We start from the raw sequence: 125,906 nt of genomic DNA on the forward strand, positions 1-125,906 counted from the left end.
CCAATAAAGAATTATATTCTATTCTTTTGTGTACACTGAAAGCATATGCAGCAAAGACAAATATTCCTTGTGTGTCCAATCACACTCGGCCAATAAAGAATTCAATTCAATTCTAAAGTATACCTCCCCAAGGTGGGTGCATCAATCCTGATGCATTGGACTTTAAGAACTCCCCCACTTCCCGCAGCCTGCCCAAAAGTATTCTGGGAGTCGAAGGGATGGCAAAATGTTTATTATGAAGCCGATCGATTCATCGAGGTGGAGATGACGATGATGATAATGATGATGAAGACGCCGCCGTACGATTTGCTACGCTTCAGCCGCTAATTAGGGAGGAACAAACCTCTAGAAATCCCCCAAATTCCACCTCTCGTTGACCACGCTGGTTGTGGGCTGCTGGGAGTTGGAGTTCGGGAACATCTGGACCCCACCCCACCCCCGTCCCGGGGACCTAAGCGGCTCCTCCCGAGGACAAAAGGTCCCTTCCTTTCCTTCGACCTCCCACTCTCGTTTACTCCCGCCTCCCGCCGTCTTGGTTCCACCTCGTGAGTCAAAGCTGAGGGCAAGAAGCTAGGAACCAGCCTCGTCTCCCCCCCCCCCCCCACGCCCCATCGCCCCGCGCTCCTGCTCTCAGCCAATGAACCACCACCCAAGGGGGGTTGGCCCAAGACGCGTTATAAAGAGGCAGGCGGAGGAGAAAAAGGGGTGACAGGGAAGCGCGGGGTTCCAGGCTTGCCTAGCCAAACGCAGAAGAAGGGGGCTGCGTGCGCGGTCGGGGACTGACTAACCATGTGCGGTGAGTGAGGGGAGGGAGCTCAGGGAGGGAGGGAGCGGAGTTGGCTGGTTGCCAGCTTCTCCGCGCAGTTCGAGCGGCGGCGACGGGGAGGGGGGTGGTTGTACGCGCGGGCCCGAAGCAGGGGTGCGGTTGCTTGGATTTTTGGGGGGGGGAGGGGGGAGAGAGAAGGAGAGGAAGAAGGTCTTCCATGTAAAAGCTCCGCAGTTCCAAACGATAAAATACTGTACAGGAAATAGTACAAGGGCAGTCTAGATGGACTAGATGAAGTCTTTTTCTGCCGCCAATCTTCTATGTTTCTATGTAAGAGCTTCCTTAGGGAAAAACGCTGCTATCTTTTGCCCGGTGGTCGGAAAGGAAATGGAAGCCCCCCTCTTACACTCTCCCCCACTCCACCGCCCGCCCATTGAAAGCACAGGAGGAGACGTGCTCCTAAGCCATGCTCTCTTCCTTTCCCCATTCCTTTTCTCTTTCTTTCTTTCTTTCTTTCTTTCTTTCTTTCTTTCTTTCTCCATCCCTCCCTCCCTCCCTCCTTCCACTGCCCCTCCTTCCAACTGGTGTCCATTGGAATGGCAGGGCTTAACCATGTGCTTGCTTAGCTTTGCTCCTCCAGCATCCACCTCCTCCTTTTTTTTAGTTTTGGATGGAGCACAGTACAGTAGTTTGTAAGTCCAGCTGAAGTTTTGCCCCATTGCAAGGGGGGAGAGAGAGATACAGTGAAAAGTCGGGGCAAGAAGGAGCTGCTTTCTTTCTAGCCTTTGGCCTGAAATGTGACTGATGCAATGGATGCGGTAGAAAAGCTAACCTCTGGTTATTAGCAGGATAAATCTTTTAATCAAAGCAAAAGGGCTCTTTGGGGATTATTTATTTACTTATTTGCTAGCTGCTAAATGTTCATTCACAGTTCTTTTTTAAATGTTCCTTGTTCAAGTTTCCATACTTGGGGACAGGGGTGGGCTACTGCCCACTGTGCCCAGATGAGGGTGAGGGGACAAACGCAGAGGGTTAGCAAAAAGGGACCTCCACCCCAGAGCACCCAATTTGCACTGGAAGATGTTGAAAGAAAATGCGTAAGCCACGCCCACAGTGTGATAGTAAAAAAATGGGTAGCCCTTCACTGCTTGGGCAGTACTACTTAGGGAATGAATTATTTACTTAGTGTATAGCATACTTGGAATATTTCTACCTTTTAAAAATGCTTCGAGTACTGAATCATCAGCAAAGTGCACATTTTAAAATTATTCCTGCCTACAACAAGGAAGTAAAACTACTACAGGGAGAGTTGAGTTTTCAGGAATTATTAGGACAGTATTGCTTGTTGGAACAGTTCAAGTATGTGGTTCCCTTCCCATCAATTGGATCCCCAGGCTGAGATAAGTGAACTTTTGCACTTTATTGCTCAAACTGCATTTCATCAGAAACAACGGTATAAGCCCCTTTCAAATTTGAAAAAGATGTTTGAAGTACACATGCACAGGGCAGAGGTTTTGGTAAGTCCGGATAAAGTCTTCCCCATATTTATTTATTTATTGGATTTGTATGCCGCCCCTCTCCAGAGACTCGGGGCGGCTAACAGCGACAATAAAACAGTGTACAATAGTAATTTGGTTCCTCTGAATTTATTAAGCTGGGATGGGGAGGGAGGGTAAGATTTATGTCCCAATTCCTTGTAATGCCGCTCTTTTCATGCCCTTTTACGCATCTGAAAAAGGCAAAGCTATGACAATGGCATATTACTGAGAAAAATAGGACCAGTGTAATATAACGTTACAATATAATAAACTGGATTGTTTGACAATGAGTAGGTATGGATTATACCAGTGTTTCCCAACCTTGGCAACTTGGTGATATCTGGACTTCAACTCCCAGAATTCCCCAGCCAGCATTCGCTGGCTGGGGAATTCTGGGAGTTGAAGTCCAAATATCTTCAAGTTGCCAAGGTTGGGAAACACTGGATTACAACTGAACGAGAAATAAGGTTTTGGATTGAGAAAAATCAAATGAAACTTGTTTGCGTAATTTGTATATTAGAACAGGAAATCGGCTTTCTTCCAGAGAATTAAGCCATGTATTTTCTTTGCAAGATGAGGAACGCCTTACTTTGAGTTCTAAAAGATTATTTTGTTCCAGAAAACTGGTAAATTGTTCAGAATTAGTTTGTTGTGCTCAAGCTGATAAGGTATATCTTGTGTTACTCTTGGTTACTCATTTATGACCTATCAACAAACATACTGAAATCACTGTCTAAGCGTCTGTGCTTTAACTCGGAATAGGGATGTTCCACTGCTCAACCAAATGTTAATCAAGAGATTGAATGGCTGAGTCAGAATACTAGGTCAAGGGTTTGGTGTAATTTCAAAGCACTTTCCATTATTGTTGTTGTATAAAAGTTTGGTGAGGTAAAATAAGATATAAATCAGAACTCTGTTCCAAAAATATTGCTAGAAGTGATGAAGGGAAGCTTCCTGTTTCGGGATGAAAGTCTCTTAAGAGACAAATTCCTTGTGTGTTCAATCACACTTGGCCAATAAAGAATTCTATCTCCACTCAAACAAAAGCTACGTAAAAATATAAAATACATCTGATGCTTCACCTTTTCTTATGTTGTTATACATAGTAATCTAGTTATGTATAAATTGCATCATAAATAATAAGCCAGGCTGACCTTTTTTGTGCTAATCTTTTACTCCAAATGTAGAAATATCAATGAGTTTAATAAACTTACCTGTGAGGTCATTGAGAAAAAAGCTTAGGTTTCTAAGTCAGTACATTATTTTAAATGGAGGGATTTCTAGCACATTAGAACTGCAGTGCTCAGTTAAGTAAAAGAACCTTAAAATCTAATTTTGTTACGATCTTCTTTGATCAAAGGATCCCTAGATGTTTTGGAGCTACCATTTATATACTTCCACATTCAACAGGATCCCTAGATGTGGTTGCCTTATATTGTAATTCTATTGTCATTCTTCTATTGTAATTCTATTCTAGTTATTATCTACCATAACTAATGGACATAGCTCAAGGGTCTCCAACCTTGGCAACATTAAGACTTGTGGACTTTGCTGGCTGAAGAATTCTGGGAATTGAAGTCCACAAGACTTAAAGTTGCCAAGGTTGGAGACCCCTGGCATAGCTGATAGAAATACAACACTACCTAGGGTTACAAACATGGCCACTATTGCATTATTTATTAGGTTTATGTCCTGAACTTCCTCCAAAAGTTCAAGGTGCTGAGCATGGCCCTCCATTTCCAACTGGTGCCTTCTTGACCAATTAATAGTTAAGACCGATTCTTTTTACTATGTCTTAACAACTGTTTTAAAGGATAATTTTTCTGTCAAGTGCATAAAGATGATCAATAGTTACATTTCACATTTGGGAGTTCAGGAATTTGACTAATTTATTTATTTATTTTATTTATTTATTTTGTCCAATACACAATTAACTGCATGAGAATATAGGATCACTGTTTGTAGAATAGAGAAGGGAATTCAGTACGTTTAAAAAATGGAATATTTTGTAAGAGGAAAGAGGAAGCAAAATAGTTACAAGGAAACTTAATTATAGCCAGATATTAACCCAATCAGCATATTGCCTTCATCATGGAAAATGGAGTTCTTGGTAAGGAGGTAAACTTTAATATAGTGAGCAATGCATAATTTCCCCCTAACATGGCATCTCCTAGATTAGCTTGGATTAAGACACCTAAGATTTCTAATCAATATAAACAATACCTGAGAATTTCCGAGAATTTCAGTCCATATACTGTATATCTGAAAGGCAACTTGTTTGAAGAAACTTCAGTACATATCCAAGCAGCAAAGATGAAGGAAGGGGTGCTGAGCTTACTTGTTAGGAATAAAATATAAAAGGGATCCTAGCTTGATTCTGGTTAAATAAACATTGACATTCCTGTGGAATTTTCCCACTCAGGTCTTTTCTTTACCAACCAGTTGCATTCCTGAAAAGGGAATCAAGAGCTTCAAAGTCTTTTTGGGATGTTAAAGAGGGAATTTCAAAACAAAGGTTAGCTTGTATAACTTCTAGCTAAACTCCCTGCTTGAACTATTTTTTTTTTAAAAAAGTGTCACAGTAGAAGTACTTCATTCATTTATGGAGACTAAGACTTTTTCCTGTAACATTATTTCTGTGCAGTCATTTTGAAACAACTCTATCCATTTTGGTTTCTGTCAAGCTTAATGATTAGGTCTTCTGTAAGTAGAAGTACTTAAAGCCTTTTCTTATCTCTTGAATAATGAAAATAACATCCTGAAGAGAAAAGATTATGAGGTCAAAGGGGAAGTGGTCTAGTTAACAATAGAAGTTTATTGACTGGATAATGTTTGTACTACTTGTTATTCAGGTTTGTGTATTTGACATAATTAATTTGTGCCACAGTAAAATGATGCCTATTTACACTGCCACAAAGATTTTAAAAATGTTTTCTAGTCTGAACATTTATCAAAACACTATATATTTTAAAAGTGTCTGATTTTAAGTGTTTTAAATGGTAATATTACTGCTTATAAAAATAATAGCATTTAAAAGGTGCTTAAAACTAGACAAAAATTGACACAGTATATCAATTTCCACATAAAATTGCAAGAATATAAAAAAGGATCCTTTGTGTTAGGGAAAACATAGGTATTTTCAACTATGATTAACATTTTGACTTTCATTCCAAAAAGGGGAAATGCAAAATACAATACAAAAGTTTATTCCTTGTGAATTTAGAATTTGGGCTGTTCATGTTTGATTTTTTTTTAGCCTGAGCAGCACTAAAACAAGAGAGGCCCATGTGTTTATAGAAGGAGGAAAATGAGAAGGGGGATGCTATTGGTCACACCTACTATTGAATCATGGACTTAAGAACCTAAAAGTCCTGTGGTCTGAACTGTAGCGTTGTGTTGGATTGTGGCCTTTATATTTTGAAAGTGAACAGTCAATGCGGTTAATAGGAGGTATGATGGGATGTATATGTTGAAACTAAATTTTCTTTCCTCAAGCCTACATAACTAATATATTCCTTGGCAGTCTAGACTGCTGCTATCATTTTCAGTGAAAAGTCTCTAGTGGCCTCTGAGTCTCTTTATATGCTTAAATAGGAGCTTTGCTAGAATTCAGTATAAACAAGGAAGCTTTACCAAGATCAGCACACTGCCTCCATTGTGGATAAATCTCTCAAAAAGGCTTTTCCTGGAGTGACCAAAGCATAAAAATATTGCCTCAAACGAGGACTGTGTTAGATCTTTTATATGTGTATGTATGCATGTATGTATATATGTACATGTCTGTTTGTTGAGGGTATAAACTTTTGATTTATAAATATTGGGACTGTACAAAATTTTTAGTATTTTAAATATTGCTCAAGAAAAATAGAAAAGAATTTGAGCTGAGTCCATGAGAAAATTGTTAACAGCCCTAACCTCAGAAGATTTTTGTATGGACTGGGGCAGCTTTTCTGTTGTAATTCATGCCAGCAAACAGGATTTAATAGTTTTTACTAGAAGTTTCCCTAATAGATTTGTGAAATACTAGCTATAATGTAGAGTTGTCCACATCAGTTCTTGGCTAAATTCTGATTTACGTAGGTTTGTAAACATATTTTTGAGAAGGCAGACAATAATAGCTGTTTAATTGTGGTTCCAAAAGTACAACTCTATGATACTAGATAATATACACTGCTCAAAAAAATAAAGGGGACACTTAAACAACACAATATAACTCCAACTAAATCAAACTTCTATAAAATCAAACTCCACTTAGGAAGTAACACTGATTGACAATCAATTTCACATGCTGTTGTGCACATTCTACTTTGTACACAACAAAGTATTCAATGAGAATATTTCATTCATTCAGATCTAGGATGTGTTATTTGAATGTTCCCTTTATTTTTGAGCAGTATACTGTATATTACCATCTGTAGATCAAAACCTGATTAGTAAAAGATTCATGTTATTTTATTTTAAATGAACGAAATCAGAAATAAGCAGTCAACCAAAATAAATTGGTCAACTATAATCAAATAATTGTCAACCTTTAAATAGCCAAGATTATCAGGCAATAGTGTTTTAATTATCTTTTTTATTAGTGAAACTATGTATAGCAAGTAAGTCATAAAGCTATCTTCCCAAGAAATACCATCATGACAACTGATAAGATTTTATCTCAATTGCTAAATTTGTTTGCATTACAGACTTGGTCATTCATTCATTCATTCATTCATTCATTCATTCATTCATTCATTCATTCATTCATTCATTGGATTTATATGCCTCTCCGGGGACTCGGGACAGTGTACAACATATAGCACTTTATTTATGACAGCTGCGGTGCCCCAAGGTCATGTGATCACCTTTTGTGGCCTTCTGAAAAGCAAAGTCAAAGGAAGGGGATTAGCCAGATTCATTTAACAACTAACTAACTTAACAACTGCTATTTACTTAACAAGTGCATCAAGAAATATAAAATGGGTCAAAACTCACTTAACTGTCTTGTTTTGCTATGGAAATTTGGGAATCAAATGGGGTCATAAGTCAATGACTACTTGTACTATAAAATGGGATAATGGAGATGCAAATCATATTAACTTATGAATGGCAAAATATTCTTTTTTCACCGTCCTCTCTTCAACAGGTATCTTTGCTTATTTGAACTACAAAGTACCTCGAACAAGGAAAGAGATATTTGAAACACTGATAAAAGGACTGCAAAGACTAGAATATAGAGGGTATGATTCTGCAGGTATGTAAAATGTGTTGCCTGGACACTGACAATTGTTGTCTTATATTGCTTCTATTGCTTTTCGAAAAGCATGTTAGAAGTAACCTCTGAATAGATTAGATATTGACAGGGCTCCCATATTGTAATTAACCCAGCCACAATGACTTAGATACTGTAGCTTGTGGTTTCATGTAATGTGTAAACATATTGTGACTTATTTAACAGTGTTAAGAACAAGCCATGTGTTATTTCAATGCATGAAGGCCACTGTAAGGAAGATGAGTCAGTTCTGTCTTTTCCATAGGAAGTATTCTATCCTCATTTAATATTATTTTAATAATTGAGGAAGTGAAAGTTTACATGAGCTGGATATGTGTCACACTGAGTCAGATTTCTGAAGAACGTGTACAGTGAATTGCATACACTTTCACTTTTCTCTTCCTGCAGGAATTTATAATTAAAGCAATCAGAGACTTTTAATAGACAAATCATTGTTAGTTTTATTTTGTGAGATATATTTGGTTCTTGGACAATGTTTAAAAATATACTATTGAAACATTAACGTGAGTTACAAACAAACTTACACAACAATCTTAAATAGAGTTTTATTTATTTATTTCGTAATTACTAACCTGTAAGTTTACTTAAATCAGGTAGGTCAACTTCTATACAAGTTAAGGAAACCATAGTAAGGAGAGAACATAATGAAATAAACTTTGGCAAAGGAATGTGTGACAGGCCTGCACTCTCCCTTATTTATTCAATCTATATATGGAATACATATGAATACACAACCCTGAAGCCAACCTAGCTGCCATTTTTGAGGCTTCATGGTTGCCACAAAGCAGAGTGAGAGAAAAGGAGGAGAAAAATTAGATAGCTCAGCTTTGCCATCAAAATAAAATTTTTCTTATGGGAACTACGGCCGTGCCAACAGGCTCATATTTCTGTGAGCAAATATGTACAGTAATTTAAATAATCAGGAACATTACAAAAAGATAGCCTGTGAGCCGCCCCGAGTCTTCGGAGAAGGAGCGGCATACAAATCTAATAAGTAAGTAAGTAAGTAAGTAAGTAAGTAAGTAAGTAAGTAAGTAAGTAAGTAAGTAAGTAAGGTGTGCAATAGGGTTGATATTCCTGGAGGGGTCTGTAATATGGTAAATGATTTAGCTTTACTAGATAAATGGTCAAAGCAATGGAAACTGCAGTTTAATGTTTCCAAATGTAAAATAATGCACTTGGGGAAAAGGAATCCTCAATCTAAGTATTGCATTGGCAGTTCTGTGTTGGCAAAAACTTCAGAAGAGAAGGATTTGGGGGTAGCGATTTCTGACAGCCTCAAAATGGGTGAGCAGTGTGGTCGGGCAGTAGGAAAAGCAAGTAGGATGCTTGGCTGCATAGCTAGAGGTATAACAAGCAGGAAGAGGGAGATTGTGATCCCCTTATATAGAGCGCTGGTGAGACCACATTTGGAATACTGTGTTCAGTTCTGGAGACCTCACTTACAAAAAGATATTGACAAAATTGAACGGGTCCAAAGACGGGCTACAAGAATGGTGGAAGGTCTTAAGCATAAAACGTATCAGGAAAGACTTAATGAACTCAATCTGTATAGTTTGGAGGACAGAAGGAAAAGGGGGGGGACATGATCGAAACATTTAAATATGTTAAAGGATTAAATAAGGTTCAGGAGGGAAGTGTTTTTAATAGGAAAGTGAACACAAGAACAAGGGGACACAATCTGAAGTTAGTTGGGGGAAAGATCAAAAGCAACGTGAGAAAATATTATTTCACTGAAAGAGTAGTAGATCCTTGGAACAAACTTCCAGCAGACGTGGTTGGTAAATCCACAGTAACTGAATTTAAACATGCCTGGGATAAACATATATCCATCCTAAGGTAAAACACAGGAAATAGTATAAGGGCAGACTAGATGGACCATGAGGTCTTTTTCTACAGTCAGTCTTCTATGTTTCTATGTTTCTATAAATAAATAAATAAACAAACTCTATATTACAGGTGTTGCAATTGATGGGAATAATAATAAAGATAAAGAACGGTACATCAAATTGGTGAAAAAAAAAGGAAAAGTAAAGGCTCTCGATGAGGAATTGCAAAGTAAGTATAGCAGAATTACATTTTGGTATATTTATGGCCAATCTTTAATATAGCATGTTTATTTACAAGTACTACTAATCGTACTAAGAAGTACTATTAATCAATCACCAATTGATGGGATTACAATTACACTTTCTTAAACAAAAATTTGATCTGTCTTAATTCTACATTTTACTTAAACGATTTCTGAACATTTTAGCACTTTTCCTCTATAAGTTTTATTCTTGTGTATATAATGGCAGTTATGATACAATATGGGATTGTGGAGTAATATTCAATATACATTGTCCGTGCATGCAATAGTACATCTTACTATTCCCCGGCTGTCCCGCGTTATGTATGGTTTGTTGAATTGTGTGATTGTTTTTAATAAGGGTTTCTTAATGTGCTCTGCTTTTTAATATTGGGTTTGTAGATTGTACTGTTCGTTGGAAGCCGCTCCGAGTCCTTGGAGAGGGGCGGCATACAAATCTAATGAATGAATGAATGAATGAATGAATGAATGAATGAAAGGCAATCCTTTCATTAATATTCAATGTTATGTTGTGTCTAAACCTCTGATAGGAGTAAGAATATCTTAGGAAAGACTGATTGAAATATATTTTCTACTTTGTGAAGTTAAATCTACCAGTTATTACACAAGGATGATGTAAATCCTAATTTCATTTGAAATCTAATTAACTGTAACAGACGTCACATTTAAATCATAAGAAAAAACAAGCAATGAAAGTTCTGTGTGTCATTAACAAAACATGAAATCATTTTTGGCTATAATTCAATAAAAAGTCTTTAAAGCAAATTCTTTCATTAAAATGTAAACAAATAAAATAGTAATAATAATAATTTATTAGATTTGTATGCCGCCCCTCTCCATAGATTCGAGGCGGCTCACAACTAATGATTGCTGACTCCCATGCAGTGTTAGACATTTTCATGTGGATTTTGAATTTGCTCAGTGTTGGAAATGATGTATTTTGTACTGAGAAATTAACCGTATGTGTATGCTTGTGTATGATGATTTCTGCATGGAATGTGTTTAGTATTTGTGATATTATTAGAATATACTTTTGTGCATGTAGTCCTCACGTAATAACCAGTCGCTTAGTGACCGTTCAAAGTAATAATGGATTATCTCCCAAAATATACTTATGGCCTAATTTTAAAGTTCTAAGAACTGCACACATTCACAGACCACAGTCACATGATTTCATTTTGGATGCTTGGCAGCCAGTTCAAGACCCATTTGTAATACCTTGTAGTCACATGACAACAATTCAAAGTGTTGGTTATGACCTATAAAGCGCTTCATGGCATCGGACCAGAATATCTCCGAAACCGCCTTCTGCTGCACGAATCCCAGCGACCAATTAGGTCCCACAGAGTGGGCCTTCTCCGGGTCCCGTCAACTAAACAATGCCGGTTGGCGGGCCCCAGGGGAAGAGCTTTCTCTGTGGCGGCCCCGACTCTCTGGAACCAGCTCCCCCCAGAGATTAGAACTGCCTCTACCCTCCTTGCCTTTCGTAAACTCCTCAAACCCCACCTTTGTCGTCAGGCATGGGGGAATTGAGACATCTCCCCCGGGCCTATACAATTTATGTATGGTATGTCTACTTAATAATGGGGTTTTCTAAATATTTTAAATTGTAAATTATTAGATTTGTTATGAATTGTTTTATTGTGTTGTGAGCCACCCCGAGTCTACGGAGAGGGGCGGCATACAAATCTAATAAATAATAATAATAATAATAATAATAATAATAATAATAATAATAATAATAATTCTTATCCTTTTTGCCAGTTTCTGGCATTTACTTATGATGTCTGGCAAAACCCTCCCATTGGATAAAATGGATTTGCTTAATAATAAGCAAATGAATTTGCTTAGCAACTGAATAGAATAGAATAGAATAGAATAGAATAGAATTTTTATTGGCCAAGTGTTAATTTGCTTAACAAAAACAAACAACTGTTTTTGCTTAATGGCTGCTGGGTTTAATGACCATCACAAAAAAGGTCAGAAAATTGGGTGTGATTGCATAGTACCTACTTAACTACCACAATGACTTACAACTGTAATTCTGGGCTCAATTATGATTGTAATGCAGAAACCCCCCCCCCTTTATAGCCACTAACTAGTATTGAAAAACTGGAAATTTAGAATTGCCTATCATTCTGAATATAAATTATTATACATTTGTCCTGTACAGAGCAAGAAGGCTTGGATTTAAAGGCAGATTTTGAGACACATTTTGGCATCGCTCACACTCGGTGGGCTACTCATGGAGTACCAAATGCTACCAACAGTCATCCCCAACGATCAGATAAAAGTAATGGTAGGTAATTTCTGGGAGGAAAAATTAAACCGAAATCTTTAGATGTAGTTATTGAAACCAATGAACCACCATCTCGTATTAGTGTATGTTAAATAAGATAGGTGATTCAGAAAGCAATTTTGCACATGTAATATTGACATAATGTATGAAAGACAAGGACCCAAATTTGCTGGCATTAATATCCCATATTCTCCAAACAATATTCTCCAAACAACCAGTATCTAAACCAAAACTTAACTGATTTAGTTATGCTACTTGACAACCATTGGTCTCTATCTCAAAGCTATGCACTTACAAACACATAAAAGTGGTTGCAAACTTTATGCAGAAGTTTCTGAAGCAAATGAGCAGCAAAGGAAATGTGAGTAGAAATGCACATATATAGTGTTCCCTCGATTTTCGCGGGGGATGCGTTTTGAGACCGCTCGCGAAAGTCGAATTTCCACGAAGTAGAGATGCGGAAGTAAATACACCATTTTTGGCAATGGACAGTAACACAAGTCATCCCTTAACACTTTAAACCCCTAAATTACCATTTCCCATTCCTTTAACAACAATTTACTCACCATTATTACTGGTACTCACCATTGAATAAGACACTTAGTGATCCTGATATTTATAAACATCATTATTTATTAACAATAATTATTTTTTTTGTTATTTATTTGCAAAAATTATTAGTTTGCCGATGATGTATGACATCATCGGGCGGGAAAAACCGTGGTATAGAAAAAAAACGCAAGTATTTTTTTGAAAAACTGTGGTATAGGCTATTCGCAAAGTTCAAACCCGCGAAAATCGAGGGAACACTGTACATACAAAGACATATACACTGAAAAAATGAAATCACCAAAGTCAAGACAAATCCAAAGCAGCCCAATGTTTCTCATTTGGAAGATCAAGGAGCCTTGTAGAATGCCTTTGCTTTGCTCATTGCATAACAAGTCCTTGGACTGGTTAGAAGCTCAGACTCCTCATTCTATGATGTTTCCTGGTTACTGGGTGGTACAGCTGCCTCTCCCTACAGCTGCTCAGCGGTTCATCTGGCAACTCTGGAACTGTCTGTTCATCGTCAGTCTCTTTGAAAGAGACTAAGCTGGCCACAACTCATTGCTTGAAGGAACAGAAAACTAGAATTCTGCAAAACACTTTACTAGTGCCAATTTAATAAATAGAATAGAATATAAAATAGAATATTAGGTCCCACAGAGTTAGCCTTCTCCGGTCTCATTGACCAAACAATGCCGTCTGGCGGGACCCAGAGGAAGAGCCTTCTCTGTGGCGGCCCCGACCCTTTGGAACCAACTCCCCCCAGAGATTCGGACTGCCCCCACCCTCCTTGCCTTTTGTAAACTTTTGAAAACCCACCTATGTCGCCATGCATGGGGAAATTAATATACCCCTTAGCTATTATGATTTATGTATGGTTTGTTTGGGCTGTATGATTACTTTTTGTAAGGGTTTTAAACTGTTTTTTTTAATCATTGGATTGTATACTATGTATTGTTTTTGTTTTGAGCCGCTCCGAGTCTTCGGAGAGGGGCAGCATACAGATTTAATAAATTATTATTGTTATTATTATATAATTCTTTATTGACAAAGTGCGATTGAACACACAAGGAATTTGTCTTTGGTGCATATGCTTTCAGTGTGGATAAAAGAAAAGATACATTTGTAAATAATCATGAGGCACAACACTTAATGATTGTCATAGGGTACAAATAAGCAGTCAGGAAACAATATAAATCGTAAGGATACAAGCAACAAGTTACAGTGATAAGTGGGAGGAGATGGGTGATAGGAACATAGAAATACATAGCTTCAACACACTATTTGAATTAAGGTCTCATTGTTTGCTCTTTGCTGCTTATTTATTTCCATATTTATTTATATTCCTTTCAGAATTTGTGGTTATCCATAACGGAATCATTACAAATTACAAAGACCTACGGAAGTTTTTGGTAAGCTGGCAGTAATCTGATACATACCATAAAACTCTGTCACTCCAAACTGTGTGACAGGAGTTATTTTTATAAGTAGGAGTAAAGCTTTAGTTCTTTAGAGCAGTGTTTCCCAACCTTGGCAACTTGAAGATATCTGGACTTCAACTCCCAGAATTCCCCAGTCAGCATTTGCTGGCTGGGGAATTCTAGGAGTTGAAGTCCAAATATCTTTAAGTTGCCAAGGTTGGGAAATACTGCTTTAGAGAGCTGGCCTTGCTTGCCATTAGATTTAATGCCAGATGACAAGTTCCAGATTCAGTGCGCACTTATAAAAGAGTGGTTTGTCTATAGCAGTGATGGTGAACCTATGGCACTGGTGCCAGAGGTGGCACGCAGAGCCATATCTGCTGGCACACAAGCCATTATCCTAGCTCAGCTCCAATGAACATATATGTCCCGGCCAGCTGATTTTTGGCTCACCCAGAGGCTCGCCCAGGTGGGCATTTTCGGCTTCCAGGGTGATGGGAGAGGGCATTTTTGGCCTCCCAGGCTCCATAGAAACCTCTGGAGGCTGGGGAGGGCAAAAAATAGGTCAGCTGGGCCCACCAGAGGTTGGGAAATGGGCTGTTTCAGGCCTCCAGAGGGCCTCTGGCAGGGGAGGCCATTTGCACTGTCCCCAGGCATTGAATTATGGGTGTGGGCACTTGCAAATGCACAATAGCACATGCACACGCGCTTTCGGCACCTGAGGAAAAAATGGTTTGCCATCACTGGTCTATAGCATTGATGGCTAATCTTTTTGCCATTGCATGCCAAAAGTGGGGGGAGTGGGGGGGCATGTACATGTATGCCCACACCCATAATGCAATGCCCACCCTCTCCCATGCATGTGCGCACAACCACACCTCCCTGCGCTGTTCCTCCACTCCAATGCATGGATGCAGGCAGGCCTGACTCATGTTGGTCTATTGGGCCATTTTTTGCCTTCCCCAGGCTTTAGGAGACTTTTATGAAGTCTGGGGAGGGCACAAAATGGCCCAATGGGCCAACCGGAGGTTCACTTCCCAATTTCCAGTTGGCCTGTTGGATCCATTTTTCACCAACCACACGTTCTGGAGGCTTTCCTGAAGCCTAGGGAGGGCGAAAACAGCCTTACCCGCTGTCTGGAAGGGCAAAAATGAGCTTTCCAGTGTGTGCATATGTGCTGGAGCTGACGTAAGGCAATGCTTCACGTGCCCTCGGATATGGCTCCATGTGGCACACATACCATAGGTTTGCCATCACTGGTTTACAGCTTTTCCCTCTCCCTTCCTATGTGATCCCAGTGTTGACACGGGGCAGCTGGAGCTACATTTCTTAACCTTGACAACTTGTAAGATGTGTGGAGTTGAGATCCCAGAATCCCCAATCCAGATGTTAAGATGGCTAAGTGTGAGATTTTAACAGGGGTGGGCTACTGCCCAGACCGGGGGGGGGGGAGGGGAAACGCCGTGGGGTAGCGAAAATGGACCTCCACCCCAGAGCACCCAATTTGCACTGAAAGATGTTGAAAGAAAATGCAGGGCGTCCTGCATAAGCCCACAGTGTGGTAGTAAAAAAATTGGTAGCCCTTCACTGGATGTTAAGATGTTGAAATGGTTAACACTGAGCTAGAGACTAATGCAGTGTTGCTTCTGGCAGGAATTAACCTTATGATTCTATATTGTTATGAGGCAACATCAATCCCATGACATGTTTAATAAAGTCCTAATAAATTAAATCTACATAAATAAAATCTAGCTTGGGAATGTGATCGTCCTGGGTAGCAGGAACTAGAGCAGTAGTGATCAAGGTGTTAGATATCCCTTGATGCTATTGCGTATGAACGAAAACAGCCCGAGGTAAGAAACTCGAACCTAACGTTTTGTTTAAAACATTCTAGGAGACCAAAGGTTATGAATTTGAATCTGAAACAGATACTGAAACAATTCCAAAACTAATCAAATATGTATATGATAATAAAGAAACTGACGACGTGAGTTTTTCTGTCTTGGTGCAAAGAGTCATTCAGCAGCTGGTGAGTAGGAGATCCTCTTATTTCCTAGCATCGGTGATGTTTACATAATATTGAATGATCCTTCACCTACCGAGTTTCACCAAATGAGATTGTTGGGTATGTTTAAAAAAGAGGTGATTCTTTTTCAAAGTGCCTTGCTATATTTTCTCTTTTACAAAAGCATCTACCCTGTTTCCCTGAAAATAAGACGTACCCCAAAAGTAAAACATGTCAGAGGTTTTGCAGAATTTGCTAATATAAGGCAGCTCCCGAAAATAAGGCGTAGTCAAGTTTACATACAGTATGGTGGAAAAACATACGGTACCATTCATAGCGGTACCGTAATAATGTGGCGTCCCCTGCTGGCCCCTTCCATTGCTTTGTACCGTCCAGTACAGCAGACACAATCTGCTGCTGTCTCACCGCCATTACAGTCTCCACTACAGTGCGTAGACTGTAGTTCCTCCGGTGGCCGGAAGCTGCAATAGCGGGAGTATACTATTGTACCATATAAGTGCTGTCATTTGTGTGTGTGGGTGCCATACTGACAGGTACCGTACCGTAATCAGTGTACCGTACGGTACACTTTCTTTGGGGGTGTCAGCCTGTGAATTTGTCTTATTTGAGAAATATAAGGCACCCCCCCGAAAATAAGACATAGCACAACTTTTGGAGCAAAAATTAATATAAGACAGTGACTTATTTTCAGGGAAACATGGTAGTTGTCCAGAGCATAGACAAAAAAGGAGACGCAAACCCAAATGAAATTTGGTTGCATTCCTAGAATCTATCATTGTTTTCCTTTAGAATTATCAATCTGATATCGAGGCTCAGGCCACAGCCTGAAAAATAATCACCTGATAAAGCTCAGTATATGGATTCTACAGCTGGGCATGGATTAAAAATACAAATCTTCCCACTGATAATCAGGAAGCTAATTTGTTCATCATTAGAAATATTTATTTATTTATTTATTACATTTCTATGCCGCCCTTCTCGAGGGGACTCAGAAATATATCCCGATGGAGTTAATTGGGGATGGTCCCCCTATGTAGGTGCCAACATTGTTGGCAGTGAATGAAGTTCTCGGAGAGGGACGGCATACAAATCCAATTAAATATCTCAGGGATTACCTCAGGGACCGCCTTCTGCTGCATGAATCCCAGAGACCAGTTAGGTCCCACAGAGTGGGCCTTCTCCGGGTCCCGTCAACTAAACAATGTCGTTTGGCGGGACCCAGGGGAAGAGCCGTCTCTGTGGCAGCCCCGGCCCTCTGGAACCAACTCCCCCCAGAGATTAGAATTGCCCCCACCCTCCTTGCCTTTCGTAAGCTTCTTAAAACCCACCTCTGCCACCAGGCATGGGGGAACTGAGATATTCTTTCCCCCTAGGCCTTTAAAATTTTATGCATGGCATGTTTGTATGTATGTTTGGTTTTATAATAAGGGTTTTTTAGTTTTTTTAGTGTTGGATTGTTACATGCTGTTTTTATTATTGTTGTTAGCCGCCCCGAGTCTGCGGAGAGGGGCAGCATACAAATCCAATAAATAAATACATACATACATACATACATACATACATACATACATACATACATACATAAATAAGTGTATTTGCGACTTTTAAAAAAATTACTCCTTTATTAAGGATCACGAAAGATACGAAAAAGGAATTTTGACTATTATCTTACTCATTCCTTAGATAATTTTAATGTGCATCCCATTCATTCCTTTTTTTAATATTAATGTTCCTTTCACATAGGAAGGTGCATTTGCGCTGGTATTCAAAAGTATCCATTATCCAGGAGAAGCTGTTGCTACCAGGTAAATAAATAAAATGATAAATTGGGCTATGATGCTTGATAAATAAATATCAGCACCCAAGATTTATTTAAGCAAAGATAATACCTGAACGTATTTCTTAAAATGAACATAACCACTTTCATTGTTGTTTTATCACTTGTCAGGAGGGGGAGTCCTCTACTTATTGGAGTTCGTAGTGAATCTAAGCTCTCCACAGAACAAATTCCTATTTTATATCGAACATGTAAGTTATCATAATACTATCACCATTCCTGTATTTTGGGTGGGTTAGGGAGAGAGGGAACTGATTATATTGACCAGAAATCTTTCATATCAGTCCATCAACTATAAATCCATAGTAATAAAAATATTAACTATATTAAATAAACCCTTACTTCAAAATTTTGCCAAGTTTTATATTTATGTATTGAAATTAAAACAATAACATTCTTGCTTCATTTTCTTAGTAATATTTAATGAGGTAGTAATGATTTTGATATAATTCATGAAGTTTAATCATTTGATTTCAGCTCTGATGAATTTGGGTACTTACTGCTGATTTAAAGAATGCATGCTTTTTCATTGATAGGTAACATAGAAAATGTAAAGAACATATGCAAAACTCAAATGAAAAGACTGGACAGTTCAACCTGTCTTCATGCTGTGGGTGATAAAGCGGTTGAATTTTTCTTTGCTTCGGATGCAAGGTAACAGACATAATGATGTGTAGCTTTAGCAGGATTGTGCAAGTGAAACAAATTCTGTTTGCCACAAATAGCCAAAAATTCTGGGGGGCTGAACTCAGCTGCTTCAGCAATCCTCCCCAGCCGCCCATCCATTTCCAAAGGATGTCCTACCCATGGCTGAAAATGCAGAGAACTAGAGAAAACCTACAGAGCAGCTGTTCTCACTCTTCTGGGTAATGAGGGTAGTTCATTGTTTAAGGAGGGGTCCTTAACTCAAACCAATTGAGTTTGGTAAAGCATCTTTTACAGATGCTTTGAATAGCCCTAGATCCTGATTCTTAGTTTGCCAGTGGTGGCAAAATAATTCTGGGAAAACTGGTGAACTACTGGCTCATATCCAAGGAGAAATAGCCTTTGGTTTTAAATCTAAATGGTAATTCATAAAAGTGTGTTCAGCATGATCATTCAGTGAAGCAGTGGAGGTGATGTGCCATTGTCTGGAGGCTGTTAGAGTCTGAATGGAATCAACAGGCTCAAGCTCAACTCCGACAAGACGGAGTGGCTGTGGGTTTTGATTCCCAGGGACAATTCCATCTGTCCTTCCAATATTGGGGGGGGGAACGACTTTTTACCCCCTCAGAGAAGGTCTGCAACTTGGGAGTTCTCCTCGATCCACAGCTGATTTTAGAATAACATCTCTCAGCTGTGGTGAGGGAGAAGTTTGCGCAGGTCTGCCTGGTGCACCTATCTGGACAGGGAGTCTCTTCTCACAGTCACTCATGCCCTAATCACCTCGCGGCTCGATTACTGTAATGCTCTCTACATGGGGCTACATTTAAAGAATTTTCGGACACTGTAGCTAGTCCAAAACGCAGCTGCATGAGCAGTCATGGGCCTACTGAGGTATACCTATGTATTATCATCACTATGTGAACTGAATTGCTGCCGATTGGTCTCCAAACACAATTTAATGCATTGGTGATTACCTATAGAGTCCTACATGGCTTAGGACCAGACTTCTTACGGGACCGTCTTCTGCCTCATGTATTCCAGCGGCTGGTCAGATCCCACAGAGTCGGCCTTCTCCAAGTCCCGTCAGCTAAGCAATGTTGCCTGGCGGGGCCTAAGGGAAGGGCCTTCTCTGTGATGGCTCTGGTCCTTTGGAACCAACTCGCACTGCCCCCACCTTCCCGGCCTTCTGAAAGATTTTAAAAACACACCTTTGCGGGCAGGCCTGGGGCCATTGAGCGCTGATACTTTGCTCTGGCTGAACACTGTGACTTTGATGAAATAAATGTTGGTTGAATCGTTTTAAATGTTTTGGGGTTTTAAGAGTTAATTATTTGGATTTTCAAATGTAGCTTTTAGGGTAGGATTTAATATTGTCAATTTTATATTCTTTTTTATGCTGTAAGCCACCCTGAGTCCCCTGGAGAAGGGCAGCCTAGAAATGCAGTCAAACAATCAATCAATCAAATCAACCAACCAATCAATAAAATATATAGTAAAGTTTGGGATGCAGGAAGTGTCAATAATATAATAATAATATCAAAGAATAAAAAATGTTCCTAGTAGCTGTGTGCAAATTCCAGATTCTTTAGATTGTGTGGATAATCTATGACTTGACATGCATGTGATCAGTCAAGAACTGGATGGTGCATAATGATTCTGGTTAGTTATAGCTCTTATGTGTACCTTTAGAACAAAGCTTTGTTGCACTTGAAAGGTCACACCTTACCTGGATTTTATTTTTTATTTTTACAGTGCCATAATTGAGCACACCAACAGAGTTATTTTTTTGGAAGATGATGACATTGCAGCAGTGGCTGATGGAAAGCTTTCCATTCATCGGCTAAAACGTGCTGCTACTGATGACCCATCTCGAGCCATTCAGACTCTGCAAATGGAGCTGCAGCAGATCATGAAGGGTAAGCCCAGAAGAACAGCCTTGCTAGTATCAACTTCATCTTTTTCTGTGTGAGTTCAGATGCAGACTTAGCTACAAATAAAGAAGGTACTGATTGGGGAAAAGTATTGAAAGTGCTACTTATAAATTATAAACTTATAAAGTATCAAATCCGATAGCAGAGAGGGGCGGCATACAAATCTAATAGATAGATAGATAGATAGATAGATAGATAGATAGATAGATAGATAGATAGATAGATAGATAGATAGATAGATAGACTGACTGACTCATGGCAAGATAGATGGCAAATAAATTTAACAAATAAATAATAATAAGTTAACATCTTGTATATACAACATAATTCTGTCCAGCCTGTTTAGAGCAAGCTAGAATGGTCTGTTAAGGATTTCATCTACATGAGGGTGTGAGAAGTTAGAAGGGTGGACATTTTGGAAATAACCCCAACTATAAAATTCACTCCTTCTGGAAATACACTTTGCCCCTACCCTTCCCATTTTTGGAAGGGCTTGAAATAATTTTTTTTCTTGGATGTTCTTCCATATTGAATTTCATGGACATTCTTCCGTAGGGAGTTGTTCTGGAAGACCATCTAGTGTCAAGGCACTGTCACCTGATGTATTGCAACTTTCCCCCCCTTCGCTAAATTGGGCGTGGGCATGGCCAGCATGTGACACATCTGGCCTGTGGACTGGGAATTTTGACTCCCCTGATCTATGTACTGTTTCATGTTAATATCAGTTGTAAAGTTATTAAGGCTTCTGTTCTGACCCAGCTCCCAAACATGACAAAACCTCTATAGTTAACTAAATGTTTCCTTTATTAGGAGCCCCAGCAGCCCCAGCAAAAAGTCTCTCTTTCTCACAGCAGGCTAAGAAATCTGTCTGGCAGGGAGAGGAATAGTTGTCTGCCACACCTATTCATCTCCGTCTCCTCCCTTTTATCCCCATGGGGGGGGGGGGGTGTTTGCTAGCAGTAGTGGTTCTTCTGTCTCACGGACCAGCCCATATTTTTTCACTGGTCCCTTCTCTGCCTATTGTGCATCTATGTGTCAGGCATTGGATCCAGCTGTTCCTCCTTTTCGGCCATCTTCAGATCTGGGGACTGTTGACTTTCCATCAGGACTGATAGACAGCCCAGGCTCTGCTTCTCTCTCTCTCTTCCCGCTCCATTCCCTCTTCGGAGCTCTCAGATTGCCTTGATGCTGGCCCTGACTCCCAGGCTGCCTCCTCATCTGATTCGGCTGCCAGACTGGCTGTGGCTGAAGGCCACAATAGCTTCTGTGTATCATCTGGAATTGGTTGGGGTTGAATAGTATCTAAATATAAACAGATAAACATCGAAACCATTTATATTCTACCTATCTGGCACTGGAGATTTATAGGAACAGCAATATAGTCTGTATTGCTATTATAAAACATAAAAATCGAATAAATAAATAAATAAAACTTTAAAAATGCTGTACCGTGTTTTATCAGACCTTTCTTTATACATACAAGCTCACATCTAAGTATAATCAATATCATTTTGAAATGCCATAAAATGAGGTAAACCATGGTAATGGTATAGCTAGTCCTTGAATTATATCAGTCACTTAGTGAGACTGCAGTGAAATTACAGCAAATCCTCCTTAAGGTACTTACGATCTGAATTTGAAGTTCCAACAGGCCCATCTCTGTGGCAGAATGATTGCATTTTAGGTGTTCAGCAACTTGCCCGTATTTAGGACTATTTGCAGTGTCACACAGTCATATGGCCATTATTTGTGTCTCCTTCTTCTTCTCCTCCTTCAACTGGATTTAGGACTGCCACAAAATATATGTAATAAAATGGGATAGGTCATATGGGTATTTTGACTTACAACTGTCATGATACATAATGGAAATTCCAGGCTCTATTAAGGTGGAAAGTTGAGTATGCTTTTAAAAAGATTTTCAGTCTTCCTAATCTGATCTACAGATCCCATTTAACCCTCTTTAACTAGTCCTGAAAATTAAATGTTAGTAAAAATCTAATCCTTAGACTACGTACTTCGGTAATGCAATAGCCAAAAAGAGCCCAAGGAAGACACTCATCATAATCATATCATATGGGAATAGGCATTTCTTTAACCAAGTGTAAGCAATTTGGCTTGTGACTGAAATTGCCATTCCGTCCCAAGTTGTTTTGCTGTAAATACCATCCTTGATTAAATAGTAACATTAACAGACCGTTTTTATTCAAATGACAACAGGGAATTTCAGTGCTTTCATGCAGAAGGAAATATTTGAACAACCAGAATCTGTTTTCAATACTATGAGAGGACGAGTGAACTTTGAAACCAACAAAGGTAAATGCGAGGAAAATTCTAATCTCCTTTAATGTTACCATTAATGTCTGATAGGAACTTGTCCGGAACTAATGTCTTCATATCATTTCTGTTTTGTGGAAATTATAGTTCTATTAGGTGGCTTGAAAGATCACTTGAAAGAAATCAGAAGATGCCGTCGATTAATAATTATTGGATGTGGGACCAGCTATCATGCTGCTGTGGCTGTAAGTTTAAAATATTTCAACATATGTAAACGTGTGTAAGAGAATTTAATCATAGTATGTTTATAGAAGTTTTCTATATTTTAAAGAGCAAGCTTATGAGTGGCATTAATCATAGAACTATGAATCTCTTTGATGGGTTAATGTTGATTCTAGTTTGGTCCTTCAGATTTTTGAAGAATACATAATTATATCACCATATATGCAATTGAATCCATCCACCTGTTATTCGTTATCCTTTTTCTTTTTCTCTTCCATATTTTCCAGCATTGAAAACTTCATAAAGGATAATATTGGTAGATAAGGGTTGAATTCAGGGGTCCTTGGTATTTTTTGAGCTTGGTTGTTTTCTTGTAGATATAGTTCATTACATAAACTAGATAACATCTAAACTAGTCTGGCATGGATGTTTGGGTAATGAAACATCTGCAAGAAAACAACCAAACTCATAAAGAACCAAGGAACCCTCATTGTAAACTTCTCCAGAGAATGATGCCTTTACATAATGTATCACAAGTAATTCAAACCTGGCCTTGAGTGAAGACTCTGGCTTGATTTGATTATCCTTTTGTTTGTTTTCTTGGCTACCTGTGGTATTCTTATGAGTTATATCCGCCATTAGAGTTCAAAAGTGTTGAAACTCTTACCATTCTGCTTCTTCAAAGTGCAAATACTGTCTCCACAAACTGTTACAAACCTTCATGATTCTGAACTTTGTAGGTTCAGCCACATCCTGGATATGTAATGCCTTCAAGGCTGTTCTATCAAATTTTGGTTTGTGCTGCATTTTTTGACTAATAATCCCAATTGCTATCATAACCCGAGGAATATATTAATCATATTGGTTGAATAAATAAGCTGAGTGGAACACAGGCTTATCTCATTCCTTTGCCAACCTGGACTCAGTCTGTTTCACACTGAAGCTTTTAGTGTGAATTAAAACAATAATTTCCATTATTCCTATAACACGGATTAATTTTGCTTCACTCAGCTAATATACCCTCATGCCCTCATCACCTCGAGGCTCGACTACTGTAACACTCTCTACATGGGGCTACGTCTGAAAAGTGTTTGGAAACTTCAGATCGTGCAGAATGCAGCTGCGAGAGCTATCATGGGCTTTCCTAAATATGCCCATGTTTCACCAACACTCTGCAGTCTGCATTGGTTGCCGATCAGTTTCTGGTTGCAATTCAAAGTGTTGGTTATGACCTATAAAGCCCTTCATGGCATCGGACCAGAATATCTCCGGGACCACCTTCTGCCGCACGAATCCCAGTGACCGGTTAGGTCCCACAGAGTTGGCCTTCTCCGGGTCCCATCGACTAAACAATGTCATGGACCCAGGGGAAGAGCCTTCTCTGTGGCGGCCCCGGCCCTCTGGAACCAACTCCCCCCCAGAGATCAGAATTGCCCCCACCCTCCTTGCCTTTCGTAAACTTCTCAAAACCCACCTCTGCCGTCAGGCATGGGGGAATTGAAATATCTTCCCCAGGCCTATATAGTTTATGTATGGTGTGTTGTGTGCATATTTTTTAAATTATGGGTTTTTAACTTTGTATTATTAGATTTGTATTGTACATTGTTTCTATCACTGCTGTGAGCCGCCCCAAGTCTATGGAGAGGGGTGGCATAGAAATTTAATAAATAATAAATAAATAAATAAATACTAATCTCACTTGTCAAAAAAGAATTAAAGCCAGATGTATTGTTTTTTATGTTTATTCAGACAAGACAAGTATTAGAAGAACTGACTGAACTACCCGTCATGGTGGAACTGGCTAGTGATTTTCTGGATCGGAATACCCCTGTATTTCGAGATGATGTATGCTTTTTTATCAGCCAGTCAGGTAAATTGCCTTGCATTTTAATTTGGGAAATATTAGAAATTTAACAAATGTGCTTTTTGGTAGATTAAGGTATTGTCTTAATTTATACTAAGATTCCTGATTGCAATCTTTTTATTGTATTTACATTACGAGAGGAAGATCTTGTTAGTATAATTCATGTTGATTTTTGTTATTGGTTTAATGGGCTTTTCATTGAGTGTCTCAATGGAAACTGCATCTGGTAGTTTTGAACTGTAACCTTTTCAAAATTGAGGTTCCCCATGCGCATATTTTAAAGAAAACATTACTCCTATTTCTGGGGCCAATTTAAGATTTGATTTTGCACTCTAAAACATCTGACCTTCTCCTGATGCTTTATCTCTAAAGCTAAATGGATGGAGGCAGTCATTTTTAAAGATTTTGCAGATACTTCCTATTTAAAACAGCCAAAACCAGAAACAAAAACTTTGGTAAGTTCACAAAACAGGAAAGCTGATGTATAGAGCAAATCAGACCATTTAAATTGGACTGCCATTCTAATCTAAATAATAATTTTCGTAATGTGTTAAAGGAGAAACTGCTGATACCTTGATGGCTTTACGGTATTGTAAGAATCGTCGAGCTTTGACTGTTGGCATTACAAACACAGTGGGGAGTTCAATATCCAGGGATACAGATTGTGGTGTACATATCAATGCAGGACCTGAAATTGGCGTTGCAAGTACAAAGGTAAGTTTCTTTTTTTGTAATTGACTTCCTCTTTTGGACCAGATCATAGTCTTGGTATTGCCTGGAGAAGTAGTAAAGTATCTTCCTTGTTAAGAAAGCACTGTATTGCAGGAAACGGTCAGTGCTATCTATATCAGTGATTCCCAATGTGGGGCTTACGTCTCACGGGGGCAATTTGATTTTTAATGGGGGGAATTGGAACCTTGTTTAAACCAAGTTAGTGGCCATTCAGGCTTCCTTTGTGTGAGTAGGAGTTCACTTTTTGAATAGTAAAAATTATATGTCATGGGGGGGGGGATCAGGATTTTAGAGATGCTTAGGAAGGGCATGGTCCAAAAAAGGTTAATCTATACCAATACTATGTATACTACAGAGCAGCATTGGCAAACCTTTTCAGTTCCCAGTGCCAAAACTCTTGTGCGCATGCGCAGGGGAGCACCAGAAACCAGAAGAGCAGTTCCCTGGCACACATGTGCATGCTGGGAAGCTGAGCTTCCACTTTCTAGGGCGCACATGTGTGCTATCGCCTGGTTTTCCAGTTTCTGGGGGTCTCACGTGCAAAAGACCAGCTGGCTGGTTAATATGTATGTTTGTGCCAGAAACCAGAAAAGCAATGGGCAATGGCTGGCGTGCCTGGAGAGATGGATCTACATGCCACTTCTGGCACGCATGCCATAGGTTCGCCATCACGGCTATAGGGGACTATCCAGGATTTCAACGCATCCTTTCTGCAGCTTTATCTATGGGTACGAGTGGCTGAACTATAGACACATGTTGTACTGTGGTCCTTCTTGTTTCACCAAAGCAGATGCTAATAGATAGTCTTAATATATAAAGTACACAACCAAATAAAGGATTTTTTTTTTCAATCTTCAGGCTTATACCAGCCAGTTCATTTCTCTTGTGATGTTTGGTCTGATGATGTCGGAAGACAGGATATCCTTGCAACAAAGAAGACAGGAGATCATAAGTAGTTTAAAGTCATTACCTGGTATGTTCATAAGGGGAATTAAATTTTGTTGTGAAAAGGAAAAAAAAATATTATTGTGGACTTGTAAATCAATTTTCAGTTTTGTAATTTTTAAAGGTATTTCAAAAGTTATTTGAAAGGTATAGGATTCTTATTATTTACTTGGACTTTAATTTCTCTATTGAGAAAAAGATAAAAAAGCAAAATTGGACTTTAGTCTTATAAAATAAAACCGTACTTTGAAGGTAAATATGTGACATACTGTTTATAGATGGGCAAATTTATACTTATGTACATTAAGCTAAGAGTTCAGCATTTTAAATTAATCTCTCTCTCTCTCTCTCTGTCTCTCAAATGTGAGTCTTTAGTGAAGATTAAAAAACTATTCAGCGGTTCAGGATAAAGAACTGTTGAAACTAGCATCCCTGTAAAATCTTCATGAAAAAAATTAGGTGCTATCAAAGGGTAAAATAGTATGTTTTATACTGTAAAGCAGAGGAATTAATTGATGTAGTCTGTCTAAATCTGCAATATTAATATTTTGAAATTTGATAGTATTGCAAAAATGAAATTAATTCTGTTTTAATTTGTTGGCAGAGATGATTAAAGAAGTACTATCTTTGGATGAGAAAATACATGATCTGGCGGCTGAACTATATAAACAACGATCACTTTTGGTTATGGGTCGTGGATATAATTATGCCACTTGTTTGGAAGGGGCACTGGTATGAATACTTAAGTTTTCAAAAGTACAACTAACTTATAGCTTATATGTAAAACATATTTTAAATAATGCTTTGGAGAAAGTAAAAAGAGTGTTATGTCTTTCAGATCAGGAATCTGAAAGTTCACTTACACCTCCAAATTATATAAACTATTGATGCTTTGCTATGCCTATTCTTTAAACTGAAATATACAGAGAGAAATCCATAGAATAAAATTTAAAGTGTACTTGAAATGATACATGATTAATGTTTAATGGTTATTACTTGGGACTCAGAACATATTTGATGTTAGTTTGCATTTAAGAATTAGAATGTACTGTACCTAGGCAATTAAAAAAAATACATATCACAGCTATGATCACTAATTAAAATTTGGGCATGGAAAAAGCAGCTTTGGGGTTCTGACTTTGGTGTAATTTATCTGTGTTTCAGTTATCAGCAATATAATATGTTTTTATTTTGTCCTTCATGATTTTCTTTCATTTGCTTTTCAGAAAATCAAAGAGATTACATATATGCATTCTGAAGGCATCCTGGCTGGAGAACTGAAACATGGACCATTGGCTCTTATAGATAAACAAATGCCTGTTATTATGATAATTATGAAGGATCCCTGCTTTACCAAGTGCCAGAATGCTTTACAGCAAGTCACTGCCCGACAGGTAAACACTGTAATTTGCTGAAATATAATGATATATAAATAATTTATTTCATTAATATATAATTCTTAATTGTATTTTATTCTTGGAAGAAATGTACAGATTAATCATAAAGATGGGCCATCTTTATGATTAATCTGTACATTTCTTCCAAGAATAAAATGCAATTAAGAATTATATATTAATGAAATAAATTATTTATATATCATTATATCTCAGCAGGAATAACATGCAGGATCAAAAGCTTGCCCATCACAGATGACAAACGAATAACTCTAGAATGACTAGGACATTATATTATTAATGATTAAGAAGGAATTCTAGAATTATTAAGAAGTTTACTGAGACTTGCAAAGCTTGCTAGATGAGAAATTGCACTAAGCAAAGACCAAAATAATGTTAAACTAACTGAACATATATGAACAAGATCTTCGAGGAATATCTATAGACTGAAACAAAGCTCATCATTTGAAATTTGAAAGATTATTTGAAGAATGAAATGTTACTGGCCTTCCTTGATTTGTATGAGGCATCCCAAGTCTTCACCGTCCTTCCTCATCCCAATGGGGCACCACAAGCGCCTTACCTGAGGATCTCGCCACTTCTGATTAATGGCCCACACATCTCGAAATTATGATGGCAATTGGGGCTGTCAGGATTGCTATCACTATTTAACATTGCACCCTGCAATTGCCTCACCTAGTGATGGCAATCCGGGTCCCGATTCCTGTCATAGCATGTGGACTACATGCAATATTATATCAGGTTACTGCAGCTGTAACATTTACTAGTAATGATATTAAAGTATTTAGACTGTTGCATTTTAGATTGAAGACAAAATGATCAGTACATATACACATTCTTTTAATTTAAATACAATGGTATTTTTCAGTGGTGTTATATTAATATTCTTGCTACATTTATTTATGTATGAAGATTTACATGGCCACCCAACTCACTCTCAGTGACTCTGGGTGATTTATAAAGATAAAAACCTAATTTAAACCTTATAGTGGAAGTGGGCAGCATAAAAATGTAATAAATTAAAACTAAAAATAAATAACCTGCTACATATTGGAAAAGTGTTTGCAAAATACAACAAATCTATGTATAATCAATGATTAATGATTAATATTAACTCATACTGCTTGGCTTGTTTCTTAGGGCCGCCCTATTATTTTATGTTCTAGAGAAGATACGGAGAGCTCCAAATTTGCTTACAAAACAATTGAGTTGCCACAGACAGTTGATTGTCTACAGGGAGTCTTGAGTGTGATCCCTCTTCAGCTGCTTTCATTCCACCTGGCTGTTCTCAGAGGATATGATGTAAGTTACTTCCATATTTAGTCATTCCAATTAAAGCAAGCACAGTTGGATACTTCCTGGTTTCTTCAAATTGGTAACAAGAATGAGCGATAGGATTTAAACAAATACAGTAGTACCTCGTGATACGAACCCCTCGTCTTACGAACTTTTCGAGATACGAACACGGGGTTCAGGATTTTTCTGCCTCTTCTTACGAACTTTTTTCGCCTTATGAACTCGCTGCCGCGAACACCGAACCGGGAAGTTTGGCAAAAATTCGGGTTCGGCGTACGGGTTCAGCTGATAAGCGCTGCCGCCCGGCTGTCACCTTTTGAAACAGCCGTGGGGCTTCTTGGCGTTCTCCCGAACGCCAAACCCAGGAGTTCAGCAAAAGTTTGGGTTCGGGAGGCCGCCGAGAAGCGCTGCCACCCAGCTGTCACCTTTGACATCACGGAGACGTCCAAAACGTGGATTCCAGGAAGGACGTCTTCGTGACATCAAAGCTCCATTCATGGAATTCCCTATTGGGATCCCCCACCTCCGTTTGAGCTTCCCGACTGGCCGACAGCTCCGCGGCTCTTCTGCAAAGGTGACAGCTGGGCGGCAGCGCTTCTTGGCATTCACCCGAACTTTTGCCGAACCTGAACTTTTGCCGAACTTCTGGGTTCGGCGTTCGGGAGAATGCTGAGAAGCCCCTGGGCTGTTTCAAAAGGGGACAGCCGGGCGGCAGCGCTTCTCAGTGACAACCCAAACTTTTCAGGTTCGGCGTTCAGGAGGACACCAAGAAGAGCCCGGCTGTTTTAAAAGGTGACAGCCAGGCAGCGGCGCCCGGCGGAGCGCTGGTTTTGCGATTTTTTCCCCCTTGCACGCATTAATCCATTTTACATTGTTTCCTGTGGGAAACATTGTTTCGTCTTACAAACTTTTTGCCTTACGAACCTCCTCCTGGAATCAATTAAGTTCATAAGACGAGGTATCACTGTAGCTATAAATAATTGTGGTCTCTATAAAGATTAAGAAATAATTAGCATTTAGGCATCTTTTAATTTGTACCACAAACTTCACTAAAGATAGAACTAACTAACTATCTTGCTTGGTATGTGATCACTTTATATATTATACAAAATATAGGAATAAGAGACAAGCAGTGAGTCTGGTGAGAGTATTTGCAGAATCACCACTGTTGAATACTGTAGACTTTGTCAGTTTCTTAGCATGTAAAAAAATCACAAACAGATGAAAAGATGACAAAGAATGTAGAGTCCAGGATAATGGTACAAATGAAATGAAACAAAAGTTAGAATCAAGCAGAAGTCAAACTAAGCCAGCTACCTAAGGATGTTAGTGATTTTTGGCAAATATTTACATACTGTAGTTTGGGAAGACATACTGCCATTAAGAAATTATATTTTCCTTTATGTTCCTTTTAAATGGGATAATTTCTATTGTGGTATGATTAAAATCTTTTTTTTTTCCTTTTCCAGGTGGATTGCCCAAGAAATTTGGCTAAATCTGTGACTGTAGAATAAGTATTGTGCTATAAAATATAGCCTGATAATTTCATGATGCTAAGTTGGGCTTCAGTGAATAAACTCCCCACAATCATGGCTATTTCTTGGCAGTTTGAAGCCATGATCCGAAAGTGATTTTCAAATCCTGATTTATTTTAACCATCTTGATCTGTCTAAACTTGGATTCCTGATTTGTTTTTGAATTTTGTCAGTGCAATTTAAGAGTAGTTTTAAAAGATACCATTCACCAGGATAAATACTCTTCGCTTCTTTCCCAAATGCTTAATTTTCTTGTTTCCAAGGTGAGGTCTCTATGTGTAAGGCAGGGACCAACCATCTCATTTTCCTAAAGGCTCAATATCCATTTTTCTGAAGGGAAACTCAGTAAAATACCATTAGGGAAAGCATACCGTAATAAAAATCCCAAAACCTTATGTACAATTTTTTTTAAAAAATGGAGCAATTCAGAAGCAAAGCATATTCAACGCTTTCCAGAAAGTTTGTTCGCAAGAACATGGACAAAATGCACATATTAAAGAGACCAATAAACATGCAAAGAACTTTAGAAATAAAGGCAGGACCATCCATATAAAATATATGTGCACACCTACCATTGTTACCAGCAGCCTAAATATCCTTTATGTGATAGGATACTTAGGAAATGGTGGAGAAAGAAAAAAAATCACAGGACAACCCATGGTGATTTTTTTTCTATGAGAGATTGACTCTGGTTTGTTAAAATGCCCATTTTGGGTTTCAAGCAAGTATTCTAATTATTCTGACCCTTCACTTCAAACCATAACTTCTTTTACTGTGAGTTTTTTTAACATGAGAGTAATGAACCAATTACCAGCATATTGTTAACTAGAAAATATTTGGAAAGATGTCTTTACTTTTTGGGGTGGGGAGAACTGCTAAATGTGCCTTTAAATATTTTTTACATACCTTACTAAGTGCTCTTGCTTGTAGCATTACTGAAATAATCAAATTGCCAAAGAAAGGAAAAAAAATCTGTTGTTTACATATGTTTAATGAATAGTGGTTTTTTTACAACTGTGCAATATATGTATATAGCTTTTTTTCTGAGTTACTGTGAATAAATCAACACTACGACAGCCTGATGCTATACATGTTTACTCAAAATAAGTCCTTAGGAAATTGGTAAGATTTGCTTTTTGGGTACATGTACATACAATGGTTGTCTTACTTTTAAATACAAAGTATTTATATATACACATGTATAGCATTTAAGTTATTTAGTATATTGATTACCTCTACTAGTAGATAATGCCTAGGAATTAATCCTTGTTAATTAAGTTAGTATTAATTTGTTATATTTACACATCTCATTAAGGCACCTCCTACCAGAACAGCTCAAACCATTATAGAATTCCATTCTGTGGTTTGGTTAACATAGCTAAATCAGGATCTCTGTTGTTTTGCTTGCTTACAAACCAGAGTTGGAAGCTATAGGACAGTCAAGCAGAAATGTTCAAACACCATGAGTGAATCTGGTTTAAACATAATATGTGAATGCAGTCACTTGTATATTGACTCTTTTACTTGGGGCAGTTGTACTTTTAACTGAATTTCTATTGCATTTACCTGACTTTTTATATATCTGTACTATTAATGAAAATTTCTCAAACATCATTTAAAGTTGATTGTTTTTGTTAAACTGTTGTGTTTAGATAAAGTACATTATACATGCCTCAGACTATATTTTCTTGAATAGTTGTATTTAACCCTATAAATTTACTGCATATTTTGTGAGTATGTTTCTACTTAACCATCATACAACCTAAACGCTATGCAAATTAAAGAAATAATTGATTACAAAATTGTGCTGCATCTGATTTTTTTTTTTAACTTCAACTGTTATCTATAAAAGCGGTTCACAATATTCTGTAACTAAGGAGGATGGGTAAATTTGATTTTTACAATCTGCCACTAGAGTCAGTGGTGGATTGTAAACAAACATTTGGGGAAAGTGTTGGAAGGACATATGTATTAGATATCTATAGAATAGAGCAGTGTTTTCCAACCTTGGCAACTTGAAGATATCTGGGCTTCAACTCCCAGAATCCCCCAGCCAGCATTTGCTGGCTGAGGAATTCTGGGAGTTGAAGTCCAAATATTTTCAAGTTGCCAAGGTTGAGAAATAACTGGAATAGAGAATTAGAATATTCTCATAGTATAGATACATGTGATGATGAGAACCATAGTTTTAATCTGGTAAAATGGAAAAATCCCATTTATTAGAGGTTGAATTGATTGTTTTGTTCCCTTCTGTTGCCCGGCATTCCAGGATGCTTTATTGCCCTACCTTCTGTTCTATCTAGGCATGTAAACATAATTTTAAACTGTACCTTATAAAAATGTACCTTATAAACTGTACCTTATGAAAATGTACCTTATAAAAATGTACCTTATAAACTGTACCTTATAAAAATGCATAGGTATATATTTGAGGCTGAAATACTTTATAAATTAGAAACTGACATTTTTGTTTGTTTCATTTTAGCCTCCCACTTTATAGGGAGTCTTTATAGGGATTTAATAGGGATTTAAAATGAGTCTGGTATGCATACTTTTTCTTAATCAATATTACGCTTTAGTGAGTTGCAACTGACAATCAAATGTATAGTGGTTGAACTGATGTAACTTTATTGCTAATTAGATTTATATCCCATCTTTATTTTGTGTAGTTCAAAGCAACATACAAAACTCCTTGAGATAGGCTGGACTAAGATAGAATGACTGGGCCAGAGTCACCTGACTTCCTTTGGTGCATAGGGGAGGACTAGAACTCCCAGTCTCCCTGTTTCTAGTTTAGTATCTTAATGACTACACCTAACTGGTTCTTGTTTGAAAAAAGGTATGACCTAGAAGCATATAGGTAGAGAAATGGTGATGATACAGGTGCAGGTTGCACACTAGAGGCATTGCAAATAGTCATCAATTAGCATGTGTAATCTGTTAAAAACCCATTGTATTAAGATCTGAGATAGCAGAATAACACAGTTGGAAGGGACTTTGGAGGTCTTCTAGTCCTAATTCCTGTTCAAGGAACCTGTATGCCATTTCAGACAAATAGTGGTCCAATCTCTAATTAAAAATCTCCACTGATGGAGAACTCCCAACTTCTGGAGGCAATAGTTCCATGATTGTTCTGTCAGGAAATTTCTCCTTAGTTCTAGGCTGGATTCTTGATTAGTTTCCATCCATTGCTTCTTGTCCTGCCTTCAGGTGCTTTAGATAGGTTGACCCCATCTTCTTTGTGGCAGCACCTTAGATATTGGAAAACTGCTATCGTGTCACCCCTAATCCTTCTTTTCATTAAACTAGCCTGCAACTGTTCTTCATATGTTTTAACCTCCAGTCCAGGGGTGGGTTCCAATTTACTTTGCTTCCAGTTTGCTCCTTCCTGCGCCTCATGGGTGCGCCTTGAGGGTGTGCACATGCGCAGTAATGAATTTTTTTAAAAAAATTAAAACAAAAAAAAAAGATGGTGATTGTATGCCCAGTACACATGCTCAGAAGGAAAAAAAATGAAAAATTCAAATAAAAGAAATTCAACTGGCACCAACTGATTTGGTTCAATGATGTCATCATGATGTCACCAGTGGGTCGCTACCCGTTTGGGCGAACCGGTCTGCCCGAACCGGAAGGTACCCGCCCCAGCTCCAGTCCTTTAATCAACATTGTTGCTCTTCTCTGCACTCTTAGTCTAAACATCTTTTTTAATAGTGTGATGACAGAACTGGATGCAGTATTCCAAGTGTGGCATTATAAAGTGATATTAACACTTCACATGATCTTGATTCTATGCCTCTGTTAATGCAGCCTAGAACTGCATTGGCTTTTTTGGCAGCTGCAGCACATTGCTGACTCATATTTAAGTGACTCATTTAGAATCCACTAGAATTCCCAAGATCCCTCTCTGTTATGACAATTGGGCCAGGTGCCACCTGCTTTATACCCATGCATTTGATTTTTCTTGCCTAAATGCAACTACTTTCCTCACCACTGAATTTCATTTTGTTAGATAGGACTCAGTGTTTGAGTATTCAAGATTCTTCTGTATGTTCAACCTATCTTCTGGAGTATTGACTATTCCTGCCAGCTTGGCGTGTGGGTGTGCGCACGGGCACATTGTTATATTGCTGATTAATTTTTAAAATCCTACACCAACTAACCGCTGCATAAATCTAATGAAGTGAACTAAAACTTATGGAAACTTAATGACTTTTAACAAAAAGTGTTTATCAGAAAGGATGCTATCAGCCATCTCCTAATTTTGGGCTATTGTAGACTAACAGTTCTCTGAAACGTGGGAACTACTGTATTCCTGAATATGTTGGTGCCCATGACATTAGGTTGCAAACCCCTACTATTTTCATCATTCCAAATAGAAAAGCAGAAAGGTTTGATAGATTTTCATATTTGGGTTTGAGTCAAGGATGGGGCACATACTTCCTTTGAAAAGATGACCCTCTATGGAATGGGTCCTCAAACTACAGCCCGCGGGCCGAATGTGGCCCACCTTATAGCCATTAATCTGGCCCATGCAGAATGAGGCTGCTCTGCCCACATTGCCCTGAGTCCTCGGAGAGGGGTGGCATATAAATCAAATAAATAAATAAATAATAAATTGCCCCAACCACCCTTTGGCTGAGCGCAGAACTTACCGTTTTGAACCCCACAGACTGGAACTGAAAGATAAGTCAAACAATTTTGGCCTGAAAAGATGTTCTGGAGGTGGGTGGAGGGGAAAAACAGGGTGCACAGAAGGCCCAAAGAAGGGCTGTTTTTGCCTGTTTTTGGCCTGCAGAATGCTGCTGGAGAATGGGAGGTGATAAATGGGGTGCACAGACGTCCCAGGAGGCCAGAAAATGGGGAAAATGGCCCATTTGTGGCCACAAAATGGGCAATTATTTATTTATTTATTTATTTATTCATTCATTCATTCATTCATTCATTCATTCATTCATTCATTCATTTATTGGATTTGTATGCCGCCCCTCTCCGTAGACTCGGGGCGGCTAACAACAGTGGTAAAAACAACATGCGACAATCCAATACTAAAACAGCTAAAACCCCTTATTTTAAAACCAATCATACATACAAACATACCATACATAAATTGTAGAAGCCTAGGGGGAAAGAATATCTCAGTTCCCCCATGCCTGACGACAGAGGTGGGTTTTAAGAAGCTTACGAAAGGCAAGAAGGGTGGGGGCTATTCTAATCTCTAGATGGAGTTTGTTCCAGAGGGCCGGGGCTGCCACAGAGAAGGCTCTTCCCCTGGGTCCCGCCAAACGACATTGTTTAGTTGCCGGGACCCGGAGAAGGCCCACTCTGGGACCTAATTGGTCGCTGGGATTCGTGCAGCAGAAGGCAGTCCCAGAGATAACCTGGCCCGGTGCCATGAAGGGCTTTATAGGTCATAACCAACACTTTGAATTGTGACTGAAAACTGATCAGCAACCAATGCAGACTGTGGAGTGTTGGTGTTACATGGGCATATTTAGGGAAGCCCATGATTGCTCTCGCAGCTGCATTCTGCATGATCTGAAGTTTCCGAACACTCTTCAAAGGTAGCCCCATGTAGAGAGCGTTACAGTAGTCGAGCCTCGAGGTGATGAGGGCATGAGTGACTGTGAGCAGTGACTCCCGGTCCAAATAGGGCCACAACTGGTGCACCAGGTGAACCTGGGCAAACGCCCCCCATTTTAGGCCTGTAGAATGTTCTTGGAGATGGGGGAGGTGAAAAACGGGGTGCACAGATGCCCCAGGAGCAATGATGGCCAGTGAACAATAAGGTGCCACGTTCCGTTAGTGATTTTTGGGATGCACCCACAGCTGTGCATCCTGACGCATTCTTATGCAAGATTTGGCTTCTGCACATGTTTAGCAAGTGAAATCTTGTGTGAAAATGCTTGCTCGAGTGAAATTTTGGCGATGTACACCAATTTATTTTGCTTCCGCGCCTGCGCGGAAACAAAAATATAGGCAAAGATCGACAGCATCTTGCTTGCGCGTGCATCTTCCCACAAGATTTTGCTTTCTGTGGATGTGCAGAAGCCAAATCTTATGCCGATGATGCTCATGCGTATACAGAACGGCCTCGGAGGGCGCACTGGTAGTGCCAAACTCCTTCACTGCCCAGGAGGCCAAAAAATGGACAATAACTCTGTGTTTTTTACCTCCCCCGCCTCCAAAAGATAGAGAGAGATAGAAAGAAAGGAAGAGAGAGGAAAAGACAGAGAGAAAAAAGACAGAGTCACAGAAGTTTCTCAAGCTCCTAGGGCTGAGAAGAATTGCTGTAAAACAATTTCCTGAAGTGGACCACTAGACTCCTAAGTCAGTGTTTCCCAACCATGGCAACTTGAATATATTTGGACTTCAACTCCCAGAATTCCCCAGCCAGCAAATGCTGGCTGGGGAATTCTGGGAGTTGAAGTCCAGATCTATTCAAGTTGCCAAGGTTGGGAAACACTGCCCTAAACAACTGAAAAAATTATCTAGTAAAAAGAAAAGTCCACCAAAAGAGCAACAGGCAAACAAAAGCAAATAAAATATCCCCAGGAGAAAAATTAAAGTTTAATTTGTGTGCATTATTTAATGGACTGTTAAATTGGCCATGCTCACCTAGTCACATCCAGCTAGCTGGTCTGGGCCCCCAACAGTCTGAGGGACCATGAGTTGGCCCCATTTAAAAAGTTTGAGGGCCCCTGCTCTATAGCCAGTAGAAATGTATCAAGAATAAAACAATTTTAAAAAAACACCTTGGCAGGCACCAACAATCAATACCAAGAACTTAACGTAACAATCAGGACGTAAGTTGCTTTTAAAAAAAATAACTTATATATGTGGAAGTAAAGCAACTTAGGGCTAAGACCCTAAAAGTTCAGCTGTTAAAAAAAATACATTTGTAAGTGGGAGATTAAGAATTTTCCTAACAGGCAACTTTTACTGTTTAGGAATATCTCAGATACTGTATTTCCTTCCATTCTCTCCTCGTTAATAAAAATGATGCCACCTGCCTAAAGAGCAGTCTAGTTTCAAATATTCAGACAACCAATCATTTTTTGAAAAAGCATTAAAACATAACTGATGAAGACCTTTCTGACCAAATGCTATCTGAATCAGCCACTTCCTGGGGGTGGGGGGTGGGGAAGGAAAATGTTTTAAATATATAGTACAATAGAGCAGTGTAACAGATTTGTATCTATATGATCCATACCATTTTCCCCTCAGAATCTCTGCTTGTTTTCCTTACCACCAATTTATATTTCTAAAGGTGGGGTGGCACAGTGGTTAGAGTACAGCACTGCAGGCTACTTCAGCTAACTATATTCAGCAGTTCCAGTCTCAGTATCAGCTCAAGGTTGACTCAGCCTTCCATCCTTCCAAGGTGGGTAAAATGAGGACCCAGATTGTTGGGGGCAATATGCTGGTTCTGTAAACAGCTTAGAGAGGGCTGTAAAAGCATTTTGAAGCGGTATATAAGTCTAAATGCTATTACTATCATTTCAATAGATCCTCCCAAAGACATTCTTGGATCTCAATATTCCTTTCATAAAAATGAAAGCATCTATAATTTTCTATGAAGAGTATAAACTTCAATTTATATTTCAAACACCATCCACATCAGTGCCACTTTGATACTGGGCAATTATTAAAACAAATCAATTCAACTTCCTTTACCAACCCTGAAACTTAATTTGGGGGGGGGAAAGACACAGAGGCTTCTGATGCAAAAATCTTCTGTAATCTTACTACTTCTCATCTATTAAATCCTGCAACTTTTTATTTATTTTATTTACTTATTTATTTATTGGATTTGTATGCCGCCCCTCTACGGGGGCATATGTTTAGCACAACTGGAGAAAGTGGTTATTCCTATCTTTCTTAAGTAACTTTCTTAAGTTTCAGGATCATGCAATAGCTAGCCTAATTCTTCTTACCAACTAACAAGAGGGTATGGGAGCAGAAGAGATGATGGCTGCTGTTAAAGTGAGCAACCATATTATGCTTGCTCCTTTTCACTTGTTACTTCCCTTTCTACCTCATATCAGGGAGGACCACTTTTAGTCCCCACATCAAGCATGTTCTGGTAGGCACAATAGTTTCCACTGCCTTGTCTGTAGAGAAGGAGAGGTTCTGATTAGCAAAAGAAGACAAATGAGCATTTCAAGGGAGAAGTAACCATTACCTAATGCTTATTCTTTGGGGAGTGAGAACACTGATGAACAACAGGATGAGATAGCTGTTCTTTCTAAGATCAATCATTTACACTGCATAGAAAGGGCAAGGTGGTACAAACAGCAGGTCCTTCCTATGGTGGTAAGATAAAAAAATAACCATTGCCCTACTTGCCAAAAATATATTGTGCCTACTGCCAGGTAGCCAAACGTAGATGTGGCACTGTCAGAGGGAAACTAGGGGTTTTGAGTACTGGCAAAAAGCATTTTCTACTGTCCATAAATCAGATGCTTTTATTATTACCGGTATTTTCTTTTAAAGGTAGCATTAAGCATATTTTTCCGCCAAAGGGATACATTTCTCATGGAGTTACATTCTTAGTTTCTGTTTTGTTGTACAAAAATGGTCAGTAAGGAGGTAAATTCTGGCTGCAACAGATACGTTTTGTGTTCTTCTGAGAAAGGCAGCCTTGATTTTGTATTCATGGGTTTGGAGATGTGGGTTTGGCACAATAGATTGTTGCCAAAGGTTAAAGCAAAAACATGACAGTTCAATTGAAGGCAGCTGTACAGTTGCATGGGCTAAATCCTCCCTCGCTTTGTCTGAACTCATGTTTCTTTTAAAGTTTTTGCTGTAAACCACCCAGGATTACAATATTGTATGTAAGATAAGTGGGAAAATAAGTAAACAAAAATAATGTATTAGTCTAGTGATCAAAATATTCAATTGACAACACCTCAGGGACATTTGGGTAGCCAAACCTTTTCTTTTCTTTTCTATATTTTTATTATTTTTTTCTCCAACATAAAAAGCATACATACTGTACATGAAAACACATATATCATCAGTGCCTAACAATATGCTTGTATAACCTTCTTATATATAAGATTAATAAAAAACAACCTAAATCCTATTTAGCCAACCTTTTTCGATGACACTAGATAGCACACTGTATCATAATATATCCAATCACATGTTAATCTAGACCAGGGGTAGGCAAAATTGGCTCTTCTATGGCTTGTGGACTTCAACTCCCAGAATTCCTGAGCCAATCATGCCAGCTGGGAATTGAAGTCCACATGTCATAGAATAGCCAATTTTGCCTTCCCCTGAATTCTAGACTATTATGTGAACCTGGCCAGGGTGTATCAATTTATAAGTGCTATCTCTTACAGAAAAGGCGGTTGAAAAAACTACTGCTAAATACAGTAGTTTACAATGGCTAATTCTGCCCATCCTACTTGCATTTACCCTACCTCCAAGGCCTAATTAAACTAAATTAGTGCATTACAAACAGAGCAATCTTTCTTGTACTCTTATGTTAATATTTATGTTGTGAAAAGTGGACGATTATCGGGGAGCAGACATTAGTCACGATATACTTTGAAAACTGAGCAACCGAATCGGAAAACTCTCCTTAGGCAAAGTCACGCACAAATCGTGTGTCATTTCAGCCTCCCAGACGTAGATAACTTCGGCTCCGAAGAGCACCCCCCCCCCTCCACTTCCACCGCCGCCCCCCACACCCTCTTAATAGGAAGGCGCCCGTCGCGCCTACTTTATATAGTGGCCTTCGGACTCGCCTCCGAAAGCTGGTTGGTAGACACCTGCCGAACGTCCGCGGCGATTGGGTGGCGCGGGTGCTCATCAACATGCCTGGTTCTGGTGCGGCCTGTGAGGCGCTGAGGGAGGCCATTGCGGCTCGAGAGTGTACGAGAGCTTGATAAAGACGCGGAACGGCTCGCCCGGGGGCACCAAAGGAGGTGAGGCGGGAGCGGAGGGGGGTGAGGCTCTCTGCGGGGCGGGCAGGCGGGGGGGGGGGCCGAGGGGACTTGACGATGACGGCGGCAGGAGCAGCGCCCCTCCAGGGCTTGAGTCCTCCCCCTTCCCCTCCCCCACCCGGCGGTTTGCCTGGAAAGTTTCCCCGGCACCGCGTCGCCTCTTCGGCCTCCTGGCTGGGCGCGGGTACCGCAGAGGCTCCGCTTGGGGCCCCAAGGCGGCTTCCTGTCCTTGCGCTTTGCCCCCGCCCTGTTGCCGCGGTGCGCCTCTTCTGCGCTCGGGTGCCTTGCGCAGAGCCCGTCGCGGTCCGTGGAGTCCTTGGGGACAGAGCCCAGTCCTGGCCGTCTTGAAGGACCCCCGGTCGGGTGTCGTCCGGCAGCGTCGGGCCGCCTGGACCCCGAGCTCTTGTCTGGCTACGGACGAGCATATGTTAACGCCCGGTTCGCTCTACATCCCTGCCTCTCCCTTGGCGCGTATGTCCTTTCCTTTTACTATTGGCAGCCAGCTCGTCCGAGGTGTCGGCGGCTGCTGGTGCTCTGTCTGTCAACTGGCGTGATCGATGGGAGGGTAGATCACCCCGATCTGCCCTCCGGAGGCATGGCCAGGGGGTTGGGCAACTTTTGGTGGCAAATGGTTTTGAAACCGTCAGCGCAAAGCAGGGAAAGGCGTTCCTTTGAAACCCATGATGTTTTAAAAAACCCTTTCCAGCCACACAGAGCAGGAAAAGGCATAGCGAAGCAAACCAATTCTAAGCCTTGAGTTGGGGATAGTTTTATCTCAAGAAACCATGCTTCTGAATTAACATGTTTGTATTCTTCCAACAGTTACCCCAGATAATGTATGTATGTATGTATTCATGCATGCATGCATGCATGCATGCATGCCTATGGCTAGCTGATGAGAGCAAAGTAGCTTGAAATAGATCTATACTAGTCTCCCTCCCTTTTCATTATCAGCAAAAATATGTTACACACACTTACACATACAAACACACACACACACACACACGTGTGTGTGTGTGTGTGTGTGTGTGTGTGTGTGTGTGTATGCATATTTGGGTCTTTTCCTGAACATACATGGCGAAAAGACCCAAATATGCCTAGACTTACATACCTATACCAGTGAAAATCTACAAAAACACACACAGAGATAGATAGATAGATAGATAGATAGAGAGAGAGAGAGAGAGAGAGAGAGAGAGAGAACTGAACTACAGGAGAGGTCAAGTATATTTCAGTCATCTCTTCTACTCTGAACCAATCATAGATGAGAGAGTTGTACACAGTAAATAAAATCTCAGTTCCTTTTTAAATTTTTGATAGTAGAAACTAACAGAAGGGTGTGGGACCTCTTGACAGGAAACCCTCCCCATAGTCTCCTCTCCAAGGTGAGGGGGTTTTGGGTTTTTTTGAGTTTTTCCAAATATTTTATTACTTCTGAGAGTTAAGGAATAGGAAAGTAAAAGCAGCAGTAGCTCCTGTTCCTGTCTTTTAAGGCCGCAGCTTTGGTTGCAACAGGAAAAGAAGGGCTGGCCTCAGTGCTGCCCATTGAGAAAGCAAGAGCAGTTGTCGTTTCTCTCTTTACCTAGACAGCATACAGGGAAATCTCAGAAGGATGGTGTCACTTGCTATCTATATATTCAGATGTACTATCATTTTGAATGGTGTTGGGAGGATTACACTTAATTGTTCCAGGGGTCCATTATCACCAAATGGAAAGAAGGTTAAAGAGCAAGTTAGGTTGACAGTTCCTCCTCCAAGTAAAGTCTTTTCTTGATAACTCCTCTCTTAATTGTTTGGTCTTTCTTCTTTGTTCTGCATAGTAAGATAAGGCAACTGGACAGTTACCTTATTTTTTGGTTGACTCACTCTCAGTGTCCCTTTTAAACATCTGCATATATTGCCCAAAATGGGCAAGCGAAAAATTACACAGCAGCAGCCATGATTACACAGCTTTTCCTGTCCAGAAAATCTCAGGAAATTGATAGATTACAGGTCTCTGACAAGTATCTACAGAGGCCAAAGAAGAAAGAATAAATAAAAAGCTGATGCTGCCCTCTCTTGTTTCCACACTTCTTTTTCATTTTTATTAACGAAGTATTATGGTGAAGGAATGAGCTGAAGACTTCCTGCTTTCTTGTTCTCCATAGTGGGTGTTGCTAACCTCCAAGAATGGGATGACATGATCGAAACATTTAAATATATTAAAGAGTTAAATAAGGTCCAGGAGGAAAGTGAACACAAGAACAAGGGGACACAATCTGAAGTTAGTTGGGGGAAAGATCAAAAGCAACATGAGAAAATATTATTTTACTGAAAGAGTAGTAGATCCTTGGAACAAACTTCCAGCAGACGTGGTAGATAAATCCACAGTAACTGAATTTAAACATGCCTGGGATAAACATATATCCATCCTAAGATAAAATACAGAAAATAGTATAAGGGCAGACTAGATGGACCATGAGGTCTTTTTCTGCCGTCAGACTTCTATGTTTCTATGACACCATCCCTTCAGCCAATGAGGACTGAGTGTCAAATTATATATTTTTGTCCTCCTGCCTTAATTCCCTCTCTTTGACTCAGGCCATGGCCTGAATTGGATGTGTGTTTTACCGCTCCCATTCTTTGGAGGTTTTTTCCATCATGTAGGTCATCAAATTCTGCAGAGTGAGTTCTCCCTGGCTGACTTGACTTCATCAAAGTCACTGGGTTGAGCGTGGTGAGGGCTTTAGCTGTTCCCACTAGCCGAGTGAAGGGCCATTGCTCAATGGGGGGAGGGGTGTTCCTTCTAATTTCGGCCTTAGGAGCTTGCTGCTCTCTTCCTTTGGCCAGTGGCCTGGCCAAACAGCATTTCTAATGCCTGCTGTCTCTGATTGGGATAGACTGTCACTGGAGCGGTCGCACTCATGGGACTAATGGCTAGGGGAAGCTTGCGCTCCATTATCACTCGGCTTGGGAGTGACAGCAAGTACTTGAGCTTTGGCTGCAGAAGCTATCATGCTTGAGTGGCTCACTGTCACCTAACCTCCAGTATAAGGACTTTGCCCCCCTCAGGCCCGTGCACGCTGCTGTATTTTGGTGGTCTGTTTTGCTGCCAGGCTCCACTAATTGTTGGCTTTGCAAGAGCAGGAAGCTCATAGATTAAGCCGGCCTGCCTCGCGTCCGTCCAGCAACTGGCGTGATTGAAGAAAAAACGACCGTAATTTTCAGTTCATCACCTTTTGAGGCGAGGTCATTCTGTGGGCAGCGGCCATCTTGACTACATCAGTGGCCATCTTGACTACACCAGCGGCCTGGTCAGTGTGCTCATTCCAATGGCCTTTTTGAGCAGGGTGGTGGCTCGTTGTGGGCCCATTCAGACCCATTGAGTATAGTGGTGGCCATTTCGTAACAAGATTGCACCCATTTCTACCAGCCCAAGCAGCTTTTGACTTATCGCTCTGCCGTGTTTCCCTGAGGGTCATTCACCCTTATCACACCATTAACCCTTATCACACAATTCATTGATTTTGACAGGCTTAACTTTCAAGAAAACTTCTGCCTAACCTTTCTTTTGTGTAGCCACTATCCCATCTCTTTTGTGTCCATGAAATGTTATTTAAAATACTTGAAGTTGTATTATTTGTTTAATGCAATAGGTTCTGCCTGGCAATATTTGAAGTCACTCTTGTGTGAGAATTATAACTACCTTTTAAATTAGTATGGAATAGTGATATGTTAAATAGTTCAGTGGGAAGAAGGATTAATTATGTAGATTTTTATCTTCTGTTTTTTATTTGTTGGAGTCATTTAAGCTGTCATGGTTGGTGACTCTGATATTCTAAATATCAGAAAAAGAACAATAAAATGAAAAAAAACCCCATAGATTCATGTCACAGTACAAATTCATTGGAGGGGAAAAGCCAGATCTTTAAAGCTCTACAGAAAGCTACCGTAAGAGGATCATCCTTATTTCAAAGGTCAGGCATAGCAACAGATAAGGTCTAATTAGGTATTGTTGCATCAGAGACCTGAAGCATCCTTATCTTCTATGATCTTATATAAAATGGGCCATTACTGTATTACTTGCTATTTATAAAGTTTATTATAGTTTTTTCTTCTGTTCTTAGTCACAGAAATCTGCAAAAAAACCCTAAATTGAAGTTTTACATGACCATGGGACATTGCAACCAATTGTAAATGTGAAAAGTTGTATAGTGCCTGAAATGTGACAACGTGATTCTGTGGCAACGTAACTTCAAGGATATGTCATAAGTAGATTTTAAAATTCTCATAGCTTTGAAGTCATCAAATGACACGTAAGTTGAGAACTGTTTGTTATATCAACATTTAAAAATTAAGCGTAGATCTTTAACTTACGTTAAGCATCTAGTAATGTTAACAGCTTTCTTTCTAATTTTATTAGAAAGTAAGATTAAAATACTGATTTAATTACTAATATAAGAATATAGACTGCTAATACCAAGGTTAATATTCTCTGCATTAGAGGCAGACAATTGCTAATAATGTGGCTTTGCATTTTTGTTATTGTTCCTAAAAGGGATAATACATAACATTATATTCACTGACTAATGTATAGTTATTAAAAGGTTGGTTGTATGTTTGGTGATATAGGAAAAGTGCATGATAATTGGCTTCAGCTACGTAATGTGAATGCAATTTGAAAATTGGTTGTTGAATGCAATAAGACAGATGAATGATGGAAGTAAAGTATGTGATAAAATGGAATAAAATGCATAATACATGGTTCAACATTGAGTAAAAATATATGTTTGCTGGAGATATGACTGTGTGTACACTTTTATATGTGAATAATTTGCAGTATATTCACTCCTCGTTTAGTGACCGCCTTGGTTAGAGACCATTCAAAAATATGGTGGTAATAAATGATGGTAAAAAATAAATAATTTTCCAACTAATGCAGATTATGAGCAAATTTTATGCACCTTACAACAAAAGCCTTCAGTGTGAAGTTGATTAAGGTTTGGTCAGTTTCTGGCAGCAGCATCAGAAAACTAAGGTGTCTAATCAAGTAATTAAGGCACAGAGCTGAACTTCTTAAGTGATGGCACTTTTTAAGGAAGTGCTATACTCCCTATGTGAGGGAGAACAATGGCTCAGGAAAAGATAGCTTGTTTAAGCAATTGTGTCTATTCCATGGGAAAACAAGGCTTCAGGAACAGGATAAGAAGAGCCATGCTGAATCAGGCCAAAGCCCATCGAGTCCAGCATTCTGTGTCACACAGTGGCCCACCAATTGTCCATGGGGATCTTGAGCAGAAAGAGAAGGCAAAACCCTCCCTTTCCCCTGATCCCCAACAAATGGTACTCAAGGGAATCCTGCCTGCCTCAACCAACATAGAGGCGGCACATGGACAAATGTATCTTTATCTGAGTGAGATGGCAGCAACCCAGAGGTGGGTTCCTCCTGGTTTGGACCGGTTTACTCAAACTGGTAGCAACCTGCTGCTGATGTCACAAAGATGGTGGACACCGCCATCTCTTTTTTTAAATTGTTTTGGATTTTTGTTTTTTAGCTTTAAAAAAATCCTGTTTTTTTCTTCTGCACATGTGTAGAAGCCATGTTTCTGGCACTACACATGTGTTGCCATTTTGTTTTTGTTTTTTGGGGGGGCTTTTTTGTTGGGGAGAAATTTTTTTGGCACTATGCATGGGTGCCAAACTGGCAGTGAGGTAAGTTAGAACCCACCCCTGCAGTGTTCTTCACACCATCTCTCTTTTTCTCTCACTTAGTGATCAGTAATATGGATTTCAGGCTGGACTTAATAGGTTGCTCCAACATGGCAGAAATTAGATTAATGAGGGCATTTTGGAATCAGCAAATCTAACTTCCCCCAAGCTGAGGATAGCATTTTTCAATGCCAGAATAACATTTTACCGTCTATACTGCAGTGAGGCAGATATTCCAAAATCCCATTAACTGAGCAGTGCTGCCCCTGTGGTGACAAGGAGATGAAAACCATTTTGATGACCTGTATTATTACATTGTAAATTCCAAAGGAGTATCAGGTTTGCTTATATTCTGCCTTTAATATCTTCCATGTGAAGACATCTTCTATGTGAACTATCTTCAGAACACATTTAGAACACTTTCTCATGTGCAGCAGCCAAATTCTGTATTGCCACAATTAATAATAATAATAATAATAATAATAATAATAATAAATTCGATTTGTATGCTGCCCCTCTTTCATTTTATTTGTCACTATTTTGGTTTCCATTTCATAGGTTCCATGGTAATATTTTAGATTTACACTTGCGCAGGAATTAATACATCTTTTTAGTAGTGTATGCTACTCTTTTTATTTTATATTTTATATAATATTTTATCTCCTCTGTTTTATTTGACTTTTGTGTATTTTTTAATCAAACATTACTGATCATTGAATAAACAATATTTTGATTGACCCAGTAGCCATTTCACTCAACATTCATTGGGACGGAATGCAGTTTCTAAAAGAGGTTATATACGTTAGGCAGAGGGCAGAGTAATATGAAGAATTTGGATCTGAAATTTACATACTATAAGGACCATAATAGATATGGTTGACAATTAAAGAGGAGTGAATACTTTTAATATACATATATATACAGTGGTACCTCTACTTAAGAATTTAATTTGTTCCACGACCAGGTTCTTAAGTAGAGGTTTGTAAGTAGAAGCAATTTTTCCCATAGGAATTGATGTAAAAGCAAATGATGCGCGCAAACCCATTAGGAAAGAAATAAAAGCTCAGAATTTGGATGGGAGGAGGAGGAGGAAGAAGACAAGGTGGACAGTTGCTGCTGAAGGAAGAAGATGATGTAAGGGGAATAAAAAAAATCCAAAACTTTAAGGCTTAAAAAAAAAAAGAGGGACTCTGAGGCGGCAAGGAGAAGCATGCGCCTTCCATACACCCAACGCGAGGCTGCCTCCCATACACTGCGCCAGAGAGAGAAGGTGGGCGAGAGGGGGGAACCTCCCACTTCTTTGACCGAAAGGCAGCTGTTATTGCTGCTGCTACCTGCTTTATCTTCCCATGCTGAGGGGCTCCCCTTTCCTCTCGCTCTCTTTCACTTTGTAGCTTGCGCCTTTCCTTTACTATGGTGACTCCTCGGTTTGGCTGAAGCCGAGGTGATCCAGTCGAGGCGAAGCGCCCCCTTTTGCCTTTTCACGCCCAGACGCTCCAGGAGGCAACCTCACGCCAGGTGTATGGGAGGCAGCATGAGGGACTCACTACAACAAAATGGTTTATTCCCTCTCCAAGTGCCCAGAGATAGAAAATGCTCTGTTGGCATTGGGCTGCCCATAGCAAAGGGAGCATTTCTTTTCTCTGGGCACTGGCAGAGGTTTATTCCCTACCCAAGCACCCAGAGAAAGGAAAACACTTTGTTTGTTCTGGACTGCCAAAGCCTCCTTAAGCGCCACTGAAAAGCTCCTCTGGCAGCCCAGAAAAGTCCGGGATTAAAGGGGGAATGGCAGGAAACTGGCCAGGCCTTTGTGCTGCTCTCAAATTCCTGGAATTTTTTTCCAGACTCGGGTTGTTAAGTAGAAAATAGTTCTTAAGAAGAGGCAAAAAAATCTTGAACACCCAGTTCTTATCTACTAATGTTCTTAAGTAGAGGCGTTCGTAGGTAGAGGTACCACTGTATATAAAAGTAGAGCAAGTAAATGAATTTGTGTGCCTTCATAGAAAATGGAAATTAGAGATGGGGATAGGGCTGCCAATATAATTTATGTATACAAGTGCTGATATTTATAAATAGACTGTATAATTTGTTGTGAGGATTATTTATCAAAAGTAGCAAAAGTGTCTGTGTAAAAAAAAGAATTTGTTTTTCTCCATTTTGTGTTGAATGTGTCAGCGTAATAGAGTATGTCAGGAGAAATATAAAGCTGAGTTGAATGTACTAGAATAGAGTGCTTTAAATTACCACACAAATTTTAAGTACTTTTGTAAATCAAGTACAAAACTGTATCATGTATAGAAGTAAATTGAGATAGGTTAATCAGTGAGAATCACATTGTAAAACAAATATATGAAGGGAAAGTGAATGTCTTACAAAGAAGAAAAAAATTAAGAAAATTGATTGTATGGAGTTGATGACGAGAAGCTTAAAAATAGTAACGTATGAACTTGTGTATGAACATTGTGGAAGCAAGGATGATTTGTAAGATTGGACAAATTTGGAGAAATATTATAAATAGTGTTGGTATAAACTTTGGATTATTTTTTTCTCTTCCTTATTAATTTTTGCATTTAATATCTTTTACTGATTATTTCTTTTTCTATTCTTTTGTTTCTCATATTCCCAAAAAGGAATACAGCAATCTCTATGCATGTGTTCACCATTCTCACATTCTTTTACTTCTTATATATTATAAATTGTAAGATTTCAATTTATAGGCTTTAATATGTTTTGCTATTTGGGAAAGGTTTCCCCACAAAATAGATATATTTATTATATTTCATAACATACTCAGTAAAGTAAACTTCTAACAGTTTTCACAATAGATTTGTGACAGTAGCTATTTGATGCATTTGCAGTGGAACTGTCCTTTACTTTTGATTTAGTCATTATTTGATTAACACATGACCAGCTGTAGTTTGGTGTTAGTTATTATTAGAAGATTTTGCTTTGATGTTTCCTAGACTATTTAACAAAAATAGTATGAATTGCTTGCTATTATTATGTCCCGTAATACAAGACATGGTTCTTGATTTAATTTCTTTGCATACTTTACTGTTGAATTGCCAAAAATATTAAAATGTATCATTTCATATAATTTTTAGTGTGAGAACTTGAATCACAAACTTTCTGACATTGATAAAATTGTAGTTATGCATAAAATTGAAATTCATATCAGTGATAATAAAAAACCAGTTGTCCATATTCATTTGTACTAGAAAAGTCTGCAGCTTATACAGGAAGCTGGTTGATGGAAAACAGGAAGGAATAGGGAAGGAATACAAACAATATCTTGGCATCTGTTCTTTGCTTAGAAAACAGTACACATGATATGTTCTTGATATTGACAGATGGAGCATGTTGGGGGTTGGGAGAAAATCACATTTAAAAATAGCTGTTTGTTCGCACATTTATTCCCTTGTTTTCAATTTTCTTCTTGGTTCTTTCAGAGCTGCCTGTTTTAACTTTGGATGCTTGGAAATTACAGTCCTGAATTCTTGAAGTTTGGTCATCACAATTCCAGGCCTAATATTCAAAATAGCCCTAAAAGTGGTAAGAATATCCTGTATTAATACACATTTTCAAAGAGCAGACAGAATTCACATAATTAATTACTTTTAGATTTTAAAACATCTTTTTTACACCCCCACCCCCAAATAGCGCTGGTTCTTACATTCTGAACTATATACATGGATATATACATAATGAGTGTCAGTGGTGGGATTTAGCCGGATTGGGCTGGTTTGAGGCAGTCGGTAGTTAAATTGCTGAATGGGCCTGCCCCTTCTAAGAGTCTCCACGTGCTCCATTTTGGCTCACAGGTAAGTTCAGGGAGGCCTACTAGGCCCAAAATGGGGCCCAAGTATGTTCCCCCCATGGCCCATTTTCGCTCCAAGGAGGCGTCAGGGAGACCTACTAGGCCCAAAATGGGAGCAGGGGAAGGTGCAGCTTCTCACCTGCAACCCATTTTGCTCCCAGGAGGCTGCAGAAAGGCATACTAGGCCCAAAACAGAGCGTGGGGGAGTATCATGTCTCCCAGCAGCCCATTTTTGCTCCCAGAGGGGGCAGGAGGACGAGTGCTGCCTATCACATACCCTGACCACGCCCACCATGGCCACACCCACCCAGCCAGTCATTAGGGCAGAGAACTGGTTGTTAAATTATTTGAATCTCACCACTGGATGAATTACATATTCATGTCAATAAACTGTTTCATGCTGCAAAGGAAAGATGTGATTCTATCAATATAAGAAAAGTAATTTTTACCTTGAAGGAATAGCATCTTAAAAAAAAATATTCTGTCACCTGAATAGCTATAAGAAATAAAACATAGAAACCTTTTCATCTAGCACTGGGAACTGCTAAAAGGAAAGTATTTCTTTGCAGCTTATCTACTCTTAGCATTCCCCAGTACAGTAATACCTCATGATACAAACTTAATTGGTGCAAGGAGGAGATGAAACATTGTTTCCCATAGGAAACAATGTAAAGTCAATTAATCCGTGCAACCAAAAAACCCCCCGCAAAAAAACGGCTTTCGGCGACTGCTGGGAAGCCGCGCGGCTGTTTTAAAAGGTGACAGCCGGCCTGGGGGGCTTCGCAGCACCCCCCCGAACCCTGAACCCGGGTTCGGGGGGGTGCTGGGAAGCCCCCCAGGCCGGCTGCGACCTTTTAAAACAGCCGCGCCGCTTCCCAGCTGTCTCCTGAAGCCGAACGCCAAAGCCGAGGAAGAGATGCTAGGTGAGCTGGGCCAGATAATTCCCAGGTTCCCTCGTCCCAGAAAGAACAACCTGGCACTCTCCCCTCTCTGCTAGCCCCCTTCTTCGCACACGCTCACCTAGGAGTGGCGATAGAGAGGGAGAAGGTGGCGTTCCAGTGTGCTCCCATTTCTGTGTGGCACTCTCCCCTCAATGCTAGCGACACTATAACACTGCCATTATTTTGCCAGTGCCAAAAAAGTCTACAATTATGGGTCTTGAATGTCCGTTTGTACTTACATCCCTCATTATGAAATATTTTGAGAGGCTGATAAGGGACATTATTGTATTGACCCTCCCTATAGCATTTGACTTGCTTTAGCCTCTCAACCTTAAACGTAGGAAAAAAATTAATTGTTGATTTCAGAAAAGGCAAGCAAAGTCACACACTTGTGTATTAATGATTCACCTGTTGAGATGGTTAACAGCATCAAGTTTCTAGGTATGCAGCCAATGAGTAGGCTAGTTTGGTCGTTCTGCCACATGGGAAAAGTACATCTTCCTTCCTCTGTCCTTACTACTTTCTATAGAGGGACAATTGAGAGCATCCTGTCATATAGCATTACTGTCTGTTTTGGAAGCATTACTGCTTCGGACAGGAAAGCAGTGCAGAAAATAGTGAGGATGGCAGAAAAGATAATTGGGAATTCACTCCCTTCTATCCAGGACATAGCATATAAGCTATGCTTAAGCAGGGTTCCCAGGATTGTCTGGCACATTACACATCTTCATGACCTGTTTTCCTTGTTACCTTCCGGGAGGAGGCTTTGCAGTATTTGAAGCAGAACATCTTTAGTTAACAATTTTATTCCATATAGTATCAATCTTCTGAGTTCTCAAGTTTCCTGTCTCTGGAGATTTTCAATCTTCCAGGTCATGGTTGTCCCAAAGATGCTTTTTCAAGAGACAACTGGACTTTCTGGTTTTTCTTTGAAGATGTTTTGCTTCCCATCCAAGAAGCTTCTTCAGCTCTTAGCTGGAGTACAACCAGAGTTCAGTTGCTTCTTGCAAAAGTACCTTTGGAATCTCAATTTTCCTCCTGCTATGTATTCAAAATGGACAGTGTGTGTGTGTGTGTGTGTGTATAGCATGTGTATATCTATTATGTATTGGTATGGATAGATGTATACTTTCTTTTGAGAGCAGACAGGTGCATTTTTGATGTATGCCACAGTAAAAAAGGGACAATAAAGGTTATCTATCTTAAAAGACATTTCACATTTCAAAAATTCTTTTCACACAGATCCTGAAAACTGCTAAATTCTGAGACAAAAACTACATGACACTACAACATGACCGAGAATAAATGTGACACACAGTTTTATAGTGTTCAAGTTGCAGATTCAACATTCACTGTACTAAAACGCTACCAGCAATTGAAACCTATTGGCTCTGGGGCTCAAGGTATTGTTTGGTGAGTAGGCATGCAAATGGCAGCACCTATCTTTTCTTGGTTAATCCCAAAGAAATTTAGTAGGATTATTTGTATGGGGAGCCCCCAAGGAATCCTAGGACAGTAAGCTAAATTATTCAAAAAATAACCTAGCAGTTGACAATGGCAAAACAATTAGATATTGCTAACAAGCAAGCTGCTACAGTGTGTACATTAAGTCTCAGGAAAAAAGCTTCATTTGATAGTCTTCATCTTTTATTTGCAAATACTAATATAAACAACTACTAAAGTAAACTCCACCTCTAGGCACAGTAAAATATATTCTCAAAATTTTAAATACTTCATATACTGTATAAGAGAGAATTGTTAGATGGTTTGTGACTGGGTCTTCCCAGTACTAACATTACCATTTGTGGAAGTCATGAAGTGAATGCTATGTTAATTAAACAATCAATTTTTCCCAGTGGATATAATTTGTTGGAAACTGGGAGCAAACATCAGCAACCAGCAAAAATCTCTGAAAATCAACCATGCGTTGATAGACCCCGCAAATGGTTGTAAATATGAGCTGGTTGCCAAGCACCAAAAATGATCGTGGGATTGTGAACTGGTACTTCAAAAACAGCCTGTAATAGCTCTGGAGAGATCAGTTGTAACTTTGAGCGATTGCTAAGCAACTGGTCATTAAGCAACGACTACATTTTAATGACTCAGCTAAAAAGCATCATCTAACTCATGGCATTCACTTTAGGAACAGCCAGATTACTTATATATTAGGAACAAGTGTTTCAGCAAATTAAAGATGGGAACAAACAAAGTATGAATTTAGATGAGAGAACAGATGAGGGAAGGTAGCTAGCATTCGGGCAGTGTAACATCCTTGGAAATTGCACAATTTGTAACTTATAATTCTATGTTTATGCCAGTGCTGTTATCCATGGGTGCAGAAATTCATGGACCAGTGAATAGCTCTTCAAAATCTGACATATATTACCCCTGTTTTAATGTTGCTGTTGAAAAGTTACTCTAGGTACATGGTTTTTCTGGGGCTGGATGTCCAGGTTTCCCATCTCATCTGGGACTGTTTAACCATTTACCAGAGAATTCTTGGTGTACAGTACTTCTAAAATTCATTGGAGGGTATCCTTGCTTCATTCTGAAGCTCCAGACAATCATTGTACAGTAACTGCACTGATGCTTGTTTGTCTCACTACCCCTGTAGAGTTTTCTTCGCATGCATGGTGGATGCTAATCTTAACTTTCCTCAGTTACAGTATGTTTGGTCGTGATCCTGGTTGTTAGGAAAGCAGTAGTTTCACATGCACTGCTCAGAACAGGTTGCTGGCTGGCAAATCTTAGTTGACACAAATTGTTATCGCTTTCAGGTAGTTTTGTTCAAAGAACTTGAGCCTGAGTGTTTCTGCTTCAATGTTTCAGTGCTGCATTTGATACTGTTCTTGGAATAAATGTTGCTGTAAAGAAGCTGAGTCGCCCTTTCCAGAATCAAACCCATGCAAAGCGAGCTTACAGAGAACTAGTGCTGCTAAAGTGTGTAAATCACAAAAATGTGAGTAAATTGAAAATATGTATTTTATATTGAAATCAAATGACTATCAAATAATGGTATGTATGTATATATGTGAAGGGAGAGAGGGGAGGGAATCCGGAAATGTAACAATAGTATCAATAAAAAAATATTTGCATGTTTTTATTGAGGAATTTACAACCATTTCTTGCATTATCCTTATTTAGTATAATTACTGATATGACATATTAGCACAGCAGCTTGAATTACTTTGTTGCTAATTTCATTTATTTTAATATTTTTAATAGCATATTGTACCTTTGTAAAGATTGCTTATACTGAGGTGTGAAATTAGAAAAATAAGCTTTCATAGGTGGCTAATAAAATAAAACACTTGAGCCAGTTAGTCTCTCTCAACTCTAGAAAACAAATAATGGCAAACCACTTCTGAAATCTTGCCTGAAAAACTGCAGAGATTGTCTATGCAGCTGCTAGGAGTTAATTTTGACATGAAAGCACAACCACTACTACCCTCGAAAAGTTTAATGATTACAAATATAAGTAGATTTGAGTGTTAATAGTATATTTGAAAACATTTACATTGCAGTTTTGGAGTAAATGTATCTGTCAGTTCTCATTACCGTCCCTAAGATATTGTCATGTAATAAATCTTAATAATTTGCATTTCACCGGTGTTAATGAGTTATGATAATTATAGGAACTGCTTTCTATAAGGTGAGAAGTACGTAGAATGTATTGTTCTGAAAATAATTTTATCTACATTAGCTTTTGTTTCATTTGTAATAAATCTATTCTGAAAGCTATTTGAAAGGTTTTTTTCTTTAACATATTTCAACTGTAAAATTTCAGATATAATTATGTGCTCAGTGCAGCCATGCAGGAATATATATAAGAAATTGAGATAATATTGTTGAAACACAGAAGATCTATTATTATATTAGAAGAAACTAAAGAAGTTCAGATTTTTCATAAAAATCTATTTACCATATATATTAATTTTGCCAAACACTGCTGTAAGTGGAATGATGGTTCATTGGCTTGCATCATAAATTTGCAACCAATATTTCTACAAATTTATTTAAATGATTTAGACAATAACATCTTGACTGCTCTTTATGATTTTGTGACTCTTCCTCTAAACTAATATAGACTTGATTATACTGCATTAATGCATTTTTATTACAATATTTTAGAATCTTTGTACTGTACTGTATATTCTTTGATCTTAGCACTCTCGGAATGCTTCATATTAACAGTTAGAGAATGGTCTGATTCACCATTGCGCAAATTTGTGGTTGTGCTAATTGTGTTCATTTCTATTTGACTTCTGGTTTTACAGATAATTAGTCTATTAAATGTATTTACACCACAGAAGTCATTAGAAGAATTTCAAGATGTGTAAGTTTATTTTTTTTAATTACTAAGTTTTTTCCATAAATATGCATTTTGACCAACAGTAAGCTGAACGTATACTTTGTAATGTATCCTTAATGATCTTTCAGTAAATAGAAGAAATGTATGTACAGTATATATCTCTTGTCTGTCTGTCTGTCTGTCTGTCTGTCTGTCTGTCTGTCTGTCTGTCTGTCTGTCTGTCTCTCTCTGTCTTCCTAATTTGTTCATTTTTAATATTTACTAAATAAACAATTGTTAAAGATACAAGTAGTTTTTGACTTAGAACCATTCATTTAGTGACCATTTGAAGCTGAAAAAATTTCCTTTAACAAACTGGGCAAATGAAATATTTTAGGCGTTTCATATAAACCAGATTTCTTCACTGTCTAAATTTCATTTAAGAATAGTAGTAAGATAAGTTATTTTGCCATTAAAATGTATATTGGAAATGATTTTTGGAGTACTGTATAACCTGTTTGGTATGTAGTTCACATTCTTGTTTTAACTACATTCTACTTTGTTGTGGACAACATGCTGTTTTTAAAATATTCTATCATTCATTCTCTCCTCTCTCTCTCCATTCATCCATCTATCCATCATTGTCTGTCTGTCTGTCTGTCTGTCTGTCTGTCTGTCTGTCTGTCTGTCTGTCTGTCTGTCTGTCTACCTATCTATCTATCTATCTATCTATCTATCTATCTATCTATCTATCTATCTATCTATCATCCAATCTTCTGTAGTTGTAATAGAAAGGATTCTCCATTATTAATAAATAAAAATCCACAAGAAAAATACAAAGTATAACAGAAACTAGCGATAGGATCGTTCCATGTGAAGTGGACCAGTGGTCCCCACCTTACCACCTCTGATTTTGATGAAATTTGGCACATAGTTTCTTTATGATATAAAACTATGCTGTGCAAAATTTTAGTTCAAAAGACTAAAAATTGGGAGTTCTAGGAGACCTGAAATAAAGTTTGCAAAAATGACATTTTGGGCCAACTTCTAGAAGCTGTAAACGCGGCAGATTCAGTAGTATGTTGGTGATATTTGGAGAACCTGCACACCTGGCAAAACCCCATGTACCTAGTCCTCTTACTTTTTCCAGGGTTCAGGCTCAAACTTTGCAAAAAAAATCCTAAAAAATGAATTGACAGCAATCTTCAGGCTGCTGTAGTTTCAAAACTACTTTCCCTTTCAGGTTGATTTTTGGCAGGTGTACTAAGTACACAGCTGCAATGAGGATTTCCAATTTGCAGCACTTTCCTTCAAGTTGTTGAAAAAATATAAGAGTTCAAAGTTGTTATTTAATGGGTTTTTGCCATATTTTGGCTCTCTATGATGCCCTGTTTCATCCTGTGGGACAGCTTCAATCCTTTTCAATTTAGCACCACTAGAAAGAGCAGATTCTCTTCTTTAAGGACATATTGTTTTCATTTTGGTGTCTCTTCATATAAGGATTGAAAAAAATATCATCAACTGTTTGCGGGTAGCCTGGGATTTCTGCACTGCACCCTTGATACAAGTGCAGTAAAAGTGATTTTTTTTCAATAAGTAGCATTTTTTAAAAATGAAGGATACAAGATATTATAAGACTGTGCTCAAAAATATTAAAAAACAGGAATGTTTGTTAGGAAATGGAAGGGTGAAGCCAGGTTTCAAATAAGGGTCTGAAAAAGTGGGATTTTTGTCATTATTGTTGCATAATAGTGGAAACAGGTCCATTGATGTTTCTAATGGCTGTATAAGTCAATTAGTGCTTTAAAAATGCGTTGGTCCATGGTGGCTCATCGCAAGGAGGTCATGCCCGATAGCCAGGCATGTCCAGCCACGGTGGGGCACTTGGCACAGGTTCCCAAGTCTGAAGGTGGTGGGCATCTTACACAAAGTTCCCAAGCCTCTTTTGGGTGTCTTTGTCTAGGTTCCCAAGCCTAAAGGAGGTGTCTTAATGGTTCCCAAGCCATAGTAAAACATCAGTGCTGCAGAGACAAGAATTTGTCACTGATAATTTTAGCTCCTTTAGGCTTGGGAACCTAGGCAACAGTACTGACAATCACATAATTTAGTGATTGAGTTGCTAATCCCAAGTGTTAATTAAGCAAGGACTACCTGTACTATAGTTTTAAGCCTGTGTTATCTCACGTATTGTATTGAAATTATTTTATATTGAAGAAAATACGCTGATGGCTTGAACTGTGCATGCATGAAATAGAATAGATGTTAATTACTTTTTAAAAATATTTCAGGTATTTGGTTATGGAATTGATGGATGCTAATTTATGCCAAGTTATTCATATGGAGCTGGATCATGAAAGAATGTCCTATCTTTTATACCAGATGTTGTGTGGGATCAAACATCTTCATTCAGCTGGTATCATCCACAGAGTAGGTAGTGCTGTTATAATCACACTATTAATTGACTTTTATTTTACATTATTGTGTCTATATCTTCTTTATATTTATCTAGTTCATTTATCTACCTGTGCAAAAAATAAAAATGTATATAATGACATTAATTTTTATGGATTACTTAGATGCACTGTTACTAAGAATCTTACCTGTAACGGTTTTATCAAAATACATAATTGGGTAAGATTTTATTTTGAGCTATATTGCTGCTTTGATACTTGCTCTGGATTTTGACATCAGGGTGAACAATGCCTGGGTATTTTGCACAATTTATTTTGTTCCAATGCCAACAAAAGTGACTCTCAACAGTTTATAGGAATAATATTAAAATATATAATGAGAATCAAGTTATTTGCTTCTTGAGGAGAGTCTGTACTGTTTCCTCCTCTTTCATGGCAAGCAGCACCACCTTGTGTCCTAAGGATCCATTAATTGTCACATATAATACAGCCTTCTATTATGTTCCAGGAGTGAAAATATTTGAAATGTAAATGTGACATTGTTAGATACCTGCATTTAAATTCAAAATGTTTGTATACTTTTAATGGTAATATTATGGGATCACCAAGCCCTACAGAAACATACAGATGGCTAGATGTTGTTGTCTTTGATTTGCTATAATCCCTTTCTATATTTTCTCACCTTAAGTTATTATTTTTTTCTTTTCCAGAATAGGGGATCCACTAAGTAGAAAAAGATGGCATTGCCTTTTGATTGTAGTGGTGCAGGAGCCATCTCTCTGAAGGCTTCCAAGTCTTAAGATGAAATTTAGGAAAGTGTCTTCTCTCCCTACCACCACCACCACCACCAAAAAAAAAAAAAAATTAGCCTCTAGCCAATACTGCACATTCTTAACTATTACCTGTTATTTTATTCAGAATTAGGGTTAATAATTTAAGACTGTATATCCCGTATTAATGTTCCACTTTTTCTACATTCATTTTTAAAATAATATGTTTACTTGGGAGTTCCTCGATATGGGCTATGCTGTCAGTGTTATTAGTAAACAATAACACAGGATAAAATTACAAGAAGGGGTAAGCTCTTTTCCTGCTGTCAAAAATATACCACTGCTAAGGCAAAATGGGATTAAAGTTTCAGTTACAAATAACTTTTTAAATCGAGGTAGCTTCATTGGAATTCTCAATCAGCTGGAAAGCATCTATGACACCTGTCAGCATCTGTTCAATGTAATTAATCAATGTAATTTGATCAATAGGTTTTGCTTGTCATGTATGGCAGCCTAATAATGTGCTGACTTTATTAAAGGATTGTACTATTTTAGCATTTAACTGGATGCATTTTTTGTCCTTAGGATTTAAAACCCAGCAATATCGTAGTAAAATCAGATTGTACACTCAAAATTCTTGACTTTGGACTTGCAAGAACAGCATGTACCAATTTCATGATGACCCCATATGTAGTAACACGATATTATAGAGCACCAGAAGTTATTCTTGGCATGGGATACAAAGAGAATGGTAAGTTGCAGAATAGAAGTAACATGTTTGGAATACTTGATCAATGGTTAGATTTTTCTATTTTTTCAAGGTCTTACCACAAGCTTATTGGTTTCAAGCTGTAACTTAGTTTTCTTGCCCTGTGAGGTAAATTAATTGAGTGAGTTTGGCTAGACTTGTTCAGAGAAGGAGTTTTTCTTTTGAAGATGGAGATGGCATACTATAATATCAAGTGATATAGCTTACTCAGTCTTTGATACTAAATAGCCCCTTGGAATGAAGAGGATCTCATGCTTTGGAAGTAGCTCTAGTAATAGATTAAACATTTAAATATGTTAAAGGGTTAAATAAGGTTCAGGAGGGAAGTGGTTTTTATAGGAAAGTAAACACAAGAACAAGGCACAATCTGAGGTTAGTTGGGGGAAAGATCAGAAGCAATGTGGTAGAACATATTATTTTATTGAAAGAGTAGTAGATGCTTGGAACAAACTTCCAGCAGATGTGGTTGGTTAAATCCACAGTAACTGAATTTAAGCATGCCTAGGATAAACATATATCCATCCTAAGATAAAATACAGGAAATAGTATAAGGGCAGACTAGATGGACCATGAGGTCTTTTTCTGCCGTCAATCTTCTATGTTTCTAAGGTAATGTTTTCATGAGTGGCAGTTCCACACTTGACCCAGCTGCTCACTTATGCAACTTTAGTTCTAAACACTATCTGGGAAATATCTGCTGATTGCTTACAGTAAAAGTGGGACTTCTGCCCTCAATTACTCTATACATGATACTTGACAGAAACTTTCTGCAATATCTCCATGAATACAGAATGAAAGCTAATGATAAAATTGATTTCTTGAATTGCTACATGACAATTGGAATTTTAATGATAAAATGTGCCACCTGAGAATAAGCCAAATGTTTTTTAATTTTCAAAATTGACTTATCCACATGTGGTGCATCTTTCACATTATTTGTTTGGAAATACAGCTACTCAGTGGTTGGTTGGCTTTATCATAAGATTTATATGGGCTATATGGGCACTTAAAAAAAAGTATTACCATGTATATTTGCAGAAAACCCAAACTCAATTCTTGAGTGTATTTTGGCATTTAAAATTCTTGACTGATTTCTGAATACATGCAGTACATTTGTCAATGACTCCTTGACAGTGCAGTTATTTAATGAAAATATATGTATAGGTTTTTTAAAAATGTTTAATTTCTATCCCCATTACACTTAACATTTAATAGTGGATATCTGGTCTGTTGGGTGCATAATGGCTGAAATGGTCCTCCATAAGGTCCTGTTTGCTGGAAGAGATTGTATCCTTTGCAGCTCTTTCAGGGAGTTCAGATTATTCAAAATAAACCTGACGTGTGTGTGCATATGTGTGTGTGTAGGCATGCATAAAATTTACTTTTAATGGTGTTCTGCTATTTTAAATATGTAATTAGATCATTATACCTGTCCATATTGTTCCAAAACATGTTAGCTGTTTTACTTTATGCATTGTTATGTTTTAAATGTAAAAATGTTTTTTGTTTTGTTTTCTGCTTTAGTTCATAACACTTCATAATTTTATCATTTCACTTTTACTTTCAGTTGATATCTGGTCAGTTGGTTGCATCATGGGAGAATTGGTGAAAGGTTGTGTGATATTCCAAGGCACTGATCGTATCCTTCCCTAATAATCTTTGAATCCTAATTCATATTTAGCAACAAGTTATTTGATTTATGGGTGTAAAAAATGCTAATCCCATATACTCAGTAGAACAGTTCTTTCTTGTATGAACCAAATTTGTGATTTTTGTTGTTTTAACAAAACAGCTAAACTTTTATTCTTATATTAATTGCATTAATTATAGTTTTTGAACATTAATTGTCTGCTACAGGAATTTAAATTTTTGCAGTTTTAATAATGGAACACATTTAAACTGAAGATTCTGCAAACTATTGCTCAAAATTTAAACGGATTGCTTTTTTTATTTTTCTGCATGATGGAAATGGACTCAACTATGGTTTTGTCTTGTCAATTATCTTGCTACATACCTAAAGAAGGCATGAAGGTTAGAAAAGTATAATTACAAATGCTTAATTTTAGGTATTTTAATGGTTGATTATGTATTAACCTATTAACACAATAAAAGAGAGAAAGCTTGATTTTCATTTTTTTTTTAAATTCTACCCTGTGTAATCTTTTATTCTCTAAAGCCTTATGACCAACCTAACACAATTCTTCATGAATGCTGTGTCTCCTGTGGATTTCATGTTAATGCTAATTTTCATATTTGCTGTCTTCATATATGTGTCTTTCATGCTTAGTAAATGTTTTGCAATAAATATATCTTGGTTATGAGAATCTTGCCAACCTATTGCCCATGTTACTTTTTATTTCTGAAATTGCAGTTTCTTCAGAAGTAGTATTTCTGTTTATGATTGAACAGGAACATATAAAAAAGCAGTGGTCTTCACCTGTTAGTGTTTTAGGTCAAGAATGGATAACATTTTAGGGTGGCGGCTGTAACTTAAATATCTTGAACTAGAACAGGCCTGTCAGAATGGTGGCCTGCAAGCCAGATGCGTCACTCACTGGCCACACATACCCCAACTCCGCAAAGACAAAAAACGTCACAATATGTCCTGATACATCATGTAACACAATACGGTTTGACACCTGTGATCTAGAGGATCATATATAAAGGATGCATTGATGTCATTAAAAGAGGTGTGATATCTATCTATCTATCTATCTATCTATCTATCTATCTATCTATCTATCTATCTATCTACTTTGTTATAATTGGTAGCATGTAAGGGGAAAAGCATATTGCTACAATTCTTACTTTCTGAATTCAGAAGAGTGGCCCGAAATTTGTGCCCTTCCTGTCATTTAGCAGAATCTGCAATTTAACTTTGTGTTATTAATTCTTTAATCTGATGTTCTTCAGAGGTATAAAAACTAGAGAGCAAGCCATGAGATTAAATCGCATCAGTGGTTGGAATGAAAAAGCTCAGAGATTATTTTGATAACTTCACATTCCAGCATGAAAGGCACAGATTTTTAAAAATTAACATTATTTTGAAATATGCAACAATTTTTTCCCCATATTTATGTTGAAAATTCTTATCTTTATAATGTGAGCCTGCTATATTGTGGTCCCCCCCCTTCTCCCTCCTTTATATGTAGTGGTCTGCAGTCATGCTTCTTCAATATACTTTCTAAGTACTTTTTCCCTGTTGGGTTCTCTGGTTGATGTAATGATTTCCCTACCTATCTTATTGATTCCTTGCAGTATTGGATATAATTATGTTAGTGGTGAGTATCTGTGTTCATACTGAACATTGTACAGTGTTTGTTTTATGCTCTTTGGTAGAGTAAGAAGAAAAGCAAGCCAAAAAAAAGAAGAATTATTGTATTAATATTTTAAATAAGTTTATACACACATATACACATTTTTGCTCCAGACTGATTGAATCCTTTAATAAAAAATACTTACCAATACAGAGGAAAACCAGTATTTATTTGCATAATTTAGCATCTGATTGTTTTGATATTTTATAGTACTAAGTTTTGTTTATACAATGTATATAGCCCCCTATCTCCTACAACAGGGACTCTTTGACCATATGTCAAAGAAGGAACTTTGGTTTTGAGTCTTCTATGTAATATTGTAAGAGGCTTAGAAGCGTTGCCTTTGTCATGGTCAGACCATTTTCTGCTACGGCTTGACTTCCTGGCTCCAATCCTTCCCCGCAGGGAGGCGGAACCAATGAAGATGTTCCGCCCCAGACGCCTGATGGACCCAGAGGGCTTTCAGACGGCGCTTGGGGTTATTCCAGAGGCACTCGTCCACAGTTCGGCGGAGTCCCTCGCTGAGGCCTGGAACAGGGCTGCGGCAGGGGCTCTTGACCGGATTGTGCCTTTGCGACCTCTCCGCGGCGCTAGACCCCGTAGAGCCCCATGGTTCAACGAGGAGCTCCGGGTGTTGAAACGCCAAAAGAGACGTCTAGAGAAGCGATGGAGGAAGAGTAGGTCCGAATCTGATCGAACACTTGTAAGAGCTTTTATTAAGACTTACAAAGTGGCGCTCAAGGCGGCAAGATGCGCGTACCATGCCGCCTTGATTGCATCAGCGGAATCCCGCCCGGCTGCTCTGTTTAGGGTGACCCGCTCCCTTCTTAATCGGGGGGAGTTGGGGAGCCCTTGCAGAGTAGTGCCGAGGAGTTTAACACGTTTTTCGCTGATAAAGTCGCTCAGATCCGGGCCGACCTCGACTCCAATTGTAAAACAGAGTCGACTGACAACGAGTCAGTCGAGGTGACTGGGGCACGTACTTGTCCACCTGTCTGGGAAGAGTTTGATCTGGTGACACCTGATGAAGTGGACAAGGCCATCGGAGCTGTGAGTTCTGCCACCTGCTTACTGGATCCGTGTCCCTCCTGGTTGGTCTCGGCCAGCAGGGAGGTGACACGGAGCTGGGCCCAGGAGATTACCAATGCTTCCTTGGGGAGGGGAGTTTTTCCATCACTCTATAAAGAAGCGCTTGTGCGCCCCCTCCTCAAGAAGCCCTCCCTGGACCCAGCCGTACTTAACAACTATCGTCCAGTCTCCAACCTTCCCTTTATGGGGAAGGTTGTCGAGAAGGTGGTGGCACTCCAGCTCCAGCGGTCCTTGGAAGAAGCTGATTATCTAGGTCCCCAGCAGTCGGGTTTCAGGCCCGGTTACAGCACGGAAACCGCTTTGGTCGCGTTGATGGATGATCTCTGGCGGGCCCGGGACAGGGGTTTATCCTCTGTCCTGGTGCTCCTCGATCTCTCAGCGGCTTTCGATACCATCGACCATGGTATCCTTCTGCGCCGGTTGGAGGGGCTGGGGGTGGGAGGCACTGTTCTTCAGTGGTTCTCCTCCTACCTCTCTGGCCGGTCGCAGTCGGTGTTAGTGGGGGGTCAGAGGTCGGCTCCGAGGTCTCTCCCTTGTGGGGTGCCTCGGGTCGGTCCTCTCCCCCTTGCTATTTAACATCTACATGAAACCGCTGGGTGAGATCATCCAAGGACATGGGGTGAGGTATCATCAATATGCCGATGATACCCAGCTTTACATCTCCACCCCATGCCCAGTCAACGAAGCGGTGGAAGTGATGTGCCGGTGCCTGGAGGCTGTTGGGGCCTGAATGGGTGTCAACAGACTCAAACTCAACCCGGATAAGACGGAGTGGCTGTGGGTTTTGCCTCCCAAGGACAATTCCATCTGTCCGTCCATTACCCTGGGGGGGGGAAATTATTGACCCCCTCAGAGAGGGTCCGCAACTTGGGCGTCCTCCTGGATCCACAGCTCACATTAGAAAACCATCTCTCAGCTGTGGCGAGGGGGGTGTTTGCCCAGGTTCGCCTGGTGCACCAGTTGCGGCCCTATCTGGACCGGGACTCATTGCTCACAGTCACTCATGCCCTCATCACCTCGAGGTTCGACTACTGTAATGCTCTCTACATGGGGCTACCTTTGAAAAGTGTTCGGAAACCAGATCGTGCAGAATGCAGCTGCGAGAGCAGTCATGGGCTTACCTAGGTACGCCCATGTTTCACCATCACTCCGCACTCTGCATTGGCTGCCGATCAATTTCCAGTCACAATTCAAAGTGTTGGTTATGACTTTTAAAGCCCTTCATGGCATTGGACCAGAATATCTCCGAGACCGCCTCCTGCCGCACGAATCCCAGCGACCGATTAGGTCCCACAGAGTGGGCCTTCTCCGGGTCCCGTCAACTAAACAATGCCGGTTGGCGGGTCCCAGGGGAAGAGCCTTCTCTGTGGCGGCGCCGGCTCTCTGGAACCAACTCCCCCCGGAGATTAGAACTGCCCCTACTCTTCCTGCCTTCCGAAAACTCCTTAAGACTCACCTTTGCCGTCAGGCATGGGGAAACTAAACATCTCCCCTGGGCATGTTAATTTATACATGGTATGCTTGTGTGTGTGTTTGCTACTACATGGGGTTTTTCTTAAATCGTTAAATATTTTAATTAATTGGATTGTTGTGACTGTTTTTACTTGTTGTGAGCCGCCCCGAGTCTTCGGAGAGGGGCGGCATACAAGTCCAACTAATAAATAAATAAATAAATAAAATGTAGCCAAATCTTACTCTATAGATCAGGGTCCTCCCACCTTTAAGCCTTATGAACTTCAACTCCCAGAATTCAATTCAATTCTGGGAATTGAAGTCCACAAGCCTTAAAGTTACCAAGGTTGGAGACCCCTGCTATAGATAGTATATTAAGAGCTTCAGAGAAGGTGGATTATATATGCCATTCTGAGAGAATCTATATTTTTGTCTGTTTGTCTAGCTCTCTAGCTTTCTAACTAATTTAAATAACTACCCATCTCTTTCTGAAACACTGCTGATCAACAGGAGCTGGATAGTTTTTGCAAGTGCCAGCTGGTTGCCAAGTTAACCAATTGTTAACTTTTTTCAGTGCTCTCATAACTGAACAGTCGTTAAATAAATGATTGTTAAGTGAGTACTATCTGTATGTTTCTCTTTCTTCTGGAAAATACATATCTCAATATGTTTTCTTCAAAATAGTGACATTAAACTGCGGATGAAAGCCATTGTGCTCTTCTTGTCAGTTGGGCTATGCTGTTCAATGAAGAGCCTCTATAAATGGAGATGGGGAAGTTTTAGGGTAGAGGGGTAGATTTGGAATTTGGAAAAGAATGGATATTCACAGAAAATGACTTTCATGGTAGGCAAGGGCAGCAATAGCAATAGCATTTAGACTTATATACCATTTTACAGTGTGTTACAGCCCTCTCTGAGCAGTTTACAGAGTCAGCATAATATCCCCAACAATCTGGATCCCTCATTTTATCCACCTTGGAAGGATGGAAGGCTGAGTCAACCTTGACCCTGGTGAGATTTGAACTGCCAAATTGCAATCAGCCAGCAGTCAGCAGAGATAGCCTGCGGTTCTGAAATATACAGTACATCCCTTTACTTCTAGAAAGTATAAAAAAGTATTGGGAAGTTTAAAAAAGCAACATAGAAACAATCATGTATCTCCTGTAATTCTGTAATATAATTTTGTATGTAATTTTGTTTGTTAAATGTAACAAAATTCTGTAATTTTGTTTCTATTAAAATCACTTTAAGAGTAGAACAGTAAGCATTGATAGCCAAGGGAAGTTTGTTAAATGTAACAAAATTCTGTAATTTTGTTTCTATTAAAATCACTTTAAGAGTAGAACAGTAAGCGTTGATAGCCAAGGGAAGTGTCTGCAAATGTATAAGAAAACATGGTTAGAACAAGCTTTTTGCAACAACTGTTTCACAGCATTCCTGAAAGATTTTGTTTTTGTGAATTAGAGACTATTCACATAAGTATTTAACATAAAACCAATTTCAGGACACTCATTATAAATACTTAACCAACTTATTCAGTCATCCAAAGCACTAGGCTGTATTCTGTGAATAAATGCAGTTAGGCGAGAAAATTTTGTAAATATATTTCAATGTTGACAGTGTAAATAATCTGATTTGTTTTAACTATTTGATTTTCAGGTGTTTTAAAAAATATTCAAGGTATCATGAAATACTATTGAAGAGCATGAGTTCAGATTGAAACAGAAACAAAATGAATTCATATACCCTATGAATTTTGGCAGTATTATTCAGAGTCAGTCTTGTGAACTTTGTTCATACAAATTAATGGTTCTTGAGATTTTGTTTTGTTGTTACAATTCCGGTAAGAAACTGTTTTGTGAAATAAAGATACTGTTTAAAATAGCACCTAATTTTTCCAAAGTTCCACATATTTATAATATAAAGTTGGAGGAAAAAATATATTATTTTCCTAAATGAAATTTTTTCAGATATTGATCAATGGAATAAAGTTATTGAACAATTAGGTACACCATCAGCAGATTTCATGAAAAAACTACAGCCCACTGTACGGAATTATGTAGAAAACAGGCCAAAATATCCAGGTATCAAATTTGAAGAACTTTTCCCAGACTGGATATTTCCGTCAGAATCCGATCGTGACAAACTAAAAAGTAAGTTTATACTGTAAAGTTCTATGATTTTTGTTCTATTTTGCTATATTTTTGTAGAAATGTGTGTTTGTCAGGTTACAAGGTTACATGCTAATCAACAATGGAAATTGTTGATTTGTAATTTTTTTAACTGAATCAGCTTGAAGTTCCAATGAAGTAATTTAATTTATGAAAATTCAGGTATCCAGATCTGAATTCAAACTTTGAATGATAGTTTAACTGTTGAACACTACTTATTCTAATTGATACATATACCTAATAATTTGAGAAATTGAGGGTATCTGTTTTTAATTGTCTGATTATATTTACAAGTAGTGCTCATTATCTGATGTTGTGAATATCCCAAGTTCTGATATTTCTTATTACCTATATTAATAAGCAAAGTGTAAATGAACTTTAACAATGAAATGCTTTTAACATGATAGATGGATGGATGGATGGATGGATGGATGGATGGATGGATGGATGGATAGATAGATAGATAGAATTTTATCTTTATGTATCAAAATTTTAATTGTAAGACATTTTTTCTATTCCTGTTTTCTAGCAAGTCAAGCTAGAGATTTACTATCAAAAATGCTAGTAGTAGATCCAGACAAACGGATTTCAGTAGATGAAGCTTTGCGACATCCATATATCACAGTTTGGTATGACCCAGCTGAAGCGGAAGCAGTAAGTGTACTTTAAGGTCTATTTATTTTTATGTATTTAACACTCAGTAACAAATATTTCCCTTTTCTTCATAAATTTAACATGTTACTACAATTTATATAACATATAAGGAAGAGATAAATCATCTGAAGATAGCATGAATGCTAAGAATTTAAAATTCATTAAAATATTTTAATATTGGAAAGACCAATAAGAATAGATGACTCTTGCAGTTCACCTTCATAAGTCATAGATAAGTTATTTGGTAAGGGTTGTGCAGGGCTGTGTTGGTGAACTATGGCACGCAAGGCCTTGCCCTATGTCATTTCTGAGGGCACGTATGTCAGCTCTAGTCTGTATGTGCACACTGGCCAGCTGATTTTTGGTCTTTCGTACAGTGGGGGAATGTCGTTTTTGCCTTCCCCAGGCTTCAGGGGAGGGCATTGCATTATGGATGTGGGTGTGCAAGCATGTGATTTCATGCACACACACTTTTGGAACCCAAGCAAAAAAAGATTTGCCATTCCTGATATAAGGCATTTATAGATAACCTTCAATTCTCTGTAAAACAAATATTAATTCTGACACTTGAATTAGACCTGAAAACTTAATAGATTCCAATTCAGTTACAATATATAGGCATACCATCATAATCACTACCATCCCCTCAGGAGTGCTCCAAAATACTGTTCCCAGCTCCACAAGCAATTTTAACTCTAAGATTTGCAGTTGTATTTATCAAAAGATAAAATAGCATTCTTTCTTTGTCTATAGCCACCACCCCAAATCTATGATGCACAATTGGAAGAAAGAGAACATGCCATTGAAGAATGGAAAGGTAAGTAAAACTTGCAATTTTATTTTATACTGTGTTCGTTTTATTGTTGTGAGCCGCCCTGAGTCCTTTGGGAAATGGGCAGCATGCAAGTCAAAATAATGAATGAATGAAACAAACAAACAAACAATCAAACAATCAATCAAACAAACAAACAAACAAACAAACAAACAAACAAACAAATAGCTAGCTAGCAGATATGCCATAAGTAACTGGAATAGAGATAAAGTGAATACACCCTTTTGCATAAATCTATGTCTGTTTCTACTAAGCAAATTTATATTCCATTAAATCAATATTGATATTTAAGATTGGGTTGTTTAAATTTAAATATCACAAATTGTTTTCATCAACAACAATGAAAACATTTTCATTTGCAATAAAATTTAGAGTGTTAATGATTTTGTTCAAGCAAGACTTAGTGTATTTTTCAGAATATAAAACACACCTTTTTCCTCCCTAAGAGAGGCTGATAATTTGGGTGCGTCTTATACTCTGAATGTATTTTCTCTCCTCCCCTCCCCCCAAAGCCGTAACTAGCTGCTAACGAACTTCCCAGCTCTTACCTTGCAGGCTCTTTCATTGTTTCTTTCTGCGAAGAATGTTTTCCAAGCCCTAAGTCTTCGCAGGTTTTTTTTCATTGTTCTAACTTGCTCTGAGTAAGTTTCTTTCCAGTCCTAACTAGGGGCTAACAATGTTCCCAGCTCTTACTGGCTTGTAAGCTCTTGCATTGTTACACTCTGCGAAGAATGTTTTCCAAACCCTGTCTTCGTAGTGGTTTTTTAAAAAAATTCTCTATTTGCTTTGAATGTTTTTTTCCAGCCCTAACCAGGTGCTAACAATGTTACCAGCTCTTACTAGTTTGTAAGCTCTTTCATTGCAAAAAATGTTGTCCAAGCCCTAAATCTTTGCAGTTTTTTTCTGGTCTAACTTGCTCCAAATGTTTCTTTCCAACACTAACCAGGTGTTAACAATGTTCCCATCTATTAATAGCTTGCAAGCTCTTTCATTGTTACTCTGCAAAGAATGTTTTCCAAGCCCTAAGTCTTTTCAGGTTTTTTTTCCATTGCTCTACTTGCTCCGAATATTTCTTTCCAGGAGCTAATGATGTTCACAGCTCTTACTGGCTTGCAAGCTCTTTCATTGCTAGTCTCTCCAAATAAATTTTTTTTAAAGCCCTAACCAGGGGATAAAATAATGTGCTGAAGCTGACCAGAAGGATGCTAGCCAGATGAATATCTGGTAGGCAGATTCTTTTCCCCATTTTCCTCCCCAAAAATGAAGGTGCGTCTTATACTCTGAAAAATACGGTATTTTGATTGTTCAGGACCATATAACATAGGTTAGAAATATACAGAAGAGGCCTTCATCCTGCAGGGGATAGACAATGGCTAAAATGATGGTGGTGGTGATGATGATATACAAGCAACAAGTGTATTATTATATCCATATTTATTCTCTTCTTCATATGCAGAGTTAATATATAAGGAAGTAATGGATTGGGAAGAAAGAAATAAGAATGGTTTGGTAAAAGAACAGCCTTCAGGTTAGTCATTGATGTAATAGATTGGTGTGTTTTTTAAACAATTCTTTTAATGTTAGGTTGTTTTATCCATGGTTGCTAACAAATAATATGTACCAAATAAGTTATATATCTTGCAATGGAAAATATGCACACATGACTAAAAACAAGATAAAAACAATAGCTTTTTGATTACCAAAAAGAGGCTGTAAAGAGTTAAAGACTTTTATATGGATGGGGGGATACATTATTTCTCGTTTGAAACAGTTTTGCTTGGTGCTGGGAATTCTAGTTTATTCAGAAATAGTTTCGGGGTGCGGGAGGGCAGATTAATTACTCTTGATAGGAAGCAATACTTTGCTTTCTGTTTACCACTATAATCTCTCTTAACTGCGGTATAGACATGGATAAAAACACTGCCTGATTTCCACTCTAAGGGAGTATGTTAGGTGTTATTGGTGTCAGTTTGCACCTAGCTTTCAGGAATAAATCAAAATTGTTTCTATAACTTTTGGAAATGCGAAGCCTATTAGTATCCAACTATTATTTGTCCTGAGTAAATCACAGGCCCGTAGCCTGGCAAATGGCATTACCAAAGGCATGATCTCTTTGTGGTGCTAAATGTGATTTTCTTGCAACATTGTAGATAGCTACATTTCTTTGTTTTTTTCTTGTGAAAATTAAGCATAGAGAATGGAGCTGTTAATATGAAACTAGATGTTTGATAACATTCCTTGTAGAATAAGGTTATTATTCTTACAGAATTGAAATCTCTTCTTTCCACTACATCCTGCCAAACACATAATCTGCCTCCTCTAGTTTTCTTTACTATAAATAAGCATTATACAGTATATGCAAGGATTGCATGGTGTGAAACTGGTAATCAGAGGATGACACCCTCTTCCTAGTTATATTGCTAGGAGGAGGAAATATGAAGAGAGGGTTTGGAAAGATGCAGGTAAAAGGACACGTCAGAGGTATTCAAGACTGTGAATGCTATCCCTTGTCCAGAAGGTAATGCTAGGAATAATTTCAGGGACAGTAAAAGCTGATTTTTGACAGAGTATGGATAATTTTCAAAAATAAGTGAAACTCTTTTTAAAAAATTTGTTTTAAACTTTCACAAAAGATTTATTAAAAGTGCATGTGTTTCTGTATTGCCCAGTCCTGTTACCTTGGAGATTACCTTTGAGGGGAAAATTATCAAATTGGCATTGTTTCTCCATACATATGTTTTTAAATGTGTATTTATCTTTATGCCACATGAAACACCTATGCTTTCAACCATGTCTTGCCTCAGATTTTCTTATGCTTGGTTTACTTAGCACAGATGCAGCAGTGAATAGCAATACCAGCCCTTCTCAGTCATCATCAGTCAACGACATTTCATCCATGTCAACAGAACAAACATTGGCTTCAGACACGGACAGCAGTCTTGATGCTTTGACAGGAACACTTGAAGGATGTCGGTGATCAGCTTTGAAGATTAAGATTAGCAAAGAATCTTTGCTTCTGTTGGGCGTCTATTGCTTGTAAGTTCATGGAGCCAAATAGAAAACTTCATGTTCCGCATGTTCCTCTAAAATAATGCCTGTGATTTTACTCAGTTGCAGTAAAACTGTCTGCTTAATATTGTAGAGTGAAAGCAACTTTGTATCTCAAGGCAAATGAAATATAAACATTAATATAATGTATTCTGTTTTGATCTATATCAGGTGAGCAGTTAAAATAACAAGATTGAACAAATCCATGGGCATTCTCACAGATTTTTTAAAAAACATGTTTATAAAACAAGTGTGTGTGTGTGTGTGTGTGTGTGTGTGTGTGTGTGTGTGTGTGTGTGTGTTTGAGTGGGGGAAGAAGGAAGGAAGATTTAAATCTTGTTGAATGTATATTCTGTTTCTTAACTATTCAATTGCAGTCATATGCCATTCTTAATATATCTTGCTGGTATTCTCAATACTGTATAATATAGATGCAATTGTTTTTCTGTATAGCACTCTTTTCTTGAGGCCTTTTTCTCTCCATCACCAAATAATATTGTACTCCTTCTCATAGAAGAAGCAAATTTGTGAATTTTTGCTTCACATTTTACATCTAAATGTGTTTTTGAATGTATTATTTCAGTGCTTTTACTTTGAAGAGTAGGTGGGATAAGTAAAGATAAGTCTTAATACTTATCAGAGTTAGGGTTTGTTTTTAAAATAGCAACATTGGCACCTATTTTAAAGAAGGGACTAAACACTTGTAGGACCTGTATCTCCATTGCCTTTTCCTGGTATTAACATAGAGAATGTGATGTTGATATCATATTGAAGCTAACTTTGAACCTCTTAATAGATATACCTTTAGCTGCTTTTGGTATGCTTTAAGGGACCACCACGTAGCTTATAATCACATATGGCAAAAATTGAAATATATTATAAAAATTGAAAGGAATCATTTTTAGAACTAAGACACATAGATAAGAATTAGAATAATCCTCGCTTAACAACACTTAACTGGGATTGGGCTTTCCATTGGTTAGCGAAGCAGTCATTAGCCCAACATGACATAACTCTACCATTTTGTGACTGCATTTCTGGAAGTATCATTTCGCATGCGTTAGACAAGGACTTTGCACTTATCCTGCCCTGCCACATTCATCTCTGCTTGAACTCCCCTCACCCACCTATCTGGGATCTTTTGGCTGCCACCTATCCCTCATCACCGACAGCTGACCTCCACCATCTTCTTTCTCCCCCTGCTGACAAGACCCCCTGCAGTCATAAATGCAGGTGGCTGTCAAATGCCTAAATTTTGATCACATGATTACCAGGATGCTGTAGCTTTGTGGTATAATTATGATTTGTTCAGTGACTGTAATTTTGAATGGTTGTTATGTGAGGACTACTTTAGTTATATAAGTAACGTACAAAATATGTGAGGGTCAGTTGTTTTAAAAAAATAAATACCCAATCTTGAGTATTTATTTCAATTTCTCTCTAGCTCTGAATATGAGCGAAGTTGATTTTAACAGGAAAATATTTATGTGACTATGTAGGTGGACTGGCAGATGCGCATTGTGTTTCAGGAAGGTATGGTGGATGGAACAAAGTTGTGAATCAAAGCCAGGTGTTACAATTATTAGAGAGTTCCAGGCTTGGGGAGGGGCGATTCCCTTGGAAGAGATTGGGAAAGGCCTTTTTCTTCGGGCACCAGCACTTTACTAACAGCGCAAACATATGACTTGGAAATAAGTCCTATTAAGTTTAATATGTGTAATATAGGATCAAAACATAAATTCATTGTTTTTAGAAAGAACATTTTTTAGCGGTAGGTTTTTCAAAACACACTATCAGAATGCGGCCTACACTCCTGATTTCTCCAGGTGGAATTTGTTATCAGATCTTTTTGCTATAATTTTATCACTTGATAAAATTCAAATACTGTACTAAGTTCAGGTTCCAATTGAATTTTGCTACTGGTTTGTATCCATGCATGTGCACATGTCCCACCGCGTGATTTCACTTCCCCATGTGCTCAGGACCACATTACAAGCCGAAACACAGCTGAGGAGCTTCTCAGCTGTGCTTCGGACGAAGAATAAAGGTTGGCATTAAGATGAGGGCGGGTGGACGGGCTTCTTCTAACACGGAGACACTGGGGAAAAAATCTCCAGAAATTGCGTCATCAGTATGTTCCTACCAGTGCTGTGCTCTGAACCGCTCTGATAGGAACCCACCACTGACTAAGTTGCAATTGAACATATTAACTACTTGAGATAGGAGATCACATGAAATGCCTGTGAGAGCTTACATGTTAGCAATTAACAGAATAATCCATGTTAATATTTATCCTTAAATGAATTTAAATATAAATTATATGATGTACAGACACACAATCTATTATTTGCACTAGTAAGATATTTCAAAAGACAATATTAATGAACAAAATGAAACATATCTCATTGCTAATCAAAATAAACTTAGGAAACAAAGGAAAGACTGAAGTGAAAGAACAAAGAAAGGTATTTAACCATATCCAATAAAGCTTATATCATAAAGTTGTTAAGCATTCCACCAAACTATTTTGAAACAACTGTATAACCTGTTCTTTTGCACAAAACCCATTCGATTTACCTGCATGAAATTTGGAAAGAGCATTTCTGACTGTAAATGCTATCCATTTTGAAATGTAATATTGTGTCCCAAAGTAATCAGTTTGCCCCTGTAGTAGTGTTCAATCAGATTTGGCACATTGTAAAAAGATAGATTGCTTTTGAATTCATCCCATACTGCCAAACAACCATGAAGACATGGTTATATTTTTCTTAGGCTATGCTAGGGAGATTAAGCTCTGAAATTCACTTGGGATCAAGATCCCAGTTGATATTATATTCAACCAAAAAGAAGACAGGAATAGGAGTTTGACAAGACATAAATGTATATTGATTGAAATAATAACTACTTATGCCTACTCATTGCCTGTAAAAATTAGATCCCTCATTCTCAATATTAATTGATCTCCATCTTCATATACCAGCATTTGTTGATCCATACAATCTCTCCCCCCCCCCACCATTACATACAGAATCATTCAATTAATGCAGATGTATCTTCCCCTTTTTTCCAGAAGAAGTCTGCAATTGAACAAGATGGATATAGACTAAGCTGAAGGGTTGCTTGCAGTAAGAATGGAAAGAAAGAGAAGGGGTGGGAACAAATTGGTTAGAGTATCAGTGATGGAAAGAGTTACCTGGCAAAGAAGGAAAGAAAAGAAAGGACAAGTCAGTTATAATTAAAATGTTTAAATTCAAGCTAATTTTCATAAAGAAAGCCCATTGGTATAATGGTTAATGCACCAGGTTAGAAAGTAGGAGACTGTACATTCTAGTCTCAGATTAAGTACAAAGCCAGCTGAGTGACCTTGGGCCAACCACTTACTCTCAGCCTCAAGAAGCAGGCAGTGGTAAATCACTTCCAAAACCTTCCCAAGGAAGACTAGAGGGCACATACACAATCTTGAGACATTCAGGCTTCATAACATGATTTCTTCAGCCATTTGTACTTCATTCTAATTCCTTTGTTTTCATAGCTTTTTCTATTATCAGCAAATGTAATATACTGCCACATCATTCATAGAAAATTATTTGGAGTCAGGGACTATAGCTGAAGTCCTCTGTATGATCAGAATTTCTCTGCAGCCTTTATCATTCCACAATGGGGTTGGGGAGAGAGAGATGATACCTTTGGTCATTTTTTCAACTGTCAAGTTGAAATGCCTGACAATATAGGTTTTGCCTTTGTGTTCCGGTAAAAGAACTTTCTTCCAAAAAGAGCTTTAGTCAGTTTGAAATTATGAAATTGTATAATAATGATGTAACTTTAAATAAAACAAAATAATGTAAGGTTACATGATATAACTCTTTAAGAGTTTGAATTGTACTTTCAGAAAATAATCCTGTGTTTGGACTATTTTTTGTAAATATGGGCATTCATCATCTATAGGAACACTAATTTTTTTAAAAAAGTGTCTTCCTCTACAATATATTGTTCAGTGGTGGTAAAAAAAAAAGGCATTTACACACTCTACTCCTGACATAAGAAGAAACGATTTCTTAAGCATCACATCTTTTGGAGAAAGAAAAGAGGGGTTTGGAATTGAAATACCCATTGTTTCTAAGGTAGGAATACAGAGGACTTTAAAGTTTGTACTGTAATAGTGTGAGACCAGTTCAGATTACGGTAGATAGATTAATTTCTATGCTTTGCATCTTGAATAAAATCTCCTTTGATTTTTCTTCATTTTAAAACTATTTTTAATTTTTTTTTGAAAAGTAGTATCCTATGAAACAATTAAGCTGTTTCTGTATTCTGAAGGCATTAGAATAGTAAGTACCGGTATTTTGGCTACAACTAAACTGGGAATAATCATTGGCTAAATTATTATTTGGAGAGAATGTGTTAAAGAAAGGCTAACATGTAAATGAGCGGATTATCATCTAATAGGGAACAATGTTTGCTCTAATTATATGTTATAGCTTTTTTGTTTTATGTATCTGAGGCTACAGAAAAATGTGATTGTATGTATGTGTACTGTAGTTGCACTAGGACAACCAGTTAAGTACACTACATACATATCGTATAAAGAGGGTTAGGTAGAAGTAACTTTTATAGCAACTATAAAACATTAAAACTATAGTTGAGCTAATTCTTTCATGCTCTGCAAAAAATCATAATATATAATTAATAATAGTAAATATCACTGCTCTATTAATGACACACACACACACACACACACACACACACATACACACAATTTAAGTGCTAGAAACATTTAACCTCACTTGCCTAGTTTTTTCCCCTACATCGCTCCATACAGCTTTATAACCTATTATAAACTGTTTGGAGGACATGGTAAATAAAGGTGGATTCAAACTTTTCTGCCACTCTAGATAATGTTCTTGTTGTAAATCAATTGTTAACATTCTTTTGAGCAATAGGTATGGCAATTTGTTAAGAAAAGCATGGACAACTCCAAGTATGAGAGGGAAGGAACCATGAATTGTACATTATGGATCAATGGCCATTTTCCATACCTTAACTAAAGTTTGGCTAGCATTATATCATCACCAGGCTAAGTATGACTCTGTTCTAACATTTATTTATTGAGTTGAAAAGATAAAACTAGTCATTTTTTAAAGTATAAGGACAGAGTTCTAAGCCTGAAGCATACATTTGCACAACTGGTTTTCTTTCTATAAAAGAATGTAAGTAGGATGTAACGTGGATAATTTCCATGTTTTGTTTATAAGTTTGATGATGAATCCTACATTTCAGTAGAGTCATTTCTTACTAATTTAGATCAAATAGTGTATAATTACTAAATACTTTTGGTCACTTGTAGTTTGATGTGTTCAACTCAGTTCAGTGTCACTTTTCCAAAACCTAAGTGTGTATTTGTAAATGTGCAAGTCTTTCTGTAAAAATCCTGACATGAACGTGTCTACTATAGCATGCTCTGACATTACTGTGAAATGTTTTAATAGGCATAAGATGTGTAATTCCTGTACTTAACTGCTCACCTGAAAAAAAAAAGGAGAATGAAGCAATTTGGCTAGTAAATGTTAAATTTCTGTCCTCTACATATTATTTTAAATATACTGAGTAGCTGAATGGCATTGCAGAGAGAGAATGGTTTTACAAGTTATTTTTGTATGTGCCCCCTTCTTCGTTCAGCAACATTAGAGTCTGGGTTGTTTGGAAAGTGCTTTAAGGAAATGAGTTTACACAAAGATGTGTATTTATGATGAAATTATATGAAGAGAGGCACGTGTCTATGCAGATCTCTTTTTTTTAAGCCAAGAGGTACATTTCATGATGCAGCAACAAAGGAAGCAAAAAGTATGTCTCACTAGGGCAATAGATGAAATAGATGACCTGCAGCACAGTTTAAGTGTGAAGGCAAAAGTCAGTAGTGCTCCCTGCTGCTTCCAGTAATGGGTGCCAAAGGCTTAAAAGAAAGTTGTATAATGCTGTTTTAGTTTAGATTAAGTTGTCCGAAATTTAGACTACATTAATGAAATGTAATTATAAGGGAATATTTATGCATCCAAATGTTTACATTTCAGATGACTTCAGTGTCTGTTTACATTATGGTTCAGAGTTGGTTTAAAAACTGTAACACCTGCACCTTCACTGATCCATTTTATCTAAAACCTTTTCTGCAACACGGTGTGCTGAAGTCTTTTGTTGCTGTTACATCATGTTTACATGGTTTTTTTATAATTAAACCCCCCCCCCCATAAATTTAGAGAGAAGGGCTTAGATCATATTTCTAATTTAGGCCTGGATGTGCCCAGTGTGCCTTGACTCTCTTTTTCTTTGAATGGCAGGTCACAGGTCATCTTACAAATATGTTTTTGAAACATTTTTAGCTTCACAAGATGCTTATCAATTGCTGGACTTGGGAAATTATTTTGAAAAGCTCCTTTGATGTATAGAATTAAGTATAAGGTTTGTTGGATTAAGGCTAAAATAATAAGATATAATAGTATTGATCTGTATCTTTGGGCCATTATGTAGCACTCCATGAATTAGGGAAAAATTCATGTGTGCAAACTACAAATTTGTGTTAGGCTGCACTGCAAGTTGCCAAGTTGATGTCTGAATCTCAGAGATTCTAAGTTCCAAAACAGAATTGGTGACCCTTTTAGTTTGAGAATGACTTGTTGGATAAATTCCTAAAATAGCCAAATACTTTTTTTCCAAGTGCAGATATGTTTTGCAGTAATGAGTCTATGTATAATAGTTGAACTGCAAAATCCAGAAGTGAAGAAATGTATACTAAGAACTTTGATTAAATTTTATGAATCTAAAATCAATAGTGCCTGTAAAACTGATTGAAGTTGTGATGTATAAAACTAATCTGGGCATATAAATTTAGTAATTCTGTTGGAGCAGAATTTCTTCCTGGTGATGAATGTATTTGTAGAATTTAATTGAAGCTCATGTATGTTTCACAGACTCCCAGGTCTAGTACTTGAGCCCAAAGTTAATTTCTCTCAGAAGACTCCCTGATTTTTTTAATGCCTTTCTTCCATCATGTATACTTCTGAGATCATATTTTATATGTTGCGACATGAAACTTTGCCAAATATTTAAATAATTTGCTTCTTTTTTAATGCCATTATGTAACAGATCTCATGTTATATGCACTGTGCATGATAAGAACTTTGTATTGAAGAATTGCAAGCCATCTACTCCTTATATGTACAAAAAAACCATTCTCATTTTTGAATTATAAAATTATATTTTATTTTTATAATTGTAATTCTGAGTGAATTTCACTGCCACTAACTCATTGTGGATATTGTAGATAAGCTTGGGTCCTATATTTCAATACCTACACAATTTAAAAAAATTGCCTTGGAAGTAGTAATATTTAATTAAACCCCAAGTTTAATTGGTCCTAAAATTAAGAAATGAATTCTTTCCAAAGCCACGAAATAAATGTTTAAAATGAGTTTAAAATTTACATTGTGTTGTTTAAAATCTTAATGTTCATGTGGTCGTGCTGCTGTTTAATTTTTGCACTCCAATAATTTTTTAAACAAAATTAAGCATGTTAATTTTTCTCAGTATATTCATGCCTCCTGTCTTTATTGGTAAATAATTTATAACGTTTTGCATATACAGATGAGATTAATGCAGTCCAACACAACTATAGCCCCAATTCTTACATATACATGTGCATAGAAATAACATTTTCCTTATTTTCAGAATTTATATATGGTTGCATATATAGGGGGTCCTCATTCAACAACTGCACATGTGACAAATCAAACTTAGGATGGCGCTTAATGAAAGGTAGTCCTTATTAGCCATCAGTGCAGGATTTCTGTGGCAATGTGGTCATGATCTGGGTGCTAATGCCCATCTTATAATTTCAGCATCCCATTGTCATGTGATTGCAATTTACAAACTTCCATGCTGATGTCCCACAAGCAAAATCAATGGGGAAACCTGTTATGGTCATATGAGATTCTAGCTTAACAAATATATTTTCTTGACATATTTATTTTCCACTAACTTCAGTTAGAAAATTTCTAAGTTTGCATTTTTTTTCATTATGACTTCATAATTATGGTCTAGGAGTTAAGCAGTAACTTTAAAAATCCATATATTTAAAGTTCGATGAGTGAAGTATTTGCTATTTTCCCCCAAAATCAATTTTCACTTAAACATTGGTTAAGTTTATTTCAGAGAGACCTAAGCACACCTTTCTGGTTAGATTTAAAGACACCAGTATTAGTATTTATAATATAAACATAGTGCACTATAATATTATATATAATTATGTTACTTATAATGTATAAACATATACACACACAAACAAAAATAAAAGTAAAGGTTTATCCTGTTCAGTCCTATCTGACTCTAGAGAGCGGTACTCCTCTCTGTTTCTTAGCAGAGGTATCCAATGTTATCCAAAGACATTTCCATGATCATATAGTCAGCATGACTCTATACTGAGATGCAGGAAATGCTGTTGCCTTGTCACCAAAATGGTACCTGTTTATCTAATTGCATTTGCATGCTTTTGAACTGTTAGGTGGGCAGGAGCTGGGGCAAGTAACAGGAGCTTACCCTGTCAAGTGGCACTCTGTCCTCAAATCCAGGCTGTCAACTTTCCAGCTGAGAAGCTTGGCATCTTTAACCTCTGAACCATGGCGCTAATCCTAATCATGCTAATAACATGGCTGTCTTAATTAAGAAAAATTACTTTGCTTATAGGGCCCTACTGTTGTATGGTGTGCCCTAGACTGAAATATAAACGAAGGAGAGCCTTAGTTCTTTCTCATTTAAGGTGAAGTATATACACAACGACCACATTTCACTGCTCTTGCAGGGCACATTGAGAGCAATGGTTCTTTCTTATAATGGAAAACTGCACTATACTTTTATATAGAAACAGATAAGTGAAATATTCACAATATTTTAATGTTTACATAAGATTGTTCAACAAGAAATAATTGGTGAGAAGTGGAACCGAAGTGAAATAGATATACGTTCGAAGGAAAAAATTGAAGAAAGCAGGATGCTGTTAGAAGAAAGATGGAAAGTTAGCAGCACAATAGCTGGCACAAGAGGTCATCACCAGTTTGTGTCAGTTTATTCAAATTCAATTTCTGTCAGTAAAGTTTCAAATGACACGATTAACTTTGTGGCCAAAGTGTCTAATACCGTCAATCCAAATTTTAAATTGCCCGACCTATTTCCCAGTTGTTATGTTGCCTGCATTTATGACAAACAATGGTGGGTAGGCAACACTGTGGAAATTTTGATCAAACAAAATGATGTGGAACTTTGGAACTTCAAGGAAGAAACCAAATTACAGGCTTGGGATCTTGAATCAAGAAACCTCTGCCTGGTATTGCATGGCTGTCGCATCCCCCCTATGGCGATGGGGTTGCTGGATCAGGTGCCTGAACTGGTAGTGACAATGTCATCATGGACCAATGCAATATAATAGTAGCAATGATGTCTATATAAAACAAACAAGACAAAACAATAATAGAATGCATGTGTCACTGCCATAGCAACATCCTCCACTTTGTCCCTATTTTTAGGGCTTTATGCATCAGTGATGAAACACCAACTCTACTTTTTTAGGGGGGTTTGAAACATGCTCTTTCTAATGAGAATGATTTAGCAGTTTCCAGAAGCTCTTTTTTGGTAAAAAGTGGGCTGAAAATATTCTATTTTTGGTGTTTTTCCCAAAACTTTGTACTAAATTTGTGAACTATTGGAAAGCAGTAGCAGAATGAAATTTTATATTTGAAAACATTGTATTGCTAAGTTGTTATGCACAAAATTTCACGTCTCTCTTATCTTTCCTTCCAGAGATATAAGAAGCCAAACTTTACCCTTTTTTCATGCCACAGTCATTTTTGGCCACCTTCGCTCCAAATTATTTAGATGGAGATCACTCATGAGAATCTTTTTATTATTTCGTTTAATAGAGCACAACAAGTTGTACAAGATGGCCCAGTTTTGTTTGTCTCAACAAATATTGCTGGAAATATGTCTCAAAGTTGCTGAAATCTCAGTGTCAAACTGTCGAAGGCTGCAGTATGGGGTCATACGAATGACTATATTTCACTAAGTGTTACATCAGCAAACATAATGCTTTACCAGTGTTCACTGGGGACACATGTGCATGTTCACGCCAAATTTCATCAAAATCCATGATGGTTGACTTGGGCACTTTCCTGAAGTGAGACCACTTGACATAGAATGACCCAAAAGATTAAACAAAACTCAACTTTTGGCAAGGATGTCAAAATGTCAGCTGGTAAATAATACATTTTAAACAGGATTCCCACTGCCACCCCCACCCCCATAATCTTGTCACTTTGAATTTTAAAGTCACTATAGTGTAAAGATGAAATGTTGATGAACTATGCATACAATCTCTTGCTCACCGATCCTTGTCTCTTGAAATAAAACCTTACATTGTTGTAATGGGTAGGATCATACAATTATTTTCCATTATTTTATTTAAATTTGTACCCCTTATTCCATCTGTAATTAAAGCAGACTAAGGTGTTCTGTTAAGAATGGGGAATGTTTTGAAAATAATTTGAAAAAGGTGCTTCAGAACCTGCAAAATGTTCACTCCACAGTAAAGTGTTGCTATCCCTTTTCAGGTTTCTGCACAAGTCTGAAAAAAGGTTCTGCAAGTTTAATGAATCTGCTGTGGCTTATTAAAACAGTCACATCATTTTGCAACATCTCATGGAGTCCTGGAAAAATGCAACTCTCTTACAGCGGTATTGCAGCCGCATGTTCCAAATGATCGCCCCTGAATAATTTTCAAAGCACATCCCCTACAAAATATAGATCAATTTAGAACCTTGTTTTGAACCTAAAATAATAACCACTCTAACTCAGAGCCTTTTCTAAGGATAAAGTGGGACTAAGTGTAAAATGAAAGACAATGCATGCTAATGCTGGGAAATGTAGCACCTTGGAAATCATGTTGTGTTTTAAGAAGGTCCCTCAATAATATTTTAGCGCATAGAAAATTCATGAGGAAGGTGTTCTTTTCAGTCAATTGGCCTTTAAGTTAGCTAGGCTTGGAAGGTTAAAACCAAGCTTAGGTGCTCCTGCATTTTTGCACTACTTGAAGCTTCTATATAATTTTTAAGAGCACCTCGTTTACAGCATGATTGATAATGATTACCAGATCCAGCAAGTTCAGGAACAGCAGAAACACTAGATTTAATAATATAATGTACTTCTTGTTATAACCTATTGTATTAATCAGACTTAGTACATAGCCACTCATCTCACAGAAATGTCTCTGGTTGATGCAGAATAGTAAAAAAAAGAATACATATATAAAAACAGACATTTAAAAACATGAAAATCAGCATTAAAAATGAATGTAATTAAAACAAAATTTATACGAACCTCCATCAGAATGTGCCAAATCTGTTAAGGTTGCCATGGTTAACAACCATTGAGAGGTATGGGCACTGATTAGGGACAATTTTTAATTGTCTTTTAAAATTAAAATTTATATTTTATCATGACATGTATCCCCATAATTTCAAGGAATGCACTGTTTGATATACATTATTTCATGCATTTACAGATTCCAAAGTAACTACATTGTTGGCCTGAAGCTACAGAAAGTTCAAAAGTAAATATTTTTCATAATGTTCATTAAAATTAAACATCTGTATTTCAAATAATAATAGAAAAAAAGAACATTTCTTTTTCTTCCTCTTTTTGTTGCTTTGCCAAGATTTCCTATTATAAAGACATCTACAGAACACTAAACAAGAAGCTGATGGACATTATTACAAAATGGAAAATTCTTTTGGAAAAATAGGCTCATTCAAAATTTCTTCATGATTGTATAATGACTCCTACGAGTGAGCCTCAGTGACTTGAACCTTGACATTTCTTAAGACATTTACCAAGATCCAAAATATGTAACTCACTAGATGCCATAACTGTATTTGTAAAATGCATGGGAAGAAAGGAAATATTCTCTTTTACACATACAAAAAGGCACCCAAACGGATTGAACCTTGAATATTAAATCAGCTAAATTGTAGAAATTAAATCCCTTCCATTAAAACATCTGAAGTAACTTTCAGTATTAAAATAAAATACATTAGTAGACTTCTTTCTGAATCTAATAGTCCTCTCACTAACTTTCTTCTTCTTCTTCTTCTTCTTCTTCTTCTTCTTCTTCTTCTTCTTCTTCTTCTTCTTCTTCTTCTTCTTCTTCTTCTTCTCCTTCTCCTTCTCCTCCTCCTCCTCAGTGTTGGTTGCCCTGTACTAAGATCTACTGTTACTTTCACATCGGTGGGTCTATCTTTTGGAATGGAAGACGGATCACATATAACTATAGCCTATCATTAATTGTAACACCATATTTGAATCTTGAGAGATGTTTGGATTCATTGCAGGATCCCAAACTGGATTTCCCAATTCAAAATAACTATGTCTTTCATTATTTATTTTTCTAATCTTGCAGTGAATGCACGAATGAAATCGAAATTCTTTTTCCTACTCTTAATGAACACATACTCTAGATTTTTCTTCCAGTACTTAAATCTTTCCAGGCCCAGTTTTAAAAATGTAATTTTCTTCCAACAAACCTTACTAAACATTTAACATTAAAAAAATACCACAAAGAGAAACCTCATTTATATTTTTTACCTTTAAGTACAGTGGAACCCCGACATAAGAGCTGCTCGACTTAAGAGCTACTCGAGATAAGAGCTGGGAGAGGAGAGACATTTTTTTATTTTATTTTATCTATTACTTGGATTTGAGTTGCCTTTCTTTCTTTCTTTCTTTCTTTCTTTCTCTCTCTCTCTCTCTTTTTCTCTCTTGCTCTCTTGCTCTTTCATTCTTTTTTCTTTCTCTTTCTTTCTTTCTCTTGCTTTCTCTCCTTCCTTCCCTCCTTCCATTTCTTTCATTCTCCCTCTCTATTTTTATTTCTCTTTCATTTTCTTTCTTTCTCTCTTGCTTGCTTTCTTTCTTGCTCTTTTTCTTTCTCTCTTTTACCTTCCCTTCCTCTATTTCTTGCTTTCCTTTTCCTTCCTCCCTTCTTTCCTCCCTCTACAGGATTGGGTGGCAGTGAAGTTACTCTCCCCTTTCATAAGTTTCCTTGCTTCCTTCCTCTGTTCCTGTCCCTTCACCCTTTCTTTCTTCCTTTCTTTCTTCCTTCCTTTCTTTCTTTCTTTCCTTCCTTCCTTTCCTCCCTCCATTTCTTGCTTTCCTTTTCCTTCCTCCCTTCTTTCCTCCCTCTACAGGATTGGGTGGCAGTGAAGTTGAATAAATAACTACAGTTTAATGAATAAAAATAAAAGTTTGCCATGTTGATTGTTTTGGGTAAAAAGAGGAAGGGAAGGAAAGCTCTCAGCTTATCATCTTATTAATAAGTAAAGTTACATTTATTCTTGCAATGTCTTTTTGCATAATTTAGACTAACTTTGTGAGTTTTTTGAGGGCTGGAACCAATTAAAATTATTTACATTAATTCCTATGGGGAAAAGTCGTTCGAGATAAGAGCTGCTCGACTTAAGAGCGCAGGTCCGGAACGAATTAAACTCGTATCTCGAGGTACCACTGTACTTGGATTATGAGTATATGTGTTGCTTCTTTTTTTTTGCTCAGATGAAGTTAGGATCAGATAGCATCTAAAAACTTTGAGTAATTCGCTCCGGCAGTTTTTTACTTGTCAGTTTTCCAAAAGTACAAAAAAACTCTTCCATTTCTCTCTGAAGTGTTTCATTTTTCCTCTCTGCTTCCATGCATGCCTTTTCTGCATTGCATATTTTAATTTCCACTAAACGATGCCACTGCTGTTGCTGATTCAGTTTTGAATGTAGATCCTTAACCTGTATGTCCCTTTCTTCATTCTGTTGCTCCAGGCTGTTGGCATAAAAACAGTGTGGTTTTGCATTTTACAAGTGCTTCATTTCCCTGGCTTTATCCTGAGTAATATTCATTTCGAAGCTAGAAAATACTTGAAAGGTTTTATTCGAGACTCCCAGTAATATAAATCAAGAGCCACAAGGTAAAGAAAGATGCTCAGGCATCATTGTATTAATGTGGTCTAAAAAGTAGACTATATACGGTGTGCGTACACACATACACATATGTTTTCACAGCTTTGTCTCCTTTATCATGTGTTGAAATCATATATTTTCACTTATTCACAGGAAGAAAATGAATCTGACACTAGTGGCCCAAACCTTGTATCAGCAATTAGAAGACTTGTAATTCAATAAAATGGCAGTAAAACCCCCACAAAACCTCCCTGTGAAATGTGAATTAGGATGACCACTCAATATATAAAAATGGCACGTGGTTTATTTTTCTGTTTGCAGCTTGCTGTTCTACTGTGCATAGCGCAACCATATTAACTGGTCTTTCAAAATGCATTGCTAGAACTATATTAAGTATGGGACAAATATTTGTAGATTTTAATCTAATTTATCATTATTCGTTTCAGCCAATCCATACATTTTCTCATAAATGAATATTTCCGCTGCATTTCCAACTATAGCAACACACGAATCATCCAAATGCACACTATTATATGCTTTCTATAATTGCTATTTGAGAGATGTGCGGCCATATACATTTTATAAATAAATAAATACAGTAAGCCAAGCCCCAGTTGTTTGACATATTGTGGACTTGAATATTTACCTTAAAATAATAGCTTCGTACTCTGCCCTCTGTTGGGCCATCTGCTTCTTTAGATGGGCTAGGTGGCACCACAAGAAACTTTGACACATGGAAATGTCCTTGTGTGAAATAGAGCATTCGCTACAATTGTTCATCTGGCTGTCAACAATCCCTCAAATATTTGTTGCTTTCTGGAAATTCTTCTTTATGCTTATGCCTGTTTTTTTTTTTTAAAAAAAAAATCCAAAACATCAATTTTAACCCAAACTTTGTATTATCTAGGTAATTATTTGATTAGATGTCAGCAATATTGTTGACAATCTTTAAGCTCGCTTGAAAAGTGCGAGGGGCTTTCTTCTAGATGAGAAGTAGTTTTTAATTTTGCCCGTTTTCCGGTTTAACACTGGGCAGGGAGGTCTTACCTCAGCTGCAGCTGTCTGAAGCTTCTCAGATGCTTGGAAATAATAATCCACTTTTATGGGATCCTGGATCTTGTCTCACTCCTGGTTTTGTTCTGGATAAGGAATGGGAAACACCTCACATTGCCACGCTTCCCATATCCTCTTGCAATAAGGGCTTATGTCTCTTTGCCACCCCCTTTTATTACCCTCCCTGTTCTCTCATATGCAGCGTGACCAACATTGGTGGGTGGAACTCTCTTCAATGAATTGTTACTTATTGTTCAGATATCTGCTAAACTATTCTTGGCTGTGAAGCAGCAGCACCAGCAGGAACACAGCTGTACAAGTGCTTCTATGCCTTTTCCATAGGCAATAGAAATATATTCATCCTGCTTTACATTCACTGATTTAACAACCTAAATAATGGAAGGTAGGGGGAAGGATAGAGATGCCAGTGCCAATGGCTGATATCAACACAACATTCCCAAACTGGTGCCATCATTACATGACAATTCCCATCAGAGTAGATGAAATGATACTTTTTTTGGTGTGTGTAATACAATTAAAGGTTATTAGGATAGGGAAAGCAAGAAAAGGTAGGATTAAGTTTGTTTCTCACTATCTTGGCAATGCTGAAGAATCAGTTCATACAACTCATCTGTTTACTACCAAGTAATAAAAATAAAGTACTTTGATATGTGCTTTTTCAAACTCAAGAAATACCTGTTATTGTTCCATGCCTGCCAGTTTGCCATCTGTGTTTTGCTCATTTAAACAAACAGCTTTTCCTAAAGAAAGAGATTTACTTGGGGGGGGGGGGGCTAGGGGAAGAGCCTTCTCTATGGGATCCCCAGCCCTCTGAAATCAGCTCCCCCCCAGAGATTTGCACTTTCCCCACCCTCCTCGCCTTCCACAAGAGCCTGAAGATGCCAGTCTTGGGGTGATTAGACTTTAGCCCCCTGGCCAATGAATGTTATGTATGGTTGTCTGAGTGGGTATGATTGATTTTTAATACAATTGGGGGTTTTAGATTAGTTAACTTAGTTTTAAATTAATTGGATTTAGGCTGCTGTATTTTATTGTTTCTATTTATATTTGGGGGAAAGATCAAAAGCAACATGAGAAAATATTTTACTGAAAGACTAGCAGATCCTTGGAACAAACTTCCAGCAGATGTGGTAGATAAACCCACAGTAACTGAATTTAAACATGCCTGGGATAAACATATATCCATCCTAAGATAAAATACAGGAAATAGTATAAGGGCAGACTAGATGGACCATGAGGTCTTTTTTCTGCTGTCAGATTTCTATGTTTCTATGTTTCTATAGGTTGTAAGCATATAAATAGAACCCTTGGAGAGGGACAGCATATAAATCCAACCAATCAATCAATCAGTCAGTCAGTCAGTCAATCAATCAATCAATCAATCAATCAATAGTGCTTTTTTGGAGCCTGAAAGATGCAAAGAAGATGTAATTGGAATATACTTCTGAAATGAATTCTGTGTCCTGAAGCCACACATCAAACAATCATGATTTGTTACAGCAGCGAGGCTGTTCTTTTATTATATTTCCCTCATTGTCTATGTACAATGGTGGGTTAATTTTATCCATTGAATCTTGAAACTGACCTTGATAAATAATACAAATGTGCAATATGTCATTTTTGAACCAAGCAGAACAGGAGTCCTTCTGGCAACTGCAATATTTAGCATATTGGGAAACGGAACCATATTGTCCACATAAAGAACAAGATTGAACATTTTCTAGAGTTGTACATAAAATCACCATACTGGAACAACTCTGTGTTACATTTTGCAGTTAATTTTGTAGAAAGTTCTTGTACTTTCAATATTCCTTGAAGCGTCCTGTGCAATTTACTGACATTTTCAGTTATTTAATTTTACTTTCAGTTATTTACAGCTTTACTGTCCTCCATTCACTATTCACAATCAAACCTACATAATGTGGGAAAAGAGCCTGCAAATATTTGTTTCTACGTTGTTTGTAAGATTCTGTCTGTGATTTGCTATTGAAATGCAGGAAGCGATACATGATTTTATTATTTTATATTCCTCCCTCCCTCCCTCCCTCCATTCATTAATTAATTAATTAATTAATTAATTAATTCAAATTTATAAGCTGTCCTTCTCCAGCAGGCTCAAAGTGGTGTACAAGATACCGTAAGAACGAATACAAATCTTTAAAACCCCAACGATTAAAAGACCATTCATCCATAATTCATTCAATACCACTAACATACTATCAGCCGGAGCAGAGTGTTCACACTCAACGGCCCCAGGCCTGTTGGCAAAGGCGTGTTTTTAAAGCCTTTCAAAAGGCCAGGACGGTGGGGGCAGTGTCAATCGCTGGAGGGAGTTGATTTCACAGGAGCGGAGTCACCAAAGAGAAGGCCCTTCCCCTCAACCCCGGCAACTGGCACTGCTTGGTTAATGGGCCCTGGAGAAAGCCAACTCTTTGGGAACTGACTAGCCTCTGGGATTTTAAAATGATATTACATGGTTTATTGGCATCTTTGATCTCTGCAAAAGTGGCAGAGTAGATTTTGATAGTCTAAGCCAGATTCATCATGGCTCTACTTATTTTTCAAGAGATGTTTGAAGATTTTCCAAGCAGTCTGGCAGGTAAACTTCACATGAACCCCAATGAGCTCTTGAATGGAGACATAATTAGGGCATAGCTCCCAAGCACTCTTTTTCCAGACTCTTGATTTACTGGGCACAGTAAAGCACCAAAGTGGTATATAAGCCTAAGTGCTATTATTATTACACATGAATGACAAACATTTCAGTAGCGTGCTCCTTGAACGAAGGTTGTTGCCAAAATTTTTGGAGTATTAGAACAAAATGCTGTTTTTGACCTCTAAAGTAGGGGTCTCCAACCTTGGCAACTTTAAGTCTGGTGGACTTCAACTCTCAGAATTCTCAAGGCAGCTGGCTGGGGAATTCTGGAAGTTGAAGTCCGCCAGGCTTAAAGTTGTCAAGTTGGAGACCCCTATTCTAAAGCACTATCTAGCACAATCCTTCTGTAGTGTTGGGACCATGGTCTCCAACTGATCTGTCCATCCTGTGTGTTCAAACGCAGACAGGACATTCTAATTCCTTTCCCCGGGGTGGGAGTGGGTTTTAAGGCAAGTGTTCTTGTTGTGGTCCCCATTTCTAAGAAATAATCTTGTTTCTGAGTTTTGGATAGAATTTAGGAAGACCATGAAAATTGTCCTTAACTATTGGGTTTGGGGGGAGGGAGGGGTTAAGTTGTTTCCTCACACCATTTAAATTTTTATATGTATGCATTGTGAGTGTTAGTGTGTATGTTTATTGTATCTTGGAGTCTCTATTGACTCCTAGCAAATGTCCAGACAAATCCCTGCAATTTTCATAGCAAGATTTCAGAAGCAATGTGCCATTGTCTGTTTCCTAGGGCAGAGAGAAAGTGATTGGCCCAATGTCACCCAACTGGCTTCATACCAAAGATAGAATTAGAATTCATGGATCTCTTGGTTTCTAGCCAGATGTCTTAACAACTACACCAAGCTGATTCCGGCTTTACCAAATGCTTATTTTTAATGAACCCAATTCTTATTTGTTTTAAATTGAATTTTGGTCAATTTTATTGTTTAGAACTGCTGACAATGAAATTCCCTTCCTGTCACTTTTTTTATTTTGAAATATAATTTCCTGTGAGCCCCCCCCCCCAAAAAACAAAAACAAAAACAAAATCCCCACAAGTTTTGGCAAAAACTCTGCCTTTTTCTTTTTCACATGTAGCACATTACAGTACTCCTTTCAGGAGATCTTGTAGCTTATACTAAGTATCATTCAATATCTTGGCTGCCAACATTTCAATAGGAATGGGAAGTTTTAACAGGCAGGATCTCCCCCACCCCCAGCACACAATCTTCATTGTAAATGACAGAAATTCTCTTAAAATATTGTATAGACTTGGTGCAACCTCTTCAATTGAGAATGCCACTGTATAGGTCAGCTTTAATTTATGCATTACAGTTTTCCAAAATTGAAAGAAGGAAACAACATTCTTCTGGAAGAAAAGAGGAGTTTTTTGTGTGTGTCTATGTTGTTTAATTGTCCAATCATACTGACTTGTTTGTGAAACATTCAGAGGGCATCAGATGAAAGACCCTCCTGTGCTTTTCCCATTGCTTTTTTTCTGTAACGAAGAAAACCCATTAAAGATAGGTAAGAAATGAAACGGATGCATAATATATTTTATGCATTAAGGAACAGGAGCAATTTATTTAAAGCACCAATACTATAGATCAGTGTTTGCCAACCTTGGCAACTTGAAGATATCTGGACTTCAACTCCCAGAATTCCCCAGCCAGCGAATGCTGGCTAGGGAATTCTGGGAGTTGAAGTCCAGATATCTTCAAGTTGCCAAGGTTGGCAAACACTGCTATAGATAATGAATATATTCATTTAAAAAAAAAATACCTAAATGAAAACCATTTTATTGAAATCAGTATTGTGTCAGGCTGAAGCAAGAATGCTTGGAGTTTTGGCATACTACATTACGCTATGTTGTTTTGGAATGTTTCTTGCTGTGGGAAGTTAGGGGGGGCAGTGGCATAAGGAGTTAGAGGTAGACAAAATAAATTCCTTTTAGAGTTTCAAGGTCATCTTTTGTCAGCACCGGGCCGGAAGAAGACGAATGTGTATGGATCCGGTGGCAGAAGATTAGTGGTCCATGTGACAGACTTATGGGTGTGGGACGGGGAAGGAACTGTAACCTGGAAGTAGAAATCCTGGGGAAATCAGATTCAGGTTTCCCCAGAGACGTGTCAAGATGGCTCTAAGAATAAATTGGAACCTTGAGGAAGTCTGCCTTGGACTCTGATTTAAACTTAGATGTTAGTTGGAATGCTGACATATTGTATTTCTGATACTGTCAATGGTAGCCCTGGGTTTTTACTGGTATCCTCAAACTCAGAGAATTTATCTTTGGCATATCATCCTCACAGGCTGATGACAAAAGGCTATGACATGAATTAAATTAAAGTTATGGAGAAAAAAGGCTTGGGAGGAATTCAGCTCATCCATTTATGAATCAGCTTATGAATCTGTGCACAAATGCATGAACAATACACACCAGCATATTATCAGGTCATAATCCCCAACTCAAGTATTAAAAATATGAAATTAATGTGCTGCATAATACATTTCCTTTCTTGTTCTCTTCTATTCTTTCATGATATACTCTATTCCTATATATATACCGGTATATGTATATATGTATATACAGTAGACCCCCGCTCGTTGCGAGGGTTCCGTTCCAGGACCCCCCGCAACGAGCGGGTTTTCGCGAAGTAGCGCTGCGGAAGTAAAAACACCATCTGCGCATGTGCAGATGGGCGTTTTTACTCCCACAGCGCTAGCGAGGAGCCGAAGATTGGGGGCGGGGCGGCTGTTTGCCGCCGGCATGGAGGGCTTCCTAGCAGCCCCCCAAACCTGGGTTGGGGGTCCGGGGGGCGCTGGCTCTCGGCGCTTTCGAGCTGAGTCCGGGAGCGAATTCGCTTCCGGACTCAGCTCAAAACCGCCGATAGCAAGCGGCAAGGAACGGCTTGTCTCGGCGCTTTCGAGCTGACCGGACTCAGCTCGAAAGCGCCGAGACAAGCCGTTCCTTGCCGCTTGCTATCGGCGCTTTTGAGCTGAGTCCGGGAGCGAATTCGCTCCCGGACTCAGCTCAAAAGCGGCGAGAATGAACGGCGTGGGCGGGCGAAGGGCGGGCGGCAGCGAGGAGTTTGCGTGGGCGGTGGGGAAACTCCTCGCTGACGCCAGCAAGAGGGGGAAGACCCAGGGAAGCCGCTGCCATCTACGCATGCGTGCCCGGCACGCATGCGTAGATGGTATTTTTGACTTCCGGGTTGAAAAATAGCGAAGTACCCTGTTCGCAATGGTTGGGGACGCAATAAACGGGGGATCACTGTATATGTATATGTATGTATGTATGTATGTATGTATGTATGTATGTATGTGTATGTGTATGTGTATATGTATGTATGTATATATATATATATATATATATATATATATATATATATATATGTATATGTGTGTATATACATATACACATAATCACCCAATCTATTTGCTACATTCAAACCAAATCTCCACCCCCACACTATATACTAGGAAGAAATGACAGTTGCAAACATTCCATTTTACAACAGCACGAAGCTTGGAAACTTCAGCCTGATGATGGTGAATGTGATTTCACCGAAACGTCGCATAAACATGCAAAATATTACACAGGGCAAAACCCGAACTCAGAACAATCTACACACACACACACACACACACACACACACACACACATATATATATATATATATATGTATGTATGTATGTATGTATGTATGTATATATATATATATATATTCTGTTACTATATTCTATATATTCTATTCCTATATCTTCTTTTCTATTATTTCTTAGATATATTTTACTATGAGTATCTTCTCTATAACCTTCATCATGTATTTTACTATATGTATATTGATATATACTCACTAAAACCCTCATTGTGTATTGGACAAAATAAATAAATAAAATAAAATAAAAATAGTAGCCAAACATTTAGATTAGTGTGTTCTCAGATGCATAGAATGAATATGTTACAAAGTCAAACAGCTGGCTGATTTTTCACATTGTTCGGTCTTTCTACAATCATCAAAGTTCTGTCTCAAGGGGGCTAGATTTTGACCTTCACCTCCAAGAAATGGAGTAGCAACTAGCTATTAAAATATAATTAGATTGGAAAATACTGGTAATCGCCTCCTTCAAAAGCATTTCTGTATTCCATTAGCACCAATAGGTAGGCTCCTGACAAGAGTAGGATAGGCATCTTTTTTGAGCAAGGGACACATTTGGAAATTTGAGAGCTTGTGAAAAGCACACTTGAAATATTCATTGTGGTGATATGGCCAATTAAATAACGCTAAATAGTATTTTGTGTGTGTATGTGCACACACATGTGCAATAGCCTTAAACTCAAAAAAGTGGTTACGTGATTGAAATGATGTCTTGATTGAATTGCAATTAAATACATCATTTAAATACCTTAGGTTTCCAAACACATTTCTGTTTATTGATTCAAAGAGGTCCTCCAATAGAGAAATTTTTATTTATTTATTCATTCATTCATTAATTTATTTGATTTGATGTGATGTGATGTGATTTGATTTGATTTGTATGCCGCCCCTCTCCGGAGACACTGAGTGGCTCACAACAAAAAACACAGTACAAATCCAATAGTTAAAAAGCAATTAAAAACCCTTAATATAAAAACATACATCCCAGACAAAAATCATACATGAAGCGGGAACAGCCCGGGGGAATCAATTTCCACATGCCTGATGGCAGAGGTGGGTTTTAAGGAGTTTGCAAAAGGTGAGGAGGGTGGGGGTGGTCCTAATCTCCAGGGGAAATTGATTCCAGAGGGTCAGGGCCACCATAGAGAAGGCTCTTCCCCTGGGTGCCACAAGACGACATTGTTTCATCGATGGGACCTGGAAAAGGCCCACTCTGTGGGACCTAACCGGTCGCTGGGATTCATGCGGTAGAAGGCAGTCCCAGAGATATATACAACAACATAAAATAGAATAACAGAAGTTGGAGGAAGACATTAGATTACTATGCACAATATTCTTTTTAATGCAAGAATCCAGATTAAAGCTCTCCTATCATATTAATCCAGATTAAAGCTCCTCTATCCTCTATTTTACCACATACATCAGTTCACTCACTGCTCTTACTGTTAGGATATTTTTCCTAGCATTCAATTATAATTATAATCTGCTTTCTTATAAAATTAAATGCCCTGGTTTTTATTCCATAGTTTGCGCTTTGAAATGATAGGGGACAAGATTTGACCTTCTTTGGTGTGACGTTCTTTCAGATATTTGAAGAATGCTGTATTTTCCCTCTAAGTTTTTTTTCTCTTCCCAGGGCTAAATATGTCCATTTCATTCAATCTCTGGGGAAACAGGAATTCAGCAGAGCACAAAATGTAATCGTGCACCCTCCCTTGTAAATCTATAAAACCTACTGCAAAAATAAATCACAGTTAAACCTTTGCAATTTATGGCAAGAAGAACCTGAAAATGCAATGTCAATAGAGAAGCATGAAATAGGTGAGTACACAGAATGAAGTGACTTTCATGCCATGCTATTCCGCTAAAACCCCAGAAGAACCAATTTGTCAGCCATTTCAATTTGTTTACTTTAAACCTTGAAATCAAAATGTATGAAAACTGTAGGGCCAGGGAATGGCCACTAGGTGTCACTAACTGAGTTTATTTTCAAAATTGAAAGGACATGAAATCAATACTTGCTCTCTTTTTTAAAAATCTTTTACATATCATTATTTGGTCTTTTCTCTCTTAAATTCTTTAAAGCTTGGTCTGTGACACTTCTAGTTATAGGAGTATAAGTATAAACAATAAATTAAGTATAAACAAAAATGTCACGCTCCTATCATCCTGAAACAAAAGTAGGATCTCAATATTGAAGTGAAGAAAGATTCAAAGAACAAATAGGAGAATCCCTGCTATTTACAGCATGTCACAAAATGGAGTCCATAGAAGAAGTGCCAACAAAAGGAAAGTTAATTACAGAGTTATTTTAGGAATCCACAGAGGAAAGAGAGGGAGAAGGGAAGCACCCTTCCCGGCCCATGTCACCTTTTCTCCCCTCAACCCGCCAATGCTCCCTCAACTTGTGCCATGTCTGAGCACTTTTCCCACCCCATGCAGTACCTCCGAACAATGCTAGCCCACCCTTCCTTTCCTGAACTGTGCGGCATCTTTTGTGCACTCCCATATATGCTGAGGTGTTGTGGTTAGCTCTGGCCCAGCTCCTGCCCCAAGGACTGTGGGGGTGGATGTGGGTGAAACATCCAAATGTCACAGGCCCGTTTTGCTGCCGACAGCTTTGGGCAGCGAATTATGAAGAAGGGAGTGACTGTGAGATGGGACCTTCAGAGGGGGGGCCTGGCAGGCAGCCCAGGAAGAAGCCAGTCATCATCTTCCTTATCTTTGATAGACTCTAATGAGGAAGCTGCGATAGACCCACGCATGCAAAGAAGAGAACAGCTTCAGAGGTATTATAGGAGATAATAGAGTCCACCTGTGGTTGGGTGGGGTTCAGGTAATTAGGGCCATAGTTCCCTCTAAACTGAGCAGTGAGCAATCGCTCACTTAAAAATCATCATCAACTCAGAGTTTTCCAAACCTGCCCAGAAGCCGAGAGGGAAAGAGTGAGAGGGAAGGAGAGAGAGAGGAAGAGAGAGAAACAGATAGAAAAAAGAGAGGAAAGAAAAGAGAAAGAAAAAGAATGGGAGTAAGGAAGAGAGAAAGAAAATCAAAATCTAGTTTGAAACTAGCTCAACTATTTAAGTGGCATTTTGATATTGATAGAGTTGCCCTATTATGAGCTCACTGTTATAGACACACAGTATAGTATTTTATTTTGAAACTCTCTGAGGCAAAACAGGGTGGGTTTTTTGTTTGTTTGTTTGTTTGTTTGTTTTTTCTGTGCCGCCCAGTTCCAAAGGGGCTGCCGCTCAGACACTATACTTTTCCACCACCCCCCAAAAAAAAATTAGAGGGAACACTGATTAGGGCTGCTGTTAAATGGGCAGTGTGCCGGCCTCGCAGTGTGGAAGATTATCTGATCGTGCTTGTGGAGTTTGCATTGCCGTTCCCGATTTTCCCAGGACCTTGTGTTTGGATTTCAGGACTCTGACCATAAATCATAGTGAGTTTACAACCTCTGACGAGGAGTAATTGGTTAATTGACTTGAGTTTGTTATTTTTGTTATTTCACTGCATTCAAGTTTGTTTGTTTTTACAAGTGAGCCCTTTGAATTCAAAAGAGGGTTTTTCTTCTATTTTTCTTTGGATAAAGAAACTATTGTTGCCATGTCCTGTGTGTGTGTCTGTTTTTGCTACTTTTACATTTAATTGAAGGCTCGTGCCAGGAGCCTGCAGAACACTGAGGTGGATGGTTTGTATGTATTGGAGGTTGTAAAACTCTTAGCCCATCTCCCTCCTCCTTCTCAAAATTATTTTATTTATTTATTTATTTGTTTGTTTGTTTGTTTGTTTGTTTGTTTGTTTGTCAAACAATTATAGGGTGATAATTTGTACATATAAAACATTAGATAAGTAATGATAAAAAGTAGACAATAGGACAGGGACGGTAGGCACAATTGTGCAGGACACGTTTGTCATTTTGCTACTAGATTTCAGTCTTGCGAATTTACATAGAGCGATCTGAACCTATGGATTTTCAGAATAAATATCTACATGACTCCTCTTATGACATTTAGCAAAGACATTCTTGTCCATTATGCGAGCTTAAATATTCAATTATTCAGAATCAAATATGCAGCTCTAAGGCAACCCTGCCTTACAGTTTTGTCTACAGAAATTCTCAATCATCCAGGTCATAGTTGTCCCAAAGGTGCTTTTCCAAAAGGCAACTGGACTTTCTTGTGTTTTTTTCCCCCTCCTTGATAACATTTCACTTCTCATCCAAGAAGCTGAGAACTGAAGAAGCTGCTTAGATGAGAAGCAAAACCTTTTTAAAGAAAAACCAAGAAAGTCTAGGTTTCTTTTGTTTCTTGGAAAGGCACCTTTGGGACATTATGGTGAGTTTGTTTTAATTTTCTCATTTATTTGCTTACATTTCTAACCTGCCTGGCAGATTGTAACCAAGCTGATCTTTAAACTAATATTGTGATTCTTTCTCCAACCAATATTACGTGCCAGTTATTACATAACTGTATTTACTCTTACTTCTAGTATGAAAATGTCTCCCTGAGGTCTGTATGCTGAATGAAGATTTGAATCACCTACTTATTTCTTTAAAGATTTATCTGGCTGCCCATCTTAATCTATCTAAACATCTCACACTATAACATTTGCAGCTCCATTCACTTTGTGTTCCAGTTAAAATGAGGGCCTCAGCAGAGGTAGAAAGGATCGCTAAAGGAAAAACTGTGCCGGATTTATCTGATCCAAGTAGAGAGGTCAGTAGGTAATGGTGTCATCTAATGGCTGACCAAAATGGATCTTGACTCTTCCTAGTCTTTTACCGAATATAATGCACAACTCTTTCTGAAACGCATGTGCATGTTTTTAATAGAAATTCTGTACTTATGTTACTGTTTTTTCCTTTTGTTGGTCTGTGTTTTATACCAAGAAATTTGATGTGTGAGTTAAAGGATTGTTGAAAGGAAACTCAGGAAATGTTAATCTAATTTTAAAATAAAGAAAATAAGTGACCAAAACAAATCCTTCCCCAAAATACCATTTTCTTAAATTCCACTAGCGTAAAGTGACCAGATTATTACCTCGGTAAAGCGGGACACCATTCCGAGGGGGGGGGGGGAGAGAACACAGACGGACGGACAGCAGCGTGAGCCCAAAGTCACGCAGGCTTCAACTGGAGCATGAAACCAGCTTGCAAAAAGCACCGATGCTTAGGTGAAACAATCGCTGGGAGAATGGGGGGGGGGGGAACTCAGAGGTCAGATTGATTGTTCCCCAAACTTACGAGAGAGAGAGAGAGATTGGCGATTGTTTAGTGGAGCTTCACCTGCTTTCCCGAGATTGGTACCGGCGGAGGAGGCAGAAACTGAGCAAGGAGGAGGAGCCGGAGCCACCAGCCCACAACACTCTATCTGCAGCACTGGGAAGAGCTGCTCAGTGTCAGTCTTTTTTACGGTCCAACCCCCTTTGCTCAGGGAGCACGCTCAGAGCCCGGAGCTGCCTCCTCGCAGCCAGACCTTTGGTCATCAGATGTCGGAGGTGGTGCTCCTCCTGACCAATGTCGCCAAGCCCAAGACCATCGCGGATTGGCCCGACTTTTCCCCCTCGCTTAAGGTGATCAGACGTCCCATTTTTAAAAAATTGGGACTTTTTGAAAACACTGTGGGATGCGGGACAAATTGCCCAAAAGCGGGACTGTCCGTCAGAAAGCGGGACTGTCCCGCGGAAAGCGGGATGCCTGGTCACCTTAGTATTTTTATTAGACTATCAGTAGCTGTAACTTCCAATGCAGGTAGCCCTTGATTAGTTGCTTAGTGACTGATGTTCTGACAGACCTACTTGGTAGGTACTTAGGACCCATATTTTAAGTTCTTTTTAAATATTATTATTTGTTTATTATTTTATAAACAAAATACAAAAATACAAAAGAAAATAATAGGAAAATAAGGGAGGGAAAAGGGGGAAAAGAAAGAAAAGGCATTGACTTCCAACTTCTTTTGGTGCAGTAGAATAGCATAATAGCATCAAACCTCAATGTTTTATTTTTAGATAATAATATAAACTAGGCATTTCTATAACCTATTTAATCTTTAATAATCTAATCCAGAAACGACACAATCAAAGATTCATAGTTTTTCCCCCTTAAGCACAAAGTCCAGAAATGGTTTTCAAGTAGACCCATATTTGAAGTTGTTGTTGATTGTTGTTGTTGTTTTCTTGTTGTTGTTGTTGTTATTATTATTATTATTATTATTATTATTATGTCAATACAACACATCAAACGAGATCACTATGCTGGATTTCGTATTTCATCACCAGTCGGGTGCTTCCCAAGCACCTAAGACTGCGTGATGTAGCGGCGAATTATGTTTGCCGATCCCAGTAAAGCGGCCTTTTCCAATTGACAGATGGTGCTTGTGTCGTTTCTGGATTGTCAATTCTGATGGTTTTCAAATGTCCGCTGAGATCCTTTGGCACTGCGCCCAGCGTGCCAAGTACTACTGGGACCACTTTCACTGGCTTATGCCAGAGTCGTTGCAGCTCGATTTTTAGATCTTCGTATTTCACTAATTTCTCTAGCTGCTTCTCCTCAATTCTGCTGTCCCCTGGGATTGCGATGTCGATGATCCATGCTTTCTTTTTCTCCACAATCAGAATTCGGTCAGTCTGAAGTTGGAAGTCCCACAGTAATAATAATAATAATAATTATTATTATTATTATTATTTATTACACTTGTATGCCATCCTTCTCCGAAGACTCGGGGCGGCTCACAGGGTACAGGAAGTTCTGATGGTTTCCTCCGGACAGAAACGTGACTGCACTTGGGGCACTTGGTACTTACAACTTTTCAGAGCATCTGTTATGTAACTGTGTTTTATAAGGTTTTGCTGAAAACTAGCTTTTACTTGCAGTTTTCAGCAAAACTGCACCCTCGGGAAACTATTGATTTGCTTAATGACCACTGCAAAAAATATTTTTTTAAAAAAATTGAGTTAGTCACCATTTTATCAACCTTATCATTATGTGCATGATTGGTAGGCTCCATCATAATTCAAAGACCACCTGTACAATATACAGCACTGGACGGGTACACTTTCATATTCCATACGTTACATAGATCACTGTCTAAAACTGCTACTTGAATTCTTTGGATATGCTTAATACTCAAAGTCAAATAGGACAGCGACCAACTTTTTCAGTAAGGATGAAATTTAAAGCAACTGCTTCTTTGACAGATGCAGCTGTTTGGGATTTTATGATGAAGCATAAAATCTGCTTACGCTGGGCCTTCCAAAGCCTTAAAACACTAGGCAAGTCCTACGTCTCCCTCTTCTTATATGAGCAGGAAAAATTTGTTATCACTGAATAAGATTTACAGCCCAGAAGACAGATAAACTACCTTTTATGTGCGAGTCTCATTCAATGAACATATTTATAACACACTGCACATAGTGCAATAATTAGAATTATTCAATTCTTCTCACCTCTCCAGAGCAGTTATATCTATTCAATGAGGAGGATCATGTTAAAATGCAGAGCATACAGATCGGCAGAGGCATGCTTTGGAATCCCTTAAGTGCTTCTCACTGCGATTCCCTAATTAAATTCCAAAATATTTTTAGCAGCAAAAGAATACAACAATAAAATACCATGACACTCTTCCAAGACACGTTAAAAACAGTAGCAAGACAGAGTTTATTTTAACTACTGAGCTGATGTATGTTAAGGTCATCACTTTTGCAAGGCAGACCTACAGTAACTGATATTTGGTCCATTCATATTGGTCAGAATTCACCTTTGGGGATCTTTCTTTTTATTTATTTAGCATATTTATCTCTTATTTTTAGTTCTAGGTTTAATAAATGTGCATGATGGCATTAATAAAAATTAGAGGTATTCAATCACTGCTCTGTAAATAATTGGGGGTGGGGGAAGAACAATGAACAAGAATAGAATGTGGATTTAAGGCCCGGCTACATGTCCGGCTACAGCACGGAAACTGCTTTGGTCGCGCTGATGGATGATCTCTGGCGGGCCCGGGACAGGGGCTTGTCCTCTGTCCTGGTGCTTCTTGACCTCTCAGTGGCTTTCAATACCATCGACCATGGTATCCTTCTGCGCCGGCTGGAGGGGTTGGGAGTGGGAGGCAGGGGACCCAGGGGAAGAGCCTTCTCTGTGGTGGCCCCGGCCCTCTGGAATCAACTCCCCCCAGAGATTAGGACTGGCCCCACCCTCCTTGCCTTTTGTAAACTCTTGAAAACCCACCTTTTTATTAAATCCACAGTTCTATTTCTACTAGTTTCTACTATGCACCAAGAAAAATTCCTTGTGTGTCCAATCACACTTGGCCAGTCTATTCTGTTCTGCTCTGCTCTGTTCTATTATGTCACCAGGCATGGAAGAATTGATATATCCTTAGCTGTCTTGGTTTATGTATGGTCTGTTTGGGTTGTATGATTGTTTTTTAATAAGGGTTTTAAAAACTGTTTTAATATTGGATTTGTATATGATGCTTTTACTTGTTGTGAGCCACTCCGAGTCCTTGGAGAGAGGTGGCATACAACTCTAATAAAATATAAATATATACAATATAACAAAATATAAATATATAAATATTTAAATGCATGAGAGGATGTGACAGAGAAAACTGTGCATAGCACCCCCAAAAAAGGACCTAGGATCGTGATGGCAAATCTATAGCACACGTGCCACAGGTAGCACACAGAGCCATATCAGAGGGCACCAGAGGCATTGACCTATGTCAGCTCCGGAATGCACTGGCCAGCTGATTTTAGACCATGGGGAAGGCCGTTTGGCCCTCCAGATGCTTGAGGGAAGCTTCTCTGGACCCGCTTGAGTGCAAAAAACCAGCACAATGGGCAAACCGGAAGTCCATTTCCCCGAACATCCAGTTTGCCTGTTTAGCTATTTTTTTCACCACGTCATCCTAGCATATGCACACAGCGAGGCCTGTGTGCATAGGCTGGGATGGGTGTGTGTGCTTATGTGCAGGGGCAGCGCGGGAAGAGTGCACATTCATGGGGGGAGGGAAGAGGTATGGACACATGCACGCATGCTAGCACATGTGCGTGCACACACAAACATACCCTTTTGGCATGTGAACCAAAAAAGGTTCACCATCACTGACCTAGATCATTGTAGTATATAGCAGTGATAATTTTTTAAAATTAATATTTTTATTGATTTTTATAATATAAAACACACACACAACATATGACATATAACATGTGCTCAGTGATTGTGCCCACCACCAGACAATCAATCATACCCCACCACCAGTTGGGGGTATTTCTTGTATAAATCATTTAAACCCAAGAGTGAAATATTTCTTTACATATTATTTATTTATTTATTTATTTATTATTTGGATTTGTATGCCGCCCCTCTCCGAAGACTCGGGGCGGCTCACAACAAGTGAAAAACAATCCAATACAATCCAATTAATTAAAATATTATGAGTTTAAGAAAATCCCCTATACTAACATACACACATACAGGCATACCATATATAACTTCAACGTGCCCAGGGGAGATGTTTAGTTTCCCCATGCCTGACGGCAAAGGTGGGTTTTGAGGAGTTTACGGAAGGCAGGAAGAGTAGGGGCAGTTCTGATCTCCGGGGGGAGTTGGTTCCAGAGGGCCGGTGCCGCCACAGAGAAGGCTCTCCCCCTGGGGCCCGCCAACCGGCATTGTTTAGTTGACGGGACCCGGAGGAGGCCCACTCTGTGGGACCGAATCGGTCGCTGGGATTCGTGCGGCAGAAGGCGGTCTCGGAGATATTCTGGTCCAGTGCCATGAAGGGCTTTAAAGGTCATAACCAACACTTTGAATTGTGACCGGAAACTGATCGGCAGCCAATGCAAGCTGCGGAGTGATGTTGAAACATGGGCATACCTGGGTAAGCCCATGACTGCTCTCGCAGCTGCATTCTGCACGATCTGAAGTTTCCGAACACTTTTCAAAGGTAGCCCCATGTAGAGAGCATTACAGTAGTCGAACCTCGAGGTGATGAGGGCATGAGTGACTGTGAGTAATGAGTCCCGGTCCAGATAGGGCCGCAACTGGTGCACCAGGCGAACCTGGGCAAACGCCCCCCTCGCCACAGCTGAAAGGTGGTTCTCTAATGTGAGCTGTGGATCGAGGAGGACGCCCAAGTTGCGGACCCTCTCTGAGGGGGTCAATGATTCCCCCCCCAGGGTAATGGACGGACAGATGGGATTGTCCTTGGGAGGCAAAACCCACAGCCACTCCGTCTTATCCGGGTTGATTCCAACTTGTTTCTTTTAGCTTGGTCTCGGATGCTACTCACCATATATCGTCTTACCTTGTCCCATCGCCCCATCAGCTGTTGCAAATCAGTTTCATTAATCAAATTCATCCTTTTATCCATAATCTCTGATTGAATGTGGTCCACCATATACCTATACCAATTTTGCATTGTCCATTTTGTCACGTCATTCCACCCCAAGACTATTACCGCCTGAACGCTTTCTATCGCTGCTTGTTTTATTTCTCTGTATTCTCCCATCTCACTACTTTTAACTAATACTGCCATTTCCTTAGTAATCGTCCATCTTATATTTAATATCCTATTAATATCCTCTTGCACTTTTTGCCAAAAGTTCTGCACCACTGGGCATTCCCAGAGCATATGCATAAACACTCCTTTATCTTGGCACCCATGCCAACAGATACCTTTAACATTCTGCTGAAAGTGTGCAAGGTGAACGGGTGTGTAATGCCACTTATATATAGCAGTGATGGTGAACCTTTTCTTCCTCGGGTGCCAAAAGAGCATGCGTGCGCGCTATCGTGCATGCGCGAATGTCTACATCCATAATTCAATGCCTGGGGAGGGCGAAAACAGCTTCTTGCACCCCCCAGAAGCCCTCTGGAGGCCGCAAATTGCCTGTTTCCCCAATTTTGGGTGGGCCCAGTAGGCTCATGTTTCACCCTTCCCAGGCTGCAAAGGTTTCCGTGGAGCAGAAGATGGGTAAAAATGCCCTCCCGAATCCCTCTGGAGGCTCTCTGGAAGCCACAAATGCTGCCCCCCCCGAACCTCTGTCTGAGCCAAAAATCAGCTGGCTGGCACACACATGCACATTGGAGCTGAGCTAGGGCAACGGCTCGTGTGCCAGCAGGTATGGCTCCGTGTGCCACCTGTGACACTCATGACACAGGTTCGCCATCACTAGTATATAGGATCAAGTATATAGGTCACTACCATCCATCTTCTTCTTTGGCATCTCTGGGATGCTGGTGTGGACAGATACAATTTAATACCTTGTGTTTGAAATTCAGGGCAGGCTGGGGTTCTACAGCTCCTTCTGCTGCCCAGGACTTTTGCTGCCTGGCATGATTAAGGCTGCCTCAGATTTAGTGTTGAAGATTCCCACAGTGATAGCCCTGAAGGACTTCAACATCTGTTGCTCTATCTATAAGAAATGCAGGGTTTTATGGTTGCTGTGACAACCTAGCAAATTTCAAAGGTACCAAAGGAAAGTTGGCTGGTGCTGAATGACGAAAACAGCAAAAGGCTAGTGGCAAACTTTTTTCCCCTGGATTGGATGATCAAGAGAAAGCAAGTTGGTTGCCACCGAGTTGTGGTGGGGCAGTGGTTAGAATGCAGTACTGCAGGCTAATTCAATGCTCATTCCAGGTGTTTGTTTCTCACCAGGCTCAAGGTTGACTCACCCTTCCATCCTTCCATGGTAGGTAAAATGGGGAGAAGACCCACTCTGTGGGACCTAATCGGCCACTGGGATTCGTGCGGCAGAAGACGGTCCCAGAAGTATTCTGGTCCGATGCCGATGAACACTTTGAATTGTGTTCATCGGAAACTGATTGGCAGCCAGTGCAGGCCGCGGAGTATTGATGAGACATGGGCATACCTAGGGAGGCCCGTGATTGCTCTCGTGGCCGCATTCTGCACGATCTGAAGTTTCCGAACATTTTTCAAAGGTAGCCCCATGTAGAGAGCATTGCATTAGTTGAACCTTGAGGTGATGAGGGCACGAGGGACTGTTAGGAGAGACTCCCAGTCCAAATAGGGCCGCAACTGATTTAGTGCAATTGGTGACTAATTCCAGTAGTAAGGAGTCATAGCCTATCCTTGGGAGAATGCTGAAGTGGGCCAGTAGCAGCAGAAGAGGGGATGCTTAAACATGGCAGAATTTTGGCTGTTTAACAACATGCTCCACATCCCTGTTCTTGTTCGAAATTACACTCCAGCTTCCAAACTGTACTCCTATGGTGTCCCGTTCCAGGTTCCTCCTGCTTCTACCTCTGTGATCAGACCTTTTGGGGAATTTTCTGGTGTTGCACTTATAGACTGTCTTGATTTCTCTTGACATTCCTGCCTCTGAATTCTTCAAACTAGCAGCTTGTTCCTCTGGTATAATTTATGAGGCAAGCGATCTTTCCTTCAACTCTCCAAGACCTTGTTTAAATTACTGGCTGTTAGATCTGTCTTGGCTATGATGGAAGATTTATAACATGCTAATTAAAGTTTTAAGGTTTGTAATTGCCTTACTTTCTGCTTGTAATCTAAGGCTCACATAGGACCACCACATTAAGGACTTTCTCCACATTCATTTTTGAATCAATTATACGACTAAATATTAATTATGTCCACTAATATTCTAATATTATCCGAGAATTGACTTATTTTTGTAGAAGCAGACTGTTCCAGAATTAACTATTTAGTGCTAAAATTGTCAAAATTGGAGCATTCACAGATTAAAAAGATTTTGGTTATCTTCATTAGTTTTCAAAACCAGTTATAAAAGTATCAATAAAAGGTAGAAAAGCTTGTACAAAACAATGCTTGTGGTAAATCTCAAATAACCACAGGACTGAGAATAAAATCTATAAAAATCTTGTACCAATCAATAGGAAAGACATTTGTACCAGCTTTCTTACCCAAATTCATTATGTAATAATATCCACTACTTCTTGAAGATGTAATAATGCAGCTAAAAAAGTTGCTTGATCCTGGGTGATTTTTGGGAGATTTTTTAAAAGATTAAAACATATTTTATTTTAACACCTGATGCCTTTAAATCAGTGGGAAAATGGCTGATTAATCAAATTAAAATAATTATATATTCATCCTGAGATGGTATGAAATTGCCATGAATCTAGCAAATCAAATTTCATTAAATAAATAATAGAATAGAATAGAATTTTTATTGGCCAAGTGTGATTGGACACACAAGGAATTTGTCTTGGTGCATATGCTCTCAGCATACATAAAATAAAATATACAATATTAAATAAATAAGGATTTAGTAATTGAGAATTTCATTTACCTGAAACTGTACTGTGATCAAGTAAAAGTAAAAATCTAAAGTTTGATTAAAGCCACTACTTATGATTGCCATCAGGTTAAAATGAATGACGAAAAATGTTATATACCATAAAATATCTGAGTGTTGTTTAGTTGGCCACAGCGATTACTGTACAATCTTGTTATTGTAAACATTTAATATGAATACAATTTTACAGTGTAGCAGACATGTGCAATGTTTATTCTCTACGTGCTCTGAAATATCTTTTTGTGATTGAATCCCAAATCCCAAATTAGGCCCTCTAAACAGCCCTTTTTTCAGGAAGAAAAGAGAGATCTAACAAATTTGTCATGTTGAGCATTGAGTGTTCATCATGATGTAGTAATTGGTGAATTTCCTTTCTGGATAAGAAGAATCCTTTTAATAAATAGAGAGAGCCAGTTTGGTTTGATGGTTAAGGCAACAGGCTAGAAAGCAGAAAGCTGTGAGTTCAAGTCCTGCCTTAACCATGAAAGTCACCTGTATGACCTTGGGACAGTTGCTCAACCTACCTCACAGGGTTGTTGTAGAGAAGATAGGAGCAAGGTGTATTGAATATGTTTTCTGTTTTGAATTATTTGTAAAAATAATAAAGGTGGCTATAAATAAATAAACCTATATGGAATGGAGAAATCTTGTAAGCAAATTGACCGCAGTTTCATTATTCTGTGGAAAGATTAGTCTAAGAGATATATGAATTTCCTGTGAAACTACATATGGAACACAGCTTGCTTTGAGTCTATAAAATGGGACTAGAGATCTTTTTCATGTACTGCCAATACTATAAACCCTTTCATAAATATTTAAATGTTTAAGAAAATTGGCACAGAAAAAATATGTCAATATAACAGAGTTGGACAGGTCTTCTAATTCAAACCCTGCTGAGGCAGGTAACCCTATATCATTTCAGACAAATGGTTGTCCAGTTTCTTCTTAAAATCTCTTCCAGTGTTTGGATCACCCACAACTTCTGAAGACAAGTCTTTTCATTGATAAATTGTTCTAACTGTCAGGAAATTTCTCCTCAGTTTTAGGTTGCTTCTTTCTGTTAAATAGACTAGCAGCTGACAGAAGAAAGGCAGAGGAACTGGAACAGTAACTTTATTTCAGCACCAAAAATCTGAGGCAGCCACAACAACAGTGTGGCTTGACAGCTCCGTTCTATAGAGGAGCTGCCAAGTCCTGAGCCAATCAAATGTCTTTATTTTCCCGCTTGCCATCTGCCTGTGTATTAACCAATCAGATTGAAGTGGTAGTCGTCACGGTCATTAAGCGAGGACTTGATTAAATAATTAAATAATAATTAAATAATAATAATAATAATAATTAAACAAAATAATACAAAATACCATCCAACAAACAAACATTTAGGTTCCTCTATAGCTTGTTCATTTAAGTCAGGAGTGTCTTTTTTAATATAATTTTAAAATGGATTTTTATAATAATAGTATAACAGTAAAACATTCACGCATGAATCCCAGCGACCGATTAGGTCCCACAGAGTTGGCCTTCTCTGGGTCCCGTCTAACTAAACAATGTCGTCTGGCAGGTCCCAAGGGAAGAGCCTTCTCTGTGGCGGCCCCGACTCTCTGGAACCAGCTCCCCTTGGAGATTAGAACTGCCCCCCTCCCTTGGGCCTATACAATTTATGTATGGTATGTCTGTGTGAATGTCTGGTTTAATAATGGTTTTTTTTAATTTTTTAAAAAATTGATTAGATTTGTTGCGAATTGTTCTATTGTATGTTGTGAGCCGCCCCGAGTCTACGGAGAGGGGCGGCATACAAATCTAATAAATAAAATAAAATAAATAAATAAACAACACGTAACAGTGTTCTCAATGCTCAAAGTGCCCACCACCAAACAACATTCATACCCCTTCACCAAACTTTGGGGCATATTTTCTATATAACATTTTAACTTAAGAGCAGTATATCTATTTATATATTATAAAGGAATTCTAATTTATTCTTTCTACCTTGGTCTCAAATTCTACTAACCACATGTCCTCTTACCTTGCCCCATCGTCCCATCAGTTCCTGCAAATTAGTTTCGTTGGCCGAATTCATCCTCTTATCCATAGGAGTGTCACAACAGTGTCATGTGATGCATCGGGACTTCCCCCCCTTCGCTAAACCACGAGGGGGTGGGACCATCTTATGACGCACCCAGCCTGAAGGCTGCGGGTTTGACACCCCTGATTTAAGTGGAGGGGAACACAATGAGATCCCTAGGAGATAAAAGTATTTAAGTTAGACTTTATTGCATCCATAGCAGAGATGGGTAACAACCCACTGGGGATGTCACAATTACATCACAGAACTAGTTTGGTCGATACTGGTCCATGGATGCCATATCTTTCTTTCTTTTTTTTGAAAAAAATATTTGGGGGAAAACAATATTTGTTTTGGAATTTTTTTCAGATTTTTTCTTCTTCTGTGCATGTGCAGAACCCAAGTTTCTGGCACTGAACATGCATCGCCATCTTGTTTTCTGCTTTTGGGGGGGGAATTTTAATTTTTTTTTCAGCACTACACATGTGCATGCTCACAAAGTATGCATGCACCCATGAAATGCATCATGCAGCACCGGAGGAATCAAACCGGCAGCGAGGTAAGTTGAAACCCACCCCGATCCATAGTGATTTAGTTAGAATTAAAAAATTAGAGGATAAAAGAACAGGATGTGAACAATAGTAAACAATAAGATGGATAAAAATGTGTAGGAAAAGTGATAGAAAAAATATTTCTTTAAAAACAATAGATTTAGTTTCATTGTCCTGCTTCTGTTTCTGACACTTAACTCTTATTTTCCTCTTTCTGGACCTGTCGGATTAATTAGTTTGGACAGAGAGTATTGAATGTCTAGTGATTTTGTTACACAGAAGCTCTTTGCCATAGCAAAAAGAGAAGCTGATACTTCTCATTCAGAAGAAGATTAGGGGCAAGGTGAACAGGTTAATTGCTTTTATAGACTTACCAAATACTTAAAATTGTTTTCTTTTATCTGTAATTAGTGGAGCTTCTGCTTTAATCTTGCAGGCAGTCCTTGCTGAATAATTCTCAGACAATGCATGGACTCTGGGTATCTTTTCAGTAAGGAAGAAAGACCTTGAATCAGTGTTCTCTCTAATTTTTTTTGGGGTGGGCGGAAAAGTATAGTGTCTGAGCGACAGTCCCTTCGGGACTGGGCGACACAGAAATAATAATAAAATTTCCCTCTCGGCTTCTGGGCAGGTTTGGAAAACTCTGAGTTGATGATGATTTTTAAGTGAGCGATTGCTCACTGCTCAGCTTAGAGGGAACTATGCCTTGAATGGGTTGGAGAAATGAAAGAGTTGATTTAAATAGAGCATCACCCAAGAAAAGGCTACATTTCCATCACCTTCATGTAGCAGTTGTAAGAAGGAAGTTCAAAAGTGCTTCATCTCGGTCATTAAAAAACAAGAAAGCAACAGCCTTACCGATAGGCTTTCATGCTGTTCTGGGAGGTCTTGAGGGGGAATGAACCATCTGGAACCAAATTTTATCAGTCATTTATTCAGTATTATATATTGGACCTATTTTGTTTTGATTTGTGAAACTCTAGTTCACATTTGTTAATTTAGCCCAATGTAGTCTATTGTTATTTTACAATGGACATTGTACTGTGCTTCTACCTTATTGCAAGCCATTGTAAGTATAAAAGATTTGGCTGCATACAAATATAATAAACAAGCAAACAAAAAAAGTGAGAGTAGCCATAGAAATATGCTTATCCACAATATTTAATACAGTTAGTCCTCAGCTTACAACAGTCTGTTTAGTGTCTATTTAAAATTACAATACAGGGGTGAAATCCAGCAGGTTCTGAGAGGTTCTGGAGAACCAGTAGCGGAAATTTTGAGTAGTTCAGAAAACTGTTTTCAATTCGAAGTCAGATGAATTAAAAATTTTGACATTTAGTTTCCCATTTGGAAACTGAGACAGCTTTCCTGGTTGAGCAGTTACTAATATTTTCTGGCAATCATTGTGACTTTGATTGATTGATTGATACTAGTGATTCAGCTTTCAGGACTCCTGCTGCCTGTCACTACCAACCCTGGACTTTATTACCTAACTTTCCAAGTCTAAGGCAGTAACCACAATCATGGTGATCACCAAAACCTTTTCAAAATTGGTACATTCCATTCCTTGTTCATGGTTATTCACAGCCAGAGAATCATCTCTCATCTTCTCTGGCTTCATGAATAATGTGAACATCTGGTCTCAGATCAGGTCTTCACTATCCAGTTCAGAAGAATTTTAATCCAAAATCTAAGAGCCCATCTGCCATCCCTCAGTTTGATAGCCAGAAGCAACATATAGTGTCCAGGAACAATATTTTCAATGCTGTATCAGATTCCAGAAAGACCACTGAACTGGGATCACAGCTTCCTGAGCTACATCTGAATGTTGACTCAGTTTTCTGGATTTTTTAAAAAAATACTTAAGCCCCCTTTACCTATGTAACAATTCCTGCATATTTCTGCCAAGACCATCTTTCTTCTGCTCTACTGGTACACCTTCCAGAGAACTTCTAAAAAACTAGGCTACTGGTTTTTTGCACTCTTAATCTATCACATCAGCCTGGTGGCCGTCTATGTAATACATCGGTCAAACCTTAGACCAATTGTGTTGTGGTTAGCTCTGCCCCAGCTCCTGCCCCAAGGACTGTGGATGTGGGGGAGACATCCACATGCTGCAGGCCTGTTTTGTCCCCCGGTGGAATCTGATGATGAAGGCTCCTCTGACCAAGAAGACATGAGTGACAGGGAGGGGGAGAGTGTGGCAGACAGCTTAGAAGGAGATCAATTATCTAGCTCCTCCTTGGATTCAGAACAAGAGTTAATGATACAGCCACGCATGCGGAGAGCGATGCATAGACAACAACAACTGAGAGATTATTATCAAAGAAAATGAGGCCACCTGTGGTTGGGTGGGGCTGCTATAAATAGCAGCCTGTGGGTTTGGCCATTGTGGAGGATTATCTGATCGTTGTGTTTCATGACTGCTTTACTGACTTTGCCCTTTTGTGTGCTGATTTTCCCCTGCTTTGAAACTAAAGCAGAGCAAAGTGTGTTTCACTTTCTGAAAGAAGAAGGACTGTGAATTGCCTCACACTGCAAGCTAAGTATCACAGAACTGATAAGGGACTTGTACAAATTACCAGTTTGTTTCGAGACTAGTGCTCTTTGCTATACCAAAAGAGGGCTTAGTTTAAGTGACTTTTCATTATAAAGAACATTGTTTTGAATTTTCAAATGTGTGTGTGTCTGAAATTTGTACCTGTGAATTTTTGGGAGAAGTCTACCAGAGAGCCTGACAGAACAAATTGTAACTTTCAATCCTGAACACGATAATATATAACCTACTTATGGTCTGCATAGTGTAGTCTGTGTTAGTAATAAATATGATTTAAACTAATTATTATTCATATGTTTTATACTGTGAATTTTCTTTAGGAGCTTAAGGTTCTTAATATAGCATTCTCTGCATCCAATTTTTCACTATTACCTACTCAGTAGGTTAGGCTGAGCGATTACACCTAGCTCCAAACAATCTAGTGAACTTCAGTGGTTGAGGAGAAACATGAGTCGGGGTCTTCTTGATTCTAGTCCAGCATCCTTAGCATTGTGCCACTGTGGCCCAATTCAGAAGAGTATGTCCACTTCACTCCTGCATTTGAAATAGTTTCTTTTTTCTCATTCATACTTAATTAGCAACTAAGTAACTGGAATGCGGGGCTGCATGGATAATTAGTCTTTGGAAATAGATTTGGTTTTTTCTTGGAAAGCTGAATAATGACAAGAATAAAATGGCACATTAGATGCTGTTGGGAGAGTTGGTTCGGGCTGCCCATCTTTTGTTAGATTGCTTGTTTGCTAATGAACAGAAACAATCCATCAATTTTCCATCAAGTAGGGGTAATGAAAGGAGAAATACCCAGCATGATTTGGCATGGGAAATGATTCTTTTTTTTAAAGAGAGAACATGATAATAGAAAAGGGCTAGACCAGTGGAGAGGGGGATGTACTTTTCCCACAAGTTTTACATATCTGAGATTTCTAGGTACATTAAGCTTATTGAATACCTAGTGTAGCTGCGGAACCAAGTGTTTCTTTCCTGTTTTTCCCTGTTTTTGGGTGGCGGTGGTGCTTGCAGTCAATTTTATACTATTTTATATTGTTTTGTTGGTTGTAACCCATTTAGATTGTTTTAAAGAGGGATTGCTATATAAATGTTTTAAATGAATAAAGACTGAACACACCAAATTCCTTTTATTTCCAAATGGAGAAGTGGAAAATTTGCAGTGTCCCTGGTGGTGGAATCATTGTGCTTAGTTCATGTTTGGACTGATTAACCTTTGAGTAGAAATTGTGACAGAACATAAGTGTATGCTCATATAAAGCATAGAAATTAATTAAACATTTAATGCTGGGTTCACAATTGGCAGTAAGGTGGAATTTTAAAAGCTGGGTTACTGAACAAGCCATGGTATATTAATTCACAAACACTAAATGATAATGGATATTTCATGGACTCTAAAGTAAGACAACCCCCCCCTCCGCATGCGTACACATTTAAATATAAAACATATAATTGCTTTTTCAGCAATTGGCAATATCATGCAAAACTCAGAAAAGAGGTTAGGAAATAATACTCTGATGGGGTAGGTCTACAAGTGCAATAAATCTAATTGAAGGAGGTGAGACCACATAACTTCCTGAGTTTTGTTACTTCTTTTGGGGCACATTTTTATTTACTTAAAAGACAGTAAAAAGCAACTTCCAAACATAGTCAGGACACTTTTCCTATTAATTAATTATTTTGCATTCCTTTGGAAGTGCTTTTCCCTCTCAGCCTAATGCAAAAGTGCCAGACCATTTATAGCCTTGGAGCAGCAACTCTAAGATCACTTTTGCAAGTTACGTTATGCATGTACACAGTATCAACACAATCATTTAGGTCCCTAAATACTAAAGCTACATAGAAACATAGAAGACTGACGGCAGAAAAAGACCTCATGATCCATCTAGTCTGCCCTTATACTATTTCCTGTGTTTTATCTTAGGATGGATATATGTTTATCCCAGGCATGTTTAAATTCAGTTACTGTGGATTTACCAGCCACGTCTGCTGGAAGTTTGTTCCAAGGATCTACTACTCTTTCAGTAAAATAATATTTTCTCATGTTGCTTTTGATCTTTCCCCCAACTAATTTCAGATTGTGTCCCCTTGTTCCTGTGTTCACTTTCCTATTAAAAACACTTCCCTCCTGAATCTTATTTAACCCTTTGACATATTTAAATGTTTCGATCATGTCCCCCCTTTTCCTTCTGTCCTCCAGATTATACAGATTGAGTTCATTAAGTCTTTCCTGATACGTTTTATGCTTAAGACCTTCTACCATTCTTGTAGCCCGTCTTTGGACCCGTTCAATTTTGTCAATATCTTTTTGTAGGTGAGGTCTCCAGAGCTGAACACAGTATTCCAAATGTGGTCTCACCAGCGCTCTATATAGCGGGATCACAATCTCCCTCTTCCTGCTTGTTATACCTCTAGCTATGCAGCCAAGCATCCTACTTGCTTTTCCTACTGCCCGACCACACTGCTCACCCATTTTGAGACTGTCAGAAATCACTATCCCTAAATCCTTCTCTTCTGAAGTTTTTGCTAACACAGAACTGCCAATACAATACAGTACTCAGATTGAAGATTCCTTTTCCCCAAGTGCATTATTTTACATTTGGAAACATTAAACTGCAGTTTCCATTGCTTTGACCATTTATCTAGTAAAGCTAAATCATTTACCATATTACAGACCCCTCCAGGAATATCAACCCTATTGCACACTTTAGAGTCATCGGCAAATAGGCAAACCTTCCCTACCAAACCTTCCCCTATGTCACTCACAAACATATTAAAAAGAATAGGACCCAGAACAGACCCTTGTGGCACACCACTTGTAACCTGTCCCTGCTCAGAATATTCGCCATTAACAATAACTCTGTGATGTCTATGCTTCAGCCAGCTGCAAATCAACTGAACTATCCAGGGATTAAGTCCAATCTTCACTAATTTATCTATCAGCTCTTTATCTGGAACCGTATCAAAGGCTTTGCTGAAGTCCAGATAGGCAATATCCACGGCACCACCTTCATCCAACACCTTTGTGACATAGTCAAAGAAATCAATGAGATTAGTGATACACTTATATACTGTAGGTTTAACAAAGAGGCTTAGAGAATTTAATGGCAAACTTTTCATATCTCTCAGTCAGATGAATTAGCAGTTATTTTGGAACTTAATAATAGTTTTCTGACAGGTACCACTTTGATCATGTTCTTCCTATCTGTCTCCATGCTATCTGCATTGTTATGATAGATCTCATGTTGCTTTTCCTGGTCTCACCCTCAGGCAAATCTTAGACTTCACACCAATCATGAACAAATGAGAATTCAGAAGGACAAAAGGCTGCTTAATTCATTTTAGGAACAGTAGCCATTCCTTCTATAGATTAAGCTCAACAGGCTATGTTTAACATAGCCACTAGAAATGGCTCAGGTCATTGTTGCCATGGTAGCACCTTCCGCTACCTTCCATCCTCTGCTCCTTCTCAGAATTCTCTTTGATGTTCCAGCACCATCCTGGATGGTTTCAGATGTGCCCTCTTTTGCAAACTCTGCCTCTGCATCCCCTCCCTTCGGAAGATGAGCACAATATCGCTCATGAGAATCTAAACAGTCATCTATTTCCAAGTCCTCATCAACAAAGCCCAATACAGAGAATTAGTGCAGAGCTTGTTTAGGTGTTTGCATGCATGCATACTGTGATGGAGAGCCAGCTCATCACCAAACCAAATAAATTAAAGGCATAAGATGAGGGCAGGGAAGAAGTATAGCTAAATATATATAGTCAACACCATTCCTCTCCAATTTCAGTCTTAGCAAGCTAGCTTTTCTTTCATTGTGTTCATCCACCATTTCATAAAGTGAGTCAAATTAACAACTCAGCAGGAGGCATGGAGACGCCTGTCTTATAATCCCCATGAAGGCTCACAAAGGGAGTTATGAGCGTGTATAGTGCACACACACACATACACACACAAACACACTGACACACACAAAATACTATTGTCTTGTGCCATTGCCCAAATAAGTTTACATTAGCCATGCCCCAATATCATTTTTCATGAATATGTTTGACACAAACATATGATTCCTCTTGATAATGATTAAACATGTTACTTCCTCCACCAACAAAAGCCAAGTGTATACCTCACCCTCATACAAGGTATGCAAATGTCACTTTAATTCATTCTTCTGAAATGGTGAACATGATGGGACAATTAATTTTGTTTCCTCTCTCTTGGATGAAGTATTATTGCTCTTTCCACCCCATTTTAAGGGAAAGGGAAGAACTGGTTGGTTCTTGAACAGTAGCAAATCTGGAAGACCATAAAATATTCAGATATGAGAGGAAATTAATCAGGCTCTGTCATTTCCCTACCTTTTCAACATGATGATATCCATAAAGCTTTTTTGATCAGCAGTGGAATGTAATCTGTCAAAATAGCTTTTAATCATTTGCAGGATCCAAAAGACTCTCTTTCTGTAATATTAAGCATACACTGCATTTACCAAAAGGCATGTTTTCACTTTCAGATGTCCAACAAATTTTAGCATTTATTTATTTGTTATTAGAGTTGAAAGGGACCTTACAGGTCACCAAGTTCAGCCCCCTGCCTGAGCAGGAAATCCTACATCACCCAGCCAAATGGCAGTCCAATCTCCTCTTGAAAGTGTCCAAAGTTGGGGAGTCCACAACCTCCACTGGCAGGCCGTTCCACTGGTTGATCTCTCTCACTGTCAGGAAATCCTTTCTTATCTCCAGTTTGAATCTTTCCTTGGTCAGTTTCCAACCGTTGTTCCTCGTCCAACCCTCTGGTGTCTTGATTGCTTCATCCCACAAAAAAGGAAGCTGTGTAGGGGGTGAGTACGGGATTTGAAAAATGTGTGGCAGAAGTGACATAAAAGATTTCATTTGTAATCTTTGTTGAGATTTTTTGGGGGATGGAAAAAGAACATGAAGTTGCAAAAAACAAAAAACAAACCACAGCCCAACCCCACTCTCTTTTTAAAAAACAAAACAATGCTATCAGGCAGTTAGATATTCCTAAGTGACTTCGTTCAGTCAGTATTACTTTCTGCCAACGAGGTAGTATTTTGACATTTTTTGCAATTACACTTTTTATCCATGAATTGTATCATTCAATTTTTTATATTTGCTATTTATTATTTAGAAAATAGTTGATTGTATTTTAGCATTTCCAAAACATATATTTAAAACCCCCCACAGAAGATGAATCTGTTTGACAACATAGCTAAAGTAGTCAATCTTTGTTTTTTTGTTTTTTAAGCAGGCTTCATTAGTGTTATTTATGTAATAAATCGTTGAAGAGGAAATGAATATGCAATACCATACTGATTTTTCCAGCTATATTCAGGAACTCACTAAGAATGATCTGGCAATGTATAGGAAAACACAGAGAGAGGGGGAGAGAGAGAGAGAGAGAGAAAGGGGGAGAGGGAAAGAGGGAGGGAAGAAGGGAGAGTGAAGAAAGAGGCAAGAGAGAGGAAGAGAGAGTGGGAGAGGGGAGGGAGGAAAGGAGAGAGAGAGGAGGAGGGGGGGGAGGGAGGGAGGGAGAGAGAACAAAATAATCAACAACTAACCAGGCACCATATAAATATTACACAAAGAATAGCCCAAAGCACACATTCTGATGAGAAAGAAATTCCTGAAGGATGGGCTACAACATGAATCTGAAAACTTGGAAGACTAAACCTGTGGTACTCATGACCGACCTGGATTGGCTCCTGCAACATTATTCCAGAACATGAATATTTACTTTCTTTTGTGAAACAAAATGAGTTAATGGCAGATATGTTAGCAAAAATAGCTGGTTTACAAAGTTTAAATACAGATGGACAAATTAGAGATTGGCCATATTTGAAAGAAATGTGCAGCATGAAGGAACATGATGGAGACTTAATGAACCCAATCTGTATAGTCTGGAGGACAGAAGGGAAAGGGGGGATGGGATCGAAACATTTAAATATGTTAAAGGGTTAAATAAGTTTCAGGAGGGAAGTGTTTTTAATAGGAAAGTGAACACAAGAACAAGGGGACACAATCTGAAGTTAGTTGGGGGAAAGATCGGAAGCAACGTGAGAAAATATTATTTTACTGAAAGAGTAGTAGATCCTTGGAACAAACTTCCAGCAGACGTGGTTGGTAAATCCACAGTAACTGAATCTAAACATGCCTGGGATAAACATCCATCCATCATAAGATAAAATACAGGAAATAGTATAAGGGCAGACTAGATGGATCATGAGGTCTTTTTCTGCCGTCAATCTTCTATGTTTCTATGAGATCCAATAAATCATTAACCATAAACCAAGTTTTAAAACGTATATTTCAAGTGTTTTTGTCATGCCAGTCTCCTCTTTAAAATCTGTAAAAAAAATGTGCCCAGATATATTATATTTCCATATATTTATTGTTCTGCCGGGCTTCATGTTACGAGCCCCAATTAAGTCCGAAGTGTAAATTCAAACACACACACAGTTGTAAAGTAAACAAAGAGTCAGTTTATCAAAAGAAAAATATTGTACACACGCACTTTAATCAGCCAAAGTGCTCTCCCACAAAGCACAAGCCTGGAATGCTGTGAAAAGCAAAAACAAAAGCAGAGCAGATAAAGGCAGCTGTGAAGACGTCACAGCCAGCCCCCTTCAAGAGTCCTCAAGCTGTACTTAACTATGAAATATTCAAAAAGTCCTGGTGAATCCTGAAGCAGTCCAAAATCAAACAGCACTCGTCTCTCACCAAATGGATAATCTCCCACGCATGTTCTCGGTGATGCTGGCAATTTATCAGCAGCCCCATTAGCCTAATTGCCCCAGCACCCCAGGTGTTCTCCCTTATTTTATATAATACTTGCGCAGTTGTTCCCTTCTTGTCATAAACCTGCACCTGCAAGCATCTATGAATCCCTCTTCCTCTGAATCTAATGATGATTCGCTAATGGGGTCAATAGCTAATGGGCTGCCTGTAACTACCTCATCATCCGATCCTGCTTCACTCCCAGAATCTGCCCTTGACACAGAATCCTTACTATCCAAAGCTGTTGGCAGCAAAACTGGTCTCTGATAACATGAGGATTTTCCCAAACCAACACCCACAGTCCTCGGAGCAGGAACTGGCCCAGAGCCAACCACAACATTTATGATATATAATAAATAAATAATAAATAGTAGTAATAATAATTATTGATATTCCAATGATTTGGAATATGTAACCCAGTAGTGGGTTCTACTTACTTTTGCTACCGGTTTGGGAATGGGAGTGCACAGGTGCACACTTTTTGCATGCACAAGGCTTCTGAGCATGTGCAGAGCATTTTTATGACATCCAGGTAGGTGGGCAGAGCCTTCCACCACTGTCACTACCGGTTCACCGTACCGAGTCAAATCAATAGCAACCCAAGACTGATGTAACTGGCTCAAGGTTGACTCATCCTTCCATCCTTCCGAGGAGGGTAAATGAGGATCCATATTGTTGGGGCCGATATGTTGATTCTGTAAACCACTTAGAGTGGGCTGTAAAAGCACTATGAAGCAGTATATAAGTCTAAAAGCTATTGGTATTGGTATTGCTACCGCTCTTGGAGATAACAAATAATACCTACAGACAGATTTTAAATGGAAGCCCATATTTGTAAAGGGGGAATATCAAAGATTTTGGTGAGTGTATCTATACGAGGCTGCCCTTGAAGAGCATATGGAAGCTTCAATTGGTGCAAAATATAGTATGGGTAGTTATTAATGACTCTAGAAAGCACAAATTACATTTTTGTTATACCACCTGCATTCGTTGCCAGTCTGCTTCTGGATTCAATTCATGGTTCAGTTAGCAGTTGAATGAGAAAACCATCAGATGGTAAAATCAGTTGACAAAGAAAAAAAAAAACACCCAGAAGGCAATAGGAAACCACGTTTAGAAAACAGCCAGGAAAACCCTGTGGACGTAGGCATCAGGGGTCAACTTGACTGCAGAGACTTTATTTTCAAAACTTTTCACATCCTAATCAGCATCTGCTTCCCCACTCCCCCTGTTACTCCTCTCCCTAACTTAGTGACTTAGCACTGTGGCACAGAGAGCAAGGGATTATAGCAGATGTTCAATATCTGGTTGATTAAGACTTCTCTCTGGCTGCTTGTTCCTAAAGAAGCTCAACCCCCAGGAGAAATCTCATCCTAGCACCAAACAGAAACAGCCCAGCAATAGTAAAGCCAGAATAGAAACCCAGCAAGTGATTTTCTTGCACGATAGGTTGCCAGGCAACCATAAAAATGCTCTGTCTCCTGTCAAAGGAGGATGACCTGGGTGATGAAGTGGTGAAGACTCACATTGTGTAGGTACTAAAATGCGATCTTGTTGTGGGCTTTAATCAGACCTTTGCACAACTAATCTGGTACCAAAGCCAGATTGTTATTCTGAAAATCAACTCAAGATAAATTGATTGTCAGCGTCAACTCTTTGTACCGCTGAGAAACAAACATACGCCAGCTTCTGTTGCTACTACTTAAAATGAATTTTGTCTACTAGTAGCTTGTCTGTTCAAGATGTCTCATGGTTCAAAGGGAAAAATTGTCCAGATGGGAAAACTATTTACATAGGCTGTGGTTTAAAGCCTTGTCCTACCAGTAGAAGTATTATTTATTTGGCTGCTAGAGACTCAGGTGGAATTAACAAATTTAGGTCTAGTTGATAAACAACAGATGGTAAAAATGTTGGATCTAAGCAAGTCAGAGAGAAATTTTAATTTTCTCACATCCTGGCCAATATTATCAGATTCTCTTTAATGATCCAAAGGAATAGAGTTGACAGTGCTTCAAGGTGGATTGGGACAATTTGCCACAGCTAACCTGTCATGGCCAATCCGCCATAGGACAACTTTCTGTGGGACAATTCAACAAATACAAAGTTAAATTAATTTTGATAGAATTGGGGCCATTAAGAATAAAATAAATAAAGTCAATCCAGAAATATAGGGGTTACAATAATTTTGATGAAAACATGGTCACTAATAATAAAAATATTTGAATGAAATGATTAATATATCAGTGAATTGGCTGTGGCCAATTTGACAGGAGAAGAGCTCCAATTCAACATGTCAGTAGATCTGGCCATGCTTTCAAAGATCCATGGACTGCAGTCATTCCTACCTACTGTGTAAAGAAGTACAGGCAGTCCTTGATTTATAACGATAATTGAATCCAACATTTCTGTTGCTAAGCAAGACAGTTGTTAAGTGAGTTTTGCCCCCATTTTACAATTTTTGCTAAGTGAATCATTGCAATTATTAATTTGGTAACACAATCGTTAAGTGAATCTGGCTTCCCCATTTACTTTGCTTGTCAGAAAGTCATAATAGGTGATCACATGAGCTCAGGACACTACAACCATGGGGTGGTTTTCAGGTAGTAGCGAGTGCAGCACCCATCCACCTGCCTGCCCACCCACTAAATATGTAATGCTATCCTATTTATCCATGTTTTCAAAGCTGTGCGCATGTGTGGAAGGCTCACATGTGAGTAAAGCGCATTTGCGGAAGGTCATGCGCATGTGCTCACATTTGTGAACCAATAAGGAAGGTAAGGGAAAACCATCCCTGACTACAAATACCATAAATACATGCCAGTTGCCAAAAAATCCATGTGACACGTATACGCTGCAATGATCATAAGTGTCACTTTTTTCAGTGCTATTGTAACTTTGAATAGCCACTAAAGAATGGTTATAAATCAAGGACTACCTGTAGTTTCTCAAGCCTTGTAAAAGTTCTTTGAAACCATTTTTAGTGGATTTTTCTTTTATTTTTGTGTGATGTTTACAGTTCCTCAACCCCAAGCCCACCTCCTAAGCAAATATTTATTTCCAAAGCCTCAGTGGGTATTCAAGATCAAGAAAGCTGAGGTACAAAATCACATCTCTCTTATCTTAGGCTATTCTTCCACTAGTTAAAAAATAAAAATGTTGCATGACAATATAATAAAATGTGGCTGGAATAAACCTAAAGGGAGGCAACATCAAATTGCATTCTGTTATGTTCCCTGTGGCTACACATTTCCACATTCTAACAGCATGATGCTAATGCACTAGAGCATTTATGGCACAAATTAATGTTCTGTCTATAAGTTTTTGAGTACTAGACTAAAATAATCTGCTCTGTTGGTCTCCAATTAATTAAATGCTGACAAATCAGCTAGATGCAGACTAGTGAACTTATTTCTTGCCTTTCATATAAGTTAAGACATACCTGAATTCATAATGAATATGTTCCCTTAATTAAAATCAATACTGCAGAACTCTTTGAAACTATCTAACTATATTATAAAATGATTATTCCCCCCCCCCAAATGTTTGATGTGAAAGAGTGAGCATTCAATGCTGAAGTAGAATATTTAAAGGTTACCTTGCTTTTAACAAGTTAATATCCTTGTTTACAGAAAAGGCTCCCCCCCAACAAAGGATAAAGTCAATTGCCAACATATTTGATTTGCCATTGGTTAAAAATAAGTAAGAGATGGCAGAATGGAGGAAGAGACGCTGATTCATTTGTTGGTCTATCAAGAATTAGAGATTTATTTCCATGCAAACAAGTCCATTTTTCGGGTTCCCTGGATAAAGGAACTAGTGAGTGTCCTTCTTTTGTTCCGGATGATGGAACATGGCCTCTGTTCAGATTTTGTGGACAATCTGGAGGTCCTTATGAACTCATTATTATCCATGCTAGAACAGCAGGGTGACAACAGTAAGGGGGCGAGTATAAATGCACCAACGTGCCTACTGTCCCTGTCCTAATGTTCCCATGTATTTGAAACCATCCCATGTACCCATAATCATATTTAAACATTTCATCTACAGTGATACCTTGTCTTACAAACACCTCATCATACAAACTTTTCGAGATACAAACCTGGGGTTTAAGATTTTTTTGCCTCTTCTTCCAAATTATTTTTACCTTACAAACCCAAGCCGCCGCCACTGGGATGCCCCACCTACGGACTTCTGTTGCCAACAAAGCACCTGTTTTTGCGCTGCTGGGATTCCCCTGAGGCTCTCCTCCATGGGAAACCACCTTCAGACTTCCGTGTTTTTGTAATGCTGCAGGAGAATCCCAGCAGTGCAAAAACAGGCTGGCAATGGAAATCTGGAGGTGAGGTTTCCCAGTGAGGGGAGCCTAAGAGAAATTGCAGCATCACAAAAACACGGAAGTCCAGAGATGGGGTTTCAAGGACTTCCGTATTTTTGCGATGCTGCAATTTTGCCCATTTTTGCATTGCTGGGGTTCCCCTGCTGGGATTCCCCTGCAGCATCACAAAAACACAGAAATCCGGAGGTGGGGTTTCCCATGGAGGGGAGCCTCAGGGGAATTCCCAGCAGTGCAAGAACGGGCGCTTCGGCTGGCAAAAGGCGTGAGTTTTGGGCTTGCACGCATTAATCGCTTTTCCATTGATTCCTATGGGAAACATTATTTCATCTTACAAACCTTTCACCTTACAAACCTCGTCCTGGAACCAATTAAGTTTCTAAGACGAGGTATCACTGTCTTTACAATCATGTTTATTCTTTTTCTGTAATCATATATACACTCAACAACAACAACAAAAGAACAGCGGTCAGAGGATGCTTTGCACAACTTTAGATGCCAATTGCATCTATTCCCAGATCAGGAGGCCTTCCATATTATCAGTCTCACCTTAGTCACCACTTGACTGGATTACAGCAAAATTCTACATGCAAGGAGGTAAGTCAATAACTATGAATGTCTGTAAAATGTTCAAATTATTAGACTTATTTTTTAAATACTGCTTTATTATTGTCCTAGACAACTTAACAAAGTGAAGAAGCTTTTTAAAATAAATGCTTGATCTGAAGAGGCTCAGTGCTATTGTATCTTCTTTTAAATAGCAGGGAATTACAGTGGTACCTCTACTTAAAAACTTAATTTGTTCCGTGACTGGGTTCTTAAGTAGAAAAGTTCTTAAGTAGAAGCAATTTTTCCCACAGGAATCAATGTAAAAGCAAATAATGTGTGCAAAAGCTCGGAATTTGTGTGCGAGGAGGAGGAGGAAGAAGAGGAGGGGGAAGACAGTCGCTGCCGAAGGAAGAAGGTGAGGTGAGGGGAATCAAAAAAATCCAAAATTTTAAGGCTTAAAAGAAAAAATAAAGGGACTCTGAGGCAGCAAGAAGGAGCACACACCTCCCTCTGTTTGCTCTGGGCTGCTAAAGCTTCCTTAAGCACCACTGAAAGGCTCCTCTGGCAGCCCAGAAAAGCCCAAGGCAGCGAGGATTAAAGGGGAAATGGAAGGAAACTGCCTGGGCCTTTGTGCCGCTCTCAAATTTCCTGGGAAATTTTTCTGGGCTTGGGTTGTTAAGTAGAAAATGATTCTTAAGTAGAGGCAAAAAAACCTTGAACATCCAGTTGTTATGTAGAAAAGTTCTTAAGTAGAGGCGTTCTTAAGTAGAGGTACCACTATATTTCCAGAAAGCCACATTGTCTTATAGGGCCAAAGTAATGTACCTTGTGTAATGTAATCTCCCTGTGTTTCCAGAGGGATGCTCTTCCTTGATATATGATGATACCCCTTAGCTTTTCTACAGTCTCCTTGCTTGTAGAAAAGCTATTAAAATTTGGCTTTTTCTTTAGGCATTGGAGCACCTCTTAGTTCTTCAATTATCCCCTTTGGGTTACCATTTTATATTTTGGGGGGTTATTTTAATAAGATAGGGTTATTTCTTTACTGTTTATTTTTGCTGTGCGCAGCCAAGAATCACATTGCTTGAGTGAGGTAACCTTTAAAATTTGGAAATTCAATTAGATTCAGCAAAAAAACAAAAATATTCTTCTTGGACTGACTATAGACTGAGCTCTTGTACAACAAGAGAAGAAACTTACTATAGAACCTATTTGTCAGGGTGAGATATTTAAAGGCAAAGAATTCAGTGCTGCAATTAAAAAGGCATGTACAGTATTCCGTTCAGCTTGGAGATAGAAGAACAGAGATTTTGTCAGAGGCCCCTCTGGATTTTTATTTTTATTTTGAAAGCAAAGAGATCTGAGATTTTTGACATCTTGCCTCCATGAAAGAAAATCAAATACCCATGGGCCATTCCATTTTATCTCAAGGTTTTTATGGATGGTGCCAAAGCAGAGGGCACTATTAAAGTGTTTGAATCATTGACAGCAACAGAACAAGCCCCAAAAGATCCAGAATACACAGGTGATCAAAACTAGATCAAACGGCAGCTCTATTTTAATAAATTACATTGATAACTGACATCCTGGATCAAATCAAAATATTCTTAACAAACATTAATGGACTGAATGTGGTACTGTATTTAGAAAAAAGAAAAAGATAGTTCTGAAATTAAAAAAAGGAAAATGCAAATAAATATTCAGAAGACAGATATTTTAAAAGATAATTCTAGCATTCTAGAGTGCCTTTTAGATAAAAGAATCTTGGCCTTGGTAGACAGAAAAAAAATGGAGCATAAACTTCATAAACTCACCATTGAACCTGGAAAAATGGAATGGACTCCACTGGGTTTCAAAGGGAATGGAAATAATGGACTCTACTGGGTTTCAAAGGGAACTTGGGGTCTTCTTGAAAGTGTGGTCTTTGACCTGACAAAGCCTTGGTCATTGCTTGGAATGAGAAGGTGGACTGCATTGTTCCCATATCCTGGGTTTACTGGGATGTTCAGGCAGTTGAAGCAGACACCTAAACCACCATTAGAGAATGACCATGGTTCACATTGAAACATCAAAGGTTTCTCACCTTTATTTCCATCAGCAAATAACTGTCCAGTGGGCCTGCTTAGAGTGACCTGACTATTTCTAGGAAAGATTTAGTTGCAGGTGTTTATTCCAGATGCCCTATATGAGATTGAGCAAGACATATGAAGATCACTTGAATTTGGTCTAAGTTAGACTACAGTCTTGAAACACTGTCCAGTCTTGAAGAACTTGAAGGATGGTTACAGAGGTACACAGGGTTCTTGGAACTATTAGCTCAGCCATTTATATGTTGGATCCATATCTCCCCTCATCAGGAAAGACCTAAGGCTTCCCAGTATATTTTTATTATTAATTTTATACACTACCCATCTTGCTATCAAAAGTGATATACAGTGGTACCTCAAGATACGAACCCCTCGTC

The 125,906-nt window shown here is 38.6% G+C and overlaps 2 protein-coding genes and 1 long non-coding RNA gene across 6 annotated transcripts; 2 read left to right on the forward strand and 1 right to left on the reverse strand.

Annotated features, from left to right (window-relative positions):
* Window positions 1–215: 215 nt before the first annotated feature.
* On the forward strand, window positions 216–32,464 carry GFPT2 (glutamine-fructose-6-phosphate transaminase 2). Of its 2 annotated transcripts, XM_070739164.1 has the most exons (19): window positions 216–796; window positions 7,433–7,540; window positions 9,539–9,637; window positions 11,845–11,970; window positions 13,873–13,931; window positions 15,835–15,969; window positions 17,710–17,771; window positions 17,915–17,994; window positions 18,340–18,457; window positions 20,201–20,364; window positions 22,597–22,692; window positions 22,801–22,898; window positions 24,625–24,745; window positions 25,296–25,453; window positions 26,330–26,444; window positions 27,021–27,148; window positions 27,643–27,810; window positions 28,972–29,133; window positions 30,597–32,464. In XM_070739164.1, exons 1-19 carry the CDS (start codon window positions 790–792, stop codon window positions 30,639–30,641), a joined length of 2,049 nt encoding a protein of 682 aa, XP_070595265.1. In that variant the 5' UTR covers window positions 216–789; the 3' UTR covers window positions 30,642–32,464. The 2 variants fall into 2 exon arrangements, with proteins under 2 accessions (XP_070595265.1, XP_070595266.1); XM_070739165.1 differs by lacking the exon at window positions 11,845–11,970 and having other exon boundaries at window positions 703–796.
* A 7,992-nt stretch (window positions 32,465–40,456) lies between these two features.
* On the forward strand, window positions 40,457–80,672 carry MAPK9 (mitogen-activated protein kinase 9). 3 transcript variants are annotated; one of them, XR_011558015.1, is made up of 15 exons: window positions 40,511–40,597; window positions 44,722–44,910; window positions 49,753–49,855; window positions 52,304–52,474; window positions 53,891–54,020; window positions 55,339–55,397; window positions 57,641–57,779; window positions 59,119–59,284; window positions 60,870–60,941; window positions 67,131–67,313; window positions 67,861–67,985; window positions 68,739–68,802; window positions 70,274–70,345; window positions 71,652–71,853; window positions 80,599–80,672. XR_011558015.1 is itself a non-coding variant. In XM_070739167.1 (14 exons), exons 4-14 carry the CDS (start codon window positions 52,353–52,355, stop codon window positions 71,661–71,663), a joined length of 1,149 nt encoding a protein of 382 aa, XP_070595268.1. In that variant the 5' UTR covers window positions 40,457–40,597; window positions 44,722–44,910; window positions 49,753–49,855; window positions 52,304–52,352; the 3' UTR covers window positions 71,664–73,298. The 3 variants fall into 3 exon arrangements, 2 of the variants coding, with proteins under 2 accessions (XP_070595268.1, XP_070595267.1); XM_070739167.1 differs by lacking the exon at window positions 80,599–80,672 and having other exon boundaries at window positions 40,457–40,597; window positions 71,647–73,298; XM_070739166.1 differs by lacking the exon at window positions 80,599–80,672 and having other exon boundaries at window positions 71,652–73,298.
* A 3,398-nt stretch (window positions 80,673–84,070) lies between these two features.
* LOC139158533 (uncharacterized) lies at window positions 84,071–87,034 on the reverse strand. The gene is made up of 3 exons (XR_011557710.1): window positions 86,949–87,034; window positions 86,548–86,743; window positions 84,071–85,764 (listed from the first exon to the last, which is right to left on the reverse strand). It is a non-coding gene; the product is annotated as an uncharacterized lncRNA (long non-coding RNA).
* Between the last annotated feature and the right edge of the window lie 38,872 nt (window positions 87,035–125,906).

This window comes from Erythrolamprus reginae, chromosome 2 (genome assembly GCF_031021105.1).
Source record: "Erythrolamprus reginae isolate rEryReg1 chromosome 2, rEryReg1.hap1, whole genome shotgun sequence".
Lineage (NCBI taxonomy): Eukaryota > Metazoa > Chordata > Lepidosauria > Squamata > Dipsadidae > Erythrolamprus > Erythrolamprus reginae.

Coding starts and splice junctions, on each gene's coding strand:
- GFPT2 (XM_070739164.1), top strand. Junction 13,932..15,834: donor AAGACCTACGGAAGTTTTTG/GTAAGCTGGCAG, acceptor AAAACATTCTAG/GAGACCAAAGGTTATGAATT. Junction 26,445..27,020: donor TAGTTTAAAGTCATTACCTG/GTATGTTCATAA, acceptor ATTTGTTGGCAG/AGATGATTAAAGAAGTACTA.
- MAPK9 (XM_070739166.1), top strand. CDS start 52,353: ATGACCGAGAATAAATGTGACACACAGTTTTATAGTGTTCAAGTTGCA. Junction 59,285..60,869: donor CATGGGATACAAAGAGAATG/GTAAGTTGCAGA, acceptor TTTTACTTTCAG/TTGATATCTGGTCAGTTGGT. Junction 67,314..67,860: donor CGATCGTGACAAACTAAAAA/GTAAGTTTATAC, acceptor CCTGTTTTCTAG/CAAGTCAAGCTAGAGATTTA.